General features: G+C 30.5%; 4 protein-coding genes and 5 non-coding genes across 9 annotated transcripts; 7 read left to right on the plus strand and 2 right to left on the minus strand.

The window, feature by feature from the left end:
* Positions 1-15,092: 15,092 nt before the first annotated feature.
* Positions 15,093-92,699, plus strand: LOC132713750 (inositol 1,4,5-trisphosphate receptor type 1-like). The gene is made up of 64 exons (XM_060696430.1): positions 15,093-15,243; positions 25,908-25,972; positions 32,521-32,645; positions 34,053-34,139; positions 35,248-35,325; positions 37,309-37,389; positions 37,965-38,062; positions 39,314-39,404; positions 39,867-39,954; positions 40,663-40,770; positions 41,474-41,619; positions 43,248-43,326; positions 43,530-43,624; positions 46,967-47,092; positions 47,283-47,333; positions 47,566-47,646; positions 48,030-48,215; positions 49,331-49,453; positions 50,355-50,459; positions 51,096-51,206; positions 51,836-51,913; positions 52,397-52,529; positions 52,988-53,097; positions 53,723-53,839; positions 54,401-54,536; positions 56,505-56,604; positions 63,493-63,547; positions 65,427-65,536; positions 66,048-66,147; positions 66,542-66,649; positions 66,963-67,099; positions 67,565-67,632; positions 67,986-68,041; positions 68,286-68,447; positions 68,833-69,071; positions 69,660-69,744; positions 70,154-70,341; positions 72,110-72,223; positions 72,997-73,168; positions 73,554-73,658; positions 73,880-73,951; positions 74,206-74,335; positions 74,668-74,806; positions 75,403-75,561; positions 75,944-76,100; positions 76,393-76,490; positions 76,823-76,928; positions 78,490-78,540; positions 78,819-79,046; positions 80,170-80,295; positions 82,745-82,894; positions 83,552-83,653; positions 83,856-83,939; positions 84,214-84,396; positions 84,775-84,880; positions 85,728-85,843; positions 86,174-86,343; positions 86,812-86,949; positions 87,582-87,743; positions 88,410-88,524; positions 88,916-89,039; positions 89,676-89,851; positions 91,413-91,550; positions 91,712-92,699. Exons 1-64 carry the CDS (start codon positions 15,137-15,139, stop codon positions 92,441-92,443), a joined length of 8,166 nt encoding a protein of 2,721 aa, XP_060552413.1. The 5' UTR covers positions 15,093-15,136; the 3' UTR covers positions 92,444-92,699.
* Trnal-aag (transfer RNA leucine (anticodon AAG)) lies at positions 58,469-58,550 on the plus strand. Its single transcript has one exon. It is a non-coding gene; the product is annotated as a tRNA-Leu (tRNA).
* Trnal-uag (transfer RNA leucine (anticodon UAG)) lies at positions 58,896-58,977 on the plus strand. Its single transcript has one exon. It is a non-coding gene; the product is annotated as a tRNA-Leu (tRNA).
* On the plus strand, positions 60,648-60,729 carry Trnal-uag (transfer RNA leucine (anticodon UAG)). Its single transcript has one exon. It is a non-coding gene; the product is annotated as a tRNA-Leu (tRNA).
* On the plus strand, positions 62,960-63,041 carry Trnal-aag (transfer RNA leucine (anticodon AAG)). The gene has a single exon. It is a non-coding gene; the product is annotated as a tRNA-Leu (tRNA).
* Trnal-aag (transfer RNA leucine (anticodon AAG)) lies at positions 65,009-65,090 on the plus strand. Its single transcript has one exon. It is a non-coding gene; the product is annotated as a tRNA-Leu (tRNA).
* An 811-nt stretch (positions 92,700-93,510) lies between the features above and the next one.
* Positions 93,511-101,682, minus strand: LOC132713756 (uncharacterized). Its single transcript, XM_060696437.1, has 12 exons — positions 101,590-101,682; positions 101,000-101,053; positions 99,929-100,011; positions 99,300-99,371; positions 98,649-98,754; positions 98,204-98,298; positions 97,744-97,824; positions 97,033-97,354; positions 96,200-96,316; positions 95,153-95,230; positions 94,359-94,498; positions 93,511-93,671 (listed from the first exon to the last, which is right to left on the minus strand). Coding segments are annotated over exons 1-11 (1,146 nt in total). The 5' UTR covers positions 101,591-101,682; the 3' UTR covers positions 93,511-93,671; positions 94,359-94,361.
* An 886-nt stretch (positions 101,683-102,568) lies between these two features.
* Positions 102,569-110,395, minus strand: LOC132713757 (uncharacterized). Its single transcript, XM_060696438.1, has 10 exons — positions 110,309-110,395; positions 109,335-109,406; positions 108,481-108,577; positions 107,092-107,186; positions 106,637-106,711; positions 106,143-106,371; positions 105,367-105,465; positions 104,895-104,954; positions 104,475-104,614; positions 102,569-102,713 (listed from the first exon to the last, which is right to left on the minus strand). Exons 2-9 carry the CDS (start codon positions 109,344-109,346, stop codon positions 104,478-104,480), a joined length of 804 nt encoding a protein of 267 aa, XP_060552421.1. The 5' UTR covers positions 109,347-109,406; positions 110,309-110,395; the 3' UTR covers positions 102,569-102,713; positions 104,475-104,477.
* Positions 110,396-118,504: 8,109 nt separating this feature from the next.
* LOC132713741 (VPS9 domain-containing protein 1-like) lies at positions 118,505-125,140 on the plus strand. The gene is made up of 10 exons (XM_060696422.1): positions 118,505-118,682; positions 119,272-119,344; positions 119,808-119,903; positions 120,435-120,645; positions 121,312-121,417; positions 121,757-121,819; positions 122,491-122,543; positions 123,064-123,151; positions 123,413-123,498; positions 124,079-125,140. The coding sequence occupies exons 1-10, from the start codon at positions 118,590-118,592 to the stop codon at positions 125,136-125,138; spliced, it is 1,929 nt and encodes a 642-aa protein (XP_060552405.1). The 5' UTR covers positions 118,505-118,589; the 3' UTR covers positions 125,139-125,140.
* Positions 125,141-125,561: the final 421 nt, after the last annotated feature.

Consider the following 125,561-nt stretch of genomic DNA (forward strand, 5'->3'; position numbering starts at 1 on the left):
AAATTTGTCTTTGTTTTAGACACAGTTATGCTATGTTTCGTGTATGGACACAGTAGTTTATCTAAAGTGAATGTACATCTAGGTAAAATATGCAAAATCTCTGATATACAACTTGGCTTAAATAAAGCATTTTCTGTTGTTTTTTTAAAATCTCTATAAGGAGACAAAAATTTTTTTTCTCGGTCTGGTCAATTTTTCCGGGGTTCTATGTTTGTAAATGCTTTTAGATTGCTTTTTGCAGAACATGTGAATTCATCTTTGACTTATGCAATTATCCGATTCTTGTACGGTCAATGTATACTTGTTAGTGATTTGGTGTTGGCTTCGCTTAACAACACAAATATATGTGCAATAAATTGCTGACAAGTTGGTTGTTGTTGTTGTTTTCCTTTCCTGATATATGTACATTTAAGAAGTTTAATTAATTTGAAGCGTGTTTTCGTTGCAAATTGATTTTAGAATAAAAATAATATTCCAGCATGAATCCAGAAATGATTTGTGTTCATGTTTGAACTTTTGTTACAACAAAGAAAAGAAAACACTTAAATATATGACAGTAACAAAAAGGAGAATGATTCGGAACATACAACTTAAACGTCATCAATTGTTCATCCATTTGCATTGTTAGAAATGTCTTTTACCCTAGCAAAAACATGTTTAAAATTATTTGAAGATCTCAAATGAAGAATCAGCTTTTTTTCTACTATTTCTCGACAAATGATTTGATTAAGTGCCATCAATATGACAGAAGTTAATAACCATGTAAAATTGGTTCTTTTTTGAACGTTTATATTACAAATTATTTACATACACAGTATAAATAAGAAAGGAATCAAACAAGACTGAAATGACGCAGGACGTTTGACAGGGAAATCTTATTCTTTTACATTTGCTCTAACTGTTCTATCAATTTGAAAATTATGTCAGAAAAACAGAACTATCTCTCCTGGAATAATTGTTTAACGACACGAACGTCAGTTCAGGAACTGAACCTCTTTTCAGTAATATGTTGCTTATTAACAAACGTGTATGAAGTTATTTAAATTAAACGAACAACAGTGAAAGTAACTTATACATACTATTAGAAACATTTCCAAAATCCAATATTTAAGGAATAAATAGCCAGACCTATTGCAAACATAGTTACCAAAACACCATGCTATTAAAGTGTGAGGAATTAAAATAATTGATGCTGACATAAAGATTCAGTCTTGCAATAATGACTTTGTTCAATAAACCTAATTTCAGATATATTGTGGTTAACATTGAAACTTCAGAATTTTATCAATATCATAAAAGAAATATCAATGTTCAATACAAGGATAAGTTTTCAACAAAACAAAGAGATTCAAATGTATAAATCAAAAGATCAAAAAACAAATCAGATTATAGCAGCAAATACCGAAACTTGGCAGCATTTTATTCAACAGCAAATGAGAAATTACAAGCTATAAAGTTTTGTTTTTTAAAGCATAAAAACCCTTCAAAATATTTCACATTTCAACTTAGTATAATGATCGTTTGTTGTCATAAAAAGGAATTATTCAAGTGGCGGCATGCCCAAGTGGTTAACGCGTCTGACTAGTAATGTATTGATCGCTAGCCGCATGGGTTCAAACTCCGTCAGGGGTAAGTCATTGATTCCTTGAGCAAAAACATTTACACTAATTGCTCAGTACCGGTTGCTTCAAGTAAGAGATTCGAAAGTGTATCTTTACGCTTATAACTTCCTACACAATCGAACTAAAATAAATTCTGTATAAACCAAACATCTTTTAGGGAATCGTTTACAGAACATAAAATTAAGATATGTCTTGCAGCCCTTGAAAAGATAGTGAAGATTGATTACTGTATATAAGGAAATTGTCAAGAACATCTATTTATTTTACCGAACATTTTTAGTACCATAATCTTTGTATAATATTTTCCATCTCACTTTGAAAAACATGTTGAAATTTCTTAAACTGTTAAGTATTAAGACAAGCATCATATTAAAGACTCGTCATTAAAGAGAGCAAACGATAGTAGTAGTTCATGTATCTATAAAGGGCATTCTTTTTCTAAAGACAACAATTTTACTTTGACTTTACGCCTGTCATATTACTTCTTTGTATTTATTAGACTTTCTAAGATTTAAAGTTTCTAAGTTATCCAATAAGTGACCAAACGGTTAAATTTTTGACAAAATTATCTTCAAATATTCCTTTATAGACAGATATATAGAAAACGGGATCATGAGTAATACCTACTTACAAAACAAGCTTAGAGCATATAACAGTATTGCAGTTGGAGAAGCTTTCGAATTAATTTCCCAAAGGTATTGACTAATAAGACATGAGCGGCAACGAAAAGCTACCTTGCTGTTCCCGTCTCTACCGCTTTGGTACGTGGTAATTAATAAGTTGTCCGATTAAGCTTATTTTATCCTGTTATTAGATTCTGGAAAACTTAATATATAAACTTATTTATTTTTTGCACATCACAACTGAAACAGTTTCAAAGAGAAAATGGAAATATACAAAAATGTTACATTTTTTCTATACAAAACTTTAACCTAACGATTTGATGCAATTAATTCAAAACTGAAAATACAGATGTCTTCATTATCTTATTGAAATCTGACATAACCTTATATGATGCATAGTTCTTCTATTATATTTTACTATAAAATAGCCTTTTACTGTAATTTTATATCAGAAATAAAATAAATCCAACAACACATTTACTGACATATTCCATTTCCCGCAAATATCTCAAGCTAGCAAATTCGAAAGATCATCTGGCATTAATGTCTTTTATATTCTATGTTTTGAAACGTAATACTAGATTGAAACAAATATATCAATGTTTGTTTAAACAAAATGAATTTGAATGTCTTACAGCAAATATCAAGTCATGTATATAAAAATTGATTCTTAGTTTCTTTTTTCGTAAAGATTTGAGTCTGTCTTTATAGCAATGCTATAATTATATTTAATGCTTTGGTGTAAGTTTCAGGCCTGTACAAAAAAATGAATGAATGGGCTATTATGTACGTCAAATTTATATGGCGGCCATTTTGAAAATGGCGGCCATCTTGAATGAGCAGAGATATTTTGGTTCCAATCTACATAGTCTAAAGATGATTTCATGTAAGTTTCATGCTTGTATCACTATTTGCACTATTTTATCAATTTCCGCCCCACTATATCTCATGAATATCTGTAAAAAGTTGCCCCGCACTTCACTTCAGTGTTTTTATATTTTTCTGGTCCTTCGGGATCATTGATGCCAGCACTATTGAGTGTTGAGCCGGGGGCGCGGGGATGTTGCACGTATTCATTATCCCTCATGTACAGACTCAATCAAACCGAGTCTGCAATTCTCTTGTAATTTTGTTGTAATTAATGCTTCCGAGGGGATCACTTTGTTTCCAGATTTTTAACTTTTTGAGAAATGGATACAGGAAAATGGTTATCACAGTCCGGATCCGGAATTAACATCTCTTTAGAAAATGTATGATTGGACACAATGTAACAATGAATTTTATATTGTGTTTACATTATCATAAATTATAGCAAGGTAAATTCTTATTTACATACCTACTGTCATATGTTATGTGGTCTTATTCTTTACTAACTAAACTTGACTGTGTGGAGCACATTTCTAAAACAGTATACAATTTGATTAAACCTTAGAGTGTATGTCTATTTGATTTCCCAAGTGTAATGTTTATTGTTGCACATGTGAAAGTAAAAAGTAAACTTGTATTATTTCATCCCTTCTGTAAGGTGCATCTGACTAAGCTTATGAAAACAGGTTATGAATATTTGATGTGTATTTTTAAAGTTTAATCATTGGATGCTTTATTAAATACGTACTAAATATACATTAACAGTTACTCATAGTTAACTAAATGATAAGTTAATATTAACAGTGAATGTATATCAAAGTTTCCATTCTTCTCCATATGTCATTTTGAAAATATATATTTGGTTGAAATGTGTTTGTTTAAAGGGTATAAATATGTACAGCAGTGTTGAAGCAAAATATATCAATGGTATCAAATGATAACAAGATTGTTTAATACTGACATTATCACATATAATCGACTGAAATTTTCTGAGGTCCCTAAGTAGCATACATAAACGAAATAGAAGACGCAATAAAATTAATTATACTTGTTATTAGGTAAATGGGAGACTTTTTTGCTACACATGGGAGTTAAACGATAAATAAATGCCATCTACGTATATATTATCATAATTATTTAACAGTTTGTCCATTAGGCTGATAAAAGTGTTCATTTTTTATATGTAAAAAACAGTGAGCAAAAGATTCTTGAATGATGCAATAATGTCATTTTTGACATTTGACATTGCTTTGCATTTTTGATACCTTAGCTTATAAAACGCTTAGTTATTTATCAAAGCTTCATGAATGTGCCAGGAAATTGGCAATTGTTCAGAGGTTTTAAAATTAACCATTATTCTTTTCCCAGATCAACGGATTCGTCGGAAATGAAATCGAAAAAGATATCATATACTATGATAAATAAGATGCGTTATTTCGTCCATCAAGAAAATAAGACAACTCAATTCAAAATAAGCTTACATCATAACGTGCAAATTTATAGTAAAAGGTTAATGTTTTAATTCTATTTTAATACTATTTAAAGAGTAAACGTACTAGTATATATGCGACAATATATAAATCATCAATATTTGAAAAGCACTGGTATCTCTTCAATACTTCAATTCTGTATCAATTAGACATGGAAAGAAAAGCATAATTTTTAAAAATGATGATAAACACAATGGCTGTACATGTTTTCTAATTACATATTTTATTACAATATTTTACGCGATTGTTTGCTTAACATAGGTTATAAATGAAGAAGGTATCCTAATGTAACACTTTTATAGGAATAAATCTTATGTCGGAATGTATTTCTTTTATGAATGTTAAATGTAGCATCCTTTACTTGCTAAGATGAAAAAGATTTAGCTTAACCCTGCTAGAACCGTGTGTTTAGACCTTTGTCCACAGGTTTAATGTAATATTGAAATCACTTATATTATTGTACGACTTTTATTCATAATACCCGTGCAAATTGATTCAATAAATTCAACTGATTATGGGTTAAAGTCAAGTGTCGAACAATTTGGAAGATGTCAACGGTCGATGTAAAAGTTTACTATCAAAGTCTGTTAATGAGATTAAGGGTACATCTCTACACACACCAATACAATTAGAAGAAGTATTAATAGTGTTAGGTATTATTGCAAGAGATTGCAAGAGATGTTTTGGCAGACTGTGTAGATACACTTGGGATTTATAATTATAGTGATTGGAGTCTTCTATGTTTATCGTGAAGTATATTATTAGTAGACAATTATACTTATTGAGGATAATCCCATGATATAACTTAAATTGTCGCACATATCTTATTTGTTGACCATTGGGGCAGCACAATGTAATGCTTTTTTATATTCGCATATTATGTTTTAATCAATTATTTATAAGGAATAATGTATTGTTTAATGTAATTGAGCAATAAAGTCGGAACGTTTTCAACCATATTCTGAAATTATTATAATAATTATTTTATACATTCATTGGGTCATACTGATTGTAATTATTTCACGGAAAATATGCAAAAAAATATGTATCAAAGTAAAAATAATTTCATGATGATGATGACCAAAACAATATATTTTGTATGCTCTGAGATGTCATTATTGAGAACATATCAAAATAATGGCTTGCATACATGCTCATTAAGATCCGTAATTCAAAACATCCAACCATAACATCATCAAATCAAACTGTTTATGTTTCGTGTTGCGAAATTGTTTCTTGACAAAATTATTTCGCATTTTATATGCTTCATTAGTTAAGAGCATTGTGGCTGCTCAAGACTATATTTTAAAATATAAACTCCAGAGTCTTCATGTCAAAATAAAAAAATAGAAATTAGAGTTATAAAGATCTCAAACTTGTAATGACTATTTTAGATATTAGAATATTGAATATCTGAGTAGGATTATTGCTAAAATAATCTTGAAATAAAAGCAGGCAAATAATAACTACATTTAAAGTTTCTCGTTTTCATTAATTTAAAAGGACAATCATATTCCCTACTTAATCCAGTATTTAGAGTTTTGTTTATGTTTCCTAAAACAACAACACTGGCTTCGTTCCAATTTCATTTAATTCTTTTAATGTCACATACCACGAGATTCATGCTATCTTTCATAAAAATATTTTAACATGTATCAAAAAAATAAAAAATCATCAAATGAACAGAGATTGTACATCTCCATATGCAATTCGTTTGCCTGAATCATAGTCTAAAGGAAGCAATTAAATTTGCTTTGGTTCTGATACAAACTACTTGAAAAAAATTAAAAACGTTTAGTAAGAAGAAATATGTTAATTATAATAAAATTGATAAAAGGAAGTCAAATATTTATTGAAATTAAAAGAAAAGTCAATGTGATCACCGTGTTAGACTATTAATATACGATTAACAAAAAAAGAAACAATCTTAAAGAGATTTGAAACAGTTGTGGTGTTAGCAAGAGTCCTATCATCTTTTCTTTTAAAACTCTCAAGATAAGGCTAGGATCAGATCAAAAAGCGCTAACAAATAAAACACTATTGCAGTTCAGAGAAGCTTTCGTATTAATTTCCCTGATTTTTTGCCCAATGGACACGTGCGACAGCAAATGACATCTAGCTGTCTCCATCAATACCGCTTTGGTAAAGGTAATTGATTACATACCTAATTGAGCCAACTGTATCATGTAACAAAACACCTCACATTTGAATTTATTTTTCTTAATTCAAGACTTGCATTTAAATATATCCATGAGACAAGTAGTATATTAAAAGACACAATCAAATATGCTTGTGTCTTTGATTTACTATAGACATGTATGCCTACATCCTATGTTTTGAACATCTTTGGCCTACGGAATGTCCTGTTAGAGATGTTTCGGCTGTTTATCTGTCATACTCAGACGCAAGCAAACCGAGACTACATTTTTGTTTCCATTGGTCTTAAGGGATCTCTCCTTTTCCAGATTTTGATACTTTTTACATTGTATACAACTTAATACTAGACTTAAACGAATGTTACAACTGCCGGCCTTGTGAACATCAACATCATAAATTTCCAAAAAGGTAGGGATAGGTAAAGCTAAACATCCTATCAATAAAGTAAAAAAAATCAGTCGATTTAATTAGAATAAGTAATAATTGCATTGGTGACTTCTCAGGCGACAAAAGGTCTCGAAACAGCATATAACGTTCACAAATAAGATGACTTATTAATGTTATATTAATATGTGAGAGAGTATTGTGATAAAAGTGGGAGTAAAATTAAGATGATTTCTGGAGTCTACTGTGTATATTATGATATTAATCTTGTCCATAATATGCCCTTAATTTGGAAAACAGCGTGTTAATAGATCATCTGAATTGTATGGCTAGCATTACTGTCAATGTTATTGTTTTATTTTAATATCTTTTGGATTGTATTATTAAGGATATATACTGTACATGATTTAAAACTCAACAAAAAAATGAATAAAAAGCTAGTCAGACAATTAAAAGCAATATGTTATTCATTATTAAGGTTTGGAAAAACATGAATTTGCCGAGATTTAAAATAATTTGCCTGTTTACTGCAGTTATTACTTAAATGACAATTTTCTTTTCTAGCTTGATAATTTGTATTTTTTAAATTATATATACTAAAGTCTATATTTAATTCAAAGGCACACATATTATAATAATGGCCGGAACATATGGGCTTCATATAATTTTGTGAGATAACACACTTGGATTGTTAGAATTGTCAGGTCCATAAGTTAAACCTCAAACATGTTTTTACTTTTATTCCCTAGATGCGTTTTATTTTTGGTGTCCTATAACAGTTTCCAAAAAAAAAAAACTTATTCGCCGTATAGCTGAACCATCGTTCGCTACTCGTGTCCCGTTTTTATCAAATTTACTTGTTTCAGAGGCCTTATGTGCTTAATTTCTTCTATTATGAAAAACCAAATCTGAAATAGGTACAGGAAACAAAACTATCAAGTTACAAATCCTATCATAATAGTTAAGTTTATAACCATTTTTATTTTCCTTGACTTAGGTTTTGTAGAAATTAAAAAAAAACTCACACCTTTTTTATCTTATGTCTATAGACTCTATTCAATCACCTGATGCAGTTCATGTTCAATATTTGATATAAATTTCATATTAACTGCATTTATTGCTTTATGTAACACTGATTAGATTACATCACTTTTGAGCACAGACAAAGTTGTAATAGCTCTGGCCTGTATATTTACGTATTTTTTGTACAAGAATATAAAAATTAAATAAACTTTTAAGACATGTTCAAAACCATTGAAACATTTATTTGACAATACAATCTAATTTCAGTAGATTCTTATTTATTTGTAGAATAACTGTCTTTCTTAAACCCATTTATATTTGACGCAAGCTTCAATTATATGCCAGAAAAAACGACATTCATTCACAAAAGATACACTCGTATGGTTTACAGTTAGACGTCTTTAAAACATGAGGCGGAAGGTTTTATATATATTTTTCAATTAATATAAAAAGGAAGTATTTATTTGAAGTTATGCATGCACAAAAAAAAATTCGTTCTCACATTTTTTCACGAGTAAATCTAGTATTAAAATAAGAATAAACTGACTTTATTTCTTTAAATGCTTAAAAGTTGAACAAGTGGCTTTGCTTCTTTTGGTTGCTGTTGTTGCTTTTTCATAAATGTATCTGATATCAGCCGGTGCTAGGGATGTTGCACTTTTTCATTTTCCCTCATGGACAGACTCAATCAAACCGATTCTGCAATTTACATGTTTGTTGTGATTAATGACTTCTTGGGATCACACTTCTTCAAGATTCAATGTAAAATAAAATGTAACTATAAATAATTACATAAAATGTGTATGAATAAATACCAGCGAGGCTGCTCTTCTGGTATATTTGTGTTGTGTTTATATGTCACAATGCTATCAGTATATCATGTGATTTGTTATAGGTTTTCAAAATGTCTGAGTTTCATGTAAATTTTCTCCATGACTGTATCAATATTAATATTTCTGTTGTGATTATAATATCATTTTAAATATACAGCATGAATATCATTTTATTTAAAGAGATTCATACAGAAAAATCTTTGTAGCAGCCGGATCCAAAATTGATATTTCTTCAGAAAATGTATAATTGGATAAAATGTAATTCTAAATTGTATAATGTGTATGCATTATCATATATACATAATAGAAAAGTACATATTTGATTAACATACCTATTTTCAAGTAAATTGGGATCTGTTTCAACTTAACATGATTCTGTGAAGCACATTGATGAAAAAAGTTATGAAATTCGATTAAACTCTAGAGGTATGTCGTTCTATTTGATTTCCCGAATGTAATTTTTATTGTTGCACATGTGACAGTAAAAAGTAAACTTTCCTTATTTCATCCCTTGTGTAAGGTGCCTTTCAACTGGGTAATGAAATCATTATTAATAGTCAAAATTTATTTCAGTCATTGGATGTTTTAATAAAAAATGTTTTATGACTTTAAAGATATAATTTATAGTATGTCAAAATATCTCTGTAATGTGAAGCCGAAAAAGGTTTTTTGAGCCGATAACCTTAATCTCAATTTTTAAAGTAACATTCGTTTTAATTTGTTTTTCATCCATTTTCCGATATAAGTCAAATTTGTCATGACTAAATGTACATTTAATACATTCATGAAAAGTTGTGTCATGTTTCTGCAATATTCTGATAATGTATAAACGCAAAATGATGAAAGTTAAAAAAAACATAACATGCATTGACAGCAAAGAGGATTGACAATTCCGTTGATTTCCCGAGAGTTATAGTATTTTTATACTTGTGACCAAACTGGCAACCTTACTGGTTTTTTTCCAGCATCTCTATGGCGCGTAATGATTAATTACATTTCTCAAAATGAGCAAATACCTCCCTTCATGAATAACCTAAATGTAACTTTAATGTAATATTATAACTTTATTCATCTTTACTTCATCATGACATTTGTTCAAATGTATTGTTATAATATATGGAATATGCAATCCATAAAGTGCAATGGTTTTTATCTTTACTCTACATGTTACTAATAAATTGAAAATGATACTTAACTTATTCAGTACAGCAAGTTTATAGCTTGAACTTTGATGAAATCTGTAAATCGATCTTTACTAACGAACATAAACTATTTAACATATAAAAATAACGCTTGAATTGACTGCCAGAAATACATTATTACTGGAAAAATGGAGGATATTTTTATTTTTAATATCTTCCACTACAGACGTTTGCTTTCCTTCTTTCCTTGTTTTATGTATAATATCTACTAATAGTAGTGAAGTGCTTATTAAAAACTAATTTTATAATTATTATAATAATTAATATTTCTTGTAGTTTTCGTTTCAAAATATGAAAATAATGATTCAACTGTATTTTCAAATATCTGAATTGCCTACAGCATTTCTTTAGTCGCTTTTACCCTCTCTTAACAACAGAATACAAGGATATTTCACAAAATAAAGATAAAGTTAACGAAGATGGAAATAGGACTTAATACTCTTTCTTCTCAGATATCAATTAAAAATGGTATATTCTATAAAAGAGATAATACCTCTATATACAAACATCTGATGGTTGCATTTTAAAATTCTAATTGAAGAGTTAAATTTTCTAGCTCATGTACTTTACAAAAAATTCAATCAGAAAATACTTTTTACAACTAGTTTCTTAACTGGATCAATGATTCCTAATCGACATGGGTTTTTGTATAGAATTATTATACAATTATCATTATTATTGATTTAGTTACTGTTTTATCAGAATGGTAAACAATGCATTTTTGTGTCTAAACAATGGAAGTAGTATGCAGTTGGTTGTCTTTTTTAATGGCCATGATTCTTATGTGTTAAATCATTAAATGACTTACAATTTACGAGTCTGGTTTCAGGTGTGATTCAAATTTTACCTTAAAGAGTGATTTAATGTTAACGTTTAGATAGAAAAATAATAGTGATCACGAGTTTTTATTCAGCTCTTTTATATATTGATTACCTTTATTTCAGAAGTTTATTCAACCGTGATCTGTTTCAACAATGTTCACTTAATAGGGAAGGCAAAGTCACAATATGTTGTTTAATATCAGTCAATTTCCTGTGAGATTTATTTCCACACTTGACTATTGAAATTAATGAGGATGATAATCGAAAGTTTAAGAATAAGCCAAACCATATTTAAAACTTCCATCGTCGACAGGTTATGTACAGCAGACCAAGATTAACACAAAGGTACAAAATAGCTTTAAGCATAGCATATTGCACTTTTGCAGTTGAGAGAGGCTTTCATATTTATTTCCCTAGGGTATTGTTGTATTTGGACACGGGGGACCACAAAAGTTATTGTGTACTGTCGCTCCCGGTATTGGCTATAGATTAAAAAAAAATTAAATCCTTTTTTAAGTTATTTCTGAAAATGTATTTCGGGAAAACTTTTTTTAAACATTACGAAATTTTTTTAAATGAAAATCTCTAAAATTAAAAAACAAATGTCGCTATAATAAAGCCAAAACCCCTACCATAAATTTGAATTTTTTCTTGGATAAAGTATCTTTGAAAAATTTGATCAAAAAAATAAATTTTGTCCCTGTTTTTAAAAATTTGTTTTTTTCTTTTGTAAGGGAGGGAAATTGCTTTTCTAAATCAATTACATTTAAATTTGCTTAAAGAAATATTTGGGGAAATTTTAAAGTTTAGGTATTATTTTAAAAAGAATCGAAAAACATATTAATGTCTTTAGCGATATCAATAAAATTTACCAAAAACGATAAAAAAGTTGTTAATTTTTATATAATTTCAAATTAAACTGTAAATTTTTTGATATTAATATTAACAAAATTCGAAGATTTTTGGGCGTCTTAGGGGAAACCATATATTTTTTTGGGATTATAGCGGTTGAGTTCAAAAAATTTAAAATTAAAATTCCCATAAATTAGTAATTTTTATGCATAAAAATGCACCCATAAATTACTTTTGTTCTTAAATAAAAATTTAAACCACAAACCAGAAATTTTGTTCATAGATGCCATGAATCAAAATTTTTGTGTAAAAACAATATCTTTTTAAAACCATAAATTTTGCATCAAAATTTTGAGAATTTAATCCCATGAATCGCTACATTTGTGTCATAACAATCAAAATTTAATGTCATTAATAAGTGCATTTGTATCATTACAATCAAGATTTAATTCCATTAATCTGAACATGTGTTTGTATGTTTGAATATTAGAATTACGGCATAAGAAAATATTGATTTTGAATTTTCAATCAATTTTCAATATGAATTATAAAGCATTTCATGGCATCATTTAGCAGAAAGTTATAGTTTACTTGTAGTAATGCATTGTTTTGTTTGTTTCTTTTTATTTTTTCACCTAAACTTTTCAAGAACTTTTGAAATAAAACGACGTAATAACGCAGTCGTATCTGGTTTTTGTTTTTTTATAATATTTTAAAGAAACAGTCACTAAAATGGTGATGATACATGTATATAAAAACTTTTAATCATTTCACTCAAAAACATTTTCTTTTATTATAGTATACCTAACTATCTAAACCGATAAAGTATACATAGATTCATACTTTACTCATATATTTCCCACCATGAATTCATTGACGTAATGATACATTATCAACAGGAACTATATACTGGTACCATTGTCAGATGGTAAATAAAAACATTGACCGAAACATCGAATTTATTTTCCTCGAAGAGCGGCAATAATTCGCCTGTCACAATTTGGAAGTATTGGATTGATCATCTTGTGTTGCAAGACCTCTTTCTTACACCAAATGATAAATCTTTTTTACATTCGTGCCTAATATCCTATAGGAAATAGCATGTTTTGTTTTCAGCAGGCAGCCTGATTTTTTTAAAACGTTCTTTGAGCAACAAGCGATATAATACGATATAATAAGAGTATATATTGCGGTACATTGGCGGTTTGCAAGTGTAATAAAAATGAGTGACGTAGCAGTTAAGGCGCGAGAAATCAGCAGACCAATGTTACATTTTGACTGACAGATGAGGATAATATAGCCTATCATTTTGATTGGTTGTTTTAGAGTTATTGGAGGGTTATCAACTCACAGATTAAACAGAGTGACAAACGGCCGAGAAATTAGTTGTAGCCACATATGAACATTTGTCAGACAGATATTCTTAATGACATAATATCGACTTTTGCCGGAAAATAAAAACAATATCTCTTACAATAGTACAGTGCAATTTACAAACTTGTTTTGTTTATTTCTAGAAAATGGTGCAGCACAATCTTGCATCACTTTATCGACTTTGTTGCACATGTAAAGGATACGGTAACATGGTGTTCAACGCAATGGAATTTTAATATTTGAGTGGATGGAATATGTATTAGATATGATTATTAAACTTTATTCGTGTTTTTTGTGTGAAAAGCAAAGAAAAAGGTCAACAGATAATTGGAGTTTTGATTTTTAAGTTTAAGGTAAGATAACAATTAAAATAATTGTGGAAGCACTATTCCTTACATAATAAAAATACGTGTCTGCTGCATGTATATTTGTATTCATTCTTTTCCATTTTTCTTAAATTTTGATTAATTAACGTTTTATTATTTAAAGGTTTTCCTTTGACACACTTTACTTATTTAAGTTATTCAGAATTATCATATTTTTAATTCATTGTTGCTTATACTATTGGCAAGTCAATACAAAATATAGATATTGCAACACCATACAATCCCATTTAAATTCCTTTTTAAGTCACAAAGAACATGTTTCTCTTGTGAAAGAGACATTGTTCAATATTGAAGTTAAAAATGTTTTCCTTTACTTGGTATTTAATCTCAATATTTATAAATATTTATTTAGCTGATCATGTGATACATTCAGAAATTAGAAACACTACAGTTACTGTAGAATATGAACATGTTTATTATTATTATTATTATTGTTGTTGTTGTTGTTGTTGTTATTTTGCTTTATTTTGTTGTCAATATACACGCTTTTGAATTTCCATTTCAGTTTTATAAATATGAGATGTGTTTTTACAAAATCCTAAACCTAAATAATATCACTCATAGCATAGCCATTAAATCAAATTATCTTATATTATAAAGGCATTTAGAATGAACCGTCCTAACATTTTAAGATAATACACCAAGGGGAATTCTCAGAACTAACTTTGTATTGTAAAAAAGACTTGTATAGACATGCTTTTATATTACAGCTTGAATAGGCATTTATTTGTCTCTGAAATCATGTAAATGTATTGACTTCTTGGAAATATGCCCTGTATTATTTCGTAAAACCACTATATATAGGTATCATACGTATAAAAATGTATTATGCCGAACTGAATCATTTGCGTATATTTGACCTTATGTTGTCTACAGATGGCAATGAAGTTTAGTCTAAGCCAAATAATTACATGAACTATCTATGAAGTATTGATAGGAAAATTAGATTTGATAAAAAAAATCATGAAGACAACCCGAAATCAAATAAAGAATGGAAATTGTTGGCAACTGAAGAAAAGATGGGAAGATGACTTCATTTAGCGTCTGTTTATAGATATATTATGCTCAATTTTTTTTTATAAAAAAATACTTATAATTGATATACACTCTCCTTTTAAATATAATATAAACCTCCTATGAATATATACATAAAGATATGTTACGTTTCAAACTCTACACACTGTAGGTTTATACAATATGAATACAGACTTTTTTGAGTATCAATAAAAACAGGCAACTTTTTTAGAAAAAGACCAAATAAAATAACCAGTTAAAGTAAAGGCAGTTTCCCAAACATAGTTTTTGCATTCTGTTTTTTTTTAGATATTACATATTTAGAAAGACTTTCATACATTTCGATAACTTCTGCAATAAAATTATTTAAAGATGTGCATAGTATACAGTATGTTCAAATATTTGGTTTTAGTAATTAATCAGAATAACTATTTATGCATTTTTTTATTGTAGAAGGCCTTACGAGGTCTGACTTATAACGATACAAGATGATGATGTTAAACACAACCAACCTTGGAGAGTATCTTTGTGTTGGCGACTACATTTGTCTGTATTCAGTTGAAACAGAGGGTTACGCATACAGCCTTCAGTCTAGGTAAGTCTATACTACCTTTACTCTAACTAAGTTACGTAGTTAATGTACACATAAAGTCTCCAATCTAGGCAAGTGTGGTTTTCCCTTTTATTTATTTATACTGGCAAACTCTAGTAAAAGGGACTTAGTACATGTACACAAATAGTCTCCAATCTAGGCAAGTTTGATTCTTCTTGTATTTATTTATACTTGCTACACTCTAGTAAAGGTACGTAGTTTATGTACACATATAGCCTCCAATCTAGGCAAGTTTTGTGGTTCTTGTATTTATTCAAACTGGCTACACTCTAGTAAAGGTACATAGTTTATGTACACATATATTCTCCAATCCAGGCAAGTTTGGTTGCTTTTTGTATTTATTCATACTGGCTACACTGTAACTAAATTACGTAGATCATGTACCCATACAGCATCAGATCTTTGTAAGTTTGGTTGTTCTTGTATTCTACTGTCTACACTACGTATTTCATATACACATAAAGCTTCGATCTAATTAAAATTAATTAATCTGTAGTTATTGCACATACATAGCGATTGTATAACATATAACCTTCAGCCAATGCATGTTCGGCTGTTCCAATCTGAAAAAGTTTGGCTATTTTAGTGCACATACATATACACTATAGTCTGAAAGTTAGCCAGCTCTTTAACAAAAAGTTTCCGGGTTCTTTTTTTATATTGCAAGCAATCAAGGTAAATTAGGAAGTCATTGTACACAATTAGCTTTGTACATGCATACCTTCCAATCTAAGATAAGTTATGTAGATCTTATACATATATAGCCTTAAATCTATTTACGTTTGGTAGTTTTTGTACACGTTTTACAGGAAATCTAGGTAGGTTAGGTAGACGAAAGTTTAATAGTTCTCAAAAATTGCGTATTGAAATTAAGATTAGAAATATATCTTAAATATATGAAAGGCATTTATACTTATTTGGTATTCCGAACATATTATTTTCTTTGGAATATTAAAACCTTTATTTTCCAATTTGGTTTTAGTATTTATTTCTTAAATAAAGGACTAGACATAGAATATGTGGATTGCCAAAATACATTACGTTAGTAATATTTTTGACAAGTTAAATGACAATTTATAAGTGTTTCAAAAGTAAATTACGAAATATAAATGTACAAAAATGGGATAGTAATTAAACGCTATCAGAAGCATGTATTACCCACATTGACGTTTTTTCAAAGACAAATGTTCTTCAACAAATGTTATATCCGTATACAAAGACAAATCTGAGATTAATAATCTGTGTAATTAAATCTACTTAAATTTTAAACAAAAAAGGCACTATTCAATTTTCTGTCCTCAACAAAAATGGTGTTTATGGTCATAGAAACATTACCTTAAAAGTAATGTCAGCCATAAACGAAAATATATTGTTAGAAATGTAAAATATTAAGACATATGAAGACAATTACCTAAAACAAACACATTTTAATTTGTTTATCAATGTATTAAGAATCTATGCCTCATATTGTTATATGACTTTAAAAAAAATAAACAAAAAATAAAGTGAACATTTCTTATCTTTTATTACCCAAAGACATGTCATAATGCATTTTCATTAAATTCGGGTAGAACGCGAAATTATGAAATAGAAGAATGTTGCCCCCTGCTAGTATTGATGAATTTCATAGCCAAAATACCAAGAAATAATAGAAAACAAAAATTGTTTCATGTTTCTATTTGGATGACACAAACGATATTTTTAACCATAAGCAGACATGATTTGGCGTCATAATATGCAATAAATAAAAGAATAAAGACGGCAGTTGTTTGAAGAGAAAGTGTATACATCATTCTGATTTGATAAGAACTATCAAATATGATAGCCAACGAACATTCAGAAAATATTGTCCTATTTGCAAGTGAAACACGTCTGAGCCCTTGTTTTCTCAAAAATCTAATTCAAACATTCCTGTGAACAAAAAATAACCGAAAATATTATAATGTTTCTAGCACAATATTTTTATGTCACAAATCACAAAAAAAGTTTATGAATAGTATTCACAATTAAAGTTAGATACTGTATCATAATTATAATATGATAAAAAAGATAGTACATTCTGTAAGCCAAAAAAAATATGAAACACGTGGTATAAAAGAAATTTCACTTAAACATTTTTTTTAAATATGAGTAGCTCGAAAAAAGAATCGCACCCGACCATTTGTTTAACATTTAATATGCTCTAAATCTATTATTAAAACATTATAAAACACATGTTTTATATTTCTATAGAATTAAAATGAATGAATCTTGAAGCCTTATTTGCCTTTAAGAATTCGCTTCATTAGTGTTCATCAGTGTCAATCAAGATATTTAGAGAAGATTTAAAAAAATATATTTTGAAATATTTGTATTCACTGAGAAAAATTATACTGACATTATTTTCAAATAAGAAACGGTTATTATAACAGTTAATGTCTCTCTTTGCGAGGAAATATAGGAATGTTTAACACAATGGTCACAAATAAGCATGAACTGTTCAAAAGCTGTCGTATTAAAATATAAGTATATAATGTTTCTTTGAACTATTGAATGATTTACTTATATCTTATATTGTTTTTAGAGACCGCTTGTCTAGTGAGATAACACACTGTTTAGGGTAAATAATACTTGCAGGCAAGCGAAAGTAGTAGAGATATTTATACAAGCTTAATGCAACGCATTATTTATTATTGTTACCGTCAAATTTATCTAGAAAGCAACATTCTGATTCGATGCAAAGTCAGAGAAATAAGTATTGCAACATGAATGTGAAACATTTTGAAGTTTTGAATAATATAATGAGTAATATATTATTCTTGTGGCGGTTTATTGATTGGTCCCTAGGCAAAACTTCATATGCAAATATCAAGTTAATTTGTTCAATGAAATTCATAAAGAATACATTATCACTGTATTAAGTAACACACGTTTCATCACTTTATGTCTTTTTTGAGTACTCCCATGATGCCAATGTATTCTCTTTCTTAAAAAGCATATACTCATAAAAATATGCATGTCCTACTTTTAAATATATATTAATACAAATAACTTAAGGCACCGTTTTGAATGTAGAATGATCTCAAAATAATTTTACGACCAGCTACTATCTCATTTTTTATTATATATGTTTCTAAGTCACATGTGACGTGTGTATTTTAAACCAAGACAAAATAGTTTATTTCCAAAATGCTTTTAAATTTTTTGTATAACAGATTGTTTTAAATGTTTATGCCTTATTCTGAAAAAAAGAAAATAAGATACATATATGTGTTGAGTTTTTGGCCATCCGTAATAAAATGTATGATAAATTCTTTGATAGGCCATTTACAGATTGTGAAATCAAGTCAGAGTAAATTATTTGCTTATACCAAATACATATCATCAATCATTAAATAGCGTGATATTTAGCTCACACACGAATGGACAGAAATATAAGAATCGTATTTTTAATGTCTGAATTTACACGTGATTGGTTTAGCCATTAGATGACAAAATTTATTTTATCTTTTTAACCATAAGCAGACATGATTTTTGTGATAATTGGCAGTAAAAAATATAATAAAGATGGTAAAGTTTAGAACAAGATTTTTATTTGATAAGAACAGAAAATGATAGCCAAGGAATATTCGGAAAGAAATTGTTCGATTTGTAAATCGTACGCCTACCACTTGTTTAATCATTTCAATGTTCTTAATTCAGATTACAAACGACGAAATCTTGTGAATATAAAAATACTGAAAATATCCAAAACCATTTGGCATAAAACTTCTGGCACAATCTTTTTTAACATGTCATATCTGGTAAAGTATTTGTATAACATAACATTTAATGCAATATATTCTACATTTCACTTAAAAGGTAAGACCTATCTGCCAAAATGAAAATTTGTTGAACAATAAACCCAAAATATTAAAACTTAATATGTACGCAAAAGATAATATTAAAAATGTAGACAACTTTCATTCTGACTGAGAATAAATTAAGTAAAATTCATTTTGGCAACTTGGAATGATATAGTAAATATCTGACATAATTATTTGTGTTTAATTTAGCTTCTTTATAAATGGTTTGAGTGTGTGAACATGTCATTGGGTTTTAGCAGAAATCTATCAAATAATGTTTACTGATGACAGTAGCGTTCTACCTTATATGTCGATTGATAGGAAAATACACCCATCAATAGACGTAAGCGTTGAACAAGCCATGGTTTGGTAATTTAGAGACATTTCTAAAATATAGTTTGAAATGAACATGTTGTGCAAGAATATTAGTCGCGTATTCAAATTAAATAGTCACACACTGACAATAATCATAACTGGTAACGCCTCTCATTGCGAGGGAATATAAGAATGGTTTCACACAATGGTACAAAATAGACATGCTTTCTTAAAAAGCCTTTATATCAAACATAGACCTTTTTGCAACTTTTTGAGTTTTTGAATGATTTACTTCAATATTGGTTTAGAGACTCATTGTCTAGCGAGATAATACAATATTTAAGGTAAATTAAATTTACAGATAAATAAGATATTTATACAAGCTTGACGTAACGCATTATTTATTATTGTCATCGTCAAATATATCTCTAGAAAGCAACAATCAGATACTTTTTTACTTTTTTAGTTCTGCGTAGGATCCACAATGTTCGATAAAACAGTTTTAATAGAGAATGAAAGAGTTAATATCTATTACACGATTTGATTTCAAAACAAAACACGTAACACATGCATTTTACTTTATTTGTGTATTTTAGTCAAAATGTTGAATGTCATGCAAATGTCCATATTTGATATATTATATTACTATATATGTAAATACCGTTGCAAATTATGTTTGATAGAATGTTAAGGAACTTACAACGTAACATGGAACAATATATGGTGTAAACATTTCTGTTTTGAGTCATTTAAATGTGTAATATTTTAACTGAAATCATGTAATAGTTTATAAATATCTTTTCACATAATCAATGCTCATGGCGATTCAATGGTTGTTCCCAAGACATTTTTTTCAAATGTCACTGATCAAGTTAATTAATTTGTACCATGAAATTCATTAATGAATACATTATCATTGTGCAATGTAACAAAGTTTTCATCAAATGACGCCTATTTTACCTACTCCCACGATCTTATTTTCCTCTTTCCAGAAACAAAGACCATAAAACCATACACGTGAGCTACTTTTGATTTTATGTATTATTGCGCCCAAGTGATGGTGTCATATTTATGTAGAGTCAGTTTTACGACCATCTATATAGTCCCTATTTGTTATATATTTTCATTCAAACAAAAGTGAAAACTTTGTTTTGTTATTCAAGAGCAATGACATCATAATTTATGACGTGCTGCTATGTATTCTTTAAGACAAATGGTGTATTTGAAATATTTCCTGGTATCATATGAACATTAAATAAAGTTAAAGAGAAAAGCTTTTAGTAAAGGTATATGGACCATATCCGAAATCAGGGTCTGAGCTGCATCCAATGTAAAGACTTTAGTGCATCGTAAGATATTTTATACAGATATTTTACTCTAGATCGATTTAAACCATTCACTATATCAACTTTCTTCGACTGCTTACAAAACATGTTAGTTATTTCAGAAATGTTTTAAAAATTGAGAAGAATTATTCTGATATTCTTATAAAAAAAATGTATCGGTTATAAATGCCTCTCTGCGAGGAAATATTGTATACTTTAACATAAGGGTATCAAATAAGCATGAATTCTTCAAAAGCTGTCGTATTAAAATAAAAGTATATAATGTTTCTTTGAACTATTGAATGATTTACTTATATCTTATATTGTTTTAGAGACAAGTTGTCTCGTGAAATAATACAATATTTAAGGTAAATTATATTTGCTGGCAAGCGAAAGTAGTAGAGATATTTATACAAGCTTGATGCAACGCATTATTTATTATTGTTTTTGTTCGCCTATTCTCTTGAATGTAGCAATGAGATTCGATGCAAAGTTAGATAAATAAGTATTCAAGGTTTCAAGGTTTATTTGAATACGTCAGGGCCCATATGGGCATGTGACAACATAAAACAGTACATACATACAAAATAATACAGAATGGCAAATAATATGTAAAAACAAAATACTACAAAATGGCAAATTATAAATAGTCATACAAGTCCATGATGTAATAAAATTACAGTAATAATTGCAACATAAATGTGAAACAATGAAATATTTTAAAGTTTGGAATAATTTAATGCGTAACTTATCATTCTCGTGGCGGTATAGTTGTTAGTCCTTAGACAAATATTCCTATGTGAATATTTAGTGAATGTTCAATGAAATTCATTAAGAATACATTATCACTGTATTTAGTAACAAACATTTCATCACTTTATGCCTTTTTGAGCATTCCCACGACGACGCTAATGTATTCTCTACATTTATAATACACATGTGCTACTTTTAATTTTATGTATAATAATTTTCAACAACTTTTGGCACCATTTTAAATGTAGAATGATGTAAAACAATTTTACAACCATCCCCTCTTTCATTATTTTTTTATAATATATTGGGGTCTGTTTTGTGTATATTTAAACCAAGACAACATACTTTATTTCCCAAAATGATACTAGTTATTTTCAAAACAGATAAGGAAATAGTTTTGTGCTTTATTTTGAAAGAAGATAAGATTAATTTTTAGAATAATATAATAGGATTGGAGTTTTCATAAATGGTATATGAGCCTTAAAATGAAATAAGATGTATCATATATTTTTGGATCGTGTTATTACATTTAGTTATCTACACATTATGAAATCAAAATCAAGTAAAATATTTTATTACAAAATACAACCACGATTCGTTTTGAATCAGTCCAGACTCAAATTAATGAAATGAAACGTATATAAGATGTATGAAACGAATGACAAATGTCAAGAAACGTCTAGAAAACAAAAGAAAAATGTTAATTTATCGATGGGATGACAGCATTTCATTTTCATTTTTCCATGACGTCATTATATGAAGTACCCGTAAGTACATTGTAATATAATAAAGACAAACACTATTTGTTCAAAGAGTGTGAACGACATTGTGATTTGATAAGAATTTGATAATCAAATTTAATAGCCGAAAATATTGTTTATCGTACAACAACAATCACTAGTTTTCACAAAGTTCTCACTTCAGCATTGTATGTTCAGATAATAAACAGAAAAATCTCGTGAACGAAAAATGAACCGAAAATTTTTCAAACTCTTTCGCACAATAATTGTATCACAGACAATTCTGGCACAATATTTGAATGGCATGACAAATAATTACCTTTTCAAATAGTCTCAAAAATTTCAATTAAAAGGTGAGATAAAATGAAATATGATGAAAAGGACTAAACATACATCAAATTCTGTACGCAAGCGATAACGTCATTCCCTGTGAGGAGGAATGCCTAGCATTAGGGTATCAAATAGGCAAGATTTCTTGAAAAAATGTCATATTAAAATATAGCTGTCATATTAAAATATAAGTATAAACTTTCTATGAACTTTTTCATGATTGACTTATATTTAATATTGTTTGAGATACCGATTGTCTACTGAAACAAAATAATATTAAAGGTAACAAATTATTTATAACAAATTATTTATATGCAAGCTAGAATTGAGATGTTTATACAAGCTTGATGCAACACATAATTCATAAGTATGCCCGTCAGTCTAATTTTTAGACAAAAAGGGGCAATGATCAGCTTCCATTTTTATATTTATTTTATCTGCATTAATTACACAACTTACAGATTAAGTTCTTTAAAATGGAGAATGTAAAAGAACACTAATTTGACATCTTTAGCTGTGTCAGGGCCGTAAAAGACGCCCCATATATTAGATCGTTTAATCAAACCGAGCCTGCATCATCATTTTCAACTTTGTCGTTTTCAACGTTCTTTAGGGATTCCGTTCTTTATAATGCACGTATATTGATATATTTCTTTTTCATTTTGACTTAAGTAATGAATGAGTAATATATCATTTCTTATAATTAATGTTTGCGACGGCTCAATGGTTGCTCCCTAGACAATTATTGTAATGTCGATATGGAATTAATTGGTTCCATGAAATTCATTAAGACTACATTATCATTGTGTAATATAACAAAAGTTTCGTCGAATGATGTCTTTTTACGTACTCCCACGATGTCAATGTACTCTTCTATTTAAAGAAACATAGACCGTTGAATAATAGTGGTATTTTTATTTCATGTATTATTGCGCACAGTTGAATATGCTATGTTCAATGTGGAACGATAAAAAAAACAATGAAGCGACCATATATAGTTTGTTTTTTTGTTATATACTTTTCCGAAGTATATTTATTGTGTTCACAAGTTATGGTAAAAGATTACTGTGACAAAAATAATATATGACTCAAAATGCTTCTACGTGATCTATGTTGCAACATGGTATAAAAAGATGTTTTGTGAAGGTTTGTAACTAGTATGTAGGGACTCTATTATGATGATATTTTGAAATACACATCACAGTCAGTACTCCTGACTATGACTATATTAATGACTAAACTCCAATTGCTGCTAACCAATTTATACGTCACTTAATGTGATTTTTTATTATCATATTATTTAATATTTTATCATATATTATAACTATTACAGCAATCTATCTTGGCACAGTCTGCATAATGCGGTCAGAGAGGTCCCCAAGTGTTTAAGATGTCTGTCTATCTACAATCCACAAAAGTATTGCTTGTTACTCAGATCACGAACATGTTTGATTTTAAGATAATTACAATAATTGTGTCAAGAAAGATGTCTCAAACTAAATTCAAACAAGTAAATACTAGGTTGAAACTAATATTTAATACTGAAGTAACAAATTAAAAGCCAGTGCCTATCTTGCTTACAGGGTTACACTTGCGTGTTATAAATTTATCAAATAGGCATTCATAATGTCAAATTCGGAAATATTTATTAAATACTTCTGCAAAATGTGCATGGGGAAATAATATTTGATATTATTTCATTCAAATATCGGGACTGATTGTCTGGTCGAACAGCAAGCCAGTATTTATCATATTTACAAGTAAACTAAAGTATATCAAGAGATTATCGAGAAAGGAATACCTTATTATTGTAATATACAGATTATTCTTTAGAAAAAGTAACACTTTGAAAATTCAATTTAATCATTCAGATCTATACTTTGTGTAAGCTTGCAAAAGTCTTGTTTTGAGTAACCGATAAACTTAATTTTTAACAAACATTAGAATAGTCAATAACATTGTAACGTATTTCCATACTTACTGTTTAACGTTCATATACAACATATTATCGCAAGAAATGTTTCTAAAACCGACGTTGTGTAACATGATTGACTTTAAAATTAAGTTAAAACTATTGATGAGGAACTCAAAAATTCAGGGTAGCGGGGGCCTTAGGACTTTAGATGTTTGCACTTCTACATAGGGGTCATAAGTTTGAGGGTTTAAGGTTCCAGCCTTACTTATTTACGACGCTTTTTTCTTATCTGATATCAGTATTGGTTAGTTAAAAAAAAGGCTGTAAGCTTTTTGCACTGTCAAACTTTAAAATAAAATTATATCTGAGTTTTATAATATATATTTATTTCTTTAAAACACGAAACTATGTTTTCATTGAAAAAATTCATGTCTGAGTTATGGTTATCAGACAATGAAGGTTTTGATATGGTTAGATAGGGTCTCCCCAGGCAAGTTTTCAAATACTCGTATCAAGTGAATTTGTGTCATGAAATTCAGGGTTGATATATCTTTATTTCGTAACTTAACAAAAAATTCATCAATTCATGCACTTTACGTTCTCCCACGACAACAGTGTATTTTCTTTATTTGAGTAATATGGACGTAAAAGGAAATATGGCGCCTTTTTATTTGATATTGTTTTCTACACAATGAAAATGCTTTTCAATAGTGAATTATTAGTTGTAACCTTGAAAGTGTTTTTAAACGCGTAGTGATTCATTTCTATCATAGCACAAACGTATATATTTTGTTCTTTGTTATCCTATTGTAATATCAAAATTTCCTCTATAATATATCTTATGTATATTAACTTCTTCCTCATACAAAATTAATCATTTGATAGAAGATAATAATTAACAAGTATGTCATTCATCCCGTTTCTTTTGTTTGGGATGTTTTTGCAATATAACCTTACATTGTACACCGACGTAATTGTTACTGATTAAACATGTAAATCAGTTTATAACCCATAACTATCTTTGCAATTTTAATTTCCCATAGGCCAATGGGAGTTATTCTGTTCAGTCAAGTGTGTCATGTCACTAAAAATTTCGTACTGTTACCTATTTCACAGTGAACAATCTAAAAATTAAAAAAACCCATAGAGACAGTGTCACAATGAAGTATTTGTTCGGCGGAATAAAATAAAAAAAACATAACGACTTGGGTAACAGTTTTTTCCTCGGGATGATATTTTTGCTATTAGTCACATACCTAAGTGTTATTTAATGTTTAGCCGTACTAACATCAATTCTAAAGCTCAGCTGCAAGTCAGTACATACATAATTTCGTTCCTTTTATGTCTTTAAGTTTTCTATTGAAATTAAGCACACGCTTTGGTTTATTAATGTAGAAATGCTAGCTTTCATTTGTCTTAAATTTTGTTCTCTTATTTCTTTCAGTTCGGTTCACAGTCAAGTTTACATCTACAGAAATCAGGATAAAGATAAGCCATCAAAGGTACCATGTGCCCCAAGGTAATTTTCAGTTCATTTATTGTATAGTATAGTACAGTTTTTATTAATTTAGACTTAGTATAGATTCGTTGTTTTATTGTCTGATAGACATTTGTTTCATATCATATCTAAGGTTATATTTGTAAATGAAAAATTAATGAAATGTACGGTACGGTATCAATTTCAACAGAAATGGAAATTATTAAGCAAATGCTTTTAAATTTCAGAAATCAAAATTTAAATTCAAAAGTTTAATCTAAAACACGCAAAACATTCGTCTATATATCTTCTGCTAATTTACTATTCGAAAACCAACTTAACCATTATGGGCATTTGATACATGCTGCATTTATACTATCACAAATACCAATTATTCTATATTGACAAAGGTTTAATCTATTTTTGATTAAATCCATCTGTTTTTCATCAATTCCAGTTTAAATCCGTTAATTTAGGTATCTGTTAATCGTCATTTTATACCAAAAGCAGCCGACAAAATGTCAAATGCAAATTGTACATGCTTATACGCTCTTTTATTTTAAATATTTATCCGTTTGTCCAAGATAAACTCGAAAACATTATTCGTAGAGAACGAATCTTTCCAAAACAAAATAGATCGCATCTATTAGTAAAAATAGTAAAATGCCGTTTTTTCGTTCTTTAAAAGGGTATCATTAATTTTCCAAATGATATTGTTACATGAAGACACAGAATATATAGACAATACTTATGCAGTGAAGAATATTTTTTACCAGAAATATTGAGAAATGGAGAAAATGTGTGTTTCTTTCATTTTCAATCAAACAAACAAACAAATAGTTATGTTAAAACATTTGAATGATTAATTAAACATTTAATCAGAATTTCCAGAGGAAAAGGTTTAAAATTCCTTGAGGGTACGTATACATAAAAAACCGATTACATTGGAACTGAAATGGACAATTACCTTTTAGATTGAAGAAGAAAATCGATTAAAATTGTGTTACACGCCTACCAAAATTCAAGTTATGGCATGTCAATATATTCTAAAAAAGACTGTAGTTTGAATTACTTTAAAATTCTTTAAGGTATTGGCCTGTTTTGCAAATATTGACAGAAAATGTTACATGAAAACGCACGAACATACATCAAAGATTAATACAATCAGTTTGAGATTACTGACCCTATTTCCCATTGACAACTGAATCTCAATACCAGAACAAATATGTGCATTGCCAACAAGAGAGCAAAGCGTTATTGCATCTCATCGTAGTTTTCTTCCGTGACAGAATTTGTACAGAAAAGACTTGAGTTGACTTAAGGGAAAAATGAAATTGCTTAATCGATCAACACATTGATGACGAAATGGCATGACGTTTTACAAAACATAACGATTTTTATAAATCTAATAATCCTTCACGAGTTTAAAAATGATGCAATTCATTAATTATAGTCAAAGTGTGCATTTGGCTTGAGATAAAAGAGCTCTTATATTTGAATTTCCATAATTACAGGAAAGGAAACTGAAAGAGACTTGAAAAACTACAACAGAAAACGTAGTTAGATATTGCGATATTTATCTAAGAAAAAAAACCATCATTCTCATCTTTTACTATTAACACATTTAAACACGACAATACTAATTGTTTTAAATGAGGCCATTTTTTTAATTTTCAGAAAATATCACAAGAAGCAAAACAAATAATGTTGATCTTAAACGTTTGTGAAAACTAAATTCGATAACAAGTATAGAATCAATTAAATAATTTTCAGATATAAATGGTTTCTTTAGATACTTAATAGGGAAACTATAACGTAATGTTTTAGTGTTGTTCTCACAGGACGAGGTTTATGGACAGAACTGATAAATTGAAGCTACTGTCATTGTCTTACATTACTGGATGATGCAGAACTCGGATTTTAAACATGAAATGATGACGACATGGTGTTGGATTAAAAACTCTACATTTGTCCTGTATACTTAATTGGCATAACATGTTAAGATATTAAAGAGAAATACATTAAATATACGTTCAATTGAGATATATTGATGAGAATGCAGAATTCATCTACAGTATCTGCAGAGCGGCCCTTTTCAGTGCAATTTCCTGTTTACATCAACAGTAATAGTTCATTTCAATTTAAACATTCATTTAAAATCAAACCTCTCTAGAACAACACTTCACAGGAGCAACTTAAATATTTGTCTCCCATAGAGTTTAAATGAACTTTTAGGGTGATAATTTATTTAGCTCACTTTTGAAAAAACAAATAATTTTTTTTTCACATGATTATTATATGTAGGTATACTTGAATTTGTAAGTTGTTTCCTCTATTGATAATGTTGACATTTGAAGATATTGGTTATGATTTAATGTGAATGCAGCATGAAACTCTGTCTATATGACTGTAACCTTCAAATATTCCAGCAAGAGCGAAAATGATTTGATATACTTTAAAGATATAAGTTTCGTTGAAACCATTCTTTCAGATGATACATTTTGTTGAAAAAGAAACGTTTAGTAATAATATTTGCAAACTTTTTAAATTCACATTTGAAATATTTTATAGAATCAAACTAACAATAATATTATGCTATCCATGACTTTCCTGAAATGCATTTATTTCATTAAAAGTGCTATACATGTCTTGGGAGCAAAGATAAAAAAGCTATAATAATACTAATTGGCAAAGAATTGTATCTGTTTTAAAGCTTGAACAATAAATAAGCCCTAGGTTATGGCCGCGTTTTTCAATATCGCACTTAAACAAGAATGCATTTCATTTGTTAAACATGATTCTCATTTAATCGCCAAAACCTACGATATTTTAAATTCATCAATAAACTATATCATTATGCGTGGTACGGTGGTATAATTGTATTATTCTTATGTCAAAGGAATCCAAAAAAATATATTGAGCTATTTATATTTAAAATAAAACGTATGAAAAATTCGTTTATGATTAAGGCTTTTCTTGATGACATTACATCAAATTCAAGGCAAAATCGTAAATTTGTACAGTATGGAGTAGACATTTAGAATTTTATTTTCATTTAAGACGAAAGTGTAAAAATACGTTTCTAAAATTTGAAGAATAACATGGGCAGAAAGTATATTCCATGTCTTAAACATTGCATGTTCGTTTTATCACTGTAAAGTAACTCATTATATTAAGAAAGTCTTGTAATTTCTGTAAGGCAATGCTCTATTGAATAAGATATATACAACTAATATCACATATACAGGAGTTTTAACTACATGCAGTTTGAGATGATAGATTGTTTTGTTGACCTTGTTTGCCATTGACAACTATATCTCAAAACCAAAACAAATATGTGCGCACGGGAAACATGATAGTCTTGCGTCGATGCATCTAATCGTAGTTTTGTTCCTTGACAGAATTCGCATAGAAAAACCTAACGACGACTTATGGAAAAACGAAATTGATTAATCGATCATCATCTTCATGAAGAAATGGCATGTCGTTTACAAAACATAACAGTTTTTTATAAATCTAATAATCTTATATGTAATTTGAAACTATTACAATCCATTCATGTTGCTCAAAATGATAACTTTTCTAGAAGTAAAATAGATTCAAGGAATGTGTGCGCGTAATTATGTAAAGGGAAACTAATACTGAACGTAATAATAACCAAAAAATTATAATACACATTTTGAGTTAATGTTGTATCAATTCATCTGCAGTAAAAAGCATATCGGTGCATCTCTAGGTATCAAAACATTTGAAATAAGACAAAACGAATTTTATCAAATGAGGAATAGTTTACTTAACTTTCAGTTATATCTCGATAATGAATAGATCAAAATAAGGATCAAGTAAAGGTTTATTTGTACTCTCTTTAAACAAGTTGTTTGGCTTATTTTTAGTAAAATATATCTTTATACTAGTAGAAAGATATATTGTGTGTCGTATTCTCACTAAAAATAACCGCATTTGGTTCTAGTGTAAAACCTTCCATTTTAAGTAGACATGTTTTACCACAGATAAATTTGAATGTAGTCATTAATTAGTAATAATAAAAAGACAATTATTGGTATTTAGAAAATAAAGTACTCCGATGGCTTTGTTATTTTATTAAATGAAAGTTCATTAAGTTTGAAACCAGTATTAAACCAATTGAAATTCATTATTCTCAATAAAATTAAAACCTACATCTTTGCAAGTTATTTGTTACACTGTCTTAAAACGCTTATGGAAAGTAAAGCATATATTTATAGACAATTATTTTCAATAATTGTACAAAAAAACAACGTACAACGGATCTTTAACGTAAACACTATTATCTGCATGAAGAGATAGTTTTCTGTTTTAATACTTGTAATAAACATTGATTAGAACAACAAATGCGTATTACCCTAAAGTGGCAAACCTTAATCTAAATAGAACATCTTACTTCTTAGCGGAAACAAATAGGAATAATTCAGGCCAATCATGCTTGCGTATTAAATGATAAGATCGAATTGGCTTATGATCAAATACAGAAAAAAACTAAAGAAACATTATATTTCCTATTATTTGTTCTAATGTACCATAAAAACTGTCCTTATTCAAAACTAATAATACTAATGGAGTTTGATCTGGTAAAATGTTAAAGTACTTTACAGAGAGTGATAAAATATCAAACATCTGGAACACAGGCATACATATCTGAAAAAAGAAAAGGAGAAGATCACATGATATTTGATAATTCTAGGAATGAAAAAAAGTCGTTACAAGAAATAAAAACTCCAATTGAAGCAAAACTTGAATACCCTTGATATTATAAAATGTATTATTCCTAGAGTCAAGTCAGCCCACGCACAATTTTCTAGGTAGTACGAGCTTTCATATTTAATATTTTGAACTTTTGCGTGACTGAATTATACGTATAGTAACTGAGAAAGTTTTATGAAAACTTATTGCATAAAAGTCTTCTTGTAAATTGTTGAAATTAAAGTAGAAGAAAAACAGAAAACCTTTAATATCAACATAAAAAATGTAAAAAGTGGTGTAAATGCAATAATAACATCCCATTACAATTCAAAACAGTTGATATAATATTTCAAATATTGCTCATTGGCATCTATTTCTAGTTCATAATTATATTTTGGAAACACGTTTTCCAACTAATGCACCAATTCAACTGAACAATATGCACTGGAATAATTTGATATACATTTATCAATTTATTCTGGTTCAATTTTCATTTTAGAATGAAGAGTTTCATATTTAACCAGTCATGTTCCGTAAATGAGCCGCGTCAAGACTAAACCAACATAATGGGTTTGCTTTGCGACCAGCATGGATCCAGACCAGCCTGCGCATCAGTCTGATCAGGATCCATGCTGTTCGCTATCAGTTTCTCTACTTGTAATAGGGTTGGTAAGCGAACAGCATGGATCCTGATCAGACTGCGCGGATGCGCAGGCTGGTCTGGAGCCATGCTGGTCGCAAACCCACTATGTTGGTTTTATCGTGACACGGCTCAAATGTATCTTACGCGTTCTTTTTCTAATGACCGTGTTTGTTTGGGTGTTTGTAAATAATCCTCATTATTATGTAATAAGCAAGCACCCTGGTTTACTCCGACATCGTATCAATTACGTTTTAAGAAACCATTTAGGAGAAATGAACTTAAAAGCCAAAAATACCGAAAACGGAAGGAGAAAAATAAACATTTCAGCAGAAACATTTTGAACTTAATGCAATGCCTTATAATGTTACTAACTATTCATAAAATCATTCAACTGTTATAGTAATGGTGCAGATACTTGTTCGTTTTTACAACAAAAAACTTCATCAATTAGCTAATTTTATAATAACTTTCAAATCTCTTTAATACAACCACTTGAATACATTTTCTTATAAGATCTCAAAGTTTAATATTTCGAAAAGAAGAAAACCGTTTTAAAACTTTTCACATTTGTGTTTGATGTTCATTTAGACAACACGCCATTGTTCAAACTAACGTTAACATTACATTTAACGTGATATAAATGTTTCTTGATGAACATTTGTACATGTTTGTTAAAAGTTCAACAAAAAAAATCATCAAATGCCTTTATCCCTAACCACGCCTACCATCTTAAATTGATTTGTCCATTATTCAATCTGGACATAATCATTAATCGGTTTTGTAGTGGTGTTGGCAGTTTTCACTCCGAATCACGACAGTAAGCCACATTGAATTTAACACAGTACAGTTCAGCGACCGCTGTGCAGGTTGTCAAGCAGTTTACCAGCACTAGTGGCCTTCACTTTCGCAAGGAACTGATAACTTTTGTACATTTCAGAGCAGAGGTACAATGCGAATGAAAGTGACTTGCACCGTCCGGGAACAGAACCCGGCTCGCCCGGTTCATAGTCCAACGCTTTACTTACTGAGCTATTCGGAGGGTGCTAAATCGTTTTTAGGGATATATTTCAAAATAAATACTGACGAAATAGCGTACAGTGTAGTGTCGGTTGATCTTGGCCTGCCTAGTCGCATGGTTTTAATCTGTTGCAACCAGCAGGATAAAGGCTAATGACTGTAAACGACAAGACAATTACTATCTTCCATTTGTATTTTCAGCATGCGTTTTCCAAGTGTGTATCCAGAATCGCTACAAGTTGAACAAGAAATACCGAAAGTATTTATCACAAGCTAATTCAAGTGGGAATCTCCTTGAGGCAAATAATGTACTACAGCAGCACAAGGTTAACACATTCAAATTACCCAAATCAAATTTCAAATTTTGTGTTTCATTAAAATGATATATTGCTGATATCTGCTTTCTTTGTTTAAATAGAATAATTTTCGTTTGAAAGTAAACATCTGTTCTTATATTTCAACAAGAACAGAATGTTTTATTTTGAAAACAATTGTTATTTTACAGTAAAAACGAATGAAAAACGTTTGAAACATTTACCTTTGTTTTGTATTTGATGTTTTAGTAAAAACCAAACCAAGTCAAGAAAATAGTATTTGATAAAAAAGGTATATGCCAGAAAGCAGTAAGAGAAAACTCTTACATGTTTATTCTTTTTTTTCACTAATTGCTCATTTACATTTCTTATGGTTTGATCTTGATATTATAAGGCAAAGCGCGTGATCAGATGCTACATTTCACTAATGATCTAATCACTTTATCCGATACCAAAAGACACTTTAACCACTGAAGTGGTAATGTATTTGGAACTGTTATTCAATTACTGAAAAGATAACTATCTTTTACATCAAATAGTTGTATCAGAAAGACAGAAACTTGAAGTAAACATATTTTACCATGTTCTTATGCCTAAGTTTCACATCTGCAACAAAAAACTGTTTCAAGCATTGGCATCTTCTCGTGCATTGACATTAACGGAAAAATTTTAAAAGCTGTAAAATATTGGTGTGTTTTCTGTACAATTGTTGTCAAAGCACATGCCATGTCGTGACTGGCAGCACCAGTAACTTGTAATTTAATTACAAAGATAAATAATTAATTTTCACAATCTGGTCATCAAGATAAAACACCACATTTCATTACATTGAGTGGTTTATTTATTTGTATCCTGCAAATTTAATTAACTTTTAATTTCGCAAATGTTTCGATTGGTGAATGCCTAACTTTAATATTGCTTCTGCAGATGAAATTGGTTTTCTCTGCTAACACGTGTTTCCTTCATTCTCTTCATTTTTTGGATATTTTTATCATGTTGCTCATTTTTTCCATGTAACTTGTTGTTATATCGCTGAAATGTACTTTACAGGAAAAGGGACCGTTAAGTTATTATATGTTACACTTTGACTTATAGACAAATACTAGTAATATATGTAGCATAATATACATTTATATGATTAGCAAAGATGTATGTTATGTTTATATTCCCCAGTACGAACGAGGCCCTCACATTTGCCATATTCATCGTTAAACTTTCAATTATTTCAAGGTAAAGTGATACGATTTTATTTTGATTTGCTCACTTATTTAAAGAATGACTTCTTCAGGAATTTCATTCATAACGAAATTTACATTACTTGATAAAGGAAAATTCGAACGAATTTTTTTTAGATACGTTGGTATTGTAATAGATGTAAGAGAACTATTTTTGATATAAATATGTAAATTGTCTGTACAGCTTGCTGCCGAAGCGGAGAACAGCGACAATGCTCAGGAGCAAAAGAGACAGATGGGGAAAAGGGTCAGATATGGTGAAATAATTCAGGTATTTCTATATATGCAAATGTCGATTATTTGCGTAAACGATTACTTGTATTGTGTTTGTGTAATATTATGATTTATGTTAGATTTTGATAAGCAACATATGGAGTCATGATTACTTTGGCATGTAATGAACGATTTTATAGTGAACCTGAAGAGTGAGTTAATCTACAATAAAACACACTATAATATAAAGGAAAATATGATATTTATTTCATTCTCAACTGATGAATGAAGTTGAGTTAGATAAAATATTTTGAAGTATTTTTTATCAGAAATTAATTTTGTTAAATATCATTAAGTGTATTGACGTCATATGACGTGTATATGTTGTTTTCTTTTATTAGACGCTTTTAATTGAACCTGCGTTTCACAAGAATACAACGCAAATCCATAAATAATTGAAAATTTTATTGTTTTTATTCTTAAGTTTAATCATAAGCTTGTTCAGGAACTAAGTTTGTTTACTAACATGATATCTGTATTACAAATGTCAAATAAAACGTAAAAACATTTTTGCGGTTAGATAACCACTCATCTATTGACAGGTTATATAGCTTTAAAAAAAGTTCAATACTGTTGATAACAATTATAATATTTCTGATAAATATTTAATTTTATTATATACTTATAAATGAAATATTGAGAAATATTTATGAAATAAAATGCGTATTTTCATTTTCCGTATTTTCACTGTAAAAATTTATTTTTCACTGCAGTGAAACATATTTTCCGTAATATTTTTCACTGGTGTCTTGCCGGACTACTTTCTTTTAAATTCTGCCAGTACACAAAATTTAAGGGAAAGTCTTTCAAATTTTATCGCAAAAAAGGGAAAAATGTATATAATAAACAGAAAATTCAATTTTTTTTCTATAAATACATGATTTATTTTCATCTTGTGGCATGAAAATTACCATATTTCACTCTTGGCTACCGCCACTCGTGAAATATTTATTTTCATGCCACTCGATGAAAATAAATCATGTATTTATAGAAAAAACTTGAATATCCTCTATATATAATATTTCTAAACAATATATGGGCAAAAATATACTTTGTATAAATTACATTATTGTGTTATAACAATACATTATTTTTGCATTCTACAGCTAAAGCATGTGTTCACCAACAAATTTGTGCACATGTGCACGTCACAAACATCACAAGTGGACAAAAACAACATGGTGGTAAGACCCTTATATATGTTTTCTTAATTGAATAGGTTTGTGCGATTTTCTAATAAATATTCATTATCTATAAATTGTTATTAAATTAAATTGTACTGAACTCGAACATTTACGACTGGCTATTATTTGTATACAGAACTTGTTTCAAGATTTATTCCATATAAAAACGACAGAAATGAACATTACTTATAAGTGAAATACTTCGAAAATCGATTCGGATTGGACAGTTTGAAATACATCAATTTTAAATCAATTTGTCCGATCCGAATTGATATAAAATGATGTATATACTATTTGTATCAGTTCAACAAAGTGCAACATGGAATTTTTTATTTGGTCCTCAACAACAAGAATTTCATCCAATGAATATATCTTTCCTATAACGATGCTATCTTGCCATTTGATCATACACATCATCGACATAGGCAAATATATTGCGACTAGAGATGTCGAACTGAGATGCTTTTTATATAGAATGCTTTAGCGTGTGTATAAAGTATATAACAATATATAATTACCACGTGCTGTCTACGGGGGATATCTGTTTCATTGTAGCTTTGCCAGTTTACAATATAATCATACCTTAATATGTCATTTTGGTGGCACTTGTGCAGCTGTGAGATATAGCATTGGTGTTAACCTTGCTACAATTTATTAATGATGATATGATACTTTTATTCTTTGCATATTATATATTAGGCATAGACAAACTGATATAAAGTCCAGACATATATGATGATATTTCCCTGCTTTTATTTATCTTTGAAATTTTTGACAGGGATTTCTGCTATCAAAACGTTTTTGATCCCAAAATTTTTTTATCATTAAAACCCTAAAATTACTTAAAAGGGTTTTGTTTTTTTGGGAACGATATCACAAAAATTTTTTGCTTTTATAATTAAAGACCCAATTTTAAAAAATTTTCAAAACATTTAAAAAATGGAAAAAATGTTAATAACTAAAAAAACGCTTTTCTATTTTGGGGCAAAAAAAATTCCCTTTTTGAAAATGTATTAATCCTATGATAACTTCAACTTATACTTATTTTGCAATGAAGGAACTCATTATGCATTATCATAACTCTTCTTCTTATTTTATCAAAATATGTGGATAGTATTACATTACGTATCTATAATTCTTATAGAATTTAGAAATATCAAAATGCAAAACTACAATGACATCTTCGATGTATTTCAATTGAAGCAAAATACAACATTTGATATATAATATTAGAAATGATCCTAAATAACGATTGCAGAGATATATCCATACCCTAAGATTTGTCATTGCAATAAATCTTCAGCTCAAAATTTGATAATTCTTCCTCAGTGATTCGATCTCTCGGTTTGTTTATACTATGAACAAATTATGTCTTAAATGTTTTCTTCGGTTTGATTAATGTGTTTGCATAATCGATAACGTGGCCCTGAAGTAAAACAGTTCTTGTTTTGGTTTATATCTTCATTCGTTTTGGTATTCAGTATTTCTTATGCAATTTCTTATTTTCTATTAGATTTAGGTAACATTTGACCAGCGATTAATGTTTAATTTCGTTAAAATTAAATTTATTGAACAATTTTTAGCGAAATTATTTTTTTTGATTAAAATAGCTGTAAAGTCATAAATAAAATGATAAGGAAAATATGTGTTTCAGTTCCATTATGTGTTTAATTAGTCTATGATTAGTTTCAAGTGATATTTTTATTTTTCAATGATGAACACTGCTTCCTACATAATTGCTTTATAATTTATCTAACTAAAAACATTCATGGCAACAACATTTAAATAACATAGATATAAATATAGTAATTTACTGTAAGACAATGCGAAAAATGTTCCGTTCATTGTTGTTATTAATATTTTATTACTGTTATATTATCATTATCATTATTATTATTATCTTTAATATTATAAAAAAGACACATTATAGAACATTATAGAATTGATTTTCAATACTTAATTTTTTTTTCCTTCCTGGGCTAGGTCATGTTACAAGAATTCAATGCAAAGAATGCTCAGTTTAGATTATTGCCTCAATACAAGGTCAAGTCCGAGGGAGAAGTGGTAAGTGTAACATCATCAGCCTCATTATAATGAACGTCACAAAAATAATCACCGAGAGAATCATTAGTATATATTTCTCGAGTAGCTAGTGTGCGTGATGCTAGCAGTTTCGGTTCCAAACAACAGTACTTTACTAGGGATATTATGGAAATAAATTTGACAGAAAATCATCTTAAAAATTTAAAACATCCTATTCCGTTTCACATGTTGCAATGTTCAAAATGCTGTATTGCATGAGAATAATTGAAAATCGATCATTGAGTTACAAGTTTCACAAATTTAAGTAATTTACTAAAAACTGTATATAGTTTCTGACCCGATGGATCTGTTAGGATTTGGTAAAAGATATCTTCTTAAATTACATCATTCTAAATGATCCCGGTCGTACCTGAAATTAAACTGAAAGAGAAAACCATCCTCCATTTTAGCCCTACTATCAGATAATGGGTGTGTATTAATAGTTAATTTATTGTATTTTAGTATTACGTCAATAATTTTAAAAGATAAAATTATTATTTGCATGAAAATTAGTTTGATTTTTCAGTCCATTTATATTGTAATGTCTTAACTTTCAGGTTCAAATCTATGACCAGATTGTGTTCGAAAGTATAAAGTCCCCTGGGCATTTCTTACATGCCAGTTCTGGATTTCAGATCGACCATTTCACATTTGGGTAAACACTGATTTTGTAGTTTTTCCGATATCAAAACTTTATACATTGTATTATGAACATGTGTGTACATTTATTATTGTATAAAGTAACTGTTGTTATACAGAATATGAAAACAAGATCAAAAAGGAAGGGCGGCATTCTATGAAAGTGTTTGATACTAACACAACTTCATTATAACTACAAGTATTCTTTAGTTAGTAAAACAATTTATTTTATTCTCTTCATTTTTAAAAGAAACACTAGTATAGCTTTTAAGTAAAGTGGTAGGGTAGTATCATTTTAGTACACTTAGGATTGATCTTTTTTAAAGGCCATCCCTATCATGTGGTCCCATGTTTCACCAATTTCATTTATTCGAATAGATGATATAAAATAAACTGATTACTTTTGTCATAATTTGGTAAAATAAATTAGGAAATCAACTAAATGAAACAATATAAATTGTTTCCGATTGTATTGCCCTTTTTGTCATACTAAAGGGGGATCAAAAATTGCCTGATGTTTAGTTGAATGATATCTTTCTAATCCTCATGTGCTCATGACAGTTACCAGAACAATACATGACAGATCATTGTCTGCCCAATATCCAATTGTTGTTTTATAATCAGTGAATACAATAAATCTGTCATACAAAATAGCAAAGCGCGCTCGTAGATTATCGAAGCATACTGTTTCCCTCAGGTTTGTCATCTACAAAAATGTGTGTTTCCTATTATAGATATTGTGAACAACAGACTGCCCGTGTTCCTTATACAGAAAATGAATGTGTTGGTGAAATTAACTATAAAGATATTCCATATAATTATTAACTAGAGCACTGCAATGATTTTTAGCATTACTCACCCCTCCCTACATTTGATATACTTGGCATTTTCTTTGTTCTTTTAGGCATAAATCCAACGTTCACTTTTATTTTTTTTATATTTTAAGTAATCATTTATATATGAGTAATAGTTAATTGGTTTAATGTATGCACACTCTTGCAATATCTTTTGACTATTTTGTCTTTTTCAACACGATTAAAATTCTTAACTAAATTTTGACATATATATAGAGACTAAAGAATACAAGTTTTAATTATAGTATAATATGAATAAATAGTTCCATCTTGAAATAATAATCTTTAATTTAAGTTAGACTAAAAAAACTTTATATTAACATACATACAACTTATAAATGATTTTATGACATTTCTACCCTGAATATTTGAGTTTGTACCTTGGTTCAATTTATTCCATTTTCTTAAAACAGATCTGAGATTAATCTTGGAGTTGAGAGGTCCGGCTTCACGCTCATCCGCTTTAGGAAGCAGGGAACCACGGACATGGAACTATTTGTCAGGGTATTATTACCTGTTTTGAATAACCTTTACATTTAACATTCTCTTACCTGTGTCTTTATTGTTGGCAGCTTGATTTCTGTATTTGAAATCCATTAAATGCTGTAAGAATTGTTTTATCAAAGCAGAGCAAATCCGTTACAAAAATACATTATTCATCTACATTTTTATAGCCTCTTAAAAAAAGATTTTCAATGAAAGAACAACTCAAAATAACCTCATTTTTGAATCACATAATTATAATTTATGTGTGTTAATTAAATATAATTCTACAAAAAAAATTGTATGTATTATTATTATATGTAGTGTGAATATTTTCTAGTGAAGCATTTTCTATATATGCTGGCAATCTGATATAGAAGAAGCCATTAACATGACACAAGTTGTTAATTGGTTACTTTAATAGCTTACGGAAGAAACCATTTCAATCCAGTGTAACAGACAAAAATGCTTTCTTCGTTGCAGGGTGGAAGTATTATTCGACTATTTCACAAAGAGCTCGAAGCATATATGGTCGCTGAAGGACTCTTTGACGATGAGGTCACTGAAGACGGTATGAGTGGTTGTTGTTGTTGTTGTCGTTGTTTAAATGTGAAATAAATCAATTCTTAATAAAATATATAACATTCTCTTATTATTTCGTCAAGGATACATTTGTAACAACAGACATTACAATAATCATTTAAATAAATACTTATGTGGGTAACAAATAGAAAAGAGTTGCATTCTTTACTTTTGGTATAGGCTAGAATCAACTAGAAACAAAATATATTTTATTTTTGACCTTGATATACAATCAAGTATTGGGACAGCGATATTTAACTAACTACTTTCTATCTGAGATCAGCTGAAGCACGTGGAAAGCGTGTGATAAAAATATGGACATGGTTTATCAAATAAATTCCAAATATAAGTGTCTGATTGCCAACAGTAACAAAATCTGATTGCTAATTTATATACTTTGTATTCTGTCTGATATCTATCATTATATAGTCTATATAAATTATATATATTCATATATATTCTAGCAAACTTATGCGTAAATTTACGCAGACATTACAAGTATTTTTTTCTCGCATTTTTTATGTCATACAATCTAAACAAAATGTATAAATGTGAAATAGAAATAAATCTCTTTGATTAATATCTTCGAAACGGGCCCTTTAAAGAGGTTTTCCTGTGCCAGAATATCATCAAATTACCGACGATTAACAAGGAAAGATGTGTATAATATATCAACAAAATACTGGCAACATTTCAGTTCATTTCCGGATCCGTGTAATGGATCAGCATAAACCACGAACGCTGTCACCCCCAACTTCCGGTAACTCATTTTGGGTAATAGAAGCGGAAAATGGAATTTTTAATGGTAAGAATATGAGATAAAAGATAAATGATAGCCATGTGAGTTTAATCTGATTGACGCGGCATGAAATATGCGTCTGCGTTTTAAAATATCACGTGATGTTAAACGCGTGCGAGAAATCCCAAAAGAATAAAGCAGTCAATAATAATGTATTTGTACTTTAACATATCATGTTTTAGATGCAATGTAAGTAATTTGTTTCATATCTTGCTTAATTTTCTTTGATATCGAATACTTTATATACAATTACAAAACAGCAACCTCAAGGTTGCAATTACAGTTATGTTACACAATTTTGAATCTTAAATAGTACTGGTGGTATATATTCTCTATGTTACAAATATTTCTTGCGGTTATTGATTATCATTCTTCATAATCATAACTGATATAAATGTATACCTTCTTTACTTTCGAAAGCCTCATCATGCCTTTGAATATAATGGATAAATTACGTCAATGGTCCGACAATATAGAAATACAGTGGCTGTCTGTAGGTGTATGCAGTCCACTATGGTTGTCAATATAAATGATTGACTATTGGCATTTTCTGTATCTTTGATTTGAAAAGTTTGTAAAAGCAATAATATTATTATCATAACGATTATGTTATTTATTTAACATTTTAGGAATGGTTTCTGTTTATGTTGTAGTATATTTTTGTACTATTTCTTAAATATTATTTAAACATTTAATTTACATTCTACAGGGGACATTCTACAGTGGGAGCAGCAGATACGCTTACGTCACATGACCACGCGGAAATATCTGTGTATAGATTCTACACACGAGATAATGTTGACAGACGACAATGAAGACCCGAGAACTGTCTTCAGACTACATAGCGTTATCAATGTACGTTAATTTACATGTATATGATTAAAGGTTTCAAGTAACTTGAAAAGAAGATAATTGTAAGGTCACCTTTTATATGTACACAATAACGCAAAGGTACAATATTGCCTCTTGTTATGTTGTGTTGTGATTAAAGCAAACACCGAACCTGTGATATTGATGCTTGTTATGCTTCAATATTTTAAACGCTGCTGTAAATTTTTATTTCTTGATATTTTTGCAACCAAGCAAATTCCATTAGTTTATCAATTTGTATTATGCAACCATTTGTACACAATAAAATTATAATTATTATGAATACACTACCAATAAATGAAGTACTAAAATACTAATAAAATGCTTCCAACCAAAGGATTTTCTTTTGAAAACGGATATGAAAACAGCGAAACAAATGTATCATCAGAGCCATGGAACTCGTAGTCATAAAGATCTATCAAATATCAATAACATTTCATTCATCTTTGACCTTATTTCGATCTGTCGAGCATAAACTTGTAGAAGACTTGCTGCTTTGCCAAAACAGATAATAAACAAAAATGTCAATGCATTCATCATTATCAATTATTACGCTATTTCATGACCGCCAAACTTTGGCAGGGTCGCTAGGGGTGGTCGCTTTGATTAATTCCAGTCCGGGGAAATCTATTAATGAGCTAATCTTACTCTTATGAAAGCACGTGAAACAGCCCTAGCTAGAATTGTTTCCCCAACTGGAAACAGTTGTTCAATAGCCGTATGAAATAACTGTATTTTATATCCCGTGTAGGTAAAATATCTCTACACGGAATACATTAGTTAATGTATTTTATGACAATTTATTACATATATTATATGAATAATAAAGTTCTCAACGGACCTACTTACTGTTACCTCTGATATATTGTTTGGATTAGTCAGTATTAAATCACTTAATCATAGTTCCTCAATTATCATCATGGAACAAATAATTCATCGTATTGTCCTGGAGGTTTATAAAGGTACTTAGTTGATCCGTGTTTTCCAGAATTGCTGACACTAGCGTAATTCGCCTCATATTCTCATTTGTATTTATTTGAATATCTTTTGCCAAACAGTTGTAATCCTACCTAAAATACGGTATTTTATAATTACAATTTATGTTTGTGAATAAGTTAACTTTAGAAATACGATATGATATGACCTCCTCTATAACCGGCATTTTGAGTTTATTTATTTAAGTTTTTAAAAAGCAAAGAATGTATCAACAGCATTAGAGATATGCACGGGATGTATGCAATCGCAACATCACAATGTCAATCAAATGTCTTGTTACACACACACTTTTTCCATGCAATCAAAAGTGACTGCAAGCTTACAATGTTTTATTTTTTTAAATGTTCTTGTCCTTCATTTGTGTTTTTCTTTAATAATTGACTTTGTATAAATGAAATAGTGTTTTAATCCCGTGAAAGTGCGTGAATGGTTATTCGCGGTGAATTGTCACTAATTTATTTTTTTCTTATTTTTGTCATTTTCATTGATACCGAATGGACCTATGCTAGTGTATTTATTTAATAACTGTTAATTTATCTTATTCTATGAAACAATATAATAGTTTAGCTTAGATTTAAATCATTAATTAAGGTTAATATACGGTCTTATCATTTCAGGAAAGAGATGAGATCAGATTTGAAAGTTATTGCAGAATAGAACATGTCCTAACTGGCTTCTGGCTACATGCTTTAAAAGGTAGAACTTTCCGTTCCGTTCCGTTTACCGTTTAGTTAATTACTGTGACCTTTAAAAAGCATTTGCCGAGCAAAACACTTAATTTCCTTATTTTCTTGAAAAAAATTGCTCTTTGAAACAAAACACACGAGTTGCTAATTTAATCGATAAAACTGTTTGTTAAATATTTAGTTGCATCACGCATTGGTTCATTTATATTTTAGATGAAGATTACATACGTAAGAAGTTCCGAGACGTTGAAAATGTCAACGATCAGACGCTGAAGGGTCTTCGGTGGGATAGTGCAATGGTCAGACAGGTAAGTAATGCCGGATATCATCAATTCTTCCACACAATTCCTCATAAACATTACAACATTTGAGCCGCGTCATGACAAAACCAACATAATGGGTTTGCGACCAGCATGGATCCAGACCAGCCTGCGCATCCGCGCAGTCTGATCAGGATCCATGCTGTTCGCTTACCAACTCTTTTACAAGTAGAGAAACTGATAGCGAACAGCATGGATCCTGATCAGACTGCGCGGATGCGCAGGCTGGTCTGGATCCATGCTGATCGCAAACCCATTAAGTTGGTTTTGTCATGACACGGCTCATTTTTGAAAATACTCGTTTTTTTATGTAAATTCATGTACTGCATAAGAGTAATCCTGTGTCCAGTGTATATATTAAATTAATAAAGTGCATTATTGTTATCTATGTTCGTTTTTAACTGTTCCTCCTTTAATTTGAAGTCTATTGTCCGTGCATATTGTGCTGAATGAAATGTTTGTGTATTTGTAAGTGTTTAGACTAGAAGCCCTGTTCACCATCTCCATATACAAATGTATACTGAATATTTTGTATTATTTTAATAACTATTTGCTGCGTTACATACGTTTTATATATGTGTAGGGCGGCGAGAGCATGAAGGTCAGTGTAATGTATGTGAGGTAATTTATTCATAAACTGTCAATGTCACGGTGCTTATTCGTGCAAAGGAATAATATCTGAGTGTTTCAGACGAAATACAAGAAATTAGTCAGTTGAATATATTTCCACACGAGAGTTTGCATCTTAAATATAATTTAGAGAATTTCTTTGTTTATTTGAGCCCAAATCATTTTGTAGTTCTTCAATAATATATGAAGCATTGCAATGCTAGTTTCGAGTATAATAGCGCCGAACTTTATACACTTTTAATTTACGATTAGTAAACCTGTTTGACTTTTGAAATAAATACTACTATTTCAAAGAAAAATTTCAGAAAAATATCAATAATTAATGACAGGCGTTTAATCTTTTAAAACCTTTATAAATTAATATTGATGTTTTTTTTTTTTTATCTCAGATAGACCTTTTACACGACATGGACCGTTGACAGTTTGATATGAAAATGTAAATGTTACATTTAGCATGACATGATACATTTCTTTCAATTTGCTGAAATGATTCTGAAGAATCTTAATTCCGTTCATTATTTAATAAAGGAGATTGAGAGACTTAATCTTATAACCGGTTGACTGTTATCCGTAACAATGGTTTTGTACTCAGTACAAATATTGAGATGTTCTCTGCAAATACAACTGACCTTTGCAGACAAATAAACTATAAAACTACTATTTATATACTTACTTCTATCCCTATTGCGTTCTAACTTTTGGGAAAATCATTATATTAATTAGTCTTCTTGTTTTATAATATTGCCCCTTTAAGATATATATTGAAAACACATCAAAATATATTAGATTATACCGTGTAAATTGAGTCAGAAACAAACTTTGAAAGTTTTTTTCTTATATTTTGAATTAAAAACTGCAAAAGGCCATCACTAATGAAGCTAATTGAAAAGTAGTAAAATTCATAAGCTGTTTACCGTAAAAATTGACCCATGTTTGCATTATGAAAAATGTTGTAAAATGTGAGCATAATTATATTTTATACGACAGCTATAAAGATTTTGACAAGTTATATGGTCCATTATAATTGATTTTAAGCTTATATAACCCAATTCACTAGGCACGGGTAAACAGCAAAGAACCATTTATACACGGTCATATAACAGGCCAAAATCTTTATAACGAATTTATAATGCTGCATTATTTCTTTATTTGAAAAAGTGTAAAATTTAATTCATACATTTGCAGCTATGGTCTGCATTGATAATATAAACGTCACGATTATGCAATAAAAATCGCCGTTACAAAGGGTGCAGTATTATAATTACCTTTATAAACTGGGAAATGTTTGTTGTTATTTGATTTTCAGATGTTGAAATCGAAATTTTTATATATTTTACTTTATGGTATAAATGCATGCTACAGAAATTCAAATTTTATTGTTTAATCTCTGTAATTGAATTTGACCTCCTTCAACGTTTCTATAAATAAGTTCGCTTGTTAAGAATTGAACAAAGATATCAAACCCTTTTTGTACATTCTGAGCCCAAAATGATCAGTGACCAGTCAATAAAGAATCTATTTCTTACTTAAAATTTTAAAAGTAACATTTTATAAATTTAAAGATGTTAACATGAACTTTGATAAGGCATTTGACGATAATTGCAAATGATTCTTTACAGTTTAACGCAGTGAAAACTTAAGTCCAACCTTTTCTATTTTCATTGCAAGTAAAATAAAAGCATGTGCGCTCTTGTGTAAACCAGGTCAACGGTTACCATATATTATCAATTGTAGTATTTGGTTAGCAAGTCAGCTAACTTGCATAAAGCTGTAAACACAGGAAAGGTCCTATTATGTATATGTGGATGGTTAAAAATTAAGGAAATCATTTTATGATTTTTGAACTATTGTTACTGCGAATAAAGTATCAAAAATAACCAATCATTTATTTGTCAAGCATGTTGGCATTATACGTGCATTTTCTTATATGTGTGCATTTCTAAGCATGTGCATCATATATGATAAAGCTGGTCGTATGTTTTATTAAAATCAAAGCCTAGGAAAAACAGTATTCATCTGTATATAATCAAAAATCACATAATGTAAAGAATGAATTATATTAGGAGAATGTAAATGTTAATAATTATTTGATTAAAGTGGCATAATCATGATAACCTTTATAGGCACAAGTTAAATAAAATTGTTTAATTCAATGACACACATTGTTGTCACAAAAGTTCTGAAGTTGTCTTTAATTCCAAGACTAAGCTGATTTTGAGATATAAAGATACAATGTTTGACTGGCTTGAATGTTCTTTCATATGGTGTTGATATTAACATTTTATTTATTTATTTCTTGATTTGATTAATAATATCTTTCTCAAATTTAATGGAAGTGTTGTTTTACATATAATTCTTTTGAGTTTTAATGTTACAAATGCAAAATTTCACCAAAAACCAAAAATGAATTACAAATTTGAATGTGGTCGCAATTTATTGGTAATTACAATATATACGCACAAAACAAAAGAAATGTTTGCTTTCGTTCTTAAAACTTTCTATTTCAGATGATATTGCTTTCTCTTGTATGTTTGCCTGTTGGATGCTTCTAGGAATGTTTTCAAGATGAATAGATTGCGTCATAAATTCCTAATAAAGCTATAAATTTACACAATACTGCACTTTAATTCTCGGCACTGATTCTTGTTATATTCTTACAACGTGTAATGCTCTTAATGATTATTTTTTGTCATGACAAAGGTGTCTGCGAGTGGAGAAAGCCAGTATGATGATGCCTTCACTATACAGATGGTGGAAGACATTCAAGTTGCCGAGTTCAACTACGTAGCTGGCATGGTACCATTTCTCCAGAACATCATCAAAGATGTAAGACCATCAATGCATCTGAAATTAATTTCAATTAAATTTCTTCGTATTTTCTATTATTTTAATACGTTTTGATACAATTAATTTAGAAACAATCAATTAAAAAAATATACTTTTATATAATTATTTAACTGTAGAGCTATGCAGTTTATATAATTTGGTGATAAATATTATTTATCCATTCTTTCAGAGACAATTAGGAGTCATCCTTAACTCAAAGAAAACCCACCAAATGCTTGTAGTAAGTATTTGCTATTTGCCATGAAAATCTGACTCTTTAATATCATCATTTCGTGTTTTTATTCTATATCTTTAATATTTCAATACAAAATAGGAGAAAATATTCTAATCTAGTTTCCTAATGTTTCACCATCGTTTTTAGTTATTAATAATTCGTTTCATTTTATTTCAATACATGTATTTCATGTCGGTGTTGAGGTGAAAATAATATTTTACCACGATTATGTTTACAGGCATTGGATGAATTGCAACATTTTATGCTGGTGAAAGACCTTCCAAGCAAAGATAGACAGAAACTCATGAGGAATCTGAGAGTAAAATATTTCTTTTTATGTGCTCTTCGTGTCTGAATGAAAGTTCTTACAAATTTAACTTTTATTTGTTACGTAATAGCATAAGAACATTTTTAAGGCGAAATTGTTTTGCCATTTACTTTTTTCTTTTTATGTGCTCTTTATGTCTGAATAAAAGTTCTTTCAATTTTAACTTGTTTTGTCTGTAATTGGATACTAACATTATTAGGCGAAATCACAATATCATTTTCTTTTTATTTCTTACTTAGATTTTTTTTATAGAAATGTCCTGTATAACTTTTATCATAAACTAATATGACTGTAACTTTGCTTCCTCTAAGGGTCTACATTTCAACAAGTAGTAACCAAGACAATAAAACAATAAAAACTGCCTTATTTTACAGGTCATAGATCTTTTGGTGAAGATCTTGCAGTTTCCGCTAGATGGCGTGCCAGATGAGCAAAACATTATTCTCATATTCAAAGAAGCATATGAGATCTTATACACATATATGATAGGCAAAAGTCGAAAGAATGCTCTGTACTTTGCCAAATATATCGAATTTTTCCAAACCCAATTCTCTCAAAAGGTTTGTTTGATAATATTTTATAGACCTTGAGGAAACTCTGATTTGTATATGCTAGAGCTAGAGAGTAACGTCAGTTTCTTTTTCCCGTTAATCTTAATATATTTTAATCTTAAGATCTTGACATAAAATAAAGAAATACGAATCCCTAAAAACGTCCAAAAAACGTCAAAATTAAAAATGTTGTACGCTCGGTTAAATTGAACATGAATGATACTGGAAAGTACAAGCTACCTTCCAGGCCTCTAGGGAACGGCGTAAACAAAATTCAACATCTAACATAAAATGATATAGATCAGTTTTGAAACATGAATTCATACAGCGATTTTCATGGAACCTTCAATGTGACACGTTAATGCCATTCCATGAAAAGCGGCCTATGGTTCCCATGAAAAAACATGTGTCTCTGTGTCCTAAACAAGAAAACAATCGGCGAAACTAAATAAAATTGAATAGAATTTTGAAAGGGGTCAGCGATTATGAAACCAACATATCACAGATAATAGAGCAATTCATTTTTGAATGTTTTCACTTTGTGTGAGCAGGCAAATTTAATACATCGGGTGTCTAGTACCGTTTGGCAGCTGTAAAAAGTTGCCCGTTCTTCATTCACTTCAGTGGTATTATGTTCTTCTGGTCCTTCGAGAACATTGATTCCAGCACTTTATAGTGATATGTGTTGAAATTGTGAACCGCCGAAGCCGGTGCTAGGGGATCTGATAGATACTGAGTATTGCACTTTTTAATTATCCCTCATGTGAAGACTCAATCAAACCGAGTCTGCATTTTTCATGTAATTTTGTTGTGATAAATGCTTCCGATGGATCACATTTTTATTCCAGATGCTCCTTACATGTAAAAGTGTGTTTTGATTGCGACAGACATCACCAATATATATTACTTTGAATATCCTTATCAAATGTGTACATTAACTAATATGTAACTTTTAGATGAACATAGAAGTGATAATTTTAAACAATCAGATACATGTACTTAAAAATTTATTATATATCTTTGAAATTAAAAAAGGTCTTTACTTTTAAAGCAATATTGTCCTTAAGAACACAGCCTGATTGGACATATATTTTTTAAATCATGGCTTTGGCATTTTGTTACAGGGAGGTATAGGTCTGAATGTTGCTCAGATGATTGTAGAGTTGATTAGAGACAAGAGAAAAATCGTGGACAGAATATCACATCAACAGATTGACGAGTTTGTTGCCTTGCTGCAATCAAGTCAGGTATAATTCTTTGACATTACTCTCCCTTGGTGGTCTTAACTTTTGCGTGAGACTGAAAAAAATTGTTTGAGCACAACATTACATACCATATTCCGGTATATAACGGGCAAGGCGCTTGGATGATTGGATGCTTACAGTCGCCAAAATGCACTTTTAGACGTCAAAGTCATCTCTTCAATACGAATAATATAAGTGAATGAATGAAAAATGTAAGACTAGGGAGAAAAAGCGATATTTTTCTACTTTGTGATCATGATTTCTGTAAGCGTCTAGAGGTACAACTCCAACACTGTAGTGAGTAAATACCTTGCGTGATTTCTTTCTTATTACACGAATCTAAAATTACAAGTGAGCCTTGTCTTTTATAGCTTAATGGCCATTTGTGATATTTTGCCATGAATAAGGCTAGTACTCTGTTTCCTTTTTGCCTTATTTGTTGTGAATAAATTTTATATCTGGTTTTCTAGACGATTTAGATTTATTTTCTCTTATGTATCTCTCTTAAGAGAATGTATATTTGGTAACATATTTTGAAAACCAAGTTGATGCAATGCTTGTTCGTCTAATGATTCTTATTAAACTTTCATGATACATCGGCTGGGATATATAAAACCACTATTGACATGTTGTTCTACAGATGCAATGCAAAGAGCGCGTTGTACAAAAAACTAAAATTACTAAAGTGGCATGAATTATTGACATTTCTAAACAAGTGATGCATTTATTGCCTAAATAACCTAATATTTTCATGGTAAAGTGACCTTTGTTACACCGTTACATAAAATGTAGATCTGTCACATTGATTGAATGTATAAAAAAATATTTGTAAAATGCATAGTGTAAACAATTGCCATTTCTCAAAATGTCATGCACTAATATTGTTTGTACATTTCTGTTACAGAATTACAGATTTCTTGACTTGCTGCATGTGCTGTGTGTTTGCGATGACGTAGCCATACCAAACAATCAAACATACATTGTGCAGCAGTGGATGCAATGTGAGCAGGTTAGAAAAGTACAATAGATTTATTTTTATTTATTTTATTGTTCGTTGCCAAAATATTTATTATGTAAAATCCATGTTATCAACACTGTAAAACATAGAAACATTCATCTATAAATTATGTTTTGTTTTCATTTATTGTCCATCACTAGAATGTATTGGTATATCTTTGTTTATAAGAAGTGTACTGAATAAACCTTGCTGAGTTGAACGGGAAAATAAATAATTATTTTACATCTTTTTTTAGTTGCCCCGATATATCTCTTAAACTAAAGCAACATTAAAGTAGCAGACGATAAGCAAAACTTTTCATTCATCTATTATTTTTAAATTATGAACAAACTGTTGACATAGCAGATATGAAAATGTAGTTTAAAAAATATTTTATTTACGCGCAATATAATTACAGTCAATACAAAAAAGGATTGGATTGAGTAGAAAGCTTTAATAGAAACTCTCTACTCGGAATGAAAAAATTGTCTTTAATGATAGCACTCATAAATATATGAAAATATAAATAAGCAATGAACTAGATGTAAAGAACTTACATGTACAAAATATTGAAAACTTTATATGTTACGTAAACTGAATGTTGTACAATATATACTGTACTGAATATTGAATTCTCTATTAAAACAGAAAGGAATCTATCTGACGGCACGTGGACAAGACATCAATAGACAGCCAAATATTCTGTATATCTCGGCAGATGATGCCAGATCCTGGATAGCTTTGCACGAGTTTGTTGATGTAAGAACAAAGAGATCAACTGAAAAAAAAATGAATATATTCTTCTTTTTTTTCAATTCAGCATCCATTTTAAATATTTTCTTTCCTTATCAAAATCTAAAAACTAGAGCAACAGCTTTCATGATAATGAAGATACGTCACCACAAAAGTGTAGAAACAGTTCAAGTCTGTAGTAATTGAAAACAGTTTTTTAAACCTTTAACCTGCTGTTTTCCCTTTGGGGGACTTGTGTTTTTTTCTTAAAATTCATTTATCTTTTTAAATAGGAAATACGGGAAGCGACAGTGAGATTATCAAGGTGAAACCCGCCAGATTCCGGGTATCTTATTTAGCACTGGCGCTTTGGTGCAATCGTTTGCCGTCAGCAGGTTCAATGTTAATCTTATTTATCAATGTTCTGAAAGCTTAAAACGAAATATGTTTCTTAATAGAGAACGAGATAGATTGCTTAAAAATAAGTTATTTAAACATATTAAGACATCACGTTACAGAAATGTTCTATATAGAGTGATTTTATGTACCATAATTGCGAAATCTATGTAAATCTTTAGGGTTATTTTAAGTGTTCTATGTTTAAATAATTGTTAAACAAATAAATGCTGTACTATTTTTTTTATCTTTTTACACAGGAATCACACGTTTCATATGACAAAGACAAACACGATTTTCTCTTGCATCAGCTAGACTTGTACATAGCGTTGTGTAAGGTAAACTAAATTTGTTAAGATGTATAAATCTTGGCCATTAGATTGAAAAAATTTTAAAATGTAAATTTTATGGCAACGATTATTTTGTTAAAGGCAGGGGGCATTGAGCTTCTTTACAAAAATTGGGTTTTATTAGTTTATAAAGGAATTTATTGAAAGTATTTGAAAATTTTAGTTTTTAATAATAACTTAAAAAACACTTAAAATTTTTAAAATTAAAGTAAATGTTTACCTTAATTGGCGTAGTTTTTTATCATTTAATTCTGGTTTTGTAATGTTGAATATGAAAGGCGTTCCGCCTAAAACATAAAATTTGAAATTCTTACATAGATCAAGTTATGCACCTAAAATGGAAAAGCCTGCAAAGTCACGTCATATAACACCGCTCAATGGAATTCCTTTAATTATCAAAATGTAAGTAAATCAACACACAAAAGCACATTTTTTGTAAACTTACAATTTAATCTTTTTATGTTTATGCAGGGTAGGAATGATTTTGCCATCAACATCATTACGAAAGAGTTACGGTACCTGACGTGGGAAGAAACGTTTTTAGCGTTACGTTCAGACATTTTACCTGACGCTATCCGGGCAAAGTATTGTGACATCACAACAAGTAATTACTTTATTCTTATAAAGCTTTTTATAAAATAGGTTGGTAAAAAAATTTTCATTAAATACTTTTTCATTTCCCCTTGTTATTTTTTTGGCAATTCTTAACCAAAGGCCCTTAAATTTAAACCAATTTGGTTTTTTCAACGGGTATATTTACTTTAATTTTTTATTTTGTTGTTAATTTTCCTTTTTGAATATTTAAACTGTTTTTTTTATTTTTTTTCTTATTCTGACAGGATTAAAAAAATTGCCTGTAATTTATTTTATAAGTCAAAGTTTGTAATGTTTTTAAATATAAAAAAGTTTTTGAACTATAAACTTCAAAATGGTTTTGATTTTTTAAAAGTTTTGATATTTGCAATGTTTTTGTTTCGTAATATGTTGTTTCAAAATTCAGGATCAATTGTTTTACTTTTCATATACATTTCACATCAATTTAGCTCTCATTTAATTTTACAGGCTTGTTTGTTGATATCGGAAACAATTATTCTGTGCTCGCGCATCCTAATATTTGTTTCGTGTATGACTATGTTGGGTCAAAAGACGAAGAAAAAAGTCAGGGTGATTTTGTAAGTAAACTTGACCAAATCATATTATGAATTTTTTGTATTTAAACCCAATTCCATTGAAATAAATATGTACATGAATAAGATATAAATAAATGTTTGTTTGCTTGTTTGTTTGTTTCGTTTTACGCCTTTTTCCAACAGTATTTCAGTCATATAGGCGGGTAGTTTCCTAACCATCGTTCCTGGAGAGTTACACCAGTACTAGACTACCTTCCTCCGCGGGTAGTTTCCTAACCATCGTTCCTGGAGAGTTACACCAGTACTAGACTACCTTCCTCCGCGCTAAACTACCAACCAGAGAGGTAATTGGATTAGAAGTCATCGACTCTAACCCCTCGACCACGGAGGCGGTATATAAATAAATAACGAATAAGATATTTACATACCACTACTTATAGGAAAATTGTACATTGTGTTTTCGGGATTTCTTCTTATGCTCCGTGGGGCGCCAGACGAAAATAAGACAAATTGATCACTTTGTCATGGTTTCGTTAGGCGCCTCGCGGAGCAAAACTACGACATGGCACCGATCAGCCACCATACTAATGGAATCTTTCGATATTGAAATGTTTGTTTCAGTCTTCTTTTAATAATTGATAATTTTTCATTACGTTTTATATTATAGATTGTGAAAGAACTAGTTGCCATATTTCCTGTATTGAGGGACTGGATTGCAGAGTTTCTGTCGGAGAATAAATGTATGTATGCATCCGAGGTTGGACACAATATGCTGATAGAACAGGTAAGTGCGACTCTCTAAAAGTTGCGTGCATCACGCGCTAATATTAAGTTTTTGTTTAAAGTTTCATAGTGCCCTATTTCATTCACAAATGAATCACTTAAATTCCAGATATCTAAAATCAATGCATATCAAATATAAATGATAAAAATAAATAAATCTACCCGCAAAATAAAACACAATACAGTGTAATCTTCACAAAGCGGCCACCCGTTCAACAACATGTCCAATACTACCTACAGTAAAACTGCTTAATAAATCTAACTTCTTCAGAGCAAGATCTATAATTATTTTTTATGGAATAAAATGTTTCATGTAGGTTTATATGAATCTTACACAATGCTTTAACGGCATTGTTCAGCCATCGTTAAATGGTCGTAATTTTGGAAACTTAATTATCATAAAATTGTATATATTTGAAAATTGACAGCATTGCTATATAGCATTTTTAAAAGCTTTGACGCTAGCAGTATGCTTACCTCTTACCTCTAAGTTAATAAATAAAAAATGTATCGTTGATTCTCGATTAAGTAGAATAAATAAATATTTTCCCGCCTTTTTTAGGTTGTTAGGCTTCTATACTACCTGGTTATGTTCGGATATTACATGGACGCTGAAGATGTGGAGAACTTATTACCACCCTTGTTGAATCTTCTAGATGGAAGACACGATTACCCGTTCCTGAAAGAAAAAGATAAAAGTAAGCATGCTGTTGAAGCAATTGAGATAATTTGAGCCGCGTCACGACAAAACCAACATAATGGGTTTGCGATCAGCATGGATCCAGACCAGCCTGCGCATCCGCGCAGTCTGATCAGGATCCATGCTGTTCGCTTACCAACCCTATTACAAGTACAGGAACTGATAGCGAACAGCATGGATCCTGATCAGACTGCGCGGATCCGCAGGCTGGTCTGGATCCATGCTGGTCGCAAACCCATTATGTTGGTTTTGTCGTGACGCGGCTCATTTATACACTACATGTATTCACTATTTTCGATATCTTATCAAAATTAATGATGAAATATTTTTCTACTTTTAAGTTGTTATTTTGGATCATCCCTCTGTGTGACTTTTATAATTTATCTAAAAATGCCAAGGTTGTTGCAATACGAGAAATCATTAATGACAATGTGGGGATCGTCTAGAGATAATTTGTCAAATAATAATATTAATAAGTTTCTAGCAATCTCTGAAAATATAAACTGATAAGTTCATCAATTTCTACGGATAGAAATCTTCGATAGTCTAGGCTGTTTTTGGTTAAAGAATGTAAATATAGATAAGTCAATGAATTGATGTCTGTAGAATTATGACATTTGACAAAATTGATTCAAATAAAGTCGAAAAAAGATATAAATGAAATCCATATCCATGTAGTACAAAGATATGAAATGCTATTAGTTCATTCAATGAATTAGTCAAAAATACATGCATAAGCATATAAAAATGCATTATTCAAATACGTTTAACAGTTATGAGTTAAATGGTCTTGAACTATTTCGTATAGCTGCTTCATACACACATCTTAATACCATCTCAAATTGGCTTCATTTCAAAGTACGGAACATAAAACTCCATGTCACTGACCCCAAATTGAAAAAAAACTTGGCCCAAAAAACTCTTAAAAATCTATTGTCAATTTAGTACCGAGTATATTTACACATTATCTATTGCATAGTTTACTATTTTAAGGGAATCAGTTTATTATGAAAGAATTTCAAATTTTATTAATAAAGGCTATTATACTGCAGTCGAGTTCCTTTAATATAAAATCATTCCACGATGAATTTGCTAAATTGGTACAAAGCCTGAATAACTATTAAATATAACAGCTATAAGTAAAGTGTACGTATACAAAGACGTGTATCAAAATGTAAGAATTACCTCAATTATTATAGGGTGACCCGCTGTTCTATATGCTTATCAAAATTGCATTTCAAATATCTGAAGTCATAATTGAAAGAGCGTATCCTCTCAGCACGCTGAGCGCATTGCTATAAGTAATATATTTACCCTTGAGAAAATAAAGATCTCGTTTTAAAACATGATCACGACTATCTTAGCTATGACCGGAAGTGATTAACCCGTGCCACCAGTATTAGAGTCAGACCAGTCTGTGCATCCGTGCATTCTAAACTGTTGGTGGCTCGAATGTTTTGTATTCCGAAATAGAAATCCATTCAACTACTAATGGACTGTTCCAAATTCAAAGCAGGGCAAATCCATTTGCATATGGTGGCTGAGTTATGCCATTTCGTGTTTTTGACCCTTAAAAGTCGAATACGAAGACACGATAATATGCTCACTTGTAATGTCTTCGGGTCGGCGCCCTCAGAAGTCCAGTGTTCGTGTCGTCGTGTATTCGCCCCGAAAGTCGAAGACACGATAAATTGGCCAATTATCGTGTCTTCGCCTTCGCATTTTGAGGCGATACACGGCGACACGACAAATATAGGGCGCTGATACGAAGATTACTACCGCCGACACGATAATTCTGCAGATTTTTCACCTATTAAAATATGGTTATTTCGCCTAAAAAATATCGTATCTTGGTGTCGGCAAGCGAAGACACGATAAGTTAGCAGAAATCAGCCACCATAATTGCCTAAAAAATGTAGCAGGGTAAGGGATAAACATCATTTTGAATGTCGGTTTGTATTTGTAGGCTCTTCCAAAGAGGAAAGAAAACGTATACAACAGTACCAGCAAACGGAGAGATACGAGAAATCGAGGGAGACCGAGGCCATAGTTAATGCCAAGTTTCAGTAAGTGTCATGTCTTTAAATCTCTAAAGTTATTTAACGGTCCATACTATTAGTATTTAGTTATAGGAAAGTAAGCTCTCAATGTCATATCAAAATTTATACCCTGGTCATACAAATGTGTGTTATGGTCACGTGGGGACTTTTTATCGGTTCTGTTTGTGGTTGAATTTTGATTTATTGTTAAAAAGTAGTATTATTAAACCGTACTTGAAATGGAACAAAAATAAGAAAGAAATAATATGCTTGTATATAAAGTACTGGTCAAACATGGTTTTTATCAATAAAATCCTTTGATATATAACTTCAATACGGGACAATGTTCGCCATATGTCTTATCCTCAGGATGACTGTTTCAATTAATGCATTATAGTTTCCATTAATGACTGACTGCCTTTTTTAAAATATATCATATACCATAATATATGAAATCATTGGATGATAAAGAATTAAGATAGATACATCTCGGTGACTATTTTCTTAATCGGTTACGAGTTTTAGCCAATAATTGAATTTGAAATCATATTAATATATGGTATAAATACATTTAGTATATTAAATAATTATGCAACTGTTGCACATAACGAAAGGGGAATTATATGATGGATCGAAAAGGAGAGAATTTGGTGAAATATCTTATTATTAGAATTAAAACTTTAACATGCAATGTTTGTTTAAAGATATACGATGCTTAAATTTGATATTAAAAAATATTGACAATGGATACACAGTCTCATTATAAATATAAAATAAACACGTTTTGACTTCACAAAAAGTAAATATGTTATGTTTAAAACTTTTACCACAATAGGTGGTCATAATAAGAATGTATAGTCTCATTAAAAAACTGGTAAACAAAAACAGCTTTTTTTTTAAAGAAAAGACCAGCTTGTCTTGACCTGTTATAGGGAACGCAGCTTCCCATTCATAGTTTATTCATTATTTTATCCAAATTAGACATATTTAGTAAGAATTTCATAGATTTCAATAAATTTCGATGATAAGAATATCTTACTCAAGGATGAGCATGGCCCGGTATACGTATCTTTAAAATAAATTGTAATATTATAATTTCTTCAATAATCAATTGATTCAATGCAAAACTCAGATAAAAATATTTTTCAGTAATTTGTAAACGTTTTCATCTCAATAAAGTAAAATAAAAAAAATCATTTTGTATACAAGTATTTAATGTATTGCCATATGAAGTATTTTTTCGAATTTTAATCATTTGATTTAACACCGTAGCTATATATTAAATAAACTGACATGTTGCCTAAACTGAAATCATGAGTTCATGCAGTGACGAAATATGTTTTATTTTATAAATAAACGATTATTATAAGACAATAAATACAGTATTAAAGCAGTTATTTGATATCGTTTTATTTATTTTTTATGTTAAATGTTAAATGGCTTAAATATAAAATTTTAATTTTAGATTTAGAATCATTAGTTGAACCACTTAAAAAGATAGTTGTAGAACATAATTAAAAAATGTACTTTGAAATGAATTGAAAATCGTATTTTTGAGATATTTTCCTATTCCGATTTAAGTCGTTTTTCACAATTAAAAAAATTGGCGCGAAACCAGAGTAACTTTTGCACACAATTTATTATCAAATAGAACATTAATCAAGAAAAGATATGTTCAGTCCCGTCATATCAAACATATCCTCGGTAGAGGAAATGAAGTTAAATTTTGCTGTTTTAATATATGAACTGTATATCATTTATACAAATTTGATTTTTTGACAGTTTTCAACATAATCGGATAACATTATCGTTAGCCTAAGGTATAATGAAAAATGACGAACAGTGTAAAGTGATAAACTAGAACTTATTAAAATATTATCATCGAACATCTGGTAGCGTGGCCGAGCGGTCTAAGGCGCTGGTTTAAGGCACCAGTCTCTTCGGAGGCGTGGGTTCGAATCCCACCGCTGCCAATATTTTTTAACTTCCCATTCCGTTTAGATATTTACATAGATTTTAAATTATCAAAATTCAAAAATGATATATTGTTTGCATCGTTACTGACGTTAAGTATCTTACTGACGTTAAGTAGTAGGTTAAATTTCATTGAGTTTATCCTGTTATAGTTAACCGGTTTGATGAGTTTTTGTGGCTATTTTCCAATATCATTGATATAATATGAAGTTTTACACGCAAACTATATTATAAATAAATGGTAAAAAAGTTGATGCTTTAAACATATTAATAATATTCGAATCAAGAGAATAAATGAACGGAAATGTTAAAAACTTTAGAAACTTTTTCTTTCGTATACATCTGGTAGCGTGGCCGAGCGGTCTAAGGCGCTGGTTTTAGGCACCAGTCTCTTCGGAGGCGTGGGTTCGAATCCCACCGCTGCCATATATTTTTTTCTCTATAATATACGTTTATTCATGGGTGGCCATGATGACTTAATATATCGCTTAATGATCATGAAAACTGTCTATTTTGAAGAAATGTAACAGGTACAGGAAATATACTTCGATGTTTAAAAAACATTCTGTGCATTTTACAAGAATTTGTGACATAAACAGAAATGGTGTTGACTCTAGGACAGGGACGAATTGAGGGCACCGGACAATACATTTTGTAAATGCAAAATTAAGAAAACAGCAAAATTAGTTTCCTGTTACACGGATGTTTAAGGTTTTTGAGCACGCGTTTAAATGAAATTTATACAAAATGATATTTACTGACAATAAATGTCGACATTTCAACAATATATTTGCTGGCCCTCCCGGGCGCTTCCCATCTTAATCCCTGCCACAAAAGTTATCTATTATAAAAAAGACCATACACGTATGCGGCTTATAGAGCCAATGGGTATAATATACTTATGAAACATATGCTAGGATTTTCAAGATCGTCGGTAGAACGGTCCAACGGTTTAAGGCGCTGGTTTAAGGCACCAGTCTCGCCGGAGGCATGGGTTCGAATCCCCCCACTGTCCAATTTTTTTGTATTTGCTTTGAATTTGTTGAGTTTGTGCCTTACCAAAACGAATCGTTTTACTAAGAGTCCTCTAATTCAATACTGTATTAATTTTGAAAAGAAGGTACATATTATTTGAGGTTTATCGCCTACAAAAAAAAAGCAAAATCATTTCACTTCACACCGTCGTTATTCAGTAATGAATCTAATTTACTTAAAGTACACGAACGATATAAGATATGTCAAGATCTTTCTAATGGCAAAAGTAATAATATAAGACCAAAGATTTCCAAAGTGACTAGCGGGCTTCTGGGTGATTCTCAAAGTGTAGAACGGCTGTTAAAACTGCATTTTATATAAATAAAAATTCATAAATTTATACATGAAAAATAAAGCTAAGAGTTCATTCGTGTTAACATTTAAATGTTATGTATTTAAGAAATAATCGTGCTTAAGATAAAATGGGAGATAAACGAAAGTTTAACAATAGTTTAAATATAAGAGTGGCCGAGCGGTTTAATGCGCTGGTTTTAGGCACCGGTCTCTTCTGAGGCGTGGGTTCGAATTCCATCGCTGCCAAATCTTTATATTTAATCTTTTGTCCTCGTACTTTTCGTATATTTCAATATCAAATAGTTTTATTTTAACCTTATTCAGAACGGAAGAGCATTTGTGCCAGGTGTGTGTTTTTTTAAACTCGAAATTTGAGTTTACATATCTGTAATTTTCGATTTAATAAAAACACACACTAATGCTCTTCCGTATAAAACCCTTAGTTCCGTACAAATTTGAAAAATAAGTAATTTCAACCATCAATATGACCTATAATTTTAATATTTTACGTGTAAACTTAAAATGTTTAGTTTCAACGTTTAACATTGAATTTTAAAGAAAGAAAAGTGTTTAACACAATGAAACACAAAGATAAAAAAAGGATTTCAGATTTTATCAAAATAAAACCTTACAGAACCAATACGCATGAAACTTTATAAAAATTAAAAATTATGTTCCTTTAATCACAGTTATACGTCATTTGACAATTTGAATTAGCTAGATAAGAGTTAAGTCCTCACTTTCATATATTAATGATTATTACAGTTGGTAGTGTGGCCGAGCGGTCTAAGGCGCTGGTTTTAGGCACCAGTCTCTTCGGAGGCGTGGGTTCGAATCCCACCGCTGCCAGAAAATTTTGTTTTAAAATGAAGTTTCAATACGTTGTTAAAACCATAAAAACTCGAGAACGGGACCGCAGATTGCGGCGCATATTTTCGATCGTGTAACGGTTTTTAAAAACGTTTCTGCTACATCTAAATATCTTTAATTATTATCCGAGTATGTGGCCTCAAAAATATATTATCAATTGAACCCAATCTGTCTGTTTTAAGACTGGTCAAATTTTACGGTATTATAATATTTATTTCAATATACCGTAAATTTGATTGATTTTTAAATTAGCAGATTATATTAAATTGAGATTAGATAATTTAAGACCACCCGCTCGCATAATATGAAAAGATATTCAAAGGACAAACAATATGTAAAGCCGGTACGGATTCGGAGTTATGTGCCGCAATATGCGTCCCAGAGTTCCTATGGTTGAAACGCTTCTCATGCCAAAAAACGTTACTGTTGATATGTTATTAAATTGTGTATATAGGATAAGGAGCGTATACAAATACCTCTTTCATAGGATCTATTTAAAAAAAACCCGAACCGTCATAATTATCTTTGTTTAATACTTGTCGGAAGTTTTGGTTCGAATTCCAATGCTGCAATAAATAAGTGTACCATAGGTTATTATAAATCAACCGAATCGTACTGATGTTTTATTCTATGTTAAACCCCTGTCACACTAGGACGGCGTTCTCACGGCGTCCAAAGAAAATTCAGAACGCCAAGGTGAGCGCAGTAAGATCGCAAACATCGCCACAGCATCGCCGTAGCATCGTAGTGGCATCGCATAGAACGCCGACCAACGGCGCGCATTTTGAACATGCTCAAAACAAACGCCGTCACTCGGCGTTCTAAAATGAGCGCACTAGCATCGCAGTAGGGACGCAGTAGCAACTCAGTAGCATCTCCTACAACGCAACAGGAGCGCCGCGAAAGCGCAAACGAAACGCCGAATGAACGCCGTGGTTATCCACGCCGCTTGTACGGCGGTTGTGCGACGTTCTACCTTAAACTGCGTGTGCACGGCGCTTTTACGATGCTTTACGATTTCAACGCAGTGTGAGCGCCGCGAGAGCGTCGTATGAGCGCCGTAAATGCGCAGTGAAAGCGCAATGAACGTCATAGAAGCGCAGTCCTAACGTAGACAATCGCCAACGAAAACGCCGTCGAAGCTCCGTAGCATCGCCATTATCGCCGTGAGGACGCCGTGAAAACGCCGTGAAGTGTTCATGACATCAACAATATCACATTTTTTATTGCGATCTCGCGGCGCTTTGTTAAATTTAACAACGCCGTGCAAACGCAGTGAAAGCGCATTCTAGTGTGACAGGGCCTTTAACAAATAAGGTCTGGTAAAATCTTCAAACCCTGATTCTTTGCGAGAATAATATACGGAAACAATTCATTACTTATTGATACCTGCCTATACTACCACCGTGTAAAAATTTTTTCCGACGGCGACGTTTATTTTTGTTAGTTATTAAGGTGTAATTAGTAGCAAATCTTGAATCGTCATATACCAATAACCTGATCACTCAAGTATGACCTTCTGTGACAGAGTGGCTGAAGTCACCTGTTTCGAACCACTTAGCCGTTAACTACTATAAGTTCAAATCCCTTCATGGACTTCGGATTCTTTCATGTGAGGAAGTTAACCAGTTAGCTTTTGTTATATTTGTTGTGTATGTTATTGGTGTAAACTTGTGCTGAAATAAATGTACATAAATAATCGGGTGAACTTGAAGACTTCCTCCACCGGTACAACTTAAAATTCACCATATGACCTGTGAATTAAAACTCAAGGGAAATCCGAAGCGCTTCTTATTGAAACTAAATGAGATGTTAAAACACTTGACTGTTTTTAACAAGACTTCAATTTTCTGTATATCGATGTTTATTACAATTTGCAATAGAGAGAAAAATTGAAAGACAAATATAAATATATTTTACCATTGAAGTAAAGCTGTTAAACTGATGAAATGTACTTATTTATTCGTATACTGAAAGTGTAAAATAATTGATGAGTGAAAATAATTGATTAAAGTGAAAAATGTCAAAAAATAAAAACAAAATAATTATATCAAATAAATAAGTAAAAACAGAAAATCCTCTTTTTTCCCTTTAAAAAAAACATCACTAGAGGGAATGAAAATGACTTATGACTAAGTTTGACAGTTGAACTGCTCATTTCCAAACCTAATGTTATAAATGGGTGATGATAGCGATATAGATATCAGTTGGTAGCGTGGCCGAGCGGTCTAAGGCGCTGGTTTAAGGCACCAGTCTCTTCGGAGGCGTGGGTTCGAATCCCACCGCTGCCATTTCTCTTTACTTCACTGTTTTTTGTTTTTGTCCTTTTGTCTAAATTAACATTTAAGATATAGATATTTAATAGACTACTGTTTACAGGGTATTTATCGCAAGAGAATAGAGTGAAGTTTTTACACACACCATTCATTTCTTTTCTTTTTTTTAAAAGTTTATATTCACGAGGACAGTTTAATAAGTTAATTAGACGGAATAAAAACTATTGTGGCATATTTCTGCCACCAGATAACCATATAACTAACTAGTTAATTAAGAGGTTAACTAGTTACGTAACTAGTTAACCTCTTAATTAACTAGTTAGGTATCAGGTTATCTGGTGGCAGAAATATGCCACCATAAAAAACAATTGAAAATATTGATATTGATAATATAGGTAATTATCCTACAGCAGTTATAAAGGTCATTCTATCATGTGATGATAATTTTCTATTTTTATAATTTCAGAGTACTAGAGGTGCTGGACCTACTGTTGACTTACCAGAGGAACTCCAGGCTACAGGTATGTGCATGCCACATGGGTACAAAACAAAAATATTAGCAAACCTGAAAACCCTAATTTAGTGTTATTTAATCGGTTTATTATAGTAAAAGAGAGCTTTTTTTTTCAGGATTAAAAAAAACTGAACTTCAGACAAAAGCCTGAAAATGTGTGCCCATAATGTATCAGTAGTTAATTAATAATTAATTGAATGTATATACATTGTATATATTTAATTATACGAATTATTTTTTAATAGATAATAAAACTATAAAAAAAATAACGAATTTATATATGTATTACAATAATCTAATTTTTATTCATTTATTTATGCCATGCAGATGTTATTTGATTGATTGATTACTATTAGTATTAGTGTTATTGTTATCAAATAATTAATTAATATTTATTATAACCATTATCTATTTTTTCTTCATTTATGTATTTTTCTATTTTTATTATCATTAATATTATTATTATTATTATCACTATTATTATTATCATTATTATTATTATTATTATTATTATTATTATTATTATTATTATGATAAAAAAAACACATCCAGTAAGATGGATTCTGATATATTTTTGTAACACAATTATCACAATACAAAGTCTAACAACAATTTTTACATGATAATATCAGTAACAAACGCTTGCTGTAGATAAGATTTGACTAGATAAACATATTCTCATCAAAACCACATGTCAGCGTACATATCAATTACCGTGTTATCAACAAACATAAGATGAGTACATTAGATGTATCTGGGGGAAAAGGTTGTTTTTTTGTCCCAGATGAATGCAATCTATCCATAGAAGCAGAAATATTAAAATGTATGAAGTAGTAGTAATAATAGTAGTTTATTCTTTATTCCATTAGATAATATACCCATGACCGTATTACAAACATATTGTATAAATGTATTTCATTACAAATGTATGTACGTTTTCTTAGATGGGAGAAGGGTTATTAGAAGATTTCCTCTTACTTTAAAATGTAAAAAAAATATGTTTTAAGTTATGTATAGAAGTGAAATACTATGACATGTAAAATTCGAAAAAGTTACTTTTATAGAATTCATGTTTTTCAAATTATATTATTTTCTTTTTAATTTAACAAAATCAGAGACACTTTTGATGAAGTGAAGAACATGGATGTTACAGATGTTTTAATTCAATGAAAACAATACTATGAATATTGTCTAATTGGTAAAACATTACAAAATGTATATAATTTGGATGAACAATAATATTTTGGCAATTTCAATCTAAAACTACGAGAAAGATAAATGAAATTTTCTGATTTTTTTGGTTATTTCCTTATGTATGAACATTATTATTGTAATATTTTGTTAGGTAACATTTTGACAGGTTCAACATATTCAAAAAGAAAATAACTAGCCTTGGGTATAATGAATATACCTGTAGGTGAACAGGTATAATACAAAATGACTGATTATTTTCGTGAAGATATCAGTTGGTAGCGTGGCCGAGCGGTCTAAGGCGCTGGTTTAAGGCACCAGTCTCTCCGGAGGCGTGGGTTCGAATCCCACCGCTGCCATGTATTTTTTATGCAAAATTATAATGCATAGACTAAATGTAATTATTTATCGTGCTATCTACAGGAATACATTAGCATATCTTATTCTATACATATTCTTCTACAATGGAGGTTATAGAATAAAGCGTATCCTTAAAATATATGGCGTCTCTAGACTCTCTAACATTACATGTCATTTTTTCTCAATTGCTCTTCCACACTCCCAGTTGGCCTAAGCGAGGAACATTTTTTGTAAAAAATATAATAGGTCAAAACTGATGGGAAAAAAGAATGGCTAGAAAGCAGAATTATCTTTCATAACGTGTGGTTGTCTTTAGCAAGTGTTATTTCTTTCAGAGTTTTGTGGGCAAGTTCAAGGTTGCGGAGCAGTTAGCAGCACAGGGTCGGGGCTTGACTATCATGTGCTCGTTGCTGTACGACTCGTTCGATCCCCATGACCAATCACAGTACGTTCAAATGTTATTATTAGAATCATTAATTATTCTGATAAAATGCCTGAAATCGTTATGTATTGTCGTTATAGTATAATTGGGATTTAAAAGTTATTAAGTCGTTATTATTGTATTATCTGAAGTGTTTCTTTTCATACAATCTTAAATCTGAAAACTTTTCAAAGATTTGATAAACACTTTTATCTTAAAATTCTTATAAAGCAAACAGTAATTAAATATACATGTCTAAACACAATAACCAATGTATTAATTCTGAATATAATTATGTTCTTTATTTTTATAGAGAATTCTAAAAACACAAAACGCTTATTCGACGTACTGAATTTAATTGCTGTCCTACAGATACTGAAAATGAATGAATGAATGAATGAATGAATGAATGAATGAATGAATGAATGAATGAATGAATGAATGAATGAATGAATGAATGAATGAATGAATGAATGATATTAATCACATTAACAATAACTTGTTTTGAGCTTATATAAAAATTAATGTTTTACAGAAAAGGACTTGGTGTGCAGAAAAAAGTCAATCGAGAGCTTAGAGATATGTTTAACTTGTCAGCCATATTTGATGTAGAATTTCTCACAAAAGTGCTCATGGTAATGTGTGAAAGAAATGATTTAATTAATTAATGTACTGTATGTTAAAAGAAAATATAAAAATATACAAAGAAATATGAAAGCAATCTTTGCTGTATACTTTGTATTGAAATGAGTTATTCTTTTAATGTGTATGGCAGAAAAGTGTTTTTATTTAATAATATAATTTAAAATGATGTTTAAAAAATTTATGCCCTATGTTTTGCATTGATAATAAATCAACGAAAGCAAGGAATGTTTAGAAAATAAAATCTTTCTACACATTTTTCCTTTGATTATGTTTTAACTTATAACTGTTCACTTTAATCATAACATAGCAATTCCTGTTTGATTGTTTGAATGAATAAAAACCAAGTGCAACTTATTAATATAACATTCATTTGTTTTCAATCAGGATCTGACAATGTACAAGTATAACAAGATGATCATCAAGTCTTTAAATATCCTGAATAAACTTTACTCTTCCAAGATGAACATGTTCAATATTGCCAGCAAGGCTCAGGTAATCTTCTAGTGTATTTAATTAATCGTTAATCATTTATTCTGTTTTCCGGAAAAAGAAAATTTCACATCACGAGAGCAGAATGATCTTCCAAAATTGCACTGAAAGAAAAAGATATATAATTATTGGATCCACTAGGGCCAAAAATCTTAAAAACATAAAATTGTATATTATTAATGATATCAACTGCGGCACTTAAAGCTAGAAACATTATATTTTACATTCTTAAAATATACCAACTTTGACATTTAAAAAAGAATTCTAAGGTACTCTAGAGCTGATACAATGATTACCTCTTCCATGTCCATTTCAGATTCTTTTGACGCAAGATTCCGCACGTGTACATCGAGAGGTACTAAAGAATATGCCGATACTGAGAAGATTATCACGTGCCAAACTTGACGATCAACAAGTAAAACTGATGGGGAACATCCTTGATGATTTGGCTGAGTAAGACGTTTTGCCTTAAGCTGATTAAAATATTTTTCATTTTGTCAAATTTCAAAATAATAATTTAAGGTTAATACCCTAATATGACTATCAGTGTTCGGTCTTAATTGATGCTTCAAGTAGCACTACTTGGTAGCGTACTGTTTTGTAGTAAAAAACCAAAAACCGATTTTTTTAAGGAAATTTATCTATGAAACATTTACCTTTGTCGTTTATTATGGTTGAATCTTAAAATCACATTTAAATAAAATGATAAAAATGTCATAAAAGTCTTGCCAGAAAAGGGCAAGAATATGATATTTTATAACCATCTATATCTTTGATGCAATGAAACAGTAAACTATGCAATAAGGAATATCTTGATGTACGTGTAAATTATACGTCGTCTATTCAAGCAAATATTATATTATGTAAATCATAATTAAATTTTGCTTTTCTTTTCTTTTTTTTCCCCGTTAATTTCAGATTCTGCCATCTACCTATGACCCCTGACGAACCTCATCCTATGAACCAGAATATAATGATTAGTAACGGTACTGTAACTATAAAATATTACATGAATATAATTTGAGTTTTATACAACACTGTACATTTTATACATACACTTTATTTAATGGCATATTATGTGTATATGAGGTTATTCATCGTTACTTTTGTAGAACAATTATCCGTCTTTATCATATTGGAGCAATATTTTATTTTGGATCAAGTCAATTCTAAGTCATTCCTATCCATACCCTTTCATAAGCAAAATTACTATACATATGTATGAATTAATTAATGTTTTTATTACAATACATTGTCAATGACATAGTAACGACCTGGATTATGATAGTGATGATAGTGTCTTTAACTTGTAATATTAACTCTGTATACACCATGACAGGAATTTTGGATGTGCTGTTTGACATACTGGTCCAAGAAATCGATGCAAAGTTACTGGTAAGCATTACTGTTATATCTTCTTTCTTACACATTTTCCCTATAAAGTTATTGTACAAATTTATTCAGTTAAAAAATGATATAAAAGCAGTATTGTCCAACGTTATACAGTTGACACAATTTATTCAATGTTATACAATTCTATTGAACTTTGGTTTCAGTAAGATTCCATCCAATGTATTTGCTATATCTTATGCTGTTAAAACATAACGGTAACCATTAATTTGACCTGTTTCACTGTCAGAGAATATATGGTGGAATGACTGACATCTTCAAGAAGGCATTTTACTTGCTGAAGCTTCTAGCGAGAGAAAACTTCCGTGTTCAACATCATATTATGGAACGCCTCGATATCATGCTTGATGTCAGAGTCGTAGAATCTGATTTGGCTATTGCCCTAAAGGAGGTAAATATTTGATTATTTTTATCAGAATTTGATTTTACTTCGTGTTTTATATTAAGAGTAGATAATTAGTGTATTTTTTAAAACCTCTGTCATTTCAAAGAGTTAGATTTTATGATACCCAGTATGCATGGTATTAAAACCGCTGCTCCATAATCAAAACCGATAATAAATAAGTCTTACAATCTATAGATGTATCAGTACTGTGAAAAGTGTTATCCTTTACATATTATTGCTATTTTATCAATTAGTTTTAACTATCAATCATTTAGCTGGCAATTTATATACTAGTTGTATGATACTTACAAATTACATCATTAAAATACTACAACCGTTGTTACCTTCTGAAAAGATGAATCAATGACTATGATATACTCATTATTCCCAGGTTTTCTGCGGCAATCAGGCAACATGTTTAAAAGTCAGTCCCCGTCAAATACAGAAAATTGTAAACCGTGCAGCTGCCCTACAAGACCGGGCACCAGAATTCCTGGATCTTCTTGGCATGATTGTCAAGGTGGTGGGAACCAATCTGACACTGAAAAGAAACCAGGCCTATGTTATGAAATACATCATGCAGAACTACAAGAAAGTCGCGTTTGTTCTAGACATGTCCCGGGAAGAAAGGTGACATGACGATATTTAAATAATGATGATTTATTAGTCACTTACCATCATTTAGGAACTTTTTTTTGCATGCAGAACCATTTTTTGCACAGTTTATATATTATCATTTTCATTCTTAACGTATAATATTAGATCATTATTGATGATGCCAAACTGAGAAGTTATTTGACATTTATTTAGAATATTCACATCCACCTTTACATCATTAATACAATGGGTTTCAGAGGCATTTTTCATTGATGATATTTCACGGTATCATTGCAGTTAAGCGGGTTTTAAGGATGACAATAGTGACAGTATATCTATGCATCTCCTTTTAGGAAGTGGCTTGTCTGTCAGCATCAATACACCTTGCATTAAGTAAATATGTCAGACCGACACTTCCAAAATCTTATGATGACTTGCAAGCTTTACTGGAGGAGGCTCATAATAGAACCGCTGATGTAAACTGGATAGCTTCGTCCTATGGAGGAATCTAAATTATTTAATGGATATGAAAAGATTTCTTTGTATCATAAGTATAAGAACGTTATTTGAAATGTAAAGTGTGTTGTTCCTTGTGTAGGATATTGTTTTTATTTGTTTTAGAGCCAAGATATTGACTGATCCGAGTGAGATATCCAGATTGAGGTATTACATAAGTCTTCTAGATCTTCTAGCAGCTTGTGCCGAGGTAATTGTATCTTATTTATCTGAACATGAAGAAAATGCAAAATGGACAAAAATGAAACAAATATGTATTTTTGTTCAACATTATCAAAAATCTTTCGTGAAAGGCCCATTAGGCCCAAAAAGGATATTACTTTTATTTTTTCTTAAACATGTTTACTTTTAGTGTATAATGTCAGTTTAAAAAAAAGACAAGTGGCCAATTATCTTAACCATCTTTTGCTTCTTTATTTGATGTATGTGACACGTCCTTAATATTTTCTTTACGGTCTGTAAACATTTTATGTTTTTGAGGATTTATTATACGTGGACTATGGAATATGCTTCAATGCTTGAACAGTCCTTATCATTTGGCATTTTATGTTTATATGTTAAGTATATTTGAATTATGATTTTACATTGCTTATTTCCAGGGCGAGAACATGTTCATTGAATCGTTGTGCCAGACCATTCTGCCCATTGATGATTTACTTTGGGTGTTAAACAACGACAAAGTGGATAACGTTTATAAGAAACCATTCCTGAAATGTCTACATCACGTGTACATGAAAAACGGGGATGTTGCCATGGAATCAGGGGCCTCTGAGATGTCACACTTCGGGTAAGTTGATGTTTTGCAAAATATGTTCAGTACTGTGACGATTTACGCTTCAGTATGATGTAGATATACAACGAAAAAAAGAAATATTTTCACCAGATATATCCCGCTTTGCTTTGAGCACTTGATGTTTAGGATACAAAAGTTTCAGAAACGCTTTTGTTATATTTGTAAATGAACTTACCAGTGAATTATTTCAAAAGGATAAAACTCTGTTGTTAAATTTCCAATGGTAACCGATCACTTGGAGAGAATTTTGTAAAATGAAAAAAGATTTAAATGTTATTATACCAATAATCAATCAAATACTAGTATATCCGTGTTTGTTTCACGATACAAAATTATGTATATATGATTTACAGTGAACGTTAATGTTATTGAATTTAAGATTACTTTTGAATCTGACTTAAGAAATACAAAATTATGAAATCACTAATCGATACTGATTTGTAACAAATTTTATTGCCATTTTATTGTGTTTTTTTTTCGTATGTGTTGTGATGTTTAAAGTATTTTCATGTTTTTTATCTTTACAATTGTTATTTCCTAATTGTATTTATATAAGATATTAACAGTGGTCAACAATTTGTTTGTCATTGTGTGTTTGTGTTATACTTGTGAATTAAAATGTAGTTTTATTAAAAATCTAGAAATGTTAGAACTTTATTGTATATATGCCTTCTTCAGTGAAATATCAAGGGGACAGTGCAATATTTATTCTCGGTAAAACTGTCCGTCCATACGTGTGAATGTATAGATTAATAACTGCAACCAAAAGCATGCTATATACCAGGATTATTTCATCTTATTCGGGCTTTTGAAACTTCTCCAAATATGAATGGACAAATGATTTACATTCAGCGAAATATTTTAAAACTGTTTTCAAGTCTGAATAAATGTTTAATTATGCTTTTACGGAAGACATGGAAGACCTATAATATGTTCGTCTTCGGTGGATTTCCCAAAATTAAAATATCGATTACGAGTAAAGGAATTTATTATGTTCTTCAGAAAATATTTTTTCTTAAAATGATGATCAGTGTAATAGGAAATATGATAAGGAACTGAAACTATAATCTAAATTCTATTATATTCAAGAGTGACTCATAATGAAAATTTAAAACTGAATTCTGGCCAGTTTTTCGACACTATTGAAAACTGGGGAATAGAATCAGATGAAATAAATCTGGGGAAAAATAAACATTAGAGGTAGTGTGCAGAAGTGTAACACTGTAGACAAACAAGAGCAAATTCAGTTGCATATTATTAAAAGGAATGCAAAGCTTTGCAGCATTTGAAGTAAGTAAGCTCTTGTAAATATAAATGATAAGTAGTATTAGATGTTGTCAGTCTTGTAACTTTATTGTTAAGCAATTTATGTGTATATTGAACTCGATGGGCATTATAAATATATTAATTAATTGCTGTATCATTAATTGATACAAATCAATCCTTGCATAATCAATAGCTTTCTCCTATTACAGCCGACATTTTAATGTTTGCATGTTTTTTATGTTTTTCTTTGTGAAACTAAATGTAAAAACATAATTAATTTATTATATGATATTATGGAAGCAAAAAAGAATGTAGACTCATTATTCCTCAAAACGCTTTTTTAAATAAATTATTTTATCAAAAAAATACCATTAAACTTCAGATCAACTACAATTAAGTATTTTTGTTACTTATAATTAGAATTAGCAACAGTTAAAGAGTTAAGAATTTAGAAATCAACAATATCAGGCATTAATTTGTTATGTAATGTTATTAGAGACTTATGGGACTTCATGTCGACGGTGTCAGTTGAGATGAACAGACTGACGGACAGTGTTAAAGAAGATCCTGATAAGATAGCGGTCTATATAAAGACAGCACCAGAGAAAAGGTAAATAAGTAATACGTTTATTTACTTTCTTCCCTTTGTTTTTTTGAGAAAATGATGTCTTATCTAGACATTTTTTGTTAAACGAAAGATCTTCCGGCAGAAGTTAAATACTCGAGTCATAAAGAAACTTTGCAATAATTGCTAAAAGAGAAAATACACATTTTAAATGAGATAAATAGGATAATATCAATACAGTCAGATTTGTGTGAGACTTATTTCATTAAAAATGTCTACGTCACAATTCTCATTCTCATGATTCATTCTCTATTGAACAATATACGTTATATGTTATATGTAATCTTGAAATGTTTCTGGTTTGTTTGATTTTATCTAAGTGGTCCGTGGTATGTTTAGTTGTTAGTTTGATAGTATCCAAGTGGTCCTAAAATGTTTATTGGTTGCTTTGATATATCCAAGTGGTTCTTGGTATGTTTAGTGGTTTGATATATGTCACCCAAGTGATTCTTAATAAAATTAGTGTTTGGTTTGACATTATCCAAGTGTTTCTTGGTATATTCAGTGTTTGGTTTGATATTATCCAGGTGTTTCTTGGTATATTTAGTGGTTAGTTTGATATTATCCAAGTTTTTCTTGGTATATTTAGTGCTTGGTTTGATATTATCCAAGTTTTTCTTGGTATATTTCGTGGTTTGTTTGATATTATCTTAGATGTTAATGGTATATTAAGTGCTTGGTTTGGTATTAGCAAAGTGGGTCCTGCTATGCTGTAGTGGTTGGTGTGCTATAATCTAACTTATTATTTGTGTGTTCAGTGGTCAAGCAGCTGCCCCAGACTTTGAATCATCGTCATATGGAACATTGTTGTTCTTCTTGGAAGGCGTATTGCCCTTCTTGGAGTCGTTCTACAGGGACTTTTACTTCCCGGACAGCTCAGCGCATCCGAACGAACTTGACGAAACGGATCATATTGCAAAAGCTATTGTGGTAAAGTGATCTATTGAAATCTATTTTGCATCTGTTAAATGTTCCATATTGAAATAATGCATCACGTCGTCACATAATTCCGTTAAATGTTTCTTTGTTGTTGTTTCCTTTGGTATATATCAAGATAAGTTCTGGTGGTATAAACAATATATTGCCTTTAATGTAGTTAAGATACTGTGAACTATTAAATGTAGTTGTTAAATACCTGTATCATCACCTGCTGACGTAAAACATGTTACGATCACTACTCCTTTAGGAAGTGAATATGCTTTTATAGTAAATTTCAATACATGTACATACTATAAGTCAATTTACATACAAATGTATTTGTTCTTTGGCAGTTTCGAATCATTATATTTTTGTATTTGAAAATGTTTCATTGTAGATGTTTGGTGAAGTTTTGGGACCATTGGTATTCAAGGCATCACACATGAAGAACCTTGTTCAATGTGTTAGTGTGATAGTTCCAATATCAAACATGCCGAACTCCGTAAGTAACAATTTTAATTAGTTTTTGTCTTATATTTGTGTTTAGTGAGATTTAAAAGAATGCACTGCTTATTATATATTCAGTATGAACAGTTTGGGTTTAATTACTTTTTGCACGGACTAGAAGCTTTAAAGCGAATAAATGTATCACAATTATTATTCATTTTCGCTGTACTTTTTTTAAAATGAATCAAATTGGAATTATCATTTCTCGTTTTTCAGAATCTAGACCATGTTTTGAACAGATTTGCCTCTGGCATAACTGCTGAGGATACATCAAGTGCAATACGAAGGGTAAGATACATATAACTTTTCTCATTAATTCTCACCACGTGAACTTGTCCAGCTTCCAGTTTGGACTTTCTTTTTATTTCTTTTTTGTTTTTGTTTTGTTGCCGTGTTTGTTTTGCAAGCGATTTTTGAATACGTTGATTATTACAATACCTAGACAATTTAAAGACAGCTCTGTGGACGTAAAACTTAAAATGGAATGATTCTGAAAATAAGATAGTTTTATAAACTTAATGTTGATTCTTTTTGTATCATAGGGAAACATCGAATACTACTCAGATGAAGTGGAGATAAACGCCAAATTTCGGACGTTTACTAAGGGTTGCTCTATCGTGTTTGCTGGACATAATACTGTCACTGCACAGCTTAAATACAAATCAAAACGGGGTAAGCTTTTTTCCATAAGTAAATTGTTTTTTATATCATTGCCTCAGTGCTATTAGATTGATAATAGAAATGTAAGACAGTAACATCTACTGGAAGGGCATCGTTATTGAAACTAATGTGCGTAGTGTGTGGAATATGTGAAAGTATCTTTAATTTCATAAAAGACTATGCTTTTTAACTCTACCTTGCTGGTGTATGTTTTCTTGATGCAAAATACGTTCCGGTCTTGAGTGTATCATCATTTATATATAATTTACCTTTGCAAGAGTGTTGTAAAATCAAACTATAATGCATGCAAGATGGATGGGAAATATTTGTTTTTCCGTTTCCAGAGTACACTGACCTGGGTGGAGACGAAGAACTTCCATTGGGAGAAGAATTCCAAAGCCTCGTCAGATGTTTCATCATTCAGTCAGAGAAGAAGATCATTAAGAAATACGAGTGGACAGCAAAATTGATAGAACAGCTTCAGTAAGACTCATACACTGTTGTCTTTGCAACTGTGACCAGTTTCTTAAAAACATTGATTTCATATAATAAAAATCTGGAAATAAATTGATCCCTCGGAAGCACTAATCACAACAAAATTACAAGAGAATTGCAGACTCGGTTTGATTGAGTCTGTACATGAGGGATAATGAATACGTGCAACATCCCTCACGCCCCCTAGCACCGGCTTGAGCGGTACTCAATTCTCAACACTTAATAGTGCTGGCATCAATGATCCCGAAGGACAAGAAAAATATAACAAAACATATAATTACGCATCTATTAGTAAAGTGATATCGTAATTGCATTGCAATTTAAACTCAATAAATATACATGTATTGTCTTACATGATTGCGCAGAATAATAAAGCTTTAATCAGATTAAAGCTCAAGATAAATAATTAATAATTGGTATTATTTTATCCTAATGAGAAATTGTGTAGACATTGTTTAAATGACATTAATATAGAAGATACATTTTTTTCTCATAAAATTGAACACATTTTCGAAAAATATTATTATGGTCACTTAGTTGTTTTATAATATTTATAATCTTATAATTATGCTCTTTTCACTTAGCATTTCTTTGGAACGGAGACGAATGACTGAGCATGCGCGACTTGAGATGGATGAACTGAACATAAAATGTCTACAGATTCTTAGGGCTATGATTCATAATGAGGAGAGGAAATTACCGGAAGACTGGGCAACACGGACAACAGAAACAAAAATTGCTAAGTCAGCTATAATTATTGATTATATTTTTTATTCAGTTTCAAACATTTTCCCATTTTCAGGGTAGTGGTTTCTTAGAACGTATCATAAATATTATACGGTTTTGATAAATTTTCATAACTTAAAGCTTGTTAGAAAATAATTAATTCAGAAGTAATTCGATGACAAATATTTTAGAGTAAAGTGGTGACGAAGAACATCAGTTTTGCCAGTGTATTAAATATTATACAATATACAATTATTGACTAGTGATCCTATGGACTACAAGTCAGTTGCAAGAAATACATATCTAGTTGGATAAATGGATCATATTATGTATGATTATTTTAAAATAATTCAAAAGAGTAGGCTGTTACATTTTCATTTTAACAATTACATTCCACAGGGGCTTGAAAGTAATAAACGAGATACAGAACTATTACGACTCACGGAAAGCGATGATGAAAGTTCTTCCTCATCTAGCCACAAGGAATGAAGAAGTCGCAAAAGAGGTTCTTGGCTATCTTTGTGTCATGCTGTTCAATGCCAACCATACAGTACAGGTAATAACTTTTTCTTATCTCTCATATGTTTCTGGTTTGTCTGTTTGGAAATGAAACATATCTTGCAATATATTGAATAAAATAGTTGTTAAAAATTCCCACTAAATCATCATTTGCATTATATAATGTGTAAAATACTTTATTATATTTTATATTTTGTGATATAAAAATTTTTTACTTTATATTTCTGTCAAACTATTAATTTTCACTTTAATGTAAAATTAGCCATAACAAATATTTTTGAAAAAAAAAGATACCGTATTATGAAATGATATAACAAACTTTATTTTAGAAATCAATGTTGGACTACTTTTTATCCACAAGAGAAGAAGTTTTCTTCATGGCTGTAAGAGACCGAATGGCACTGTCGACAAACACAATAAAGGAAAAGTATGTTTCTAAGATATAACAAATATAACATGAAGTTTGGACGGTATACATTGATTCCTTATATAATGTAAGAAACTCTGACTAGAAAGAATATAAAAGTATATACAAAGTTTATACAAATTTAAGTCTAACATTCACTGACTTAATAGATCAAACACAAAAAATTAACTTCTAGACTTCTTAGATATCAGATATTGTTACGAATAATAAATACTATCAAAACCGTACCCTGTCGCCGTTCATTATATGTTTTATTGACATTTAATTGTCATTATTAACTTCACATAATACTGATATTGCATGCAGAAATATGCTCATGGAATTGATTTCAGACGATCTCTGCAAGCCCAGATGGATGCACAGAAGAAAAAAGATTCTACAAAATCAATTTCTAAAAGATCACAAAACACGTTTTCTGTTACAATCCATGCTCTCAAGGTATAGTCTTTTGGGTTTTTCTCTGCAGTAAACGAAAATTTATGGTGACAAAATCAAGTTTTAAATCAAATCATAATCAAATAATTAGAAAGTGTTTTGAAATTATCTGTTTATTTCTGTATTCTGTTTTCGTATTTATATCTTATTCACAAGCAATATCACGGTTACATTTTAGGTAAGTTTTCTTTTATTTCATCGTCAATTGATTCATTTATTATTTTATGAACTGTTACCAACAAATTCTCAGCGTCTGAATTATGTGATTTCTTATCACAAATAATCCAAGAGAGATCCAATTTTATTAATTTAGCATTGTTTCCTTTTTCCGAGTTAAAAATCACATTGCTTAAGAACCAGTTTTGTTGTCATATTTCAAGTCCTAAAGACTCCTATCAAATCCACATTGAATTCCATCTATCCTTTTTCAGCTTTATGTCCAAAAATACCTATTGTACTCTGAGCTACAAAATTCTGTTGAAATTTAGCAGTTTGTAATATTGTTGAGTTTAGTACATAATCTGTTGGACTCACACACAGCCGTAATGTACCATAGGTTTTACATTTGTGTATTCGTCCAAAATAATTCATATTTGTACTCAACAGTGTGAGGCGACTTCATATTATATTCCTTTTGTCTTTTTATACACACTTACAATTCATTCCTTTACACTATAAACTATATAATTATGCAAGTGCGCTCCATTTGCTTAAACTAGCAAATAACATTTTTCTTTAACATGATACATATATTGAACATGAATACTATGAAGTAGAATATGTTCATTAAATATTAAATACACAATAGAGTATTTTTCTATTGTGTTTCGCAACGGAAACGAAATTTATCGGCGCTTAGTTCTATTCCATGGCCGAAAATTATTCGACGAGAGTTGTCTACATGTGACAAAGTTAAATTAATTAAAGACAGTGAAACTTTGCCGAAACCTACTTTAAAAATCTGACCAATATGTTATTATTATAAACAAACAAAGTAAACTAAATTCGTTAAATCATTACCCATTACCCAAATGTAAACATATGCGGATGTACTCAGACTTGATCGTTATGAGGTAACTGCTGTTCATTTTTATCCAAACTTTTATGTCTTTATATGCAATAATGGGACAAAAACAATTAAAACATATTTTATATTTTTTTTTGTATTCTTATCATTTCTTTATTTAGCAATATACGTACACATTATCTTGAAATGCAAATATACAGCATCCTTAGTAAGTCATTGCTCGGTTATAATAATTATAAGATCCTGAACAGCTGAAGGGGACATTGAGAATACCGGACCGCTGAGAAAACCGGACAAAACCCTCAGTCCGAAAGCCGTCCGGTTTTCTCAACTTTCACTGTAATATGTTTGTTTGTTTTCTTGCACGGAAATGTACACATTGATAATAAATAATACATTAATTTGTATACAATTGTGTGATTGTATAAGATATTTTTTCACGTTTTTATTTTTAATTTAATTTTTTATATGTGTTATATGTGGCTGAAGAAATGTTTCAGTATGTTTAAATGCAACATTTTTTCTATGTAATTACAGCAAATTCAGGCGTATGAAGACGCGTTACGCCAACAGAGACTCAGCGGATGGGTAGGTTGTCTTAGTAATTAATGCTATCACTTGCTAACTTATTATACTGTTTTTCAATAATTTTTTGATAAAGGTCTTCATGTCCTTTTTTCTTCTTTTTTTTCATTTCAAATATTTGTATTACATCTGAAATAGTTATTTTTTAATTGAAATTTATGATGAAGTTTATGATGATATAAAATTATTTATGTTGAATTTATTTATATTTATAACTTGTTATTATCTATTATTATTATTATCGTATTTATTTGTTTCGTGCATTTTTCTTTTTACACCAGAAACCTAAAAGGGCTATAAATCCGAAGTTAGCTGGCAAGAAGAAGGCGAAAAAGAAAGGAACAACAAAGTCGAAGCCGGGAAAGAAAAACAAGGTGTCTGATAAAGTTGCTAAAGTTGCTAATGGTACTGCTAAAGAAGATCTAGCATTAATGGATAATGCTGGGTTTGAAGATACAGAAATGACCGAGATTAAAGTAGAAATACCTGAAGACGACGAGGATGATGAGGTGCCACATGCACGCATGCGCACTTCTCCACACTCAACACTGTAGATCTTCTGAGTATTTCAATGCGTCACTAAGTGTGCTTAATAGGTGTCTTGTGTATTGGTGGTAAATTAGAGTCTTTACTCGAGTGCTTTGACTGTATGTTCTAGAATTGTCGATGCTTCTTTTGCCTCTCAAAATTTATTTGAAACAAATAGATTTTTCTATTTAATGATTGATAATAATAATACGCCATAGAACGTGAGATGGATGTTTGAATAACTATTTACACTTTTTATACTATTTTATTGTAGCTGCACCAACAGAATCACTTAAACCAAAATTTAATGTACTATTTACACATATTTCACGATATAATCAACTATGAAAAGTAACATATTCACACCGCAAAAGGATAACATTTGTTACACCTATACTCTTTAGTTAAAGTTTTCTCTCATAACTGTTTAGATTACAATGCCTGTTCACATAGAGGCGAGATTTACTAATGTTGTGATGAAACAATGAATGGCTAAATTCTTACTGCTCCTGCTTGTTAACAATAAATATGAAAATGAATTTCTCACTAATTCTTGAGCTATGACTTGTATTTTTTTCTTCCTCTCTCTCTCTCTCTGTTTTTTTATATAGGGATTTTACTTAATACTCCTATTCAAAGTAAGGTAAGCTCACGTACACACGCTTGATAGAATACACTTCTCTAATGTTTAGCTTTATAACACAACAGATTAGAATAGTAGATTTAAAAATATGTCGTCTTTCCTTTCAGATAGTTTCTTCTGTGTAAGAAGCTTTTGGCACATTTATCAAATATTGCAGCTTGTAGAATTAGTCTCTGGTTAAAACAGTTAAAAACATTTCTAAAACTTACTTTCGAATATAAAGTTCTTATGTTGACTTCTTTTACAATCACAAACAATCTTAAATAACTGTTTATCTTTGTACATGTAACAGATCAGCGAACAGTATTTATGTATTTATCTTGTTTTTAGATATTTTGATGAATCTTTAGATTTTGTCATGTACTGTTACACTCTTTAATCAGTACACTATACTTTTGTCCTCTGTAACAGTAACTGTTATTAGTTAAAACACGTACTTAGAACTTTCGTGTATTCTGTAGCATGAAGAGGAAAACCAAGATGAAGAAGAAAGCGATAACGCGCAAGAACTTAGAAACGACGGCTATATAGAACTGGTCCTTAAAGTCATGGCTAGAATGTGTGATGGACAAAATCACACTTTGCAGGTAATGTTAAACTTTGTGTTTATATATATAATCCAATAACTGCAATGCCTACTTTATATCAACATTGTTTCAATGTTTTCACCATAGTTCAATGTATTCATGTCTATCGTTGTTAGATTGTAGATTTCTTGTAGATAGGAAAACAAACACATGTAAACAATCTTTGCTTCAAATCAATTCTTCTGTCAAATTTAAATTTATGTATAAATATATCTACATGTAATATCTTTCTGAAAAAATTCAATTTTGTCAACGTTGCTGGCTTAATACTTTTCAACATGTTAATAAGTATCCGAGTACACAATACGCTATCATTTGCTTGTTTATTCATGGTCATGATTCCAAGCTTTGAATCAAGGATTACTAACTGCAGCCTTTACTATGTCTTCTTCCATATTGTTGTCTTAAACACGAAGCTGCTTTCCGCTGCATATAGTTGGGATAGAAATTCTAAATTATATGTACCATAAGGTATAAAATGTTTGTTTTATGTAACTGAGAATTGTATTATTAGACTTGTTAACAATACAATATTTTGCATGATTAAAGTTCACAAAAGACAGCTTTCAAATTCATGCTTATCCCATGAACCTTTGTTTAGATAAGAAATGGACAATGTGCAAAAATATATAATACAAAATCTTTTGGTTGCAAATTTACAAACCGATAAGCAAACTTTTCTGAACGCTTGTACATAACAGTTTTTTTTATATTTTGAAAAAGAGCAGTGTGTTTTGTGAACTTTATCTTGGATTACTTTATTTTGTGATGATAAGACTATGTTGGAAAACAATTTCAGTTATATAATGTTTGCTAGTTTTTTAAAAGAATGATAATGTAACGAGGGGTTCCAAAATGTTTATAAAACAAAAATGTGATGTTTTAACAGTAATCATTTTATTTAAGCCGGTTTTCAGTCAAATTACCAATTAAACTAATATGAAAGATAAGCTATGTCCATCTATGCTTCATTATTAATTCACACTGCTTCTTTCTATCGACTTTCTGACGTCTTTCTGGCGTACTAAATATGTCTTTTCACGCATAAATTTCTTAGCTGTCGATGTTTGCTTTTAATAGATTTACTTAACTCAATGTTCGCATATCGTTCTATAATTTACTCTTGTTAATCTTAAGATGAAAATAACTGAAAGCCATTTTCAATTTTCAAAAAAAAAATCGTTTCAAATTGTTCAAAATTTGTTCATCATGAGATGGGCCGACTTTGTTGTTCCTTTCTTTCTGGCTTTCTTCTTGCCAGCTAACTTCGGAATTATAGCCGTTATACAGGTTTCTGGTGTAAAAAGAAATTTTGAAACAAATCCCGAGAAAGTAGACATAAATAAATGTATCAAGACGTTTCTTTCATTTCAGTACGCATTGTTCCCTTTGGCATATTTTATAAACATTTCTAACCCCTCGTATGTAAAACTTAATTAATAAAAGACGCAGAAAAAATATTGATATTCTATTAAAAGATTATAACAAATATTCGGACAAATTGTAAATGCGATTCTCAAAACTGACGATACAGTTAAATCATTTATTTTTTTCCTTTAAGTAAGCACTCTGTCGGTTTTGTTTATAATATGCAAACTTATATATCAGAACACCTTTCTTTTAATATTTGTCTCTGTCTCCTTAAACAAACAGAAAGTCGCACATTTTCATTTCTAAAAAATACATGATTTAACTGGTGCCTCGTCTTTGTTTCGTATGCCTTTATGCTTACATGTAACCGTTCACGTGCTGTCTGCTTATAGTGTCTATATATTTTAGATGTCACAAGATGCGGGTTCCAGTCCTGTTTCTACGAACAGTAAACTTCATTTTCAAACATCTACATATTCATTTCAATCAATAAATTATTTTGTACATATAGAAACATTCATTTTTTTCAATTTTCAAATTTTTTTTGTGTTCAAAATGTGATTTTTCTTTGTAAATTTATATATACAGAAATATAAGTGATGTTTTCAATGAAAAAGTTAAAAAGAAATTTTAGAAAAGAACATTGTATAAAAAATACTTTGGAAGCACTCATTCCTTCACCATCGTCTTGTTTTAATATTCAAACCGTATGATCTTAATAATACATTTATAAATTTTTCAACATTAGGTTTTTTTATATACTAACGAATCTTAATATTCATTTGAATATATTATGATTATATAATTACGCATGCCTGTAATCATTTACATTATTCATCCTACTAATAAATTCTGGGGTTCTGGTTTCCTCAACAGGCTTATCTTAGAGAGCAGCCGGACAACTTGAAGACGTTCAACATTATATTGGAGACAACGCAGTTTGTCACCGTTCTCTATTCAAACATAACCAACGAAAACATTGAACTATGCGTGCAACTTTTTGAGTGTATAAACGAGTTTACAGCTGTAAGTAGGGTCATTGTTGTAATATATGTGTTTGCCGTGTTTATCAATGCAGGATTACCTCAGAGAACAGCCGGATAATGTGAAGTCTTTCAACATTATAGGCGAGGTTACCCAATTTCTAAATGTGATTTATTCAAACATAAAAGCTAAAAGTATCGACTTGGTAATTCAACTCTTCGATACGATGACCGAGTTTACGGCAGTAAGTGTTCAAAATGATTGGTTTAAACAATATTTATTTCTTCTTCCATATTTTCAAACATAAATTTCAATCAAGAATTGAATAGAAAGCTTAAATCTTATAACTCTCTCCTTCAAAATGATTTTTACATTTTTGGTATTATAATAATCTCTGATACCCTTTCCATTTAAACAATCATTGTATTGTCATTCTAGGTGGGCACCAATAAAAGCTACATCATTTATGACACCAGTGTAGCGTTTTTTAGTTTTGATATATATATTAATATAGAAAGGTTTTGATAATGGACTCGTGATGTAGTCCTATTTGTTGTTTTGTCATATCTTTGTAAACACGTTGTACATACTTAAAACATAAATTCTCACTGTATCACGTACATTCACCTTTGATTACGGTAATAAATGATAAAGTACTGAAAATCATCGTAAAAGAATATCAATGTGGTGAAGCATACCAAACAGAAAACTTATTTTCTAAACATATTTATAATCATATTGAGATGCTGCCACTCAAAGTTTCTATCATATTCAACTTGGTGAACATCTAACAAGCAGCTATCATATCAAATAGATACAATTACCTTAAGTGTCTCAACCTAAGTAAATTACAAAAGCAAGTGTTTAATTGGGTATACTTGTAAATGAAATTATTTTGTAGGGAAATCAAGAAAATCGCGTGGTTATCTATGACAACAAGATTATTGACTACATCAACTTCATAATGAGAGCTGGGGATTTCGAGGATTGTTCTACTGATAAGGTAAATTGTTACAATTTAAAATTAAATTGCCTTTTCTCCTCACCACCTTGATAGTTTAGTAAAGTATCATACCGTATCATACAGCAGAGTACATTTTGCGTTTGATATTGCTATTTTTAATGTATAAAATATTTGTTGTATTATCGATTCCTATGAGATTATTTTAACAAAAATTCGTTTACAGCACCATTTTGTATTGTAGGTTCTAGCTTTGAGAGAAAGTATTTCCAACCTTGTGCTATCGCTGGTAGAAGAAAATGGACCAGGAAAAACACAAGTTGCTTTGGTAACCTATTTTATATCATTCTGTTGAGTTGAAATAATACACTTGTTTTATTATGTCACCATAAAATTTGGGTATATATTTTTTTGCTTTTCAGCATTTTTTCGCATACAGTTCAAGCTGGCATTGTAACAAAAATACAGACGGGGACGACGGAATGAGTAAAGTGTCACAGAGAAAGTGTCAAAAAAGTGAAACAAAAAAGTGTAAGAAATATTTACGATATATTTTTGCAAGAAATAAGTAAATGATTTTCTTTTGATTTATAATCTAATAGGAGGTCAAGGACACGTTGGACAAGAAAGCAGTTGTGACTTTAATGACCGAATGTTTTGAAAATCATGGCATTGACAAGAAAAAGTTAGAAGAAATGAAATATATACAATTGGAAGGAGCACTGCCGCCATCGAAAAACAAGGCATTGACTGGGGCAAAAGATAAGCTCATTAGGGGACTGAAGGTATGTTCTTTTCAACAATTTTTTTAAAGTGACTTTGTTTTTTAAACTATCAATAACAATTATTATTATATATTTGAGAATAATATCAATAATCAGTATTTTACAATTAATATAATTTAACTTAAATAAATACAGACAATGCTTTGTGTTTAACATATTGATTAACGATTTTACAAAAGTATTAAAGTATATTTAACACACCGTCTCTGTAAATATCGTTTTTTGTTTTGTTTTTGGTGGTTAAATAGTTATCGACTAAGAAAAAGAGAAAACTTTAAAAGTCGTGTTCAGTGTACAAAGTTGAATATATGAATATCATACAGTGTATAATATGTTCTGGAATAGAATATGTTTATTTGACTGTACTTTTGACCGCAGAAGAAGGAAAAGAATGAGTTTGCAGAGGAATATGAAGATGTTGGATACAGATTATATCTGATACTTGCAAGAATGATTGACATAGATCCTCATATTGTAGAGACACGTAAATATTTTCATGACATTGTTATTACTTCTTGTGTGAATGTAGTTTTAACACTTTGCCGCAGGGTCTTAAATATTTCGTTATAGTAATATTAATATTCATCTTATGTAGTATTGATGCTTTGTTGTGTTTTTTTAATATTTGGAGATAGAAACGAATGAATATGGTATAATGTAATTTGATGTTTGTTCATTCAAACAACTGGTTAAGTATAAATAAAATTGCTGTGACTCAATTTGTGCGGTATATTTGATTTTTGGTTGTCGCTGTTCCAATATTTGCATGACATTATACTTTGCAGGATCTTAAATGTTTGGACATAGTATTCTAAACAGATAATCGTATAATAGATATAATAACTATGATATATTGTACTTCGATGAATGCTTCAAATTAAACAACGGGTTTGCATAAAGTATAAAATTTAATAATTCAATAAGTATAAATACAGTTTTTTAAATTGTTTTAATTAAATTTGTACGGTCTATTTGATTTTTGTTGTAGCTGTTATATCATCATTGTTCCAGATTGTGTTCTAAAGTCTTATTTTCACTGTTTTAAAACAAGTATCTTCTTTGTATATAAATATTCGTATATATGAAATCTAATAAATGTCATATTGTTCAAGTTGATTTAAATGTTAAATTTCTTTAAAATCGAATGATTGGATCAAATTCCTGATAAACACTTATATTTTTCAGTTATCAATAAAATAAGGATATGCACGAAAATATGTATAGCACTAAACATTATAATTGTCATTATGAAGTGCATGTTCATGCTCCTAATATAGATGATGTTAAATGTTAACTTATCAAATTATTGGTTTTCTATTTTAATGTTATAGTGAAATTGACACCGCTGCAACAAAAGGCCTTCAATTTTTACAAGAAAAATTGTCAGTCTATAGAAATTGTGAAGGATGATGAACTACAAAAGGCCAACTTCAGGGTAAAAAGCAAGGTACGTTACATTATGTACAGTGTCTTCATTAAAGTGAAAATGGGCAACAAATATATCATTTCTGCCTGATTTATTGATCGCATAACATTGTTATCATTTAATTAAATGTCAATATATGCACAAATTGAAAAGCAGTTTCTAATGGCCCTGCACTAGAACATGGTTGGTTCAAATTATAGACGATCGTGCAATGGCTGAATGCGTCTATCCATTAAATCTTTAGAAAAATTCAGAAAATGTACCAGTAAACTGAATTGTAAATTTTTAATGCAAAGGAAAAATTCAAACATATAATTATTTATCATTAATTTTGTTTATATATTTTCATAGCGTGTGTTGCGCGAGGAGGTCAAGGAAATGTTGAAATGGAGCGTTGATAGGTCTTCGCCGAGTAACAAAATCAGAGACCTTATGGCATGGAGCGGAGATATAATGAAGGATATTGCTTATCAGCGGCGCATCCTTAGCAACTACGTGGCAATTGTTCTCACTAAGGGCTGGTACGTTTTCACTATATTTCGTAATATTTCAGTTTGACTTTCTCGGTAAAGTCAGAACTGCAATGTTAGTCGAATAAGATTAAAAGTTGTCTCCTCAGCAGTCTTAAAATATGTACATGTTTGTATGTTAACATGGCAATACACCTTAACCCTAAAGTGTATACGGCTATTTAGACAAGGATTTAGAGGTAAGTCATAATCATCATAAATTCATAAGAAACAAGCGAGTCTTTACAATGTTTTTTATGTTCACAAATTTCTATAAACGAACATAAGAGTTCGTCATTGTGAAAACATCACAGTCCAATAATGTAATGCATTTACCAGCCAAGAGGATTTATCAATCTATCCGTCTAGTATAGAAATTATGTTAAAATCTAGCTTCAATGACATGGAAATAATAGGGATAATTTTAACTTTACAATTAAACAAAACATCTAGCATACAGTTTACTGCATCTGGTTTCAGGTTAGGGTGGAATCATCTGGTCACAATACTATCCTTCGCTATAAACATTCTAATGTTGGTGACGTGGAATGCCAAAGGTTCGCTAGATACACCCGGATTGTTTAATAATACAACTGCTATCCCAGCCTCTGTAAATGAGTAAGTGATATAAATGTATGAGGAAGAACGTATCAAAGTTATGAAATTGATCTATAAGTACACTAACAAGTAATGATAAGATCACTAACAAGTAATTACCTGAATAAAAAAGGAGCATTAATCCGTACTTTCTTTTTCATGGTAAATGATGAAAAAATCTATTAGCTTGTTTAATAGAATAGAAAGGTTTCTCATCATTTATACGTTTTTTATGGAAAGGTTCCTCAATAATCATACGATTAGTGATATTTGATTTATAGCTTGCGGATTTCAATAATTTCTATGCATGATATTGCACGGCACGGGATCAGATGCGTAGTAATATAATCACGAATGTCGTGGGCAAGAAGAACATGAACGATAAATCGTGCAATATTGTCAAGATGAACAATTATTACTATATCCATTCTTATTATATCTCATAGAAAAAGAAAGATCTATAGATATATTGCATTTATCTACGATACTAGTCTGTTGTTTTTTGCCTTATTTGACGTCAACAACAGTGTAAACATTCCTTTCTTACATCGTGTATATATTGTATATTTAAGTTCGCACTTTGGTTTTGTCGTGACACGGCTCATTTATATTTTGACAACATAGCTATTTTAATTTTTTGTTACTTCTTTAAGCCCAATACCTGAAATCAGCAACCTTACAAATGAACAATATACAATGGCTATCTACATACTGGGAGGTTTGCACAATTTCTTCTGCCTTCTCGTATTTATAAGCTACTTTGTCGGCAATCATCCAAGGTTACCAAAGCCGAAGACGTGGCTTGCATCCATCAGGTAAGAAGAAATAAATGTTGATGACAGGTAATGTTTTATTGTGTAGGATAGATTAAGCTTGTATACTTGCTATTTTATTTACATATCCATTGTTTTTTACTCGAGTAATAATGCATTACATTTAAAATAACTATATAAGATTTTTTGTATGACAAATACAGAAATTCTACTGAGATTTTTTTTCACAGATCGGGCCTGGAAATATCTTTTCGAGATAATATTATGTTTAACATTTAGTGTAGGTCTATTTCGATAACTTTAGTGCGAATTAAAGAGACTCCACTAATGATATGTACATAACAAGACTGAAAATATGTTTTCAATATTTGTGTTCCATTTGATGTAAGTCTTTTCAAATAACTGGTGTGCAAAATTCAGACATTTCAGCTCACACTCTTTTTTCCAATGACATCAAATGTAAGGCACTAATGTAAGAATGAAATTTAATCTTTGGAAGAACGTTTTGACGGCTTTTAAACCTTAAAAGAGGTCATGATTTATGCTTTAAAAGTATTATGTTGACTTAATGTAATTACATTTCTTTTTGTCTACGATAAAATAATAACAATAGACTGAAAATCAATTCACTTTTATTAAATAATTTTCCATTCTGTAATAGAGTGAAGTATATATAATAAAACCGATTCATATGTATATATAATTTAGGGCTTTGTTCATCTCGAAGAAGAAGTTAGAAGAAGAAGCAGATGAAGACAAGAAGAAAAAGCACGTGTCTAAAATGGATGCGAAGTTGATGAGTTTTACTACATTCTACTACTTTGTAAGAGCGCAGTTACTGTATCGTTGTATACACGTGACTTGTTCTATATTACCATTAACATGCACACATCGAAGAAATTATCATACTATCGGTTGACCTGGCTTATACTTGTATATAACTTTTACTGTTTGATATGCGACAATTTACTAACAATAATTCTACTACAAATAAGTAGTATAAATAACAATCCGACAGTTATTGCTTCTTCGTAAGTTTTCAACAGTCTCAATGCAAAGGCTTTTCAGGATGGGTGAAAAAATATAATTATTTTTTTTTTTTAGAAAATATGTTTGGTTTTCAGTTTCATTTACTGTATATATTTTATCTTTTATTTTATGAATTTTTAGGCAATTCATTTGTTTTTAATAAAAGAACATCATTTAAATTATAGGCTTTTGTCGGCTTGTCTATTGGTGGAACATTATTTCATGGATATTTCTTTGCATTCCATCTTCTCAACATTGTCAACAACAATCAACTGCTGAGCGGAGTTATCAAGGCTGTAACACAAAATGGTAAGTAAGAAACCCACATTTTTTTTATTTTATTCATTTTCTTTATTTGAGAAACTTAACTAGCTAACTATTTATTAATTATTCCTAGAGGGGCATCTGGGGTCTACTCTACTAGACAGTAAAGTTGGAAAATCGCCATATGACATTAACTGATTACCATTGTGCTACTTTAAACTCAAACAAAACAAAGGAAACTGTTATGTGCACCAATTACAAAGAGTTATTGCGAAGATTACAGAGACAAATATGTGATAACTTACAAAGTTTCTTTTTTTGTACAATAATGGGGTTATTCCAATGTTGTCCTTTTGATAATTTTGATTAATTTTGGAACTGTTAGAAATAAAAATTGTTCCAGGAAAAGAATGTTGTTGACATATGCGAATTAATTGATATAAAACTGTTACTTATATAAAAGAAAAAAGTACTTTATATTGTCTGAAAGGTTTTCTTCACATTTTAATTTGATCAGTCTTGTAACTGGTTATTTCAATTATGTTTCAGAGACAAGATACGAATTTTATCTCTGTCCAACTAGAACAGTTATATTTTATAAAGCTACATTCAGACGTTCCATTTTATTATATAACATTTTTCCTTCTTCATTTTTTCATTTTTACGACTTTTTTTCTCCAGGAAAATCACTTGTGTGGGTAGGGATTCTTGGACTATGTGTGTTTTACCTGTATGCCATTATAAGTTTTGCCATGATGAGAAGTATGTTCAATCCCGATGACTATCTGTACTGTGCCACCCTTTGGCAGTGTACCCTGACTGTCATTAGATATGGACTGATTGGTGACCTGTTCGATGTAAGTGCATTTTGTTATTTACCTCATATATTTTACTTCTACGCTATCAAAATATAGATAATGTTAAAATTACTTGAGAAACAAAAGTAAAAATATGTACCGGCTATCGCAAGACAACACTATCTAAGGTTTTAATCTGATTAAAAACGTGAGCAGTCTTTCTATTTTAAATAAAAACTTTGTAATTTTTTACTAGGATTTTTAGAAATTTTCTTTAAAAAAAAATAACAAAGTAAGGTTTTAAAAAATGTTTTTAAAATTTTTAAATATAGAATAACATTTCTGATTTTACTTCTGCATGTTTATTCCAGAAAACAAAACGCACGATACGGAAAGATTTTCAAATGTTGGCTTTTGTTGTTTTCATTTTCCCCTTTTTCACCTCACCAAAGGGTTTTAATATACTTCGGGATATTTTGGACCCTTTTTCCCGAACTAAGGGCTTTAAGGAAAAAGCTAAGAATACCCCCTTTATGTTTTTAGGACCTAGGGTATTTAGGGGTAAAATTCGTAGAAACGTAATATCTTTTTAAAATTTTTTTTTCCCCCAAAGAGATATTTAAGTTTTATTTAATTTTTTCAACAAAAACCAAAATTTTTTAAAGTATTAAATGGTTTAAATTTGTGGTGGAAATTTGTTGAAATCTTTTTGTGTGCAACAATTAATAACATTTTTAAATACTTTTTTGGCAGCGAACCGGGCATGAGGGTATTGTTTTATTTTTCGAGAAAAAGTTATGACTTCGAGCTGCAAGGGAAGGGAAGTTGTTTTTAAGGTGTTTAGGGATTTACCTTAAAAGGTAAACCCTTAATTTTCATATGAGAAGAAAAAAGAAAGTCTATATCGATTTTTAAAAAAAAATATTTTGCTTAAGAGGCTATACATATTATTTATTAAATTAAAATGAAATATGAAAATAGATGAAAAAAAGGGATTTTTATTTTTCCCAAATTTCACTGCAAAATATTTCAGCAGGAAACAATTTTCGTATTTTACTGAGCTGCCGGACACTTTCTTCTAAATTTTACTAAAAAAAAATTTGGGGAAAATTTTTTAAAATTTTAAAATGCAAAAAAAAAAATGATTAAACTGATATATTGACGCCCTCAAAAAATATTTTTTACATACCCCCTCGGAAATAAAATGTATTTATAGAAAAAAAACTTTAAAAATCCCCCATTTTTACAATAATTGATGTTTTTAAAAACTGAATAAAATTTCGAAAAAGGGGTTTTGACAAATGTGCGCAGAAAACAACATTGGGCATTATACTTTCTTCATTCCTAAAGGACAAAGCAAACGCCTTAGAAATGGCCAAAACGGTATACCAACTAAAACATTTAAAAAGCGTACTTAAAAAGAAATCATTTAAAAAAATCATTTTAAAAATTTAAGTTTCTTGAATTTTTTTGAAACAAAGAATAAAAGATTAAAAGAGAGAAAACGAACGAAAAGCAAATAATTAGTTAATCAAAAACTAGAATTTTTGTTTTAAAAAAAAAAGTTAAACTTTCATTCAAATAATCAAACAAAACAAACACTCACTTTTTTACATTTTAGCTTCTTAAAGAAAACTACGATTTCTTTCCATTGGACCGGGCGCTGTCCCTTGCGGCAATGGGTCAGGATTCAACTGAAGTTAAGATTGACGATCTTTTGTATCAAGTAACATCAATTGTGGAGAAACAAAAGCGAGAGGTAAATTGCAACAGCGTATCTTTGTTGAGTTACAGCATTATTTTGTTTTTCTTCTGTCTTTCTTACAAGACTCTCCTCTTATATTTTAAACTGGCGAAGTTTTCTAGACAGCACCATATGTCATAATAAGTGGTTTTCTGATGTGTATATATGAATTTCAGGAACTAGAGAAGAAGCGTCTAGAGGAAAGAATGAGACAGAAAGCTTGGGAAGAAAAGCATCGGCTTGGTTCATTCCGTAAAAAGGCAAGTTTACAAACAAGGTCATCCGAGGATCTTCTATCGAGTGCACAGCAAGACGAACAATTCACTCACCAAGACACACTACAACTTGCAATTGAAAGTCCACCACAAGGTCTGTCGCCATCTTATTCAAGAAGACCAAGTATTTCTGCCCTTCAAAGACGCCCCAGTGGAGTAGGCCCTGGCTATCAGCCACCTGCTAATCGTCATGACAGATACCGCCGGCGACGCAGCGTAAGTCCGCTAGATCCAAGAGAAACCTTGTATCGCCGTTCATCCAGAGGCTTCGATGATGATCAGGAACCTCTTATAGGAGCCTTAGGGTATGAGGATCGTGCACAAAGCCCAACACTCTTCGGTGTTGACAATGACTTACTTGATATAACTCCTGTTCCGTTTAGTCGGCGGCAGTCATTAAGAAGTCCAAGACTCAGTTTGGCAACCTCGCCAAGAGAGCATACCTCTTTCTTTGCTGAGTCTGACCCGATGCCATACTTGAGACAATTATCACAACAATACTCACAAGAAAGGCGTCTTTCACAAACATACCCTGAAGGTAGACCACTGACATTACCACCAGATCGTGACCTTGACAGAGATGACGCTGATAGTATAACGTCAGACGGCGGAACACCTGAAACGCGCTTTTAGACCATGTTACCATCATTAAAATATCTAACAACGTCTAATTAAGAAGTTCAGATATATAATCCTAAATGCACAGCGTTTAAAATATATATACATATGAGTGGAGGACAAACTTATGCGATAATATGCAAAGCAATGTAGAGAAATTAGACGTAAATTCAGTGTTTTCTAAATGGTAGCAAATGTGGTTAGTTCGAAAACTAATTGCGATTTAAAGTCGTCCAACGTTAGCAACTGAGCTTTTTTTCAAAATGTATGCATTTTTTTAAAATTGTCGTTTTAAAAGTAAAAATAACATTTTTGGTAAAATTTTTTGTCATTTTGGATGCAAATTTATTCCATTTTTAAAATGTACAATAGTTGGTTTTTAAAAAGATATTTTTTTTACTTTAAAATGCACCCTTTGGGCCCTTTTTTCTCCCCTTTTTTTTATATCAATTTTTAAATATCTTTTAATATTGATGTTCATAAATTGTTGGGGCTGTTGAAAAAATCAATGGAATTTTTTATTGCTTTACGCTTAAAAAATTCTTTATAAATTTTGGCCCTTTAAAAATTTTTATGTTGTCATTATTGTGATTTTATTCTGTTCACATTATCCTTTCAAATACAGTGTTTCATTACCTATCGAGTTTTGTTTCAATTTAGCCAGACTTATTGCAGCTCGAAAAGGTTGTCTTGTACTTCATCAGTGTATTCAAGATAGAATACTGTTTAAGGCGGTACTTGGGGCGTGAAGAATGGTTAACCTATATATACATTGTGCAAAAAATAGTAATATCAGTCGAGGTGCTAGGTAACATTTCATCATTTGTTTACTTTGAAAACTGTAGAAATTCTTCGAATTGGTAGTGAAATAGATATGATGTGATCAGCAATAAAGATTTCCTTGTCTGTAGCTCTTTATTATTTCAGGTTTACATGAGTTCTATAAAACGTGTGTATGATATCATCTATGGAGTGACAATATCCACGTGTTACAGAATGCTTCGAGACATTCATTACAGAATGATATCAATTTGTTGGTCATCTTTTCAAAAATTAAGATCGGAAAAATTAATGACACGTGGTCATTTGAGTTAAATATTTTAATTATAAAGAAAAAAACAAGAACAGATTATGGCTAACAAAATATGACATTCTTGATTATTTCCATTGCTATTAATGGTAAAAAACGAAACTAGACCAGTCCTTTGAACGGGTGAATATACATGTATATCGACGTCGTTGCCTGAAAATATAAGAATGATACTAAAATAAATGAGCCGCGTCACGACAAAACCAACATAGTGGGTTTGCGACCAGCATGGATCCAGACCAGCCTGCGCATCCGCGCGGTCTGATCAGGATCCATGCTGTTCGCTATCAGTTTATCTACTTGTTATAGAGTTGGTAAGCGAACAGCATGGATCCTGATCAGACTGCGCGGATGCGCAGGCTGGTCTGGATCCATGCTGGTCGCAAACCCATTATGTTGGTTTTGTCGTGACGCGGCTCAAATGTATTTGCCTACGAAAGGTTTGAGTTAAAACTAGTATAAAGGATCACAATTTTTCTTTTTGAAACGGCAGCTGCTTATATGATTAAGTTTTACGTTTTGTGTGAAATTGGTTTCCGTTTTTACGAATTACTATTACGATTGTACGAAAAGATATTTGTTTTTACAAAATAAAACTTCCTTTTTTACGAAAAAAAGTAGTTTGTAATCTTAGAATATTACGTTTTCTTACGAAATGATACGAAATTAAAAAAATGTTTTTAAACGGATGTAACTATACGGGCTTCGTAAAATGTATTAATTTCTTTCATGAGTACATTTTGTTCGAATAAGGTAAGTTGCAAATCATGGTTTGATTAAACTCTAGCAATTTGATAATGTATTTATAACTGCTATAGGATTAAAACTCACATAACTTACATTTCAACAATAATTACAAGTTTTTCTACAGTTCGTTAAAGTCCAGCCCTTATATTCCGGAATAATACAATAGTTCAAAGTTGTGTTACATCCAACGGCAATGTCGTGACAGAAAAGGCTATGGGTATGGCCAGAAACCCCTGAAATATATAAATTCATTTTTTGTGGAAAGCAAACTGTTAGCGTATATTACATTAACTTTTGATTTGTTTAATAAAGTAGTAATAATATTCGATGTGTTCAAAGTTTTGTTGGTACATTCCGGACAAAAATTTTCATATGCTACCATGAACAAACGCTAAATTTTTCATATTTGCTAGATTTGATGAACATAACGACGTTCAACGTATTTCAAGCGCCGTGACCAAGATTTAAGGAGCAGGATAAACATCAGCATCAAATTTCAAATATTCTCCATTGTTTGTCATTGAATTAGTGAGAATTGAAATAGACTGTTTATGAAATTTTAGTATGCATTTCTTTTAATTTTACAAAATATTGTCATATTACAGTTGATCAAAATATTGATCTCGATCCTCAAATTGGGTCCGATTATTTGGGTCCGATTATTTCTGTAATTATTTTTGTTATTCGTCGATTTCATCCAAAAATAGGATTGTTTCACGCAAATCAACGATATTTTACATTTAGTTTATATATCATTTAATCCTAGCAAAATGCGATCAATTTTGGATCATCAAATAATCAAAATGAAATCAGGATCCTTTGATACCGATCCTAATCTTTCATTAGATAACAAGGAACCAGGTTATAAAATCAATCGATTAGAGTACCTGTGGTGCTTGTCGTTGATGGTCTAGAAGTGGTGGTAATCGTTGAAGGTGAAGTTGGTTTTGGTGTGGTTTTAGCAGCTACAAGAAAAGATTCTATAAGTATGCAAAATAACTCAGTTGCCATCTTTTATCAAAGTTAATAGCTTTAACCATTATTGTTCGAATCCAAACACCAGATAACAAGAGCCTGCGCCTAGCGGGGTCCGCGCTCGATTTTTGCTTATTTCCATAGTCAAACACATCAGAGGACAAGAGTACTTCCAAAAAAAAACATAATTTTCTTGTAAAAATTTAGATTCAAATTTCATATTTGACCTTAAAAGTGAAGATCATTCAAAGGTAAAAATAAAATTCATTTTATTAATCATCATGTCAGTTTTGTCTCTTTTTGCTCTTTCAGTTAAGTAAATTTCAATAATTTGACCTTGATACCCGCGTGCCATTGTTAAATAATTCAACGTGTCGATTTTGTGACATAATAAAAAATATTTAAAAAGTTAACCTTGAAGGTCAAGGTCACTTATAATTCAAGATTCAAGTTCAATCTAGTCTCCATAAACGTCTTGTTTTACAGGAATGTTGTTTCGAAGTATGATGACAAATAATTAAGAAATGGAAAATATAATGTTCAACGTCAACGAAAACCTGACTAAAGCAATGACTTGAAAATGTTCTTCGAAATGGTCGAGCAACAATGTTATTGTGTTTCTTTTGTTACAATATTAATTATTCTCACAACAGCAATCATTGCAAAATGGGAAAATGAAACACCTGACACTATATTTAAACTGTACATATTCTTATCTATTTTTTACAAATAATTCGAACATGATTACCAGGAATTCCTTTGAGTAAGATGATAATCCTGAAAAAGATGCTCTAAACGACATTAACGATTTTAAAGACCGAACCCTTTTTAATGATATTTGTCATCATTGTGAACTTAAGTTTTTATTTTTCAAACTTACAAATTAAATCTCTTATTCATTTTCTTGGCAATATTTAACAGAAAATTCACTCTACATGCATAGAAATTTGTTTACATACGGGTTGTTGCTTGAGGCGTTCCACAAAGATTACAAGTTTTTCGACAATTCACTTCAATATATTCATGCTTTGATATATTACAGGCAATGACGTAACACTTTGCTTTGTCTTCACAAACTGAAATTAAAAAGAAAATACAATGTCAATTAATTAAGTTAAAACGTCTTTTAAAAAAAAGTGTTCAATGGTTGGAAACAGAAATGTTTTATACATCTTTTGCAGTATTTTAAAACGCACGACTTTTTCATTCAGTTGCTCTCATTGTTTAATTTCGTTCATACACATATTTAGTAGCTATATCATTGTAGCGATAACTGTACTTGGGTTTACTCAAGAACAATTCAGAGCTTTTCATAATTTTATATACTATGGCATACTTGTACAATTGCGGTTACTCTGCACTTAATCATGTCAAAAATATATTAAGTAACAGCAGATAATGAATAAAAGCATACGTGGTATTGCAATAAAGGGATCCACTATGATTCGATCAGTTAATTTTTCAAATTAATCGAATAGATATTCCAATGTTTAATGACTTTCTATGATTAACAATATATATTCCAATTAGGACTTACAATATGAACGAGATCTGAGCTTAAACATGCTTGAACAAAGTGTTAAGCCTTTCCACGATAATAAAGCCATTACAGTGTAGTCTGAGCACGAGTCATAACATTGGTTGCGCTTTTGACGGTTTTTTTTCAGAGCGGTATTTTTTTAGATTTAAATCCCGTCAGTATCGTATCAAATGGACCGGTCTGAATTCATACAGGAAACAACCATGACATAAAAACAGCAATAAAGTGTTATAAAATACGATGTTCCGTTACCTTCCTGTGTGACAGGCGCAGTCGTAAAGCCATGTGCTGCCTTTGTCGTTGTTGCTGTTTTCGTGGTCGGCAACGTATATCTAGACGTTTCCATTACCGTAGACATTTTCGTAGACGGAGGAGATGATGATGATGATGATGTGGACATTATTGTATTAACTATTGGTGATGTCAATGACATTGGCTTTGCCGTCGTGGAAGATGGAACACAAGGTCTTGAATCGTAGTCATTGCACATTGTAGAATTACAACAAACGCTACAAGATGACCGTTTTCTGCCAACAATCATCGACGAGTCAATCTCGTCATGCGCTCCGCACATCTTTTTAATATAATTGCATGTAGTGTAATAACAAAACTTAAGACAATCTTACAATTTACTACTTAGAAAAAACTTAAGACAATCTTACAATTTACTACTTAGAAAAAAACTTTGTATGAATATAATTTTGTTAAAAGTTCTCTTTCATACAAGATTATCATATTTTCACAAATTATAACTTTTCAAAAATGATAACTAATTTTTTTTAAATGATCAATACAATAAAAGCGCGCTCTAAAACATTATTTTCAAATAGATTTAGAAAAACTTAGCAAAGTCTTAAATATCCAAAAAGATTTATCACAAAATAGTGCTACAAGTGTTCTTTCTAATGTATTTGTAACTTGATAATATCATTCTTAATTTCACAATAAAGGATAATATTTTACCCGGTCATTTCTTTCCACGCATTTGGTCTCAAACAAATTATCAGGCGCACCGACCCTTGACACAGGTTGAATTGAACAAACCTAAAGGGGAAATCAGAAGGTGTCATATCATTTAATAGAGTGAATGAACAATCTTTACTTTATTTTAAGATAATCAAAATATTAGATAACATTTCTGTTAACGGATTTGATTTAAGTGAAAAGGCAACTTTTTGGAACATGATTTATTTCACCTTTAGTAAGATTTTAAGAATTATAACGATGTTTTTTTCAAGTGGTAACTGATTTGTTTCCTAAGCCTGCTATTGATGGCAGGTTAATGCACACTTATTTGCAGTCCAAGCTTCATTTGGCCAGAAGTAATAAACAAACCAGAATAGTTGAACAAAATGACAAACAAAATGGAACAACAGTTCCTTCAACGATACAATAATTATGTATTTATTACAGAAGCTCTCACCTTGTCTCTGCCACATTGTTGAACTTTACCACAAGTGTTACTTCCAAGTTGTAACGGACAAACATAGCATAAAGGTCCATAGACGGGATCAAATCCTGAATATGTGTCAATGAAATCAGAGAACGAAGTTGAAAACGCTTAGACTAATGAAAAGGTCAGTCACGAATAGTATAATAACGACTTGCTTTTGTAAATATTATCTTTTGTGATATTGTTAGATTTTTATTGCAGATATACAATGAGTATAATTATATAAAACACTATCATAGTTAAAACTGTATGAAGAAAAGATCATTAGCTAAATCAGCTAAAATTGTCAAGAACAATATTACTTCACCAATAAATGTTTGAGAGCAATGCTTTTACCTGAGACTAGAGGCAGTAATTAATATAGAATAAAATAAAGAAAACAGATGGATTGTATTTAGATATATAAGATTGTGACCTTTCTGTCCACAACCTGCCACATTGCACAAATCGCCTTGGCAACACTCGGAACATGCCAAAAAGTCGTTTCTCTTCCCAATAACAGATTGCCTAGTTCCGCATTGCTAGAGAGAAAAACAATCGAACAGTTAACCATTTTTTTGGCAGTTATCGTACAAGTATTAAAGGATGATATTTTTCAACAAATAATTGTTCAGTTCTTTTCTCTTTTCTCTTCACAAGGACATTGAAACCTATACATGGTCTTCACCAGGGCAAGATAAACATAGATTATTTAAATTCTATACATGGACAAGTTTCATATACATAACATAATGTTGATAGATTTATTGATTATTTGTTTTTGTTTTAACTACGCCAAATTTTGCGACAATTTTTCCTAAGTTAAATCAATGGTACAGGAATGTTTGACGTCAGAAACAATTTTTCTTAGTTAAACCAATCACATCCTTAATAAAATTATGTAAGCTACATCAAGAACTTAAATTCATATTCATGTATACAAGTTTCTGCGTCCAAGTACATTTTATTTGACTATATCTTCTATTATTGAATTGTACATTATAATTTCATTCATCCTAGCTGTTATATTATTAAGAATTATTCTCAGTCAAAGTTTACAGTAATTTGTAGTTGAAATGTTATCCACCTTTTTGTCTCTGCACGATAGTTGATAACGAAAGCTTCCGGCTGCATTTACATACTGCTTTATTGCACAAAACTAAAAAAAAAAAATGAACACTGTCAGTTGCCTGGAATATCTCTGTTAAATTATTGATTAAAATATCTAAATAAATTGAATTAAGTTTTCTTTTAGATGCTAAAAAGTAGTGATTTCAATGGGATATTTGTTTTAAACAGTACAAATTGTTTGCCTTATCACCATAAAATGTGCAACTTAAGTGATGTAAGTACTCGGTGAGTGGCAAATACAGTATTTCGTGTGTGGTTTAAGTCATCGGTTAATAATTTAGGTAAGTTGTGTGTTTTAAGCGGTCCCATAAGTCAAACTAACTTAAATAAACTAAATAATAGCATTGTAAATAACGAACGGCGGAGGTCATGACTGGAAGAAGCATATGTTTAATTATTTCAACATTTTCAATTTTACAATATTTCTTATGCTTGTGTAATAACTATATATCATGAATTATTTTTTGTATGATTAGGAATAAAGCCTATATAAACTTGATTGCGTTGATCCATTGTTGTTTTACACGGAAGCATCACTTATGCAGTTTTGATTAAAGCTCCAATGTTTATATTTGGTATGATTACCTCGTGTTCACCACATTCACCAACCTCCTCGCACAAATTTGGCAAAGGTACATCATCACATTGTAAACATTTGTAACTAGTAACTAAAATTAAATCATATCATAAATGGCATTCATCATATAGGTCACACTGTGTCACAATTTATGTCCTTGAAAAGTGTTTACTTATATGATTGTTGTCCGTTTTTTTAAAAAAATATATGTTTTGGTTCTACGAAGCGTGGACGGTAACTTATACTTTCCAGTATCGTCCACGAATAGAGTCAATCGAACCGAGCCTGAAGCATTTTCAATTTTGTCAATTTGATCATTCTTTTGGGGTCCATTTTCTCTATACTGTCAATGTATTTGAAAAAGTTATTTTAAGAGCAAACTCAGCAGAGCAACACTCTTTTAATTTATATCATTTTCTTTTAAGTAAGCCTTCGAAAATATCTAATCTCACTAATGCATCATCTCCCAATAACAACTGAAATATATATCTTCTTAAGGGTGTCGCTCTGCAAAGGTTGTAATATGACTCGACTCATAGTTTGGACCTTTCGTTTGAAAATGACGTCAGCAGTTAAATCTATACACTATACATGCACCCTAGTGCGTCTAAACTGGAGTGCAGGTATTAGTTACCCTTACTCTAGAGCAGGCCCAATGATTGGCTCATTTTTTCTGGGGTTTATTTATTGTAACGACAGAGAAAGGGAAATCGATATAAATATTATATTCAGATGTTCGTTCATTGGTTACATTTTTTCTGGGGTTTCATAATGTGACAACATGAAACGTGTTTATATTTTAGCTATGATACAAAAGAGAAAGACCATATAAATGCTCGGCAATCTGATTAATACTCGGTGGCTATGCCCACTCGTACAAATCATATAGCATCGTGCTTCGATGTTCTTTCTTTTACTTTCTTTTACTTGTATTTGGTCCTTTACTTGTTTTGACTTTGTCTGAATTTTCTTAGCATCTATTCAAAGAAATAAAAAACATTTTAAACAAAACATTAGGCAAATAATTATATCTTATATATCATATGAATTAGATAAAGTCTTTAAAATATATATCTCACCAACAACTAGAAGATGGTGCAAAAACACCACAACAAATGCGAGCCTTTTCTGCACTGAAAATGACAAAAGTATTTATTTGAGATCAGTCATATGACATTTATATTACGATTATCATCAAACAATATAAAGTAATAGTTTACAAACACCATGAATACATGGCAACAGAAATTATCAAGTTAAAGCTCTCAGACATCGAAACATTGTACCTTAACTTAGTTGGTTCGAATACCGTCAGAGACTTTGGATTTTATCAAGAAGGGAAGCTATCCGGATAGTTTACGGAAAATCCATAGTTACATGTCTGTTTGTGCTTGTATTTGTGCACACGAAATGGCACATGAAGTGTTCCTCCAACATTAAAATGGAAATGTCGCCATATGACCTTTACAATACTTGTATAACTTAAACCCAACCAACAATGAAATTTCATCAAATGTTCACAATGGAATATGTGTCATACAGTCTAATATAATCATTACAATTATAAGGTACGAAAATTTAAAGTAAAAGACTAAAGAAACAAGGTTTTTGTATATATTTAACTTTCAAACATATATTTATTAAACAAATATGTAAACATTAGACTTACTTTATGCTATCTGTATGGACGAAAAGTGTGGAATTTATGGAATTTAAGACCAACTAAAGATAAGACAATATAACGATAGAGACGGGTTTAAATTTATCTAATATCTATTTAGTCCATGTACTAACTTATAACTGACTTGCGTAAACACAACATCTCGGAAGGATTGGTCTATTTGAAAATAGTTAAAATTAGCATCATTTGATTATATCATTTAATAACATAATTTAGTTAGAAAAAGATAGGATAGATATGATTTCGCACTTGATTTATTCAAGCGCAATAGTTGCGTTTTTTTAAAATTTAAATTTCAATTAAATTTATGTGTTGGCATTTTTTTATTTTAAAAAAATTGTTTCTATAGGGTATATAAAACTACTATTTATAAAATATTTTAAAACACGCTTACGAATCTAAGGGGATTTCACTTTTTTTTTTTTTTTTTTTTTTTTTTTGACATGACGGGACAGGAAATCTATTTTTGCGACATTTTTGTTTAACTTCATGCAGTTCTAGAGTAATAACTTTAGAGCAAAATTTCAAATCATTCCCTCTCTCTGTTATTCCAGAATAATTCTTCTAAACATTCTAATTTTGCAAATGAACACAGATTGAGGAGCGTTGTAGCCATTTTTCCTTGAAATTAGGTTAAGAGTAACACAAAAATACGATTTTCAACTTATTACCTTGTGCACATTTTTCTGTTTTAACTTCCTCAGTTGACCTATGTAAGAAATTCAAATTTTATGTTTGTAGGCTTTAGTATCTCAGTTATGTTCCTTTAATTAATCTATTGTTTTTATTTTTCTATTTATTTTATTTTAGTTTTTTGTTGTGTTTTGGTTATATCTTTATGTGTTGTTATTATTGAAACTTTTATTTTATATAATATTTATATATTTTCCATGTCGTTGGTCCTTTTTCTTTTTTATTGTTTAAAAGTTTCAAATCAAAAGAAAGGAAAAGCAATGATAGCATGTCAAAGGTAACTAATATTTATTTTCTTCCATTTATAGTTCTATTGACCTATAAAAAGTCAGTAAACAAACAATGAAAATATGGGTCAGTTTCATTTGTAGATCAAAACAGACATAAATAGTTTTGAGACGCAATCACGGACACAAACTCTGAAACGAGAACAAGAAGAGTATGAAATCATAATATTGCTCACATCCTGCAAAATGTTTCAGTTTCATTTCTTATTTAACTAAGGCACATAATATGTAACTGGTTATAACAACAAACAAACAGAAAAATAACAGTCAAAAATCACTAATATCATAATAAAAGAATACAATCATGACTAGTTAAAGAAACAAAAAGGAATCCATATTGTTCATTTCAACTACTGAATTCAATACTACATGCATTTTACATTGTAACAAATGGGAATTGAGAATGAGAAGTATTAATTATCTAAATTTTAACATAGTGTTTTTTACAAAATAAAGATAATTTTAGTAGAATTTTTTTAATCACAAATATTCTTTAATCTGTCAAGTTCAAAAATAATGGGATGAATATAAAAAACTGAGAAGAAGAGATTTAAGTCTTATGTCATGAAACTTCAACATGCAAATAAGTAGTGAAATTCATTACCAATAGCTTTATACGGACATTAGGAACAAAGCCAATTATTATTATCAATTGCCAAATGTTTGCCTTTTTCAATTGGAATTAGGTGATTCATTGTTCTACATTTGCATGAATATTTGCCTATGTCAGATGGAAACACATCTAGATATTTTTCAAAACAATGAGTATATTTATGTACGATATACTAAGCACTTAGAAGATGTCTCCTCGGTATCCCAGACTTACCGTATACCTGGCCCCGTGTTCACTAAGAAAAGATCAGGATCAAGTGATCCTGATTTTATTTTCATTGTTAAATATTACTAAAATTATTTGTGTTTTGTTGAATTAAATTGTAAATATTCAAAATGTAAAAATATGCTGATTTGCAAAGAAAACAAACTATTTTGGGATAAAATCAAGAAATAACAAAACAAATACAAAAATATTTGGATCAAAATAAGGATCAATTTTTGGATCAGGATCAATATTTGGATCAACTGTAAAATGACCATATCTTGCAAAATTAACAATTAATTTATTCTAAAATTTCAAATATTTGCTATTTCAAGTCCAGTTTTATCAAATTTATAATCAGATATTTATCTATGAGGATAAACAATGAAGAATATTAGGGTATCTAAATTTGATCCTGATCTTGAGCCTGATCCTTAAATCTTTGTGAACACGGGGCCAGTATATCTGTAAATATCCGCGCATTCTTGTCAGGATCAATGCTGTTCGCTATCAGTTTATCTACTTGTAATAGGGTTGGTTAAACAGCATGGATCCTGACCAGACTGCGCGGATGAAACAGTAATATAATGTGAATAAGGCCAAAGGCCGAATGCTTATACGACAGTCTAAAGCCCAATAACGTGGCCATTATGAAAACAATTATTGTCAATTTTATTTATTAGCTACACATAATCTAAAAAATTAAGTACAATGTACTTAGTGAACAAAAATAACTAATGTGGTATTCCGTTATTGTGAGGCATTGCAAATGAGATTTTTATCTTATAAATGTCACGGAGACCTACCTTGCAGCAATTCAAAATGGAGACTGTTTTCAATGAAAACAAAAAGCAAATTCATAACGGCCGAGCTGGAGAGCAAATCAAAATTCTCCAATCTCAAAATAGCCGAGTTTTCTTACAGTATGAAGGCCGTACTTTTTGCATAATGGCATTGTTTTATGTTCATAATGTGGTGAACTTCATATTAGCCTTATACTTGAAGTAAAAACGTGCTTAATATTGAAAAGTTAATTAATAATGTTACATATTTAGAGCTTGATGAATATTGCTTACAGTTTAACAATAATTGCATGTCCTTCTACAATTTACTAAAGCCCAAGACTTATATTCATCGAGCGTACAAAAAGCAGGCATGAAGTTACATCCAATGGCAATATCCTTGCAAAATATGCTGTGTGTATGCGTAGTGACTCCTAGAAAGAAATACGTACCCCTCTTTTAATTAATTGACAGCTTTTTTGTAATAAATTACATTTATTTGTTATTAAATCATATTTATTTATTAAAAAAAGTAACATAAAATCGTAATCTTTATTACATATTGGTCTGTTTGAATAATATCTTTTTTTTCAAAGTGCATCGAGTTTTGAAAACTATGATTCAGACAAAAATACATTCTGATAAGGTCCACAAAATATTTGTAATTTTAGTAAGGCGATTTTAATTATAGATCATAAAAATATAAGATACTACCGTTGTCTGTAGAAGAAGCTTGGATGGTCACTGGATTCAAACTGGTCAATTTTGCTGTTCCTGAACAATATAAAACCAAATGGAAAACAAAAAGAAAACATTTGTCAATGTATGTGCATTACTTAATATCACATTAAAGTGTTTGGTGTTTTTCTTTTACTTGAGGTCTATTTTATTTTTGTTAAAGCGGAAAATGCTTGCGAACAAGTAATTTCATCAAACTTTCGTGAGGTGTGATGTATTTATATATCTTAATGTTAAACATATCACGATCTGTGTCAATGTCGAGTTTTTACGCTGACTGGCAATCAAGTTGAAAGTAAATGAATAACATTTTTTGGAGGAAAATTGAAAATGATGAGAGAAATTTGAAAAGATCTTTGTCTTGTTTGATTTTTGATTCGTTGATATATTTAGAAAAAAGAGGTTTAGATCTATATCAATCAGAGGAGAAAAAAATAAATAAACAGACCACCGCAAAGTCCACATGTTTTTCGGCAGTTTTTGGTCAAGAAGTCAATAACTGAATATAAACAGGCTATTGTATGACAGACTACCTTGTCCTCACAACCTAAAAATGTATAACAACTGACCTCATTGTTCTTATTTGAAAATATCAAACATCAACATTAGTACAAAATGTATTTATATCTAGAGATAAAATACAAACTAATGAACAAAAATAACAATCAAACGAGAAGAGCTATCTAAAAATTATTTTCTTTTTAGATTTCAAATCTAAGAAAAATGTGCGTGCAGATCAGCAAATGAGCCGCGTCACGACAAAACAAACATAATAGGTTTGCGACCAGCATGGATCCAGACAAGCCTGCGCATCCGCAACACCTGATCAGAATCCATGCTGTTTGTTATCAGTTTCTCTACTTGTTAAGGGTTTGTAAGCGAACAGCGTGGATCCTGATCAGACTGCGCGGATGCGCAGGCTGGTCTGGATCCATGCTGGTCGCAAACGCACTATGTTGGTTTTGTCGTGACGCGGCTCCAATATTGTACATGTATTAGTACGACAGCAAATTCGACCTTTATACTATGTACAGGCATATATAAAATCTCGGGAAACGAATCGTTCGTCCTAATTAACAGAATGGACCGGTAGATTAGATGTATCGAAGGGTTCCTTTTTTGCTTATGATTTTAAATCGACGGGAAATTTCATTTTCCACCTAAATTCTTTTGATTTGACAATAATGAAACGTAGAAAAGCTGAAAATCACTTTTAAATTTTACCTTCAGATGTTGCAGATACTGTTATCGTGGCACTTGATGATGTCCTCACTGTGGTGGTTGGTGTATTAGCTAACATTGTTGGAGTTGCAAATGTTGATGGTGTTAAAAAATTTGCACATGCACGGTTGTCAAAGTTGTTACATAAAGTTGAATTGCAGCAAAACGCACAATTAGATCGTTTACGACCCACAAGCGTTGACGGTACTGCTTTTGAAGCAGTATCGCAAACCTGGGGAGACAAGATAATCCAAATAAAAATAATTATAAAAACTTCAAACGTTTACTGTTACAAATACAGTTTTATACATGTTTATTAAATAAGTAGTAATGCGGCTTTAATTTTTCTTTATTTGGAAAACACCAAATTATGAAAGAACACGTGGAATAAAAATTTATAGATTGTAAGTAAATGTATTTGTAAGTTTATGAAAAGCGAAAACAGACACTGTATATCTTAACGACATGTAGATTTGGTAAATGAATGTAATAAATACGTTTTTCCCTGTGCATTTTGTTTCAAATAGATCATCTGGTCCTCCAAGTCTGTAAACTGGACGAATTGAACATTCCTAGGAATTAGAAAAAGATTTGAGCCGTGTCACGACAAAACCAACATAGTGCGTTTGCGACTAGCATGGATCCAGACCAGCCTGCACATCCGTGCAGTCTGATCAGGATCCATGCTGTTCGCTAACCAACTTTATTACAATTAGAGGAACTGATAGCGAACAGCATGGATCCTGATCAATTGTTTGTTTCAGTTTTGACATTAACATGAACATATATTCTGCTTGTATCAATAAAATATTAAACATGCCTTGACTTTAACTTCTTATTGGTGTCATGATGGAGAATAAGGTTTCTTTAGGTTCAATTCATAAAAAACCTATAATTAAAATATTTTAAAGATAAATTCATACGATTCCTGATATGAACATGGTGATATAACCTGATCTCTGCCACACTGTTGAATCTTGCTGCAACTTCCGGCTCCAATCTGAAGATTACACGCGTAGCATATGGGCCCCAATATTGGATCAAAACCTTATCATTGGAAAAGAGCATAATTTATGAAAACTGTATGGAGTCTTTTGTAAACAACTTTCATAGAGCCATACCATTAATTGACTCTATGGCATTTCGACCCCTTGACCCCAAATACATCTCGACTCAATGGCATGATACTTAGAACCCTTAGACACTTAATTAGACCCCTTAATTTGACTGGAAATTTTGATCCCTTTCGGCATTAAATGATTTAAAAACAATGTTGCTTTATTGCTTTACATAAAGTTTTCAATTTTTTGTTTTGATATAGTGGTCGAAATGTCTTAACAACTAGGGGTCGAAAAATCACGTGAAAATGGGTCTAAGTGTCAATGGGTCTAGAAGTCATTTTAATATTCTAGGGGGTCGTGAAGTCAAGGGGTCTAAGTGTCTTACTTGCATTTAATTTAGTAATTAGATCTGACACAACCCTTTAATATACCTCTGTAGTGTTAGTTATGACTAATAATCTAGAGGTGTTTTGAAAATTGTTTAAATAGTGTGAAATTAGTGGCAAATTATTGTTATGAATACTAAATTTAAAAGTTGATTTTTATTCATATATTTTGGGTGCTAGCAAGGACAACAGGGGAGGTCAAGGGGACACACTCTGAGTAGTAGATAGTATCAGATCACAGTGTTTTGCCGCTGTTGAGCAAAACTAGAACAAAACAAAATAAAGAAACTGGTAGGAAGAAAGAGATTTTTAGCACAACATGTTAGAAAGTCCAACATTTTTTAATGTATACTTAATTAATTTGATCTACCATGAAAAACATGATGGGCAATAAAATTTAATCATTCAAAAGAATGTACAGCTTAGAGAAATTACTCAGTTTAATTTTCAAGTTAAGCGGGCAAAGTGAAATAAATAAAGACTAGGGTTTCTAGTGAGAATGTTAATTGTGTAATTGTAAAAAAATATTTTTCACGAGAAAGCAATTTCTGTACAATTCCCGACTTTCAGGACTGTACAACTCCCGACTTTTAGGACTTTTGTATGTTTATTGGAAAAAAATGTTGGGATTTACAAGAAAATAACAGGTCACAAGATTGAAATATTGCCTATTCAACCGCTGAATATGATGTGTAATAGTTTGATCTCGGTCATTTTTTTCCAGTTTATAACTTACCATACTCACCAGTTGAAAGTCCATATTTGTATATCATCATCATCATCATCATCATAATTATTATCATTATTATCGTTATTATTATTATTATTATTATTATTATTATTATTATTATTATTATTATTATTATTATTATATGGTTAACTGTAATATTTTACCTGGTGCCCCGCAGCCACCCGCGTTACATAGATCTCCACTACAACATTCACTGCAAGTTGTATTGGTTCCAAGATTGGGTGACACGGAACTACATTTCTAGACAATCAAAATAAGATATTTTCAAAGACAAACAGTTAGTACTATTACATTAAAACATAAAATATGTACGTGTGGTTAAAGAATTAATTACACAAACTATAGGATAAAAATATCAAAACCAACACAAGATATCAAAAAATGTTTCGCTTTAATAAGCTTCACCAGTTGATAAATATCAAAGGAAAATGAAACTATGGAATATATAATTAAAGTATCATGTATAAATTTGTGGATAAAGGTGTATAATATTACAGGCTGTACATTTATTTATAATGCTGAAAATGCTATAATAAATCGGCGTGGTGGTGGTGGTCATGGTAGTTTTCACTCCGGATCACGGAAGTTTAAGGCACATTGAATTTACCAGAGCACAGTTCAGTCACCACATCATTTGTGGGCAGACTGTCGGGCAGTTTACCAGTACTAGTTGCCTTAACTTTTGCAATGAACTTATAACTTCTGTATACACCAAAGCAAAGGTACAGTTGGTATAATTATAGTGAACTAGTATTTTGTATGGTAGTCAAAATACTGCTTTGTTCACATTTTGCTACCGGTATGATCTGATGATACATTGCTGAACGTTCAGCGCTACTTTCTTCAGTTGTCAAACATCTAACATGCTAAATTTTCAACACATGTTTGACATTTCTAAAGAAATGGTGGGAAAATGTGCTTTTTAAAAACCAATTGATCAGCTCGAAATATGGAAGTCTAGAAGGTTAATAAGGGTTAACATTCAAAGATGTATTACCAATATGTCCATACATGACTGTTGATATCGGTAGTTTCCGGAGGTCGTCGTATATCGCCGAACAGCACACACCTTAAACGATTTAAATATAATGTAGATACTTTCTTCTAATATAATATTTTCAAAATACACTGGTATTTATCTAATAATACAAGAGTTAACACTAAAAAATAACCCGGCAGACGACCGGGCGTCTTTTAATGACGTTGCGTTATTACTTTTGTTTTGTATGTATAATAAATGCCGCTGAAGAAGACTGAAGGGTCGAAAACTACGGCAATTCCAATATGCGTTTGTAAATATACTGCAAATAGGAGCTGTTGTCTAATAATACAAGTATATTTACAAAAAAAACTACACAATAAAAGAGATGCATTGCTTAACTGAGCCTATTTGACATTACATTTAACAATTATTATGTACTAATTAAGTGTCTTCGCAAAAAAGGTTTATCAAACAATAATTTTATCTGCAATGAAATTATTTTTTTCACCAGCAACAAACAACATTTCAACTGCAACCATGCAGTTTTTTTTCTAAGCTCGAGAGAAAAAAACAGCCCTTATCCAAATTCAAAGAAAATAATAACTTTTTTAAATCGGGTGATAGATTCGTATGTAAAATGCTTTTCAAACAAAAAACAAAAAATGCGAATCATACAGACCACCGGTGTCCTATGTAATTAAAATTTGAGAACCCGTTTCTAATTTACATACCAGTAATCTTTAGGCAATGGCTATGCAAATATAATTTAACTTGATAAAACAGGCATCAGTAATGCCATTAGAAATACTCGTAAATAGCTTATATAGCGTGCTCTTCAAATTGCACCAATTATAATGTCAATTGTGACGCATATCTTCCATTTACGATTTATCGAGAGGCGAGGAGAAAATCGAAATGGCTCATGGCAGCAAAATAAGAACACGTAAAACTCATATCAATCCATGTTTCAATAAAAAAAGTGTACAAACCTCATGTGGGCCACATTCTGCAACTTCCAGGCACAGGTTCGGTAATGGCACATCGTCACATTGTAAAAATTTGTAAATGAAAAATAAATCATGGGAAACATAAAACTAATACATGTTATTCAATTTAAAAACAAAAAATGACTCTTTAAAAAAAATCATGGTTTTTATAGCATATAGTTTTAAAAAAAACGAAAGTTTTTTATATAAAATTTAAAAATCTGGGTTAAATTTTTAAATAGCTTACATAAAGGGTTTTAAATAAGTGCAAACCCTTTTTTTTATTAAAAATTTCATAAGGTAATAAAAAAAACAGTTGGGAACTTTTTTTCCAAAAAATTTACATAGGGTAATAAATACAGTGCAACCTTTCCGATATATTTTACATCGGGTAATAAATAAAGTGCAACATGTCCCATATAATTAACATAAGGTAATAGAAACATTGCAAAATTTCCCATATAATTTACGTAGGGTAATAAATACAATGAACCTTATCCATATTATTTACGTAAGGTAATAAACACAGTGTAACCTTTTCCATACTATTTACATAAGGTAATAAATACAATGCAATTTTTTCCATATAATTTACATAAGCTAATAAATACAGTACAAACTTTTTCAATATAATTGACATTGGATAATAAAAACAGTGCAATTTTTTCTATAAAATTTACATAGGGTAATAAATACAGTGCATTTTTTTCCATTTAACTTACAAAGGGTAAGAAATAGAGTGAAACCTTTCTAAAAAAATTACATAAGGTAATAAATACAGTGCAACTTTTTCCATATAATTTGCATAAGGTTATACAGTGCAACTTTTTCAATATAATTTACATATAGGTAATAAATACAGTGCAACTTTTCAATATAATTTACATGAGGTAATTAATACAGTGCAACTTTTAAAAATAATTTACATAAGGTTATAAATACAGTACAACTTTTTTCAATATAATTTACATAGGGTTATAGATACAGTGCAACTTTTTCAATATAATTTACATAGGGTAATAAACACCGTACAACATTTTACATATAACTTGTTCAAAGTGGCACTCTGTGGAGCAATAACCATTTTACAACAACTGTACAGTAACAATTTTTTGAAAAGTAAAACTTCACACAGTAAATCTAACCACAGTAAAGTATCATTTTTCAGCACAAAAACCAAAATCTTTGTCTTCCAAAGGATGTTGCTCTTTAAAGGTTGCACTGTTTTTAAGAGAACAAAAAAAACTCTTTTTCCAATTAGTACATTTTAGGATATAGAAATGTAGATTTGCAAAAAAAGACTTTAGTCAATAAGCTTGGTCAGTTTATGAAAAGAAATAAAAATAAATAAATTAAAATTGAATTCACAAGAATAAGTCAGTATTATTGCAAATACATTAAAGCTGCGCGCCTCCTGATTAGTTATATTTTATTTTTAAATCTGAAGTGTTGAATAATCGTATTTAAGATGTTCATTATTCACATGACAATTGTCATGCTTTATATGTTTATCACTCTATTTACTATTTTCTATCGGTTAACTACTTCCACGTTGTGACCCATTACTTAGGGATAAGTTATTTTTGTATATTTTGACATATTACAGGTAATTTCTATAGAAGGTAAATACATGAGACCAAATTAATGTAAATATTTGGGCATAGTTAACATTATTTTTGCAATTTAATTGAGCATTTTTCAAAATTTTCAAAACTAGTGCTTATCTGAAAGCGTGTCGCTTTAAGGGTTAAAAACTAACCGACAACTAGGCACTTGTACAAGAAAATTGCGATGACAACGGCTCTCCTTGATTTATACACTGAAAAAGACAACAAAAAACAACATTTTAATACATTGGACATAGGATTGTTTCAGTTCATATGATTAATCTTTAATTCAAATTGCCATTAATAGTTTGTTTTGTTTGTTTGTTTGTTTGTTTGTTTGTTTGATTGCAACTTAACAAACGACTGAACAGAAAAATAACGGTTACAGAAGAATATCAACTAATATCACATATAAAAGAATATAATCATGACTAGGTAAAATGAACAAAGAAAAAGAGATCAATACATTTAATATATTTATTTACTATGAAGAATGAGAAGTATTATCTAAATCTTAATATAATATGTTGTTGTTTTTTACAAAATAGAGATACATGTACTTTAAGTAGTATTGTTTTATCACAAATTAATTTTCTTAATTTGTCAAGTTGTTATCATTATTTTTTATTATTTGATTAAAGTCTCATCAATATACATTCATACAAGTTACAATCAAGATATGAGCCGCGTCATGACAAAACCAACATAATGGGTTTGCGACCAGGATGGATCCAGACCAGCCTGCGCATCCGCGCAGTCTGATCAGGATCCATGGTGATCGCTATCAGTTTCTCTATTTGTAATAGGGTTTGTAAGCGAACAGCATGGATCCTGATCAGACTGCGCGGATGCGCAGGCTGGTCTGGATCCATGCTGGTCGCAAACCCATTATGTTGGTTTTGTCGTGACGCGGCTCATATAAAGTCATAATAAAAAGTATATTGCCACTTCATAGTGGAGTTATAAGAGACTGGGTCATATTATGTTACAAACATCATATACATATTACATGAAATCACAACAATAAATGATAATCAAAGGGCAGCAAGCTCTGTGGTATTTTCTGATCTTTGTACTAATATAAATCGTACTGTATATCTGTATGTATTATCCTGTATTTAAGTTTATTTTTATGTACTATAATTCAAGATAGCAAGGCACCAGAGTTTGATACATACGGAATTTTGCATAACTACAGTAGAGTTGCATCAAACATTCATTTATGTTCATTTTTTATGACAGCCACACTTTATCCTTGCATATCATGGCTACTTCCTTAACAAAGACACTTAGTTGCCTCGATTGAGTTCTGAACTCCAGACCTCTCACACACTAGACGAGCGCGTTACCCCTGCACCACGGAGAAGTTATATAAACGATGCCTGAATAAAATCTAGTCATTCTAAATATAGAACTTTCATTGCATTCCGGGTTTGTAATCCTTACTTATTTCGAGGTATTTTGTTCAGGATAAACCTGTTGTTTAAAATTGAAGTAAATAATTTAGCGAAAATCTTCCCGACATGTAGAATCTATATATTCCACTTCTCGGCAGTCAGATTTATTTGTGTAGTATTCGGTAATCGACATCGCTAAAAATAGCATTTTCATTGATTAAAATCAAATTCATCCGCGTAATTTGTAATTGTGCATTTATTGACAGTTCTATAAGAAAACGCTACTTTTAAACTTTGAATGCGTTGTAATTTGTTGGATACTTGTAACAAAATAAAAATATTTCTTTCTTTCAAATCGCTAGTTTTAAGCTGTTTTGAGAACTACTTGTTGTTAGGTTTGTCGTGAAATTCTGTATCAGAGATTGCATGTCAGCTATGTATTTACTGACCTTCGGTCAGAAAATACAAAAACTAAATGAACTATAGGAATAGGATAAATGAATTTATAAAAAATAATAAAAACGCATAAGAGAAAACTCATTAGAAACAGCTTAAGTAAGAAAAGTATATGTATCTATACATACAATCTAATTAAGAAAGATTATTTACAAATAAAAACTACCCGTCTTTGTAATATAAGATAGCAGGTTTTGTCACAGATTCTTATCATATCTGGGTTGGAAAACAAAAAATCAAATTTATTGGCATCAGATAGAGTTAAAAATAAGTCACTATGATCTATTGCACGATGAAACAATTTTTCTCTAATATCACAGTACACTGGACAATGAAACAATACATGATATTCATTTCGTGAAAGTCCCATATGTATTCAGCTTACTAAATAGTAAAACTTCTTTCTAACCAAACACAAAAATAAAAGGAATTTAACAAAAAAGTAAAACCTACTTGTTTCCGGAGAAATCAAAGTCTTATCTGGGACCTAGGTCTTATGTCTAATGTAAAGTTTGAGCAGTTATAACTAGGGATAGCTTTCCCAAAATGTGTATAAAATTACACGTCTTATAGATAAGATTTTAGTATGTCATCTTATAAATCGCTGTTGTTCTGTTTATAGATCAATTATCTTATAATGCAACAAAACAAGAGGTCAACGGTGGACCTTATACGCCCTCCTGATAATAGTTATGAGTTGTTGTTCATTTCTGTTCTGTTAACTGAGTCACGAAAGACAACTCTGCTTGTATTGGGGTCAGGTAAAATGCATCCCCAGTAACCCAGGCTATTTACCGTGCTAATGATGCGTGAAGTTGGCGGCCTAGCGCCCCGGCGGCCTGGCGGTCCAGCGGCCTTGCGACGTGAAGTTGGCTGTCTAGCGGCGTAAATTGCATCAAATCAAACTAAATTAAACTTAAATACTTAACATATAAAAGCGAGTATGAAATACGATGATCCCTTTCGTATGGAATATTCGTATCGTAAAACGGCCTTAATGCTCTGTTAAAATTCGTATGATTAGAATCTTGTATAAAGTAAGGTGAGAAAATAAATTTCAGGGTGGTTAAACAAGGAGATATATGTTGATTTTGAGTGAACTGTGCTATAATATAACACGGTATGGATTTCAGATGTGCAGTTATATAATCACAAAGGTAGTAGCCCTACGGAAGCGTGCTATATGTAAAATACAGAGATCTTTTCCATTCTAAAACGTCAAGAAAACTATAGTTGGACCATATTTGTGGTGGTTAAATTTGTTCTCGCCTCAATGTCTCTAAAATAAACGTTCTTTAAAGGCTTTTTAGTCGGTTGATGCACTCATTCAATATCCTCTATTTATCACATAACCATGCTGCTTTTGCGTCTCCGTAAAAAATGGAATTGCACGGCCGTGAATATATTTTGACGTAATGTCATATGCGTTAAAATGAACACGACCGTGCAATACCATTTTACGGAGACGCAAAAGCGACACGGATATGTGATAAACATGTTAAATTTAATACTGAATTTCTTGAACGAGTTGAATAAGATTATATTATGCGAGCTTCTGGCGAGCATAATATTATTTTATTCAACGAGTTCAATATATTTAGTATTAAACTTACACGACTTTAATATTCTATTTATCATATACCAAAAATAGAGACCTTTTGAAATGAATAAGAGCCATTATTCATGAACGCGCTTATAGTATATCGCTAACATTTAACCTAACCTTTTCCCTTATATAAGCGTGTTTCGACGGCTTTTTGTCCCCCCCCCTTTTTGAGGCCTCAAACAGTGGGAAATGCCCTATTTAGGCCCCAAACACTGTTTTTCGTTTAAGAAATGTTGTTCAAAAAAGTGACCACTTTTTCGGCGCCGTCCCCCATCCAAATATTACATCAGGGGGTTGCCAGGGGGTTTGAAGGGGGGCGGAGTCCCCCTCATCTCCAAGAAAATTTTGGACATGTGACAGGCTAAAAATGGCCTCAGGTCGAACCTAGGGTAGCTAGTAACCGACGCTGAAAAGCCTTTTACTCTATCTCAATTCATTGAGAAGTTGCAGCACTTTGAAATCAGTTTTGATGGAAAAAAACAATGCAAAATAGTGATTTTTGGCAATTTTGAGACGTCCCCCCGTTGCCATGGTAACAGGAAATTTACCATTGAGCATGCTGTTACAGAGGCTATGGTGTAGTCAACATTTGTGCCAAGTTTCATTAGTATTGAAGCATTTTTCATACTTTCATAGCAGTTTGAACTTGTTACAGGAGGCTTTTCAGTGAAAATGGCCATTTTTCGCAATATGATCATGGGGTAAAAGGTTAAGGTAGACCACCACTAAAGCATTAACTCCACTCTGAAGCGTTCAAATAGGCTAAAATCAATGTCAATTGCATTGAAACTGAGGGGGGGGGGTCAAATCTCATTAGGGGCAACTTTTCTTCTTTCTTTTTTTTTATTTTTAACAGTATTTATGTATCTCTTAGATCCCCAATAATATAAAATAAAAAAGGGTTTGATTTTTATTATATCATTATTGTAGGTATAAATTTGCTAAATTATGCCAAATTTAATAGCAAATAGGATATCAGATATTTCAAAGTTTAATAAAATAAAAACTACACGGTAAAGTTCAACTAATATACTTTAAAAAAGAATTTAGGCAAATTTTGAAAACAGCCCCACCTTGTGGTCAATTTTATGGATATTTTGAATAAGGCTTTTTACATAGTGAAATGGCCAAATAAATGCTAAAGGTGGGTGGGGTAGGTTAACATTTTTATACATATTTAAAAGATTTTGTTAAGAAACAATCAGTTTTCTTGTGTAATTTATTATCTGAATGTAATTATTTGTTTCTTAACAATGAGCAATAGGAAAACGTTTGTTATAAAAATGATATTAAAGATTACTTAGTTTCCTCGTTCCTGAAAAAGCATAGTTTTAGTTCAGAAAAATATCCATCCATAACGTATAAACCACACGGTAAATTATGTTTAAGTTTTTTGACGTGTTAGAATGGAAAAATAGATTTTGTTTGCTCTGTGTTATACATAATTATAGCATGATGAGTCGTTCAGATGCCCGTTGGCATACGGCCTTTGTGGTTATATCACTGCACATCTATATTTTTAAGGGAGCATACTTTATCACAGGATTTGAATCTTATTTTTTTTTATTCGTCTTTTTATTTTTCTATTCTTTCTCTTTTTTTTGCTCGTCAGTGTTATCCATTTGATCCCATTATGATTTTAGATTGCTTCGAAGAAAGTGTAAATAAATGGTTGGCAGTATCTTGAATTTTTGAACGTGTACGAAGTATCATAATGTCTATTTCCTGTAAAAAGTTAGTTTTAAGACATTTTTCGTACAGAGGAAAAATAACAAAAGATTGAAAATATATTAAGGAAACGGGTTCTACAATAAAAATAACTTCCAGCTGTGTGAAACTTTCAGTTTAATCGACAAGTCCTCAATTTCTTTAACATTTCAACGCCGGATGAACGCAGTATCCAGACTCAAAATTGCATTCAACGCGAAATACTGACAAGAAAGGGAAGACTTGTGTCAAGGCATTTGGAATATAAAAACTAGAAGTAAGGACATCTTCTTTGCAAAAGAAATTAAATTCAAATCTATTCTGATTGCTTTACATTACTCGTTTTTGTTCAAAATACCGGTTGAAAAAGTGTTCACGGTATCAGAATCTTGAGGATATGCGCGCGGATGGTAGGACCCCTTGTATTTGTGTTTTAATGTAATATTTGCTTTGATTTGCTTTGTCCCTTAATTAGAGTCATTTGCTTTTTCTATGAAAAATGGAGACATTAGTGAACGTGCTAAACTGTCTTGAATCATAATGTTGCAGCAGACGACAAGTAGTGGTAAACCAGGCAACAGTTCACGTCCCCTTGCACCAGCCTAGGAAAGAAAAAATAATCATTTAAACAAAAGATGGTAAAAGTTTAACACAATCACATAAACATGTGTTCATACAAAGGTTATTGTAGAATATATGCATCATACTTTCAAAAGAAGAGCTCTACGGTCACCAAGTAAATAATGCATCGTACGGAACTTGGAAATGGTTATAAGCCTAGTACTGATATCAAAAGTAAATTTTAAAAAAAAGTTGCATATATTCTAAAGCTGGCTGAATATACAGGTATAGTTCATGTATATTCAAATAGAAAATTTGTATTCACTCAACAAGAAAATAATTTAAAGGCCCATTATGCCTAAAAAATGTGTTCTTTTTTTTATTTCTCAAAAGTATTTTAATTTTGGTTTTAATTTCATATTAATTATTCAAAAAGTTATCAAAATGCCAATTACCTTAACCATATTATTTAGCTTTGCTTTTTGGCAATAGTTGTACATAGTGAATAAGTATTTTGTATAGAAGTCAAAATACTACTATGTTTACATTTTGCTACCTTTAGGACAAATTATTTCACATCTAGCTGTCGCTAATTTCTTCAGCTAACAATTAATTTAAGCATCTAACATTCTCTTCAACCATTACTTAAAACATTATAAAATTCATATTTGCCATTTCTTATGAAGTGAAAATTTATACGAAAATTATATGAACCTACCGTGAAAAAATATTTGCATTTTAAAAATCTGAATTTGAAATTTATCATAAAAGTCCGTGAACAAGTATTATACCGTACAATATAAGTCACGTGATGTAGTAAAGGAACGGAGTTAACGGGTTTTAAAGATTCCAGAACGATCGACAAAGTTATCTGCCCTTGTTTACGGATTGCATTTCATTTCCTGGTTCATCAAAATATAAAATGTATTGATTTAAAGGCTTTGAACAAGATGTCATCTCATGCAGTACTTTCGTCTCATTTGACAACATTAATGAAAGATGTCTCTGAGGCATTGAAGTTTGACAGACAAGACAAAAATGAGGTAATATCGGTTTTAGTACAGTGTTTACAAATTATCTTGTTAAACACATGTGAAGTCAACTACTGATAAATTTATGCCACTCCATTTGAAACAGAAGGGTTGATGCCAGGCTGCTGATGTTTTATGGTTGCAGTACCTATGCCTCCTTGTATTACAACTGCTACTCCTTGTACCCGACTCACTGCAACATATGCATTCGACCAATTAATGTTGCACAACCCCATTCCCAAACCTGTATCTATCAGGTACGTATATTAATATATATACCTGGTATCTATTTAGGTAACATGGTCCCCCCCCCCTATATTGCTGTTTAAAGTCACCTTCCCTAAAAAATCTTTAAAGTCAGTTTTCCCAAAAATTGAATTTACATCAAGTTTTTTCTTTCCCTTTTGCAAATATTAACCACCTATTGTAAAATCTTATCATACTAACGTCCACAGTTAGAAATAAAATCTGTTTCCATGGAAATAAGTCAATAATAATTATGTAACTTTGAAGATTTTTAAGTGTCTATGTCAATTATATAATTATTAACAAACATTGAATTATAGTTATAATAGATATATTAAAACTTTGTATGTTACAGGATGCTTACAAAAAATACCTGGAATGTGTACTAAGAGTTTCAACAGGGCTTTTAAAAACACTTTATGCAGATGGTAAATATTTACATATATTTAACCTAAAATGATTGATCGCATGACTTCTCCAGGCCACCCTGCTCTTTTCTATTGTCTGAACAGACTTTTTACTTTTGACTATTTATAATGATAGATTTTTATATAAAATTTATACATGTGATATAATGTTATCAGAAGAGAGCAGAAGGTATATTTTATTTTGAATTGAGCATATAACAAGTACATCTCTTTTTCATTAAACAGCAATATATTGGTGCATGAATATATTTTAAAATTACCTGTGGACTTGACCAAACCCCAAATAAGGTGACTCTATAATTTGAAATTGTTGAATCCTACAAAAAATGTTGTCTGATCTTTGACAGCACTGTCACATGGGTACATGTATATTCAGTTGCCAGCAGAAGGCTGACTGTAAAAGTACTTTTTTATGTTTATCAATGCATTGTATAAGTATCTTTTTGATTTCATTCTTTTATAGAGGGCCATGTGTTTGTTACTAAAGATGTTGTCAAAATGGTGAAACTAGGCCAACAATGTATGGATCGGGTTGCCAGTATTGTAAATGGACGTTTAGGTACTGTATTATGTGATTTAGAGTTAATGGTGACATTTCTTTTACAGTTACCACAATATCTTTGTATTAGAGTTTAATGTTGATAACAAGATTCATAGACTGTTCTACTATTTATGAAGACTAGTTTATACATGTTGTTAAGACCAGAGCTCAAGTGAGAATGCCCAGGTATCAGAGAGGCATGATCATATATATAACACAGCATTAAATAAATATCAAGTAAATGGAAGTAATACAATTAACTGTACCAATAAACATGTAAAAGTTAGCTGATCTTGATATCAAAACACAGCTGATCTTGATATCAAAACACAGAGTAAACGATTTTTAGACTAACATGCAAATTATTTTCACAGTTGTAAATGCTTATCTTATTAATGCAAGTATTGCAATATATCTTCACAGCCATTGTAATTATTGTAAATAAAACTAAATTTCATGCTGTGTACTTTATCAGACATAACATTATGGCAAACAAGTTACATTAATATCCTTATTGCACAGTAAAAATCTTTTTTTTATTTGGAAAAGAAAAATCAAGAGAGTCCAAAGTGCAAGCCCCTACAAGTTTGCCTATAAGCACAGGTCCAGGATCCTATCGAAGTTTGTCTCAAACCACACCCACAACACCAGGATCAAGGGAAACAACTCCACTTTCACCAAATAAACCAATTAGCATGATAGACAAATCTTCTCCCGTACAAAAAGTTATAACTTCTGATAGTTTCTCCAGTAGTACCAAGTAAGTAACACAGGTGTTGTATCATTTATTTCACATTAAGCTAACTCTATTTATAACTTGCCCTAGCTTCCAGTTTAGATGGAGAGCCAAAAAAGTTTATGTCTAATAGCTTTGTAACAGTAACATTTAATGTAATTTACATTTGAAATAATTGCCACCCTTTTCTATTTAATTCTGTATGCAGCAAACATTTTCTGGTTCATGAACATTAAAGTCATCACAGTGAATAGGCAGAATCTAATATCATCTCCACTAATACTGTTCTATACCTTGATATATAAAATTTGTTCGTACAAATTCACTGTATGTTTCATGAACTGGACTTACCTTGGAATTTGTAACCTTTATATTTATATATTGTATTGTTAATTTGAAGTGACCAGGGACTTTCAATTTTTTCATGTGAAGGAGCTAGCCAGTTAGCTTACAGAAGGCCAGTGGTTCTACTAAAGAAATGTGCTCACTTGTGCCTGAAATAATGCCATTAAGGGCACCTGAGGTCTATCTGCACCAGTTAAGCTGGAAAGTGTCCGAGTGACATAAAATCCTAATGACTGTAACATATAAAAATTGGTCATATGTGCCATCATATGCACGTGATTGTTCTATAAATAGAATTTATGTATTTTGCGGGTTTAACCCAAGGTTTATATTTACAAATGGCAGGAAACTTGGACCAATGGAGATGGCAATAAGAAATAACCAATATCTACTGATTGATCTGAGGAAGAGACAAGCCAAGGCTAAAAACAAGTCGGCTAGCACCAATCTTGTAAATATTACTTTCTCATTCCTTTGTATTTCTGTTGTATTAAACATTGTTTTGTTGTAAGGAGCTTTTAAGCAGCACAACTCGAGATCCATGCTAATTTTTTATTGAAATTTTGAAAATGTATCTAAAAGTAAAATATTGTAAAGTGTACAAAGAAAGTAATTAACACTTTGCACACGGAACTTGAATTTCCTAAAAGAGCTCAAAATATGCAAAAGAAGCTTTTATTGCATTAGTCACACAGAAGAAATATGGTGATAAATACTGAAAAAAGTCAGTCATTGGCATTAATTCTGTTTGTAGTTCATCCCATACATTAATGTTTGCTTTTCTTTTCAGAGTTTGACTCTACAAAGAAGAATGGCAGAGAACTTAGCTATAGCCAGGGCCCAAGAAGAAGCTGTATCTTTTGTTTGATTTTACAAACATTAAAACATAAACTTCATTATTTCATATAAAGGAACTATAAGGCTGACTGGTAAAAGCCACTGATTATAAATCTTTTGTCTTTGAACACTTTAGTTTAGTTTAAACAATATTATTATCTCAAATTGTACAATAATAATATAAACAATAAACATATACAACAAACACTGAAAAATTTTGTGGATTGGAAAACAAGTAATGAGTGACTTATGTAAATTTGTTTCCACATGTAAGGAAGTTGCAATAGAAAATTACGAGTATGCACATATTTGGTTTGGTGTAAGGCACTAAATTAAGCCTATAGGCCCACACAGGAATCAATTCCTGGAACTAACCAGTAACTGAGTAATGTGTGTAAAATTCATTGCTCAAGAAACAATGGCTTGCCCCTGATGAGGTTTAAACCCAAACTGCAAGTAATCCATGTGGCCGTTACCTTGTGCAAGAAAATCAAAACTCATTGCTTTTAAGTTCTGATTGGGTTCAGGAACCCATTTGTGAGTGTATCTATAAGTTTAAAACACCTTACACAATCAAACTAAAATTAATTGAGGTAAAATTTCGTTTATACTCTCTTGTTTGAAGCAATGATATTAGTATTTGACAAAATTTGAGTGAAATGTGTTTTTTTCTTAACCAATAATCAGTTAGCAAAGAAAATGAGAGAGAGACAGCAAAGATTAGAAGAACAGGCACAAAGGTATGTTTAATTTTAAAGTGATGAAAATAGGTCAATTAAATAGAAGTGTTTTATTTAGGTAGTTCTTGATACTGGTTATGATTTTGTCATTTTGGGTTTACACTCAATGTTTAAGTTCCAAACCCTTTTTTTGCAGACATAATTCATTGGATTTATTTTGTGTTACAAATTAAAGGCACAGAATGCCCCACAAAACTTTTATTTGAATGTTCTAAAACCCATGTTTGCCATTTCTTAAGATGGAACATTTTATACCTTTCTGATTCATAATGTGCCTTAAATGTACTTTGGAATATTTATTAATCATTATTTGTCATGTAATACATGTGTAATTGTTTATTTTGCAAGAATATTCACATCCCTTTTGGACATTGATTCAATATAATTGTTGTATTTTCTATATTAGAAACCCTGTAGACATCAATAATTAAAGTATGACTGGAGTATTTTTATATCTTGGTAAATTTCACACCCCTGTGGAATTGTTTCTTGTTTAATAAATGATTTTGCTGTTATGCAGGAGATTCCATACCCCTGTGGGTCTGTCTGAGGAGGAACAACAACAAAGACAGGTGTACAAGAAAGCATTAGAATTTGAACAAGAAAATGTAAGTGGAAATTTTTTTATTGGTACATGATACACAAGACAATTCTAACCAAGACATTCACATCACAGGAAAATAGAGAAACTTTGACTTTTGAATTATCAAATTTGTGGAGCATTATTCTGAAATCTATATTTTTGGAGTATCTTTAACATAAACTTTTTTTTATTAAAATTGGTTATTGATAGTCGATGCCCTTAATAAACGAGCGTTTACACCGCATACGTTACTCTTGTTCATATGTGTGATTATTTGATATTCTAGTTATGGATGATGGAGTTACGAAGGAAGTTTGAAGAATCACCTTCAGATCTGTATGTCATAAGTGAGCTTGTCACAGCTATTCTGAGGTTGGTTTGATGGAGTATGATTTAAAACAGATTTATTGTAATGCTAATAATTGTAAAATTGTCATTTTTAGTTTTTTTACGGTTTAGTGAATTGTTGTAAGTTTTGATGCAGAATCTTCAAATACTATTCAGATATTCCATATATGTACAAGGTACATGTCATTGAAATTAAATGAACCAGATAAAATTCAAGTTATTAAAAGAAGTCTTAATTGCTGCCATCCAAAGATGTTTTATTTGCTCTCATCACACTTTGGTTAAGTTTTTTTCGTGCAAGTTGATATCAAGAAATGGGTTGAAACTTCACACACCTGTTCTTTGTGAATATCTGAGATGGCAAGCACAAGTCCAATAACTACGAGTTACCTTTTTACAAAGTTATGCCCCTTTCCTTACTGTTAAGTACTGAGAATAGTTGAGCATGCTGTCTTATAGACAGCTCTTGTTTTATTCATGTAATACTACATGTAGTGAAGGTTTAAATATCTTGAAACATTATAGCTGCATCATGACAAAACCAACATAATGGGTTTGCAACCAGCATTGATCTGTCATGATGCGGCTCATTACAATTTTTCAGTTGTGATGCTCATCCACTTACTATTGAATTACAACAGCACCAAAGAAACTTGCTAGACAAACTTGTACCTATTGTGGAGAAAAATTTAAACAAATTAGAAAATCTCAAAGTGCCGTTACCAAAAGATGTATATGAACAGTCCAATATAAAAGATCTTTTATCATCATTAAGAAAAGTAAAATCAGCTACTAAGCTTAGCCAATCAGAATCTGTGTTAGAAAGTGTAGATGAGGCTGACTCAACATATGGATCCTGTATATCACATGACATTTGTGACCAATCAAAAGAGAGTGGTAGAACTATAGATAGTTCAAATAATTCACTGGAAGATAAGGTTGAGAAAGAAAGAGGTGAAATCAAAAGTTCAGTATTCAAGAAAGCTGCAGACAACAATGATATTGAAGGTAAGGGCAGTGTCATAAAACAAACAAGAGATTTCGGTGACAGAGATTTAGCAGATGTTTCTTTAGAAATCAAAAACGATTTAGAGAAAGCCATTACTGATGGCACAAAATTAAAAATTAGACTCGAAGAAGAAAATCAGAGATTAAAAATGTTTTCAAGACAAGCAACAGAAGAGTATGAAAAATATAACCAAGAAAACATGGATGATCTTTTTGATGATGATGATGATAGTGATACAGAAGTAGACATCAGTAATGTTGGTGGTGAAAGTGTTGCCAATGAAAAAGAAGCAGATGGAAATAAAACCTCTAGTAATGACAGAAAATCTATTGAAACTAGTTCAAAATTAACTGAAAATCTTGATGTAGAAGAGGCAGAAAAAAGTAAAGAAATAAGATCTCCGAGAGGCTTAAGAAAAAATCCAAGTTTTGAAAATCTTGATGATAAAATTGCTCTTCTTAAGAATGAAGCTTGTCATAGACATTTGAAAGGTATTACTGAAGATGTTTTAACTAGTGTGGAACAACTACAAGTGTTGTTTGTGATTGTGTTTGAACAGTTAGATAGTGCAGATGGGCGGGATCAGTGCAATGTGTTACTAGAAAGATACTTCTTTAAACCTGTCTGGAATTACCTACTCGCTCTATTCAGGTAAAGATGGTCATGGTTTTATTTAAAGTTCTATATTATTTTTTAATTTTATCTAAAAGCAGCAGTTTTATGGATAAGTGATAAAGATTTTTTGTCCATTTTTTGTTATTCATGATTTGTCCAAAGTATAAGAATATTGAGATTCAGGTAAAGATGGTCATGGTTTTATTTAAAGTTCTTATTTATTTGTATCTATTTTTATTGGCACAAAAAGCAGTAGTTTTAATTATGGATAAGTGATAAAGATTTTTCGTTGCTTTTCTTATTGATGATTGATTCAAAATATAAGAAATGTGGAGTTTAATGATGTTTAATGATAAGATCTTTTAAAAATATATTCTCCTTACTTTTATTTTACCATTTTATTTATTTTTTTTGGCATATGTGTCGGCAATGATTAAGGTATGAAATCGAAGAGGAAAAAATT

This window comes from Ruditapes philippinarum, unplaced genomic scaffold, assembly GCF_026571515.1.
Source record: "Ruditapes philippinarum isolate M1 unplaced genomic scaffold, ASM2657151v2 ctg272_1_1_1_1, whole genome shotgun sequence".
Lineage (NCBI taxonomy): Eukaryota > Metazoa > Mollusca > Bivalvia > Venerida > Veneridae > Ruditapes > Ruditapes philippinarum.

Coding starts and splice junctions, on each gene's coding strand:
- LOC132713750 (XM_060696430.1), top strand. CDS start 15,137: ATGATGATGTTAAACACAACCAACCTTGGAGAGTATCTTTGTGTTGGC. Junction 47,647..48,029: donor AACTCATGAGGAATCTGAGA/GTAAAATATTTC, acceptor CTTATTTTACAG/GTCATAGATCTTTTGGTGAA. Junction 67,633..67,985: donor GAATATAATGATTAGTAACG/GTACTGTAACTA, acceptor ACACCATGACAG/GAATTTTGGATGTGCTGTTT.
- LOC132713756 (XM_060696437.1), bottom strand. Junction 99,372..99,928: donor GTGAATGTGGTGAACACGAG/GTAATCATACCA, acceptor TTTTTTTTTTAG/TTTTGTGCAATAAAGCAGTA. Junction 97,825..98,203: donor AACAATGTGGCAGAGACAAG/GTGAGAGCTTCT, acceptor TTTCCCCTTTAG/GTTTGTTCAATTCAACCTGT.
- LOC132713757 (XM_060696438.1), bottom strand. Junction 107,187..108,480: donor GGGTGGCTGCGGGGCACCAG/GTAAAATATTAC, acceptor TCCAATGATAAG/GTTTTGATCCAATATTGGGG. Junction 104,955..105,366: donor AACATGTGGACTTTGCGGTG/GTCTGTTTATTT, acceptor TATATTGTTCAG/GAACAGCAAAATTGACCAGT.
- LOC132713741 (XM_060696422.1), top strand. CDS start 118,590: ATGTCATCTCATGCAGTACTTTCGTCTCATTTGACAACATTAATGAAA. Junction 119,345..119,807: donor AAAAACACTTTATGCAGATG/GTAAATATTTAC, acceptor ATTCTTTTATAG/AGGGCCATGTGTTTGTTACT. Junction 122,544..123,063: donor TTAGAAGAACAGGCACAAAG/GTATGTTTAATT, acceptor GCTGTTATGCAG/GAGATTCCATACCCCTGTGG.